The sequence below is a fragment of the Cupressus sempervirens genome, chromosome 10 (assembly GCF_028749045.1).
Source record: "Cupressus sempervirens isolate cs-2001-9-10 chromosome 10, ASM2874904v1, whole genome shotgun sequence".
Lineage (NCBI taxonomy): Eukaryota > Viridiplantae > Streptophyta > Pinopsida > Cupressales > Cupressaceae > Cupressus > Cupressus sempervirens.
Genome location: NC_143127.1, coordinates 758,551,102 through 758,695,280, shown reverse-complemented (window position 1 = coordinate 758,695,280; position 144,179 = coordinate 758,551,102). Strand labels below are relative to the sequence as shown.

Genomic DNA, 144,179 nt, shown 5'->3' with positions numbered 1-144,179 from the left:
TGTTTTTTCATATTTATTTTTTGTATTTCTCTTATAAAACTTTCGTAATTGATTTTTTTCTAATGCTTTTTTTCTTCATATTTGATAAATTGAATTTAAATAAATAATATTTATTAATCTATTTAAAATATTTTAGTAAATATTATGTTATTTAAATCGATAATTATGAATAATTTGATTTGTAGTTTTTATAATTTATTTTGTCAATAGAATATATGTAGAGGCGCTATTTCTTCATTATATTTTTCTTGTATTTCTCTTGATAATTTTTAGAATAGATTTTTTGATGAGGTTTTTAAATGATTTTTTTCATATTTGATCAATTAAATTTAAATAAATAATATTTATTAATCTATTTATTTAACTTTTTATTTTTAAAATTGATTTAAGTTTTAGTTTTTAAATTATTTAAATTTGATTTTTATATGAGTTTACCTTTTTCTTTAAATATTGTTGTTTTTAAGTTTCTATAATATTTAGTTAATAGAATATTTGTTAGAGACGTTGTTTTTTCCTTTTTTTCCCTTTTTGTATCTCTTAGTAATTTTTCATAATAGAATTTTCGATGGAGTTTTTATTTGATAAATTAAATTTAAATAAATAATATTTATTAATCTATTTAAAAGATTTTAGTAAATATTATGTTATTTAAATTGAAAATTATTAATAATTTGTTTTTTTCACATAAGAGTATATTTTAAAAAATAATTTTATTATCGAGCACCTATCGGCTTATTGTTGCAAGCACAAAAACATGCAACTGATAGTTATTATTTTGAAATGTATTATTAGTTGATAGGTTATTGTAAGTGGAGATCTAACTTAAAACAAAAAATGGCCTATAAAATCCGATTTTGTACCCCTCAAAAATGTGTGGTCAATTTAGTATTTATTAAATGTTAAAATACATCTTGAAAATTATTTGCTAAGTAGTAAGTGAGGATCCTTGTGTAATGTGTATTTTATACAACATTGATCACAATAATTCTTTTTTGAGTATTTGCAATCTTCATTATCTAGATGGATCTCAAATAATCTTTTCATGATTAGTGAAATCTTATGTTGGATTTGTCTTTTAGGCAAAAATTTATGTTGAATTAAATTGTCGTATGACTGCCTACACCCTCCATAAGTATATTGTGTGAATGTTGTAAATAGTATTCATACCACTTCTCGTCATTTTGAAGAATTATTGGAATCTTTCATACTAGAGTTGTCTTTGATTTGTCTTTTCTACTAGCCCAATTGTGTAAAATTGAATAGATTATCCAAGTAATTCCTACTATGTGTACCATTTTTTCCAATCAAAGAGTTTTCTTGGCTCTTGCGGTCATGGCATGAAAAACAAAGTTGCCCGATAGATAGGTTACTCTTCAACAATTTTTTGTCATGACAGACGAACCCAATAACTCAAGAAACAAGAAAAAGAAAGGTATCTCAACTTACTCAATTGGAGAAAATTCTTGGGAAACCCACCATGCACTATCTTGCTTCTCAAATTTATAGGGAGCATCAAGTCCATTCTCCTTCATGGTGACACTGAATGATGTCTCTAAGACAAAGTTTTCTTGTTTCCCTTTCCATTTGTCATGGTTGTATTGAGGCAAACATGCTTTTCATTTTAAAGCTTCAACACTCTTTACTTTGTTCATAGGAAACCTAATGTTTGGAAGTGACAAACTATCAGGTTAAAAAAAAAAGATTTAGAGCATAACTCCAAGCATCATTTCATGTTTTGTAGTTGCCCTCTTGATGGTTTAAGAATTGTTGAGTGAACCCTTCCCACATGTTGGACATAGAATGCCCCTTCATCACAAGGAGGTATGAAAAACATTTTGATGACCTACTGCTAGAATATCTCCATATAATTGCAAACCTACAGATGCAATAAGAAGAGAAAGTTAGAGTAACATTGCTTTAAGGCTCTCATTTGCAAGAAAATAATTTTTATCAAAGTTAGCTCAAATGAACCAAGTGTCTATCATAATCTACTTTTGATATCAATTATAGAGATGCTAATGAAGTATTCTACATACAAAACCTTTAAATCCTTATCAAAAGGTTCAAAAAGCAACGAAAGTAAAGGTTAGTGCACCCAAAAAAACTAACCACCCATGTAATAATTACTTACTAAACTAAATTCAAAATAATTGCAAGATTCTTTAGAGGTCTAATTTGAACCTAAAATCATACTACACGGTAAACCAAAAAAAAATTACAATCTAAAATACAGGTAGATATTACCAAGTGACAAGTTGTCTCTAACAAAATATCTTAGGTCTATTCAAAGGGCCTTGAAACACAAACTCAGAAACACTAAATATTAGTGCTTGCAACAGTTGTTCTATTTTAGTAGTAATTAGTATATTGAATGAACAATTGGTAATTGAACACTATACAAAATAAACAGCTATCAAAATACTAACAATTAAAAATCCAATTTGAACTTCATTCATACAAATATGTCAAATACCTTTTAGCATGTGAGTCTTCCCAAATTTGTGATTATTTGAAATATCTGACCCTATATTTATATGTAAAAGTTCAACAGATGAAAAGATTTATGCATAGTTTTTAGGAAAATATAAAATTATAAAAAAATAAGAAATTTATGAGTCTTATATTATTTATTCTATTTTTTGTATTTTTATTTAATAAAATAGACAATTTATATTGGTTGTTTTAATTATTATTATTTTTTTATCGTTAAGATTTAACTACTTTTTTCCTTAATACAAATCTATTTTATTTCATACAAATATATTTTATTTAGTATTCTAGAGAATTAGATATCTTATTATTACTTAATATAATTTTGATATTTTTATTTAATTTTTTTTTAAAACTTTATTTTAAATGTTTTATTTATTAACAAATAGAGAAAAAATTGTATATTGAGAAAATATTTAGTCAATAGAATATTTGTTAAAGATGTTTTTGAAAAAAAAGGAGTAAAAACTTTATTAAAGATTAGAAAGCACAAGTACAAAGAAAGCAAGGACCTAAGGTCCCGAGAAAGCCAAAGCACCTCCCCACATAGAGATAAGACAACCCTCACCATCATCCGTCACCATTCTCAACCCCATCCATATCTAGAATATTCATTAAGTCCAGATGACTCTCCCGAGGGACTAACTCCAACTCCTCAATTCTCCATCCCTCAGCATGCTCAAAAACCCTCTTCACCAAACAGTCAGCAACCCTATTCCACTCCCTTGGAATATGGACGAAAGTCACCATTTTCATCAAAGAGCTAATCTGTAAAATTTGTTGCACAATCCTAGCCAACTACCAGCTAACATCAGCCACTTTTTGTTCAATAAGCAGATTGATCAAAACTTGGGAATCAGATTCACAAACTATCCTTCTCTGCGCTAGAGTATGAGCTCTCTCAAGAGCAACAAGAATAGCCAGGCCTTCCACCAGGTTGATGGTCTATACCCCTTCATAGATGGAAAAAATAAAGACCACAGAGCCCTGAGAGTCTCTGCCAATACTGGCTGGACTTGGATTACCCCTTGAAGATCCATCAGTATTGATCTTCAACACTCCAAAGGGAGGAACCTTCCATTTGCCAACCCTGTCAATTTTTTGCTTCTCATGATATCGTCTCTTAGCCCTGGTCAAGGCCATAGAAGACCCCAGAATCCCCAATCTTTCAACCAACTCTGTATCTCTCTTCTACAAAGGGAATTCCACTTTACACTTAGCCGCAACTGCCTCTTGAACCATGCCCAATATCCTTTGCCAAATTTTTTGCACTAGCCTCTGCTCCCCACGAAATATCCTCTGATTGCGCTCCAGCCAAACCTACCACAATAAGAAGATAAGCCCCACAAATCACACCTCTTGCAGAAAAGGAGCCACTGAAGGGGGTTGACCTATTCCCTGCCAAAACTTAATCAAGGAAGAAGCATGAATACAAGGAGTAGTCCAAACACCCCACCAAAAGTGCCAAAGTTGCATGGTAAAAGAGCAATGAAAGAACAGGTGGGTTGAATCCTCCTCATTAGCCCCACACATAACACAAATAGAAGGGCCAAGAAATCCTCTCTTCCAAATATTATCCCAAGTCAAACACTTATTCCAAGCCAACATCCAAACAAAATAATTACATTTTGGCCAAGAAAGCTTGTTCCAAACTTTTTTCCACAACTAGATCTCAAGTCCAACCAACTTATGAGACAACAACCTATTGTAACTAGAAGCTACAGTATAGATTCCCTTAGGATTGGGAGACCAAGAAAGCATGTCATCTTCTTGGAGAGAGTAGCATTTTTTATTGGAGAGGATATTTTGTAGCACATCACACTCCTCTTGTAACCCAACAACTGGCCATTCATCTGGGGACTTCCATTTCACCATTTCCATCTAACCATAGAGAAAGAAGGACTTAAATTCTCTCACCTATGACCAACCAGCCTCCTGAAACTACTGATAAAGAATCCCCAATTTGGGGATCTGAGAAGTGATAGGAGGATAACCATCCCAAAAATCCAACTAGAACTAGGCTTCCTCCCCTCTCTTGTAGATCCAAAATAATCCATTTTTAATAAGCATGGCCCCTTTCTTAAGGGTGTCCCAAATCGTAGATCCCTTCCCCATAAGGGGGTACCTAGAGATATTGAGAGGAGGGATTCCCAGGAGATACTTATGAGAAAGAATCTTGGCCCAGCTCTTATCCTACTCATTACACCACTACCAATAAATTTTAGCAACCAAAGCTTCCCCAGTCAAAGCCGACTGCCTCAAGCCTAATCCACCATATTGTTTTGGCTACACACCACTTCCCATCTAACCAAACTGCATTTGGAGGACTCCAAGAAACCAACCCATAAAAATTGGTGCACCACAGAATTAAGATCCTTCAAAAATCTCATAGGAGCAACTTGGAGCATACATCTATAAATGGGCAGAGCTTGCACAACAAACTTAATCAACTGGACACGACCAGCAAAGGATAGGCAGCAATGAGTCTAGTGATTAACTTTCACCCAAAATTTATCCAAAATAATCTGCCAAGACTCTCTAGGTAGTCTACTCACTAAGATGGGAATACCAAGATACATCAATGGAAGACTCTCGATCTAAAATCTCAAAGTTTGAGCAATCCTTTGCTGAATAGGGCCCGAAGTGTTGAAGAAGAAGATAGAAGATTTTCCTTCATTAATCTACTGATTGGAGGCAACCAATTACACGTCCAAGACCCTTTGAAGATTAGAGACCTCCCTCATAGTGGCCATCCCCATCAAAGCAGTATCATCCACAAATTATAGGTGAGTTTGCGGAGGTAAGGCATCACCCCACTTCCAACCCTAAATAAGACCCAATTCCACATTTTGTTTAATCCATCTCCCCAAACCTTCAGCCAAAAGAGTGAATAAATAAGGGGAGAGAGGGTCTCCCTTCTGAAGTCCCCTTAAAGCCCCAAAAAGCTCAGAATGACTCCCATTGATAAGCATTGAGAAATAAACTGAGGTAACACAACTTCGAACCCATTGAATCCAATCTTCTGCAAAGCCAAAAGCACTAAAAACCCGCCAAAGGAAGGACCACCTAACTCTATCATAAGCCTTAGTCATGTTCAGTTTGATAAACATTGCTTTTTCTTTTGACCTAGCCATAGAGTGAATAACCTTAGTTGTAATGAAAATCCCATCCAGAATTTGCCTACGAGCAACAAAACCACCTTGCTCTTCAGAGATCAAATCCACAAGCTCCTTCTTCAACCTGTCAGCCATAAGTTTAGAAATAATTTTATAGATAACATTGCATAAAGAAATGGGTTGAAATTGGCTCAACCTATCAGCCCCCTCCATTTTGGGGATAAAAGCAAGAAAAGTAGCATTGAGATCCCTTAACATCTACTTATTATGTTGAGACTCATGAACCACCGCCAAGAGGTCAAATTTGATGATTTCCCAGAATTCTTGAAAAAACTCAATCGGGAAACCATCTGGACTTGGTGCCTTCCCCCTCTTCATATTAAACACAATCTGTTCAATCTCTTCCAGTGAGATATCCCTCATGAGCTACTTATTCATATCTTCAAAAACAAGAGAAGGGATACAAGAAAGAATTTGCTCCTCCTCAGGAGACCCCCCTTGTGAGTCCTCTCAAAAGAGAGACTCAAAATATTGCACTGCCTCACTAGAGATTTTTGGGAAGGAAGAAATATGGTCACCCCTGTCATTTACCAATACAGTAATAGAATTTCCCTGGCACCTGGCTTTCACAGAATTGAAGAAAAAAGCTTTATTTTTGTTCCCTTCTAGGAGCCACTCAATCTGAGCCTTTTGTTTCCAGTACAATTCCTCCTGCAGTTCCCATTCTTCTAGCATTTTCACAGCCCGAGCCTCATCCTGAAGCAGATCAACTATGAGCCCCTCCTCCCTAATTCTCCTTGTAATGTCATCCAGATCTGCTTGGGCCAACACTTTTGCCTGGAAAACATTCCCAAAATACATATGATTCCACCATTTGAGCTCAAATTTAACATATTGAAGGAGTTTAGCAAAGACATACATTGATGTGCCATATGCTGGTCTCCCCCTCCTCCACTAGCTAGAAACCAAATCATTCAGTGATGGATCTCGTAACCACATGAGTTGGAACTTAAAAGAAGGCTTACAAAGCACTCAAGTTTATTCTGTAGTCAGCTTAATAGGTCAATGGTCTGATCCTCTCCAATCCAAGATCTCAGAGCAAGAAGACCACATCCCTCCAACCCAATAACAAGAAACCAAAAATTGATCCAACCTTTCTACAATCCAAGACTCACCAACCCGACAGTTGTTTTAGGTAAATTGGCCATTGTTTGGTTTGATATCAACAAGATTCAAGGTATTGATATTGTCTCTAAGTAGCAATGCAGAGGGCTCCAACCTTCCAGTACCACCATACTTCTCAGCCAACTCACAAATAGCATTGAAATCTCTTGCTATAATCCAAGGATGGAAAGGCATCATACACAAACCAATCTAATGTGAGACCACAAACCTTGTTTACCCTAGAAATTAGTAGGAGCATAAATATTGTAAATTAATATGACTTCCCCTATCTCTAGGCTAGTAGCAATCATAGACATAGAGGACCTAGAATAAATCCACCAAAGAGGTTGGATTCTTCTAGGATTCTATAAACAAACCAGCCCCCCAAAAGCTCTATGAGCTCCAATGCTCTGAATCTCCCCATTTGTCCACAACTTATGCATCAAACCTTGCATATTCTCAATAGATAACTTAGTTTCCTGTAAAAAAACAACATCAAGACCTTGCCTTTTGATTAACTCATGAACCACTTCTTGTCTAGGGCCATTGTTCAAGCCCCTTACATTCCATGATAGAAAAATCATTTCAAGGGGCTTGAAAAAATAGAATCCAAAGGCTTAACTGCCCCTAACTCTACCAAATTCTCACCAACAAGTTTAATCTTTTCCATGTCCTTTTTTTTGCCAGGTTTAGCAAATTTCTCTGCCCCACCTTTCTCAATGTCTTTCAGCAAAATGCCCAATTTAGGCGGAGGCTTAAGCTTTACTGTTAAGTCTGAGCCATTTCTCCCCCCCCCCCCCCCCTAGACGAAGAATCCACTCCTATTGTAGTAACAATGACCAAGGGTTCCTACATCTCAAGGATTCCTCTTTGTTGATCTATTTCCAAGTGTCGACAGTCCTTGCCCTGTGAGTCCATAGAAGCCTCAAGAACAAGATCCTCCTAGACTAAATCTGCAAGCCCTTGATCCAAGTTGATCAAACTCGAGTTCACCTCTTGTTGGTTGAGCTCATCCAAAACCTCAAGCCTATTGAATGTACCATCATCATGCTTTAATTAAAAGGCCTCTTTCGAACCCTATTTTGATTTCAAGACTTGACCAATGCAAAACCATCAGAAGCCCTAGCCTCTTCCGAAGAAATACTCTTTCCCTTATCTATTACAAGAAGATTACTCATGGGCTGTAAAGGTTGGGTCTCCCTAGTCTTGAACCTTGGGCACCTCCACTCCAAATGGCCATATTGTCGATAGAGCTAACATCGAAAAGGGAGGGTTTCATAGTCCAATTGTTGCACTCAATAATAAGAGCCCGCACACATTTCTATTGCATCTAGTAAAGGCCTACTTAGATCAATTTCAACACAAATGCGTGCAAAATTCATTACATTTTTGCCCAAGGTTTGCAATGACATTCCTATAGGATTACCAAGCACAAAGGCCAAAAGATACAACACATCCTCTTGATAGCATTCCATCGGGAGATGTGGTAAATGAATCTACACTAGGACATGGTTTGGAAGTTCCTCTGTAGGGTTAAATCCAGCATGCCATGGCTTGATAAACAACCCTACCTTATTATGAAAATAAGGCCCCCCCTCAAATATCTAATTGCAATCAGCAATGTAATTAAAGTTAACCATAAAATAATTGTTTGCCAATAACATAATCTCCATTTCCCCCTCCAGCTACCAAGTCCTCCAAGCCCAAACCTCCAAAAATTGCAATGACACCCTCATCCCCAAAAACTTACAGTATAATGAGTGATGCGAAAAATACTCAACATCTTCAACAATCATCACAGCTGGGATAACCAATTTTCCTTGCACCTCTTGAGACATTCATTAGTCTTTGTAATCCTTGATCCATTAGATGGCCCCAAATCAGCATTCCCAGAATTTGATGCAAAAAAATTATTATCAAAGGTCTTCATCCCTAGATTCGAAGACTTTGAGCCTATTGCTGCTCAGAAATCCAAGTGAGAGCTCCTCACCGACCTCTCATCCTTGGAATCTGCCATTATGCTAGGGAAACAAACCCGCACCAAGAAGATAAAGAGGCAATCCACCCCTCACCCTAAGCTGAAATCCAACAAAACCCTCACTAGCAATCCTTCCTTCCCACGCAACAAAGAAGACAAGAGGCAATAGGTCTATAGGCCACCAGTAACAAAGACCCCTCTGCCCCCATACACAGCGAAAAGATTGCACTAGGTGCAAGCTACAACCTGTGCACCCACCAAGATCTCACCTTCCCACTACTCAACATGAACCCAAACATAGGAAGATGAGCCACCCAACACCCAATCTCGTAAACACTAAAAACCCAAGTGCAACACCCAGTGAAACAGAGAGCAGATGGAGCTAGGGCACAGATGCCCTAGCTCAGAATGTAGAACTTCACCATCACCATCCAAAACTCGTCTCTAGTGATTTCACAATTTTTGTTAGAGATGTTGTTAATTTTATATATATATATATATATATATATATATATTGTATTTCTCTTATTAATTTTTCATAATAGATTTTTGATGAGGTTTTTCTAAATGATTTTTTTTTCATATTTGACAAATTGAATTTAAATAAATAATATTTATTAATCTATTTAAAATACTTTAGTAAATTAGATATTATGAAAATTGAAAATTATTAATAATCTAATTTGTTGACATCAGATTATAGTTTAAATCTCCACTTTTAACTATTGTTTTTTTTCCTATTTATTTAAAATATAATTATCAAAAGTTTATATATAATTTATCAAAAGAGTAGAAAGATTGATGAGACGAGAAGCAGGAAATGATAAGATGTGACACTTGCATGCAAGTTTGGATCCTATCGCGACCAATCACGAATTTGAAGTGCTTTGGTTTTTTTGCGACTGTTTTTTGAAGGGGGTCTGCATTTTTGTGACTATTTTTTTGACTCTGCATTTTTGCAACTGGCTTTTCGCTACATTTTTGTGTCTTCGGTGCTGGTTTTGGGTTTTGGGCTTTTGTTGCCAGCATTATGGCAAAGGAAAGCTAGGGAGTCGATCGTGATGGACACCTAGGTGTCCATGTGCATACAACCAATACAAGGGGTGGCTCTTCATTTAATGCTTTTGCAGGTGCTTCATTTAGTTCCTTGACACCTTTGGTACCTTCAACCTCTGCAAACACACATGCCAACTATAATGGCAACCCCCACCCAACTTCTACCAATGCCTTTAAACCAAAATCTTTCTCAGAGGTGGTGGCTAACTCAACTGGAGGTATTGATGCGCGAGCTAGGTTTGATATCACTGATCCTGAGTACAATGAAGTTGCCCTTGATGATAAGAACCCTTTGGCTTCCTTGGTTCCTTTTTCTTTGAATCCCAATTTTGAGATGATTGCTGAAATTATTAAGGAGAAAAATACGCTTAAGGACACTACTATAATTTTTTTTTGCAGTTGAAATTGATAAGTGCCCTCCACGCAAGTTTTTGGATGACTGGTTCCATAATTTCTGGAATATAAAGTTAGGGTTTCACATTTCATTTTGTAGAAAAATTCAAAAAGGCTTATTTGTTATATTTTTTACTAATCATGTGGCCCAACAAGAGGTCCTTAAAAAACAATACTAGGTAGTTGAATCGACCTCCTTTCGTGCTTTGGCTTGGATTGCTGAAGTTGTCCATGAGGAAGTTTTGGCTCTTTTAGCTCCCAGATGGATCCTTGTGAAGAATATCCCTACCTTTCTTTGGCATTTTTTACCTCATTTACTGGAAAATCTGGGCAAGACTGTTTGGATAGATGAAACAGTTAGACTTGTTCCACACATGGATGTTAGGGTTCTTATCTTACTTCTTCTTGGAAAAGAAATTCCTACTGAGATTAATATTAATGTGCTTAATGAAAATTTTGTTTGCCCTATTGAAGTTTTAGGGGGCTTGAATGCTTTTTTTCTATGTAGGAAAGAAGGTCATCAGAGAAGAGATTGCCCCTTCATTAACAAATCTTCTACTAAACCCACCAGTAGCCCTTTTCCTCCTCCTAACCCCATAGTTCTAGTTAACCCCTCTGTTGTTTCATCTTCTAAAGGCCAACCTGCTAAGAAAATTCTAGAATCCTCTGGTAATACCTAGATTGTTACCACCTTGCCTCTATTACCTCCTCTACAAAGAGTGTTGGGGCCTGATATTGATGAAGGCTTTACATTGGTTAGGAACGGGAAGAAGAGGAAGGGGATTACCTCAGGTAACCCTAAACCCATGAACCTTAAAGATTTATCTAATACTCCTCTTACCATTATTCCTCCTCTAAGTGTTGACATGATTGAGTTTCCTACTCTGACTACTGAAGTTGTCAAACCTATTTTGAACCCTCCTAAGTTACCACCAAATTTTTTAAAGGAAATTGATGATGATTATATTTTGGAAGTTATTCCTACTTCTAAGTCACCTCAGAATGAGCTTAATATGGATATGGAGTTGTATGATTTTTATGAATCGCCTAAGGTAGATACCTTACCCACAAAAAGGCATGGAAGGCCACCGACATCTAAAAATAAACCTGCAAGCAAGAAATCTAGGGATAATCCTAGTAGTCCCATATTGAATGTTGAAAATGCATGCCAAACCCCTTTCAATGTGTCCCAATGAAATTTTTATCTTGGAATGTTAGGGGGCTCGAGTCTCTGGATAGGAAATATGTTGTTAAGCGTGTTTTAAATTCTTTTAACTCTGTTGATCTATTTATGATGCAAGAGATTAAAGCTACTAGTTTCACTCTTGAAACTAACCTTAATTTTATCTAGAAAGATGTTATTAAGTTTTACTCTAATCATAGCAGGGGTAAAGGTGGAATTATTGTCCTCGTCAATCCCAAATGGGGCACACCCATCTCTGATAGTGGTGTTTCTCCCTATCAAAGGGTTGTCTGGTTTATTGTGAACATTAATAATAAACCTATTGGTTTTTGCTCTATTTATGCTCCTAATGATACTAAAGCTAGAATCTCCCTTTGGAATTCGTTATCCACTCCCCCTAATGTTCCTTGGTTTTTTGGGGGAGACTTCAACATGGTGGAGTCCCAAAATGATAAATTTGGTGGCAATCCATTTAGATGGAAAGATTATGAAAATCTACATTGGTCTGAATTTATTAATTCAAAGAATTTGTTTGATCCTCTTATGAATAATAAGGATACTCATTCTGGAATATGGCACACTTGTGCAATTTCCAACAAGGTCAAGCTAGGATATATTCTAGATTAGATCTTTTTATGGTAACAAAGACTTCTTTTCTTTTATTCCTGATAATAAAGGTAACATTGTCCTGGTCATGGCTACCACCCTGTCTGATCATCATCATATTTTCACCCATATTAGTATCAACTTTGTGCCAGTTCGTCAGAAGCTCGCCTGTCCTAAATTCTTATTGAACACTAATCTTCTTCAGGATGATGATGTTCTTTGTGCCATTCAAATCATCAGAAACATCAACTTCTATAATCTTAAAGAGTCCTCCACGATTGACAAGTGGAAGGCTAACCTCTCGGCGTGGAAAGGTTTTCTTCAAACCATTGGCCAAAAGTGTGCCAAAGATTACAGATTCGTTGAAAAACATCTCTGTTATAATCTTCAAATCATTGAGTGTAATGTTCAAGCTGACCCTTCTAATTAGGATCTCCTAAACTAGGTGATTGCCACCAAAGATGCCCTAAGCAAACACCAACAAACCAAAATTCAGGGAGCTAAAATTAGATCAAGGGTTAACTGGCTCCAGCATGGGGATCATGGGTCTAATTTTTTCTTTAATCTTCTTAAGTAGAAACAAATTAGAGAGTCTATCAATAAGCTTGTTATTAATAATCAAGAAGTTTCAGACCTTGAATGCATTTCCTTGGCCTTTGTTGAGTACTATAGTAAGCTTTTCTCATCTAAGAACTCCATGGAGGCTAATGAGATTAGATCCAAATGCAAACCTCTTTTACCTATTAAATTAGATACTGATGATGTCAATGTTCTCTCCATCCCTATATCTATTGAGGAAATCCAAGGGGATGTTAAAGCCCTTAAAGATGACAAGGCCCCCAGGCCTGATGGGCTTTCTATTGAATTTTATAAGGCTAATCTTAGTTGGATCAAAAAAGATATGTGATGCAGAGGTAAAACACAACGGAAGCAAACACAATAGCAATAGGAACTAGCACCAGCAAGAGACAGATTATAAAATTCTTCTATTTAATTTATCAAATGAACCGTACATACATTAGCTCTTCCTGCAGATTTCTTCTCTTCGTAACTTTGTTTCTAGAAACTTTTCTCTCAAGCCTGACCTAAACCTAAACCTAAGACTCTACTTATACTTGCTAAGATGGTCTACAGAAAATTCTAGATTATTACAAAATAGAAAATTCTAGATTAGTATAGAATGGGGAAGAATGACCTCACAATGATCTATACAAATCCTAAGAAAATTATCTTATCCTAATTACGAAATCAACATAAATTTCTCAAGTCGGCTCATGCATAAAACTTGACCTAAATACATAAAAATTGACCTAAATACTTTATATAAATCTTTGACCTAAATACTTTATGTGGGTGCTCCTGCACCAATATGTTTGATCTTTATAATGAGCCCATATGTACTAGCTCCCTCAGTCCTGAGATCAACAAGGGTATTATTAAACTTCTTCCCAAGGAAGGAGATAAGACTCTTATTAAGAATTGGAGACCTATTACACTCCTCAATGTGTCTTATAAAATATTAGTGAAAGTTTTAGCCCTTAGATTGGTTCACATTCTCCCTAATTTTGTTAGTAATACTCAAATGAGCTTTATTAAAGGTAGATACATCTTGGAGAATGTTGTCGCTGCTTGGGAAGCCATGGATTGGGCTAAATGTTCTCATCAGAATGTTGCTTTGCTCCTCCTTGACTTTGAGAAAGCTTATGATAGGGTTGAGTGGAATTTTATCATCATGATGTTGCATTCTTTTGGTTTTCCTCCTTATTTCTATAATATTGTTCAAACTCTGCTTAAAGATGCTTGTGCTCAAATTGAGATTAATGGAACTCTTTCTGACCCTTTCCCTCTTGGTCGGTCCATCAAGAAAGGTTGCCCATTGGCTCCTGCCTTATTTGTTATTGTTGTTGAAGCTTTATACTACATTCTTAGAGATAACACTCTTTCTCCAGAAGTTAGAGGTTTGTATCTTCCTAATAATGATGAGCTTATAAATAGTCACTTTGTTGATGACACTGCTCTTTTTCTTGAGTTCATTGATAACAATTTTAAAAATCTACAAGTCAAGTTGGATTTGTTTTGTTGTATTTCAGGTGCTAGGATTTCTCAGGCTAAGTCTATTTGCTTGGGTTGGGATGATCAGCCTCCTAAATGGTTCCTTTAGCACAATTTTCAATGGGGAGGTCCCAAAAAAGTTGTCAGGTATCTTGGTATACCATACTCTTTTGATCCTTCTTTAAAGGACATGTGGGCTTGGGTGAAGGCTAAGATTGAAAATAAGCTTAATAAATGGCATCATAGATCCTTATCTCTTGCTGGGAGAATTCAAGTTTGTCAAAAGTTGTTGTCTTCTTATAGTATTTATTACTCCTTTGCTTAGATGTTTAGCAATTACCAGATTCTTGAAATTCAAAAGGCTATTAGGCATTTTCTCTGGTTTGATGGAAAGGGCAATAGAAAACCCCATGCTATTAAATGGGATTGGTGTCATACTGATAAGACCCTAGGTGGACTAGGGTTAAAAGATCTCAAATTACAAGGTATAGCTCTTTTTGCCAAGTGGATCTTTCAGTCTTTGGAGGGTGATAGTCCTTGGAAAGTGTTGATTAGACACAAAATTGAGAGAGGTTTCCCCAAGGAGGCTAGATCTTGAAATAACCTCTCATTCTTTGACCTTATTGTTGGTAAATTTCTGTTTATTGTTCAAGGTTCTACCATTTTCAAATCTATTTGGCGTGCCTAGGACCATGTCCGAAGATTTATCACCAATAAGGATTTTTATAATGATAATCAACTCCATGGTGAGAGATCCATTTGGTGGAACTTGAGTATGAATAATAAACCCCTTGCCCTCTACCAGGGATGTTCTGCCAATTCCTGGGCTAAATCTGGTATTACTCAATTTGTTGATCTCTTTGAGCATGATATTCTTATTCCTTGGGATGCTCTCAAGAATAAATTTAATTTACCTCAGTCTCAGAAGAAGACTTATAATTTAATTCTACAAGCTTCTAAAGACCTTCCCTCAATCTGCCATGTGGACTCTTATAGGCACCTTAAATGTAAATGGCCAAATGGAATGGTCTTAGACAAGCTTAAAGCTAAGAAAAAATATAAGGTCATTGATCATAATGAGGATATTATTGTTCATTTGAACAAAATTTGGTAACATTCTTTTGATCATGAAGCTTGGAATAAGTTGTTGGATTATATTTGGAAAAGTCTCGTTGAACCAAAAATTCAATGTTTTAAATGGCTTATGTTAATTGATAGACTTCCAGTTAAACGAGATAATAAGCACTCTGATTTATGCAATATCTATAGGTTGCCTACTGCTGATAGACATATTTTGTTTGATTGCCTTTTTGCTAAAGAAATATGGAATTCTTTTGGTATTTACTATCCTTTTAGTGTGAATATTATTGAAATTGTTATGGGTCACATTAAAAGGCTTATTAAGGATGTTAATTATTTCTGGAATATTTTGTCTTCTAACATTCTTTAGCAGATCTGGAAATGCAGGAATGAAGAAAAATACCAAGGTAAGCCAAGGGTTCTTATTGAGTTTTATCATAAACTCGCATATTTTAAAATATTCTTGTAGGTTCAAACCACCATGATTATTGAAAAGGATAAATTACGAAGATTTCTCAAGGATGGCCAAGCTATGTTCTCTTATTATGAGCTTAAAGATGGGTACCAATGGAGGAGGACTCTTGATAATCTACGAATGTTTGAACACATGTGCTGAGAGCTGAACCAAGCTATTAAGAAGAATCATAACACTAGATAGGAGGAGATCTTTATGCTATCCTAGATCTAGGAGCAGGAGACTATCATTTGGATGGAAGGCCCACTCGGTTGGACCGTGTGGGTGGATGCCTACTCTAATACTCTACACTAGCTTTGTATCTTTCTTTGGGCTATTGTTGTATATGATCCATTCTAGTTGTACTCCTGCCACTTTAGTGTTGGAGTGAGGCTATGCCTTTGTTTTGACTCTCAGTGATTGTATTTTTTTGATCTCTCTATAGTTAATAGAAAAATATAATTACTTGTGATCTCCACATTAGCTCATGTTGTGATCTTTATTATTTAACTTTTTATTTTAAAAATTGATTTAGGTTTTAGTGTTTAAATTATTTAAATTTATTTTTATATTAGCTTTTTTTTTTAAATATTATTTTTTAGTTTCTATAATTTATTTAGTCGAAGACGTTATTTTTTCATTTTTTTTGTTGTATTTCTCTTATTAATTTTTCATAATAGATTTTTTGATGGAGTTTTTGTAAATGACATTTTTCATATATGATAAATTGAATTTAAATAAATAATATGTATTAATCTATTTAAAAGACTTTAGTATATGTTATTTAAATTGAGAATTATTAATAATATAATTTGTTCACATAAGATTATATTTTAAAAATAATTTAATTATCGAGCACCTATCGACTTATCGTTGCAAGAACAAAAGCATGCAGCTGATAGTTTATGCTTTATTTGATTAATTCATGTATTTTTTACCAAAAAACATAAGTTTTAAGTTTTATACAAATAATTTTCAAAATAAAAGGGGTAAAAGCTTTATTGAAGATTAGAAAACAACATTACAAAAATAGCAAGGGACTAAGGTCCCAAGTAAAAGCAAAAGCTTCAGACCATCAACATCAACTATCGCTATTCTCAGCCTTATATTCATCAAGAATATTCATTAAATCAAGGTAGATCTCCTAGGGAACCAATTCCCACTCCTCAATTCTCCATCCCTTAGCATGCTCTAAAGCCCATTTTGCCAAACAATCAACTACCCTATTCCATTCTCTTGGGATATGGACAAATGCCACCATTTCCATCAAAGAACTTACCCATAAAAATTTTTGCACAACCCTAGTCAACTGCCAACTAACATTAGCCACTTTCTTCTCAATCAGAAAATTGATCAAAACCTGCGAATTAGATTCACAAACTATTCTCTGCCACCCCAATGCATGAGCTCTCTCAAGAGCGGCCAGGATAGCCAACCCTTCCACCAAGTTGATGGTCTATATTCCTTCGTATATCGAAAAGAGGAAGATCACTGAACCCAAGGAATCCCTACCTATCCTACTAGCACCAGTTGGACCTAGATTTCCCTTTGAAGAACCATCAATATTGATCTTCAAAGTGCCATAAGGAGGAAGTTTCCATTTGTCATTCCTATCAATTTTTTGTTTCTCCCAACACCTTCTCTTAGGCCTAGTCAAGGCCAAGGGAGAGCCCATAATCCCCAATCTCTCCACCAACTCTGTATCCCTCCCTAAAGGGAATTCCACTTCGCATCTGGCTCCCATTGTCTCTTGAACCATACCCAATAACCTCTGCCAAATTTTTTGCACTAGTCTCTGTTCTCCCCAAAAAATCCTTCGGTTACGTTCTAGCCAAATCTGCCACAATAAGAAGATAGGTCCCACAAAACATACCTCCTACAAAAAGGGTGCCACAAAAGGAGGCTGGCCCATCCCCTGCCAAAACTTGATCAAGGAAGAAACATGAACACAAGGCGTTGTCCAAACATCCCACTAAAAATCCCAAAGTTGTAGGGAAAAGGAGCAATGAAAGAACAAATGGGTAGAATCCTCCTCACTAGCCCCACACAGCACAAATAGAAGGATCGAGGAAACCTCTCTTCTAAATATTATCCCAAGTCAAACACTTATTCTAGGTCAACATCCAAGAAAAAAATTTACATTTTGGCCAAGAAAGATTGTTCCATACCTTCTTCCACCACTGAGTTTTAGGTCCAACCAAATTCTAAAACAATAACCTATTATAGCTAGAGGCTACAGTATATATCCCCATAGGATTGTGGGACCAGGCAAGCACATCATCTTCCCAAAGAGAGCAACATATTCTACTAGAAAGGATATTTTGCAACACAATACATTCCTCCTACAAACCTGCAACTATCCACTCATCTGGTGACTTCCAACTAGCCAACACCAGCTGACCACAAGGGACAAAAGATTTAAAGTTGCTCACCTGTGACCAACCAGCCTCTAGGAAAGCTAAGAGATAATGGGAGGAAAACCATCCCAAGAATCTGACTAGAATTGGGCCTCTGACCCCCTCTTATAGATCCAAAATAATCCATCCTTAATAAGCATAGCACCTTTCTTAAGAGTGTCCCATATCATAGATTCCTTACCAACAAGGGGATACCTAGAAATTTCAAGTTGAGGAATCCCTGGGAGATACTTCTTGGAGAGAACCTTGGCCCAACTCTTATCCCACTCATTACACCACCTCCAGTATAGTTTAGTAGCTAAAGCCTCCCCAGTCACAACCGATTACCTCAGACCTAATCCACCATATTGTTTTAGACTATAGACCACTTCCCATCTTACCAAAATCTAGTTGGAGGACTCCAAGCATCCAACCCATAAAAATTGTCTCACCATAGAATCAAGATCTTTTAGGAAGCCAATAGGGGCAACCTGGAGCATGCATCTATAAATGGGAAAAGCTTGCACAACTGACTTAATCAACTAGACACAACAAGGAAAGGATAGCCAACAATGAGTCCAATGGTTAACTTTCACCCGAAACTTATCCATAATTATCTACCAGGACTCCTTGGGAGGTCTCCTCACCAAGATGGGGATGCCAAGATAAGTCAATGGGAGGTTGCTGATCTGAAATCTCAAAGTACAAGCAATCCTCTGCTGCATAGGGCTCGGAGTGTTAAAAAAGAAGATGGAAGATTTTCCTTCATTAATTTGCTACCCAGAAGCAACTAGGTAAGCATCCAAGACCCTTCACAAATCAGAGGCCTCCCTTATTGTAGCCATCCTCATCAAAGTAGTATCATCCACAAATTGCAAATGAGTCTGCAGAGCTAAGGTGACACCCCATCTCTAACCTTGAATGAAACCATCCTCCACATTCCATTTAATCCATCTCCCCAAGCCTTCAATCAAAAGAATAAAAAAATAAGGGAAAAGGGGATCTCCCTAAAAAAGCCCCCTAGAAGCCCCAAATAACTCAGAATGGCTCCCATTAATAAGCACCGAAAATGAAATTGAAGTTACACAACTCCAAACCCACTAAATCCATTCTTCCACAAAGCCAAAAGCACTTAGAATCCGCTGGAGGAAGGACCACCTCACTTTGTCATAAGTGTTAGCCATGTCTAGCTTGATAAACATCACTTTTTCATTTGAGTTAGCCATAGAATGGATGACCTTAGTTGCAATTACAATCTCATCCAAAATTTGCCTACCTGCAACAAAACCACTTTGCTCTTCACAGATCAAATCTACAAGCCCCTTCTTCAACCTGTCCACAATAATTTTAGCAATAATTTTATAGATAACATTGCATAAAGAGATGGGCCAAAATTGGCTTAACTTATCAGCCCCCTCATTCTTGGGAATAAGAGCAAGAAATGTAGCATTTAGAGCCCTTAACATCTACCTATTGTGTTGAGACTCATGAACCATTGCCAGGAGATCAAGTTTAATGATATCCTAGAATTCTTGAAAAAAATCAATTGGGAAGCCATCTAGACCCGATGCTTTCCCTTTCTTCATATTAAAAACAACCCCTTCAAGCTCCTCAAGTTAGATATCCCTCATGAGCTGTTGACTCAAATATCCAAACACAAGAGAAGGGATACAAGAAAGAATTTGTGCTTCCTCAGGAGACCCCCCTTGCGAGTTCTCTTGAAAGAGAGATTCAGAGTACTACACTGCCTCCCTAGACATTTTTGGAAAGGAAGAAAGATGGTCTCCCCTCTCATTCACTAGTCCAGAGATAGAGTTACCATGGTGCCTGGCTTTCATAGAGTTCAAGAAAAAAGCTATATTTTTGTCCCCTTCCTGAAGCCACTCAATTCGCGCCTTTTGTTTCCAATACAATTCCTCTCGTAGTTCCCACTCTTCCAACAATTTCATAGCCTGAGCCTCATCTTGAAGCAATTCAACTGTTACCCCATCCTTTGTTATCCTTCTTGTGACACCATCCAAATCTGCCTAGGCCAATGCCTTTGCATGGAAGACATTCCCATAGTGCAAATGATTCCACCGTTTGAGCTCAAATTTAACATACTGAAGTAGCTTAGCAAAGACATACATTGAAGTGCCATAGGCTAGTCTACCTTTCTTCCACCAATCAGAGAACAAGTCATTCAAGTATGAGTCCCGTAACCACATAATCTAGAACCTAAAAGAAGGTTTTCAAAGCATCTGAGCTGACTCTGTAGAAAGTTTAATAGGCTAATGGTCTAAACCTCTCCAATCCAAGATTTTAGAGCAAGAAGTCCACATTCCTCCAACCTAGTAACAAGAAGCCAGAAATTGATCTAACCTTTCTGCAATACAAAACTCTCCAAGTTGTCGGTTGTTCCAAGTGAACTGACCATTGCTAGGTTTGATATCCACAAGATTCAAGGCATTGATATTGTCTCGAAATAGTAGTGCAGAAGGATTCAATCTTCCAGTTCTGCCACGCTTCTTAGCTAACTCACAAATAGCATTGAAATCTCCAACCAATATTCGAGGATGAAAAGGCAACATGTTGCGGATCAACCTGATGTGGAACCACAAAACTTGTTTACCCTAAAGATCAATAGGAACATAAATATTGGAAAATATTATGATGTCCCCTATCTCTAGGCAAGTAGCAATCATAGACATAAGGGCTTTAGAGGAAATCCACCAAAGAGGCTATATTTTTTTAGGATTCCATAAACATGTCAGACCCCTAGAAGCTCCTAGAGCTCCAATGCATTGACACTCCCCACTTCTCCACAACCTAGGCATCAAACCTTGCATACTCTCAATAGATAACTTAGTTTCCTGCAAAAAAACAACATCAAGACCTTTCCTTCTAACTAACTCATGAACCACTTTTTGTCTAGGGTCGTTGTTCAAGCCCCGTATATTCCATGACAAAACAATCATTTTGAGCGGCCTGAAAAAATAGAATCTAGAGGTTTACCTGCTCCTAACTCCACCAAATTTTCACCAGCTAATTTAATATTTTTCATATACTTTTTCTTGCTAGGTTTAACAAATTTCTTTGCCCCACCCTTCTTGATATATTTCTACAAAATACCCAATTTGGGAGGAGGCTTAGTCTTCACTACTAAGTTTGAGTCACTATTCCACCCAATAGATGGGGAATCTACTCCGGCTATAGTAACAATGGCCAAGGGTTCCTGCACCTCAAAAATCCCCTTTTGCTGATCTGCTACCAATTGCAGACAATCATCCCCAAGTGGATCCATTGAAGAATCAAGAATAGGATCCTCTTGAGCTAAGCCCACTAGCCCTTGATCCAAATTGATCAAACTCGGGTTAAGTTCCTATTGGCTGAGCTCATCCAAAATCTCAAATCTATTGAAGGTACCATCATCATGCCTTTCTTTAAAAGGCCTCTTTTGACCCTTATTCTGATTGTCAGTCCTGACCGGAGAAAATCCATCAGAAGTACTTGCCTCATCAAGATAAATATGCTTCCCTTTATCTGTCTCAAGAGGGTTACTCATAGGCTGTGAAGGTTGGGATTCCTGAGGCATGTAGCTTGGGCATCGCCTCTACAAATGACCATATTCTTGACATAGCTGACAATGAAAAGGAAGAGTTTCATAGTCCAAATGTTGCACCCAAGAATAAGAACCTGCACACATCTCTATTGCATTTGCTAAAGGCCTACTTAGATCAATTTCAACACAAATGCATGCAAAAATCATTACCTTTTTATCCAGGGTTTGGGCTGAAGTCCCTATAGGATTTCCAAGCACTAAGGCCAAAAGGTGCAACACATCCTCTCGACAACATTCCATCGAGAACCTCAACAAGCGAACCCACACCGAGACACAATTTGGAAGCTCCATTGCCACCCAAAAGTCCAATTGTTGTCAAAGGTCTTCATCCCTTGATTTGAAAACTTAGGGCCTAAAGCCACTCGAAAATTCAATTGAGGGCTCCTCACAGCTGTCTCACCCTTGGCATCATCCATTATTCTACTACCAAGGAATCAAAAAAGGAGTCCTCCCCCACCCTAGATCCAATCTCCACCCAATTCCAAACCTGCACCAATGATCCACCTGTTCCTCATAGAGGAGAATAGACCAAGGCCCTAGCCAAGCAGATCTACCAAAACCAGTCCTGACTTCCCACACACAGCACAGAAAAAAAATGCGTAATAAGCCACCCGCTCGCAGCTCAACACTCGACCTCCAGAAATATGGCCCAGTCCACGTCCCAGCAAGAAGAGCCACCCACTCCACACCCTGCAACCACCAAGCTCCCACCTCCACAACACTAAGAAGAAACCAAATAGAGCTAGGGCACGGGTGCCCTAGCTCGAGAAGCGACTCGATCACCTGTTGCTCACCATCCTTTTTCCATAGCTAATCAACTTTGATATAAGTTGATCCTATATATTTTATACAAATAATTTTATTTGTTATTGTTTTATATAGTATTATTGTTTATTTTAATTTTCAAAATGATTAATAAAAAAATTAAGTTAAAATAATATACATTTTCTATTAATAAAAATTTTGTGGATTTTTTTAATTAATTAAATACATGATTTTTTAAAATCAGTAAATGGCCAAAGCCTTGATAATAATAAATTTATAAAAATAAATACAACAGAGTAGCTTTGTTCAAATGGGCACTAGTAACAAAGAAAAAAAACCTCGAGTCTTGCCCAAGACCTTAATCCTTTATTATTACAAAAATAAAAGGGGCATACCCTAATTGTCAAATGCCAGATTTTTAAAAATCGATACAGAAGGAGGAAGCGAATCCTCTTCTAAAAAAAAACTTTATTTCTTCTTTCACTAATTTCGGTTAAAACATTACAAGATATGATTAGATAATTCAAAGCTTTAATGCTTCCATATGTGCCTCTCTTGTCTATTTTAGTTGAATTGCTTTCCCCTTGTTATCTTATTGCTCATAAATGAAACTTAAAGTAGATGTTAGAATTGTTAGTTAAATTGAAAGAAAACACAAATTCTGAGGAGGAGGAAAATGAAAGCAAAGGCTAACTAGATATGCTAGAATGGTAGAAGAAAACCATTTAAAGATATCACCTAAATTAAAATAACTAGCATCATCAAATAATGAAAAAAAATTGAAGGTATTACCATAGTACAGAGACCTATCAACAATAATATTACTACAACACTGAAAGAGAGTATCAGGACACCTTGAATTAAGCAAAGCAAATGTTGTAATTACTTAGCGAACAGAACCAAAGTAATCATCAAATTGAAGGATTACTTTAATTATGGTTTCCTCACCGAAATGCTCTGTAAAGATAACCTAATTCCTTCCTTTGAATCTATGGAAGATTAAAACAGAGCTCCTAGTGAATAAAGTTGTTAACGATTAAAAATTGAGATATAGATATCAAAAAGTAAAGAGATATGAAAGTGATTAGGAACATAATAGAGTTAACAAAACTTCCAACTACAGATCCCAAACTAATAAGTGCCTAATACAGATTAGTGATTAATCATTAATGGACTCACCTTTGAGATTAACTTTTTAACCCAACTAGATTAATCTTATAAGGAGCTATAATTGATTCGTCATCCCATATTCCTATCCCAAAATGAAAATTGCTTTGAAAGCACCAAACAAAACTGTCACATAAGCTAAGAGAGAGCCCATAATAGATTGCCAAATGCAGAAACAATTAAACAACTATTGCTATAGAAACCAAAACATGCACACAAAGAACGCATAGGCTGGTCAAAAATATCACTAAAATATACTTTATATAACTTGGAATTGAGTAGATACAACGATTAGCTTGGAATACTAACCTACTAGCCAGCCTCTGAGTTAGCTACTAGTAGAAGCATACGACCTAGCTTAAACTTAATACATTGAACTAATAGTGAACATAACATACTATTCAATTAAATACACGATATTTATTTTGTATGATCTAATAAAAATATTGAAAAAATATTTGTGAAATTTTTTATAATAAAAAATTAGTCTTAACTTTAGTATATTAAGTTTGTTTAAATTAATTAAATAGATGATAGTTTTTTTTTATAAGAATAAAAATTTAGAAAAAAATATTTATTTAATTCTAAATATAAAAAATAATCTTAATTTTACTTTTTAAAGTTTTGAAGATATTATTAAGATTTCTTTTCTTTAAATGTTATCATTGCATTTTTATTTTTTTTTATTTTATTCGTTAAAGAATATTATTATTTTTAATTAATAGAAAAAGAAATTTATAATAATTATTTTAATTAATTAAAAATTTAATTTTGTTTTTTTACTTTTATTTTTCAAAGAACAATTAAATTAAAGAAGAAATAAACTTGTTTGACTTAATTTATTTTTTAAAAAACATATCTTTTTTACCTAAAAACTATAATATTTATGTTTTATACAATTAATTTTATCCATTATGTTATTATTTTATAAGTGTTATGGTTTATTTCAATTTGTAAATTGTTTAATAAAAATAATAATTAGTAATAAATATTTCTAATCATTAAAAAATCTATAAGAAAAGTTTTTCAAATAAAATAAAATAAAATATAATGTTGGACATCATTTTTCTTAACCTAAACAAATTTTTTGATTGCCACAAAATGGTTTTATGAGTTTCTATTTTGTGACTTTTAAAATAGTTTCACGGTGTGAGACAAATTTTCTGGCCAAAAAGTAAAAGTGCAATTCCACATTAAAGTCTATCTACTAATTATTAGGAAAATTAGCTACAATTTAATATTAAAAAATAATGCAATTTTTGAAGTATGAATTAGACATGGATATTTCAAAAATATTGTAAGAAAATTATAGTTTAAAAAGTATTTTCATTTTTTTATGATTTCATAATGGTAATTTATTATGTTTTTATTCGTTATTGTTTTTGGTTGTACGTTAAGTTTTGTAAATCCTAATAATAAGTTAATGCAAATTAAAGAAACTTATTAATTATTAAGATTTTCTTAATAGAATATTTGTTAGAAATGTTGCTATTTTTTGTGTTTTTCTTATTAATTTTTCATAATAAATTTTTTGATGGGATTTTTTAAATGATTTTTTTTCATATTTGATAAATTGAATTTAAATAAATAATATTTATTAATCTATTTAAAATATTTTAGTAAATATTATGCTATTTAAATTGAAAATTATTAATAATCTAATTTGTTCACATAAGATTATATTTTAAATCTCCACTTTTAACATTGTTTTTATTTTTCTTATTTATTTAAAAATATTAGCTCATTTGTGATCACTATTTATTTAATTTTTGATTTTTTAAAATAATTTATGTTTTATTTTTAAAATAATTTTAATTTATTTTTTATATTAGTTTAGTGTTTTTTAAATATTGTTTATTAGTTTCTATAATTTATTTAGTCAATGAGGCGAGAGCCTACAACACAATGGTAAATTGTGAGCCTCTTATCGAAGAGGTCTTAGGTTTGAATCTACTCATGCTTAACAAATAATTAATAATAAACATAATAATTAATCTTGGCTTTGGCCTCTTACCAATAAAATAAAAATAAAAATTATTTTGTCAATGCCATTTTTTCATATTATTTTTTTGTATTTCTCTTATTAATTTTTCATAATATATTTTTTGATGAGTTTTTTTTTTAATGATTTTTTTTTTTTTTTCATATTTGATAAATTGAATTTAATTGTAAAATCTTGAAATTATTGAACATGTTTCTTAAGCAATATTCAAATTTCATAAATATTGTAAATTTTATATCTATGTTTTAATCTTCAACTTTTTTATTTTCGTATTTTCATTTAAAAAAATATATATTTACATTATTTAATGTTCATTCTACATTTTTCTCTTAAATCTCATCTCCTATCAGCATACTCGTTGCATATACAAAAACATGCGATTATTAGTTTAGCCAATAGGTTATTTGTGGGAACTTTGTTCTCCAAAATTGATTTTTTGACGGAGAAATTGTCAATTAGACAGAAAAGTTGTCAATTGGTTGGAAAAGTTGTCAGTTTCGCCCAAAAATTGTAAATCCTTCTCGTTAATTATTTACTGGTAAGTTTTTATCTCACTCCATTTTTAACTCTTGCTTTGATGTTTATTAGTTGCTATCTCCACTTTTATATATTATTTTTCTTTTTCTCTTTATTTAAAAAAATATATACTTGTGATCTCCACATTTATTCATGATCTCTATTTATTTAACTTTTGATTTTTTAAATTGATTTAGATATTAGTTTTAAATTATTTTGCTTTATTTTTTTTATTAGTTTAGTTTTTCCTTAAATTATTATTTTTTAGTTTCGATAATTTATTTAGTGAATAGAGTATTTGTTAGAGACGTTGCTATTTTTTCATTTTATTTTTTAGTATTTCTTTTATTAACTTTTCATAATAGATTTTTTTAAATCATTTTTTTTCATATTTAATAAATTGAATTTAATTAAATAATATTTATTAATCTATTTAAAAGATTCTAGTAAATATTATGTTATTTAAAGGCAAGAGCTTACAACACAATGGTAGATTGTGAGCCTCTTATTTGAGAGGTCTTGGGTTCGACTCTCCACAAATTTAATAAATAATATTAATCAATCACATCATATAATAATAATGAATCTTGGCTTCAGCCTCTTATCGATTAATAAATAAATTATGTTATTTAAATTGAAAATTATTAATAATATAATTTATTCACAAGATTATATTTTAAATCTCCACTTTCAACTTCTTCTTTTTTCCTATTTATTTAAAAAATAATTACTTGTGATCTTCACATTAGCTCATGTTGTGATCTCTATTATTTAAGTTTTGATTTTTAAAATTGATTTTAGTTTTAGTTTTTAAATTTTTTTTTTTTTTATTAGTTTAGTTTTTCTTTAAATATTATTTTTTAGTTTATATCATTTATTTAGTCAATAGAATATTTGTTGAAGACGTTACTTTTTAATATTATTATTATTTATTTCTCTTATTAATTTTTCATAATAGATTTTTTGATGGGGTTTTTTAAATGAATTTTTTTTCATATTTGATAAATTGAATTTAAATAAATAATATTTATTAATCTATTTAAAAGATTTTAGTAAATATTATGTTATTTAAATTGAAAATTGTTAATAATCTAATTGTTCACATAAGATTATATTTTTATGTGTAGTCGGACCAAGTGGCTAAAAAACTAAGTATAAAAGAGTCAGATGAGTTTGGTCCCCTCCTCCACATGATTGGCATAAACTAAAATTTAATGGAGCTTTGAGAGGAAACCTGAGTTATGTAGGCATCCATTGTATCTCCAATTCTAGGGCAAAATCTTTGAGGGCAAGTTGAGGCTTATGCTTTATGAGTACTTGTCCCATAGTCTAATTGTGAGGGTTGTTTGAAAGATTGTTGGTGAAGATTTCTCAAACTTGGAGAAAAGACCCAAGTCAAATGCAGATATAATTGAAGTCTTTGAAGCTATAATATTGCATATGGATAGTGATAAAAGGGCTTTACTCGAATTATGTCAGCAACTATTCAAAGCTCCTCTATTGATTGAGCTTGGGCTGATTCTTGACAATTTTGATGATAATCTATGTATTCCAAGATAGAGTGAATTTAGGGTGGCGAAGAGAGTGGGGGAAGTGAAGCCAATCTTGTTTATTGAAAACTAGGAGACATTTAATGCTAGGATTCCCTTAGTCCACCTTACTTGGCGGTTCCTCCTTGATGTTTTTGACATCCACAATCGCCTAGAATGACACATAATCGCCTGGTTCCTTCTTGCAGACTGCATGGATGACAACGAGTGTGAAGTCGACTCCTTGGATGAGGAATGAAGCTATGAATAGGAAAACATTTTTTCCTTACAATTTTTGGACTATAATGTATATATTGCTTCTCTCGTAGTTGTGTACTCTTCTTTACTCACTACTCGATGCCTATGAACATATGGATCTCACATAATCTCTTTATGGATATTAGTTAATTGATGAACTTATTATATTTTGGCTTCTTAAGATTTGGTCCATTTCTATTAATGACATTATTAAAACTATTTTTCGGCTTATATATTTTGCTTTCTAATAATACAATGTTTTCCCCTTGCCCCTTTTATTCTCAATGATAGTATTGATGAATTCTATTATACCAATGGGGTTTCTGAATACGAATGGCTAAATATCACAACCAAAGGCTTCTTAGATCTTGACCTTGTTTATCTTTGTGTACAGTTTAAATATGGTTTCTTTTCAATCTGGGGTTTAGAATGAAAATGGTCTTGATATGGAGCCCTATGACTACACTAAGATGGAGATAAGAATGATCTAGTTTTTTTGTAGCTTGGGATCTCTCTACCATATTTTGGTTTTATTCACGTGACTCTATGACTTGTATGGCCTCAAAATAACATAATTTCATCTCAACCTCACAAGTTTATAATTTTTGTGCATTCGGTGTTCTCAACATCTGGTTCTTAACATGTCTACATATTGATAGCAGGTTTAACTAACCCTACATTATCTAACCTTGTCAGATCTCGAAGCATATGGGTTATTGCCCCTCACCCTTATCCCTAACTTTGCCCCATGTAGAGCTCCCCAAAGTGAGGAGAATGGAGTATGAATTGAAAATGGGTGAGTTTTTCAAGGCCCTGCAAATTCTCCCATGGCTCTCCTAACTCCCTTTTTCCTCGGTGATGGGGTGGGCGCTCTTAACCCGCTTTCCTTCCCTTATGCTTCGCAGTATCCAAGTGAGATTTGTATGAGGCAATTCAGACTGGTGTAGATCAGGTTTTAGCTGCTATGAGGCCCTCGTTTCTGGTTTTGCAGAGGCTTCACATATTTGCAGGGCCTTCTCTTTCCTTCTTTGTTGGTATGCATTCTTGGAGCAAATTGTTCTATTTTATGTTTTTTTTTTTCAATTCAATTTGTATCTCAATTGGTTTCAACTAATCTTCTCCTGCTATAAGAGATATTGCTTTTGATCATGGGCTGAGGGAACCATTAATCTTCACCTCGCCGCAATATTTGGTGTTTTCCTTTTGGTGTTGGTGTGGTTGCCAGGAAGCACAATTTATGAAGCCTTGGGAAGACACATGCTCTTGATGTCTCTCTCTTAGAAACAATTCTCCTCTTAGTCCACTAACCGACTGATATACACTATTCCTTCCATAGAAGAGTTCTCATTGTTTGTGTATTTTTATAAGGATTGGAATGTTAGCTCAAGTCCTCGCTTGGAGGCACTTGTATAGTTGGTATGCCACCTTAGCCATAGAATTAAGGCCATGTAATCCAAGGGTATGCCCTTGTTTTTCTATATTGAAGGTTCCTCCATCTTGTATACAAGACTTAGGTCCCAGACTATTCTAGGGGTTTTCTTCCCCATTCTTTTCTCCCTAATGCCCACACTTTGAATGGGATAAAACTGATGAAAATATATCTTAATTATTAATAAAATTCGACAATTGCCTATTATCTATGAAAAAAAAAACAGAAAAATAAAATTACATTTCCAATATACTTTGAAAAAATAGCTTTTATAGTATTTAACTTGAAATAAATATTAAACATCTCAATAAGTAATTATAAATATAAAATATATTAAATAAGATAATAATTATTCATTGTCATCTTTCATATAATATAAAATATAACTATATACTAATGCAGTCCAAAATTTCAACGCAGGCATACGATTCAATGCAACTTCTCTTTGAAAGGCATTCATTTTCCTTTACTAAGTGAAAGTTAAATAGAACATCCTAGCAACAAGAATCCAAGAGAAAGTCAAAATAAACACTCCTCGGTGAGCATAAGAATAGGACCAAGGAAAGTGTGCATTAGTGTACTTTCTCCTTTTTAGTGTTTGTTTTTATATATATTAAAAGTAGTTAGGGCTAATTTATGAATAAATTGGAAAATAAGAAATTAGTTAATATTAAAAAATAATTAAATGTAAAAATATTTGATAAATATTATGATTTAATTTATAAAAGAAAAGATTGTGTAATTTAAAATAATTAGTAATAAAAATAATTAAAAATAATTAAAACAAAACTAGCTTTTTTAATAGATTAAAATTGACATAAATAAAGTTGTAAATATTATAATTATTATATTAAAATTAACTAAAATATAATATTTTAAACTTTAAAATTATGAACTAAAATAAAATAAAATAACTTCTTATCATTTCTGGCTCCCCTCATTTTTATGTATATTTTATTAATATATTTTCATAAATGTTTTTTCCTCTAATTAATAAATAAAAGAAAAAACTTAGTTTTCATAATCTATAATAAAAATTAAAAATTAATTACAAATTAAAAAATAATATTAAAAAAAATATAAAATATTGTCGGTAAAGTTGTCAATTCATAAAAAAAGTTGTCAATGGTCAGAAAAATTGTTAGTTTGGCTCGAAAATTGTAAATCCTTCTTGTTAATTATTTACCGGCCAATTTTTATCTCACTCCATTTTTAACTCTTGTTTTAATATATATTAGTTGTCATCTCCGCTGTTAACTATTATTTTTCTTTTTCTATTTATTTAAAAAATTAATTACCTATGATCTCTACATTAGCTCATGTTGTGATTTTTATTTATTTAACTTTTGTTTTTTTAAATTGATTTAGCTTTTAGTTCTTAAATTATTTTTTATATTAGTTTAGTTTTTTCTTTAAATATTATTTTTTAGTTTCTATAATTTATTTAGTTAATAGAATATTTGTTAGAGACGTCATTTTTTCATATTATTTTTTATTTTTCTTATTAATTTTTCATAATAAATTTTTTTGATGGGATTATTATTATTTTTTTTTCATATTTGATAAATTTTTGTATTAGCTATAGAGAGTTCAAAAAAGATTACATCGACCACCAAGAGTCACAGTTAGAGGCACCGCCTCACATCGATATCAAAAGTACAATAAATATATCAAGGATCCAAAACAGAGGGCGTACAGGGCTAATGCAAAATGTCAGAAAATAAGTCCACCCACGCGGACTAGCCGAGTGGGCCTTCCATCCACACTATATCCTTCTGATTCTGAATCTGTGACAGCATAAAGATCTCTTCCTGACTGGTATTGCACTTCTTCTTAATAATTTGGTTCAATTTCTGGCATGTGTGTTCAAAAATTTGCAAGTTATCCAAAGTTCTCCATTGATATCCATATTTAAGCTCATAGGAGAAAAAGGTAGCATGACCATCCATGAGAAAACTTCGAAATTCATCTTTCTCAATAATCATAGTGGTTTGGACCTACAAGAGAATTTTAAAATATGTGAGTTTATGATAAAACTCAATAAGAACCCTCGGCTTACCTTGGTACTTTTTCTCATTCCTACGCTTCCAAATCTACCATAGAATGTTAGAAGACAACATATTCCAAAAAAGATTTGCATCTTTACCAAGCCCTTTAATGTGACCAGTAACAATTTCAATAATACTCACGTTAAAGGGATAATATATACCAAAAAGATTCCATATTTCTTTAGCAAAAAAACACTCAAACAAAATATGTCTACTGGTATCAAGCAATCTGCATAAGTTACATAAATCAAAATGCTGAGTATCTCTTTTAATAGGAAGTCTATCAATTAACATAAGCCATTTCAAGCATTGAATTTTAGGCTCAACAAGACTTTTCCAAATATAACCCAACAACTTATTCCAAGCTTTGTTGTCAAAAGGACAATACCAGATTTTATTCAAATGAACAATAATATCCTCATTATAGTCAATGACCTTGTAAATATTTTTAGCTTTAAGCTTATCTAAAACAATACCATCAGGCCATTTGCATTTAAGGTGCCTGTAAGAGTCGACATGACATATAGAAGGAATGTCTTTGGAAGCATGCAAAATAAGATTATAGGTCTTCTTTTGAGATTGAGGGAGATTAAATTTTCTCTTAATAACATCCCAAGAGATAAGAGTGTCATGCTCAAATATATCAGCAAATTGGGTTGTACCAGCCTTAGCTCAAGCCTTGGCGGAACACCCCTGGTAAAGGGTAAGGGGTTTATTATTCATACTCCAATTCCACCAAATGGACCTCTCAACATGAAGCTAATTATTACCATAATAATCCCTATTGGTGATAAATTTTTGGACATGGTCCCAGGCATGCCAAATAGACTTAAATATGACTGAACCTTGGACAATGACCGAAAACTTACCAACAATGAGATCACAAAAAGGGAGATTCTTCCAAGACTTGGCCTCCTTGGGAAAACCTCTCTTGATGTTATGTCTAACAAGAATTTTCCAAGGGCTATCACCTTCCAATGCCTGAAAGATCCATTTGGTAGAGAGAGCTATGCCTTGCAACTTGAGGTCTTGCAGTGCCTACCCTCGTTTACATTTTTTTCTAGATACATTGTTGCTATCATGGCTGAACTCTGTTAGGCCAGTTTTATGTTGATGGTTAGTAGCACTGTTTTGAGACCATCAAATATTGTGCTATGGATTTAGTTGATATATGATGAGATTACTTAGACTCTACATTTCATGTATGCATGATGATTATTACATTATTTTTGGTTATCGATGATGATTAGTTAGATGGTTTATTATCACATGTGTTTTCTTATAGATACTTACCCCGTACTTGCATGTGTATGGTGTGCATGTTTGTTTTCTTATGCATGGCATTTTTGATGTGGTTAAGGAAGGGAGTCGTAGTCACCTACTAGTCGGGATCTACACAATGCACCACTTCCTGCCATTGCCTGTTTAGCTTAGCATATGTATATTGTATGTACATGCATGGATTTTATGTAGGTTGTAGGTATCGGGTATCGACTTCCTTGAATTGCCAGGATGAGCATACCCTATTGCACTATCTCACTGGTAAGAGAGGGGAGATAAATTCTCAAGTCCAAATCCTAAACCCTTAAACTATTTGTTCTAGAAAGGTAGGACAAGTATTTGAGATGTTTTACCTTCCGAATGCGTCGGATGACGTAATTCATGATTTAACCCCTTAGACTAATTTTGTATGGATTGTTCTATGATGGGTTTTCATATTTTATTTTGGAAGTCTATGGTGAATTTTCTATTAATTAAGTCTTAAATTAAAAAGATTTAATTAATAATTTAATTATTTTGGGAAAAATTAATATAATGTTATGATATTTTGATATTTTGATTTTCATTAATTAAATAGGAAATTAATTGAGTAAAAGAATTAAATAAAAGAAATTAAAATTATTAATAATAATAAAAATAATAATAAATAAATAATTAAAATAAAAGTTATAAGTCTACCTAGGAGTAAGTGCATCTCTTGAATGCGCATATGTCTACAACGTAGGAGTTAGCGCACAAATTAAGCACATGGTGTCTACAACCTTGTGACTCATCTAGAAGGTTGGAAAAAGCTCGTGCATAGTTGTCAATGCTTATCTTGTATTCTAGTTGCTTCTAGAGACATTCTAGGTGCTTCCTGAGAGTTCCTTATATTCAGGCACTCCTAGTAGCTCGGGGAGCATTTTTTGGGGTGGATCCGCGAGTGTTGGAGAAGGAAGGAGCTTGCTCTGTAGATTCTGAGGAGAAGCGAGTTAGCATTAGTGTCCAGGTAGGTACTTGTGATTTTGCATATATTATTTCCACTTCTTCCACTTCCTGTCTTCTTCCTGTCTTCTGAATGCTTTCTGAGGATTTCATGTGTTGAATATCTTGGTGGTATGCATTCTTGTCTTGGATATTTAAATTCTTGTATGAGAAACCCCACATGCATAGATCTGAGGAATATATGGGAGTAGGGTTTAAATGCTTATAGACAAACCTATTAGATGAATTAAATAGGTAAATCTAAAGAACAATCATTATAGGGAATTTTTTTACAAATAAATTGGAAAAGCCTTTTCGTTTAAAAATTATGTGTATATTCGCAGGCATTATTGAAAACGTTTTGAGAAAAAATTATATATATATATATATGTTAGCTCTGATACCAAATGTAACGCCCCGCCAAGGGATCCAAAAGAATTAACCTAAAATTTCACTAAGTTGGTAGCAATTTTTTTTAATGATTTGTGATGTCATGATGATGTCTTTTGATCTCGATCTTTTAAAACCCAACCATGATTATGAGATGGCATGCTTTATGGTGTATGTGGTTTATTGATTGATATTGCTTCCAGTCTTCTTGTGTAAGCTGTGATATATGTAACCATTTATGAGTTATCGATCAATTGCATTTGGATTACTTTCTAGTCACCTTGTTGGGATTGAAGTGTTTATTTGATCTTGATGATGTCATGATGGGACATGTTTTGACTCGACCATTTTGGAGTCTTCGATCAGTATTATTTTCTTTGAGATGCCTTTTTGGTTGCTTGTTGAGAACCAATGGATAATGTGATTTATTTTGAGATTCCTTAGGGTTGCTTGTAGAGAACTGATGGATATTGTGATTATCATTGATATCTTCAGTTGCTATTAGAGAACTGTTGTGGTCATGATTATTAATGGATGCTTTTCAGTTGCTCATGGAGATTTGATGCTCTTATTGTGGATTATCTTTTGGTATTTTTCTGGTCGCTTGTATAGGATTGTGGTAATTTTGTGATTTATGATTCCATGAGCTTAGGGTAGGTTATCTATGTGTAGTTTCAGGAAGTGGCTTGCAATGGGGGTCGGGGCCCTAAGAGGCTGCTAGGGAAACTCATTGTAAGTTGTTTAATAAGTGAAAACATTACACCTAATACTGACTTAAATGAACCTAATAAGATAATTGCTTGTTCTCGCGCCATGCCTCGAGTGCTAGTACAAACTAGGATGGGAGTAGAGAGAATGCTTGGTTGCGACCTTGCATTCTGTAGTATGCCTCGTTAGTATGAGAGGATACTAGTGGCCGCATAGGGATCACTAGGGGGCTGAGGTCTATAGAGAGACTACCAGGGTAACTCTAGCATGATCCGTGCGATGACACTTTCCTGCTTACATAGTAGGTTCCTACGTGTCTTGTTGTGCCTCTGGGATTAGATGTCGGTTTATGTTGGAACCTTTGAGTTAGCATACTTTTAGGATTCCTGGACTTAGAGAGTATTTGTGTTATGTGATTTGATAACCTGTTTGGGACTTGAGACTATCTCCTCAGCGCGATGGGAGTGGGCCATTTAGGTTCCACATGGTTGGGTGGTAGTGCTTTTTCACTCTTACCATTTGAGATCCGTTTGAGACACCATGGCTAAAGCATTCTTTGTTGGCACTTATCTTCATTCTGTTCTTGGATTATGATGATGGACACGTATCCTTATATTGATGATTAGCATATGTTATATTTCTTTCTACATATGATGTAGTATGTTTAGGAGTGACATTCCTACTATGATAATACCGATGATCTCTTCAGTGACTTGGGATGTTACGCATGGAGGGATGGCTAGGGCCCACGATGGTCTAATGATGCTATTTACGGTTGGGAGGAACCGTGCACTTAGTTAGTTGTGTTTGTGATGTATGGTTATACTTTATGATGGATGTTTTTATCTTCTATGATGATGTATCATGTATGGAATTTGGTTTCATTTACTTTATTGCACTTGCGTCATGGATTAGAATAGGATGATGTACTTTATTTCACATATGTATATTCTTTTATGCTTTTCATACCCTGTGGCATGTACAGTGGATGATTGAGCACTTTGAGATGTAATTTTTTAAGGGACATTTGGAACCAAAGTATATTGTTTTAAGAGCATTAGACCTTTTTATTATTAATTCATGTGGATGTGGTATTAGATGGAAATTATTATTAGGTGATTTAATTGTGATTCAACGTTAAGGGATCCTTAAGGAATTGTCATGTCCCCAAATTTTGGTGACAGTTCTATTTAATTAATTTAATTAATGGTTGTCCAAAGACGACTAATTAGTTATTTTAATTAAATAAATAAATATTAAAAGACGACCTTGTATTTAATAAAGTGACTTTAGTATTTAATAAAGTTACTTGGAGTATTTAATAAAGTCACTAGAGGGATAAGATCAAAAAGGTTCTAGAAGTCTCTGGAGAGGATGGAGAAAAAGAATAAATAGGCACCCCGGGGCTCCATTCGAACAAGGCAGTTGATTATCTCTCTCTTGTGTTTCAGATTGTGATTCAATCACAGGTGCATTGTGGAAACCTAGGGTTTCGGCAATTGTCACAATTGGCCATTGAGAACGATAACTCTCAATTGGTACGCGATTTTGAGGGTGTGAAATATCATCCGAATTATTGCAGATTGGAGGTGACATTTAGTCATTTCATCAGGGACGAAATTTGTGACCTAAGGTCAAACTTGTTGTCCGAAGAAGGAGGTTTACTATTGACAGATTTGGGGGTACTTGAGGCAAGAACGACCACGGTCCTGACTTAATACAGAACCGGTCAGCATCGTTGAAGAGATAACGTTTCATGTGAGCACCTCCAAGCTTGTTTGTGCAGGCACAGAAGCATCTACCAATAAAGGGCCATTCAATTCATTAATAGACAAATCCAACACCTGGAGTGACAGTGGGATTGAGATAATGATGAGAGGACCTTGTAGCTGATTGTTTGACAAGTTCAAACTCGTCAGTTCTCATAGCCATGATGGAAGCTGATCTCCCATAAGGCTGGCATCTGATAAGTCCAGACATCCGTCACATTCCGCAGTAGGATTGCAAAGGCGATAGTTCTATCACATGCATTTGTTCCTTTCTCTGTGCGCCGTTTCATTTTATTTGGGAGCGACTGACATTTCACGGGGGCTAGCCGAATATTGGATCGCACACACCTTCCAAACGACCATCCCATTTGCGAACTGTTACGTCTTCCACCTTGGGCCGGCAATGTCTATTGACTAAGGCGATTCGCATCATCTACCATCATAGGCGAAAGGAAACAGAGGAGATTGGGCGGGATGAAGAACAGGATCGCGCGGGCAAGAACAAGACTGACAAACCCATCTGACATTACAGCAGCGATTCCGTAGGGAATAATGAACACATCGCAAGTCCAAGCATATCTTCGAAAGCAGAGTCGGGTCGAGGCAAATCACACCCATGATCTAGTTCATTGGCAATTAATGCACAAACAACAATATCAACCGGCAGAATCTTAATGCACTGTGGATCATCAGCGACTACCACCATTCGAGGCTGGAGATCATAGCCAGAAGTCATTCGCAGAGGAGACAGCGAAACAAATTACCATTCCGCTAAGACACACCCGACCCAAAATGGAGCAATTATGAATTGTGGAAAGTGAGGGCATCAGCATTCTTTTGGATTGGGTCATAGCAGACTTCCACCCATTTCACAACGATTATCAGAATCAGCAAATCCAGGTTTTGATATTGATCTAGCTTTTTACATTCAAACCAGGCTCTAAATTATTACTGAATATTGTAAGGGTTTGACTCCAATAAGATTCTTTTTTTGATTATTGCTGGTAATTTTATCTATTCTGTTACATCTATATTGCTTGGTGCATATCACTGAAGATAATATAAACTGAAGGTTACATGATAAGTATTTGACGAATTGCCACAGTACATTGTTGGGATTTAGTGACCTTTATAGTAGAGGGGTTATCTCAGTGGTATCAGAGCTCGATTGCTAATTGTTTGACGAAATGTCAAACCTTTGAAGTTTTAGTTTCTTTTTGGTGCTGGAGAAAGCAATAACCTGACAGGGTTATCTCAGGAATGTAACCTGTTATGTATGTTCATGTATACTTTCAGTTGAATGTTGTTATTGCTTCCACTTCTATGTGTATGTTGTGAATGGTTTAACTTTCACATTTCAAAAAAAAAAATTGCTACCAACTTAGTGAAATTTTAGGTTGATTCTTTTGGATCCCTTGGCAGGGCGTTATAGGTCTTTTAGCCCTAGCCCACCCAGGGATTTATCAGTATGACACCAGCCCCAATTAACAACATGAAGTTTTCTATTGCCCTTGCCATTAGACCAAAGAAATTGTCTAATAGCTTTTTGAATTTCAAGAATTTGATAGTTGTTAAATATCCAAGCAGAGGAGTAATATATACTATAAGAAGACAGATTCTTTTGACAAACTTGAATTCTCCCAGCAAGAGATAAAGCTCTATTATGCCATTTATTGAGTTTATTCATAATACTAGCCTTCACCCAATCCCACATGTCCTTAAGAGAAGGATCTATAGAAAAGGGGATGCTAAGATACTTAACAACTATACTGGGGCCTCCCCATTGATAGCTAAAATGGGAGAACTAGTCAGGAGGCTGATTTTCCCAACCCAGGCAAATGGACTTAGCCCGAAATTTTTTAGCACCCGTAATAGCACAAACTAGATCCGACTTAATTTGTAAATTCTTTAAATTATACTCAATGAGCTCAAGAAAAATAGCAGTGTCATTAGCAAAATGACTATTTAACAACTCCTCATTATTTAGGAGATAAAGACCTCTAATGTCCTGAGAAAGAGAGTTATCCCTAAGAATATAGAACAAAGCTTCAGCAGCAATAACAAAGAGAGCTAGGGCCAAAGGGCAGCCTTGCCTGATGGATCAACCAAGGGGGATGGTATTAGAAAGAGAACCATTCACTTCAATTTGAGCACATGCATCCTTAAGCAAGGTCTGAACATCATTACAAAAATAAGGGGGAAAACCAAAGGAATGCAACATCATGATGATAAACTTCCACTCAACCGTATCATAGGCTTTTTCAAAGTCAAGAAGGAGTAAGACAACATTCTGATGAGAGCATTTGGCCCAGTCCATCGCTTCCTAGGTTGTGATAAGATTCTCCAGAATGTATTTGCCTTTAATAAAACCAGTTTGAGTAACACTAATAAAATTAGGGAGAACATGAACCAGCCTAAGAGCTAACACTTTAGCAAGAATTTTATAAGACACATTAAGGAGGGTAATGGGTCTCCAATTCTTAATTAGAGTCTTATCTCCTTCCTTTGGGAGGAGTTTAATAATACCCCTGTTAATATTAGGACCGAGGGAGCCAGCGCTAATGGCCTCAATATAGAGGTCAAGCATGTCTTTGCCGATCCAGTTAAGATTGGCCTTATAGAATTCAATAGGAAGCCCATCTAGCCCGGGGGCTTTGTCATCCTTAAGGGCTTTAATGGCCCCATTAATCTCATCGATAGAGATAGGGGTAGATAGCAACATAACATCATTAGCATCCAGCTTCGTGGGAATAAGAGGCCTGTAGTTGGTTCTAATCACATCGGCCTCCATGGAATCCTAAGAAGAGAAAAGATTACTATAATAATCCGCAAAAGCCAAAGTAATCTTAACAAGATTCGAGACTTCCTAATTAAATCTAACTAAATAATATTTATTAATATATTTAAAAGATTTTAGTAAATATTATGTTATTTAAATTAAAAATTATTAATAATCTAATTTATTCACATAACATTATATTTAAAATTAATAATTTTATTATCAAGATCGTGCAAAAGCGAGTTAATCTTAAATAAGATATAAAAGTGAACTCAATCATCTAAAACTTCTCTTTTTGTAAGAGATTTAATAAGAACTGCAGTTTCATCATGATAAAAAATTTAGAACCCCAAATTTAGGGTTGCATCCCACAATCCTGGAACAGCTAGAAATCCGCGAAGTGAACGGGTAGAGGGAATATATAATTAAAACAGCCGTTACATTAAAATACCTTCCAAGAAAAGCAGCGCTATATTGTCATCTCCAGCTCACCCAAATGTTTTGTGCAGAAACGGAAATTAGCAATGGACTCAACTATATTCAAATTTGGCGATGAGAACAATGGTGATGTGAAACTGCTTATATAATTGGCGCCGATGGCCATCCTTACGAGCGTAATCCCATTTACCTGCATTCTCAAAGTTTGAAAAAATCAAGTTATTTTGAAGCGAGGCTTTCTGAACGCTGGTCTTCGGGAAGTTCTTCTCCCGGAATCATTTTAAACATTCCTCTGGATGGCTCTACTCAAATTTACATCGACTGCATTCATCTCATGTACTCATCTCAGTGGAAAAGACACCTTGCTTTTTCAAATGTAGATGATGCCCTACGCATTTTACCAGTTACTTCTGAATTGCTGCTTGAAGAGGGAATTCGAGGATGCATGGAATATTTGGAAGCAGTGTGTTGGACTCCTGAACAAAAGATCAGAATTCAAGCTCTTCTATTATCTTTGCAGGTAAAAATTCCCACTGATTTAGCTGAAAGACTTAAAATATCTAAATACCATTTTGATGAAGAGCTAAGGGTCTTAAAAGCAACAGTACCCGAAATGTTTTCTGAAATCCTTAACAAACCCTTTGTTCAGTCCGGTGTGCCTTTGCAACATATGCGAGAAACGATGAAGAAACAAATAGTTGGATATTTTCAGGAAGATATACATCCTGCTATTCAAAAAATATGCCTGCTATTCAAAAAATATGCAGAGACGCCCTTTTAAACGAATTTCGTTTGAGAATTGAGGGTATTAAATGTGGATCTTCTACCGATAAAAGGGATTCTGCTTGTGAATCTTTCTTGTGGTTGTTGGACCTGATTAAACTCTGCAAAAGGGATGTGTTTGAAGATGCAATCACAATTTTTGTTGAAGATGAAGGCATTGCCGACATATTAGGGAAACCCCAAATAAGTTGGTCACTCAATACTACGGTAAAAAAGACAAATCATTACAACCTCTATCCAAAAATAAATACTTATCAGAACTTTTCTCTATCAGACAGGTCAGTTCTAGAAATTTTAGTGCACAGGTTTCTGGATGCTCTTGCAAATGGAGATATAATTATTCCCAAACGAGCACGCGTTTGTTTTCTGATAAAGTGGGTGCCAGTTATGGCATATCTTATCTGCTGTTATGCAGGTGTGCACAATGAGCGTGAACTTATTGATTGTCCCTCTTCCTGTAATCGTCTTGGACGTTTAAAATTCTGTGATAGATTTGAAGGAGGAGTGACAAAAATATTAGCAAGCCTAACTCTCTGCGATCAGAGAGAGATTCTAGAGTCTTTAACTAGTACAGCTAAACAATATCAAACTTGGGAGGGGGGAATCTTCCGTTGGTGGATTAAAGCGATATGGATGGAAGTCATGGCTGCGAATGGCAGCCACCTTCAGATAGAGTGACAAGTTTTAATGGTATTTCAGTATCAAATGGGCATAAATCAAGTTGGTACTAGATTAATAGAGCAATTTTCATTGTAAGAGTTTCTGGAAAACTTGATACGGTAATGTCTTATGAATTGTGAATTGGGTGAAGACTGAAAAAATTTCACATTGCCCTGCTATGTTGTGTAATTCACTGGGTTTTGATGTATGCAATGTATATTGTATGATTTTTTTTTTACCATTTTCAGTAATTTTATCTCACCCTTTGCTTTCTGACTACAATAATAACAAATAATGCAATGATGTACTTTACTCACTATACCCTTTTAATTGCATCATTTGGGCTCTTGATTAATTGAATTGCAGTTCTTATTTTACTTTACTGTAGTTCCTGCTACCTAAAGCAGCCATATGTCTTTGTTAAGGTAAGCTTAATGGCTATCATTAGCCATCCATTTTCACAACATTTGATTTATTACAAGCAGCTAGTCTGTTACTTGTCAGCATCCTGATCTTCTTAGAATATATATATCATTGAGATTTAAGGTCAAACCCATGCAGTATAAATATTAAACTATCATCAGTGGAACTTGAAATTAAGAAACACTGCTTTATATAAAATCACTCTTGAGAGTGGATGATTTCACAGTGTCAAAATTTCTGTCTATTTTCATAGTAGCCTAACTCTGGTGCATATACAACTAATTCTATGCCCTAAAGGGTAAATGTACAATTCGGAGGGCATTCATAATTTAATTTTTGAGTCAGCAAATCAGGTGAAGTATTGAGAGAGATGAGCAGCAGCTAGTGCAAGCATACGTTACAACTAAAGAAGTATGCAGATGGTTTCAGCATGGTTTATTATAGGCAAAATAGTGTCGAGAAATTTTTGTGTCAATCTTGCTGTCATGCTAATCTGATTAGTTTCTCTTATGCAGAAACCATTTTACATGGTAATATTGGTCATACTAGTTCAACCATCAAAACCCTGTTATTTGTTGACCAAGAAACAAAGTGCACGCAACATAGAAGCTGGTCTAGATATTCTTGGAGAGCTCTTCAGTATGTTAGATTTAAATTTAAATCGGAGGAAGGTTTGATGATAAGCTTTGGTATGATAAGAGTCCTTCAAATTTGTGCAATTGATTTAAAACTCTTTGACTTTTATGTTGGATAATGAGTGGAGCTTTTATCCACCAATGGTTCAACCACTGCTTTAAAAACATATTTCTCTTAACAGGTGATGGAGAAAACTATATGTGTCTGCATGGGCTGCAGAAGAAAACAAAAGATACAAGGTAACTCTTATTAGTTGATTGGCTATTCCTAGGGGAACACCACTTGAAATGTCTCATGTTGGAGTGTTGCATTGTGTCTAAAATATTGTCCAAAAGTTTCTTGAATAGCGTCCTACATCGCCATCATATTGCTCCTTTGAAACTTGTCATCCTCCATCACAATGTGATGATATTTTCAAACTGCATGGAATGCTTAAATCTATCAATAGATCCTGTGTTTGTGGATGTGATCTGTTTCCTGCACAAAAAACATGCACTATTTTACAGCCTTCAATCCAACTACATCTAGGTATCTTTTTAGTTCCACTTTTTGATCAATCTCCTTACTATTTGAACTTAACACACCTGATCACTGCTGCATAGATGTTTTAGTATAGAACATAAGTTACAACTTACAGGTTTATGACATTTATGGTTTACCAGTACCAAGAAAATATGTCCACACGACCATCACACGTGTCAATGACATCATAACAGTGAAATTGAATTAGTTTTTCAGAAGAAAAATAATGACATACATGGGAAAAAGAGAACAATGGTCTCTAATTCATGGATAAGTCGATCAGTCTAAGCAGAAATTATAATTCCTCCATTCAACTGTTCTTTCTGTTAATGAAATATAGGTGAGATGAGTAAAGTACAAATCCATAAACATCTATACAATCCCAAAATAATTTGATATTATCTACTTTTGAGTGCCTAATATGTCACCCTATTATTTCTGAGTCTTCTTTTAAGAGGCCAATGTTTATTAGTGAATTGGGCTAAGCCTTGAGATTAGCATCAAGGCTTCACATGATCTTCAAAACTTTGCAGCACTTAAGGTTTTAACTTCATCAGGCTTTTGAGTTGGTTCTTAGACGTCTATTAAACTCTGATGCCCAGTTTTGAATCGGAGTTGGAATTCTAGAAATGTTTACAATAGTTTAAGTATATAATATTATGATTCAGATGTGTACAGCCCTCATTTACTAACAAGAACAAAAACAAAGCTTACAATGTTAGCATGTATTAAAAAATCTTCATTCACTCAGAGGTTTCCAAAAGCTTCCTTGCAAAGTCCATTTTGTGCACATTCTGCAATCATTTCATTTCATTCCTTTATATGATATCTCTTTTGAGGCATTCTGTCAGACAACTCAGGTACATTATTAACGATTCCACATTTTGCATGTAGTTTACAAGAGCCTTTCTAACTATAATATCTGACAATTTTTTTCCTAAATATTGCAACCATAGCATTCTATTAGACAACATCTCTTTTAGGCCTACGGTCAAACAGTTTACACGCCTTGTTTGGGCTTCCACCAGAGCATTTTCAACCATAATATTTTACAGATATCTACCTTCATTATGCATTGATGGATGCTGGTAAAGGTGGTTGAATCTGGCTTTACACCTGCCAATTGCATTTTCGTAAAAGTTTTTAAGGCTTATCCAACAGTTTCTTTCTTTTGTGCAAATTCTGCAATCATTGCAATGCATGGGACCACATTTTTTTTTTCAGGAACACTAACATGTTGTGCCTATGCTTTGATGGATGTTCATAGCCTGTTTTCAAAGCTTCCACTTTGATGCAAGCAGCAAAGATTTCAAAAGTTGTATGAATTCCTAATTTTAGACATTTTTTTGATTGGCTTCGTAGATAGTGAAAACAAGCAAGAGGTGAACATTTATGTAATTAAAAAAAATGTTTAAGCAAGGATCATGATGAAAATAATTAAGGTGTAATTGAATCATGCTAAATATATTTACAAGAAACATGCAACTTTTGAAGTCATAAAATTTAGAGAGAAACAACACATTTGAATATAATAATAGATGGTTGACATAGAAGAAGATGAGAAGTGGTAGAGGGAGAAACATTCTGCTATTTTAAAAATATGTAGAGGTGCCCTTTTAAACAAATTTTCGACGGGAATTGAAGGAAAATTTGGATCTTTTATTGAGAGAAGTTCTCAATTAATTAAATATCATTATATTTTACATGATAAGTAGGTATGCTTGTGTAAATGATAAGTGAGAACTTATTGATTGTCTCTATGAATCTTGTATTAGAATGTGAGGATGATGATATCCATGTTGTCATTTTTAATATTTGTCATTGATGTTAACATATTTATGCACTTTAAATGCTTAATTCTTATCTGTTTTGGTGGAAAATCTACTTTGCGTGCAACATGTAGTAGATTGTGGGTTTTGGATCGGTCTTATTTGGAGCTTGTAACTTATGTTTGGTCCCAACTACTTGTGTGCAACATGTTAAATATATCAATTGGTACCAACAATCTTGGAGTTGGAGTTGTGCTTTGAATTTCTTGAGGCACGTTGTATTGGTTGAGATGGCCATGTCTCGTTCCTTCACTCTACGAAAATATCTGCGTGTGACCTAGTTCAAATTTATTCTGCCTAACACTTTCGGGGAAAAATGCTGTATACGAGGAGAGAAGATTTCGAGTTGTTGAGAGATGGAATGCATGATGTTTGTATGCAAGCAATATGCAAAGTGAGTACAAATCTATGGAGACAATGTTTGTATGTTGTTGCATTCAGGAGCAGACAAAGTTGCAAAGTATTGGTGATTACATGTTCAATGGTGGAGTTAATTCTCATATCTTATATTTTGGCTATAAGCTTGATTGTATTAGCAATGAGCCTTTATTATATTCCTAGGTAATTATCCCAATCAGCAGTGAGCCAACAGACATTGAGTCAAACTGCAACAAGCAATACCAATAGTGAGCCTTTTGCAAAAATAACCTCAACAATTGTCATCCTAACAAGTGTTCATTTCATTGGAATTAGCTTCGTTGTGATTTTTCCCAGTTGGAGTTTCTATGTAAATATTGGTGTTCATTGTGTCGATGTTTTTAGACTTTCATATTTATATCTACTATGAATATTTTTTATTTGTACCAATAGATTAGAAGTTGTTTTTGCTGATTGATAAGTATTACAGACATAGAAAAAGTTTTATAAAGTGTGTACGCATAACTATTTTATCCTCAGTCTCAATTATTTGGCTTGTTCAACAATTGGTATCAGAGCTTGGTTTCTTGTTATAGAGCATAACCGCTCGAGGCCATATCTGGTGGCTCACAAATTGAACATTCCTATGTTTCATTTTTCCTACTTCAGTTCACGAAAAGATCAAATGAAAGGATGCATGGTATCAACTAGTTACAAGTATTGGAAAGAACAATTGGAACAATTGTTATGTTGTCATTGATGTCAAATCTTATTGGTAAGACAATTTGCTATTTAATTTGAGTGTCATATCTATTTGATTGAAGAAGAGGATTTGAGAAGTTGGTTATAACAAAAGTACCTAGAGGAAAGGTTGAAGTTATGAGAAGAGACTACAATGGACACTTGATTAGTTAGACCTTGACAAAATCAAGTGAATGTTTAATCATATTACAAGTAGAGAAGACAATTATACTAAAGCTTTGAAGAAGTGATCAAAGATAGATCAAATGCACAGGCTTGACCGATCAACAAAGCAAAAGATTAAGGAACTTGAAATACAAGTTGAGTGGTGCTAGTGTTGACTGAGGGCTAGTACAAACCGAGCATAATCAGTGTCAACCGAGCATCAGTATTGACCGAGTTACACAGTGATGACCTAGTGACAGAACACAGTGTTGGTCGATGAACAACATTTTAATAGTTTATGTGAAATTGTGATTTCCAGTTGACTAAGTTGATTTCTTGGAATATGGAAAGCGTGTTGAAGATAAGGATGGATGACCTGGATCATTTAATGCCAGGAAAGGATTAGGTAAGTGACCAAAAGAATGGATTCCAAGATAAGTTTCTAGAAAAGAAGAAGATAACCAAGAAGGTGGACAGATTCATTGTATTTTTTGAATCTAATTGTAAACCATAACATATACGGTGATGAGTAAAATGACAAAAGATCAGAATTACCTATTTAAGGAGGTAGCTAAAAGGGTTGGAACAGTGTGTTGATGCTATTGATTGGCGAATTTGAGCAGAAGGCTGAGAAGAGTTGAGAAAAGGAGAAATATGATTGCTTGAAGGATTGCCAAGTAAATTAGAGACTGAGATGACAGTGAAGGACAATTAGTGGATTAGCACAGGAGCTGAATAGAGATCCGAATTTGCAAAGTGAGTTGTACTATACAGATCAAAACCTACTGTTACTTTCTAACTATTGTATTAGTATTTGAAATCCTTTAATCAAGGTTGACCTAAACAAGCATATGTAAATCCTTTAATCAAGGTGGCACTCTAACGAAATGTTTTAAAGTCCTCTAACAAGGCCACATTTAACAGGGTGATTAAATCCTTTAATAAGGTCACATTTAACAGTGTGTTTTGTAAACCTTTCTTCAAAAGATTGATTAAGATTTGTGACATGTTACTGGTGGTTTTTTCCAAATTGGGTTTCTACATTAAATTCTAGTATCAAACTTGTGTGGATGTTTGTTGTGGCAATTTACTATTTATGTTTACATTCAAGAAGTCCGTTATATTTAGGATAGTAGGCTACTAGTTGATGTTACTGAAAGTTGACTATAGAGACCGAGCCATGGAATGTTAAGATATGAAGTAGTTTAAGTGTTTGATTGTTCAATTGGTACATTTGGACCTTAGATAACTGATTCACCCCCCCTTCCCCCTAGTTATTCTAAATATTCTAACAATTAGTATCAGAGCATTGGTGCCTGTAGAGAAAAGTTTGAAGGTGCTTAAAAGCTAAAGCTAAAGATATACAAAAAGGAGGTGCCAAGATTGAACAAGGAAAACTTCCTTGCATGACAAAGATTGACGAGGTTACATAAAGTTGGAATTGGTGATGCTGCACTAGATTTTGTGGACAATGCATATGTGGAGATAACAACATTCCCTCTAACCACTCAATAATTGAAAGAGAAGTAAGAACACAATCAAGCAATATTGGAGATTGCATCAGCTGTAAGCTATCCCAAGTTTGATCACATAAAGATTGCAAGAATGCAAATGAAATGTGGGATAAACTAAAGACCATTTATGGAGATGATAATGTCATGAGAGCCAAATTAGAAAGCTTGAGAGGAATATTTGATGAAATGAGAATGATAGAAGGTGAGAAAATAGTCTAGTACTATACAAGAATCAAAGAGGTTGTTAATGCTATTAGTGGTGCTAATGGAAAGATTGAAGATGAAATGGTAATAAGCAAGGTATTGAGAACTCTACTTCCTATTTATGCTATTAGGGTTCCTGCAATACAAGAAATGAGATGTACTTCAAGTAATGCTTTAACCCTAGAAGGTGTGATTGGTAGGCTTACTGCTTTTGAGATGTCTAATTTTGATAATTACACTCCTATTACTGTTGAATCTACTTTTAAATCACAACTGGTTCTTAGCAAGAAAGGAAACGGAAAATATGTGAAAAGTGACAGTAACACTTTTGATGATGAACTAGATGAACTTGAAGCACTGATGGTTGGAAGACTTTCAAGAGGCAAAGGAAAATACAAAGGTAAACTTTTTATAATGTGTTTTTCATGTAACAAAGTTGGTCATATTGCTGTAAGATGTCCTGACAAAGAATACAAGGATGAAAGAAAAGAAAACAAGTACAAAGGAAGAAGAGATGACCGAGACAACAGGAGAAATTTGGACTACCAAGACAAAGGTAAGAAATCTTGTTACATTGTTGAAGAAGAAACTAATACTGAATCTGAAAGTAATAATGAAGAAGTTGTCTATGTTGCTATGAAAGAAGATTCCGATGAAGATAAGAAAACTGCATTAATTTCTAATGTGAATAAAAGTGATAGGTGGATAATTGATAGTGGTTGTTCAAATCACATGATTGGTGATGGAAGTAAATTTGAGGACATTGAACCATACAAGGGTAGCTGTGTTAAATTTGGTAATGATGTACCATGTCTTGTGAAAGGTAAAGGGTCAATACAATTGACTGATAAAATCAAGTGTGACAATGTTTATTGGGTTGAAGGACTTAATTATAATCTGTTGAGTGTTTCACAATTAAACAAATCAGGATATAAAGTTGAATTCTATCACAGAAAGACCAAGATATTTGATGCTGATGGTAAACTAATTGGAAGTGGTGACCAAACAAGAGGTAACTTGTTCTACCTAGATTTATTCGATGAGACATGTTTGTTTCCACAATATGAGGATATATGGTTATGGCACAAGAGATTATGTCATGTAAACTTAAACAATTTGGTTAGCATTAGTAAAATGAAAAGAGTAAGAGGTTTTCCACAATTGAAGAAACCTGAGAATGCTATGTGCAAACAATGCCAACTGGGAAAAATGACAAAGTCAAGTTTCAAGAGCAAGGCATATTCATCTTGATATTTTGGAACTGGTTCATACTAACTTATGTGAACCTATTCATGTTCAACGCTATTGTGGAGACAAATATTTTATTTTATTTGTTGATGGCTACTCTAGAATGATGACTGTGATGTTTCTCAAAGAAAAATTTGATGCTTTTCAATTATAAGTGGTACTTGGCCAGAGTTGAAAAGGAGACAAGAAAGAGTCTGAAATGCTTGCGATCTGATAGAGGTGGAGAATTCATTGTTAATAAATTCAACATCCTCTGCAATGACAGAGGAATCAGAAGACAAATGTTAGCACCTAGGACCCCCTCAAAATGGAATAGCTGAAAGGAGAAACAGATCAATCATGGATTGTGGTAGAACATTGATGATGGAGAAGAAAGTATCACATAAATATTGGAGTGTTAGTGTAAATTATTAATTACTATTTACACTTTACTTAAGTTTACTTAGGTTAAATGCATTATTTTATTGGTTTTCATGTAGACACCTAGGAGTATGCGTAGTCATATGAGTTGTCTTGTTGACATTATAGGAGTTTGCATATTCAACTGAGTTGTCATGTAGACAACACAGTTGTTTGCACTCATAGCCATTGGAGACCATTTTTGCTTTACCTCTTGGAGGGCCACGATTTAGATCTGGAGTATTTGCAGTTATTGGGAGTGTCTAGAGCCAAAGCGGAGCTCACCATTGTGTCCAGAGTGTCGATTTGGTGAATTTTGACTATAAATTTGCCTACCCTAGGCTATAGTCAAATTTGAGACAAATTTTTTTTTGCAAACTGAAACTCGAAGGCCCGATTTGCGGAATTGGTATGATCTTTTCAGATCTGTATTTTTTATTTTCGTCTCTACATTTTTTCGGATCTGTGATTTTTTTCCAATTTTTTTTGGCCTATTAGGCCTGTAAAGGAGCATTTATTTCAGGCAAATCGGGTGATCAATTCTTGGTGCCCATTGCCGGAATTTCCACATAATCCGATACATATATCATACTTGGCAGAATATTCCACACATTCCGGCAGACTTCATACAAATCGACATATTAAACTGGAGTTAATAATCGACAACCGGCAACCTGGCGATGGCTTCCATCAAACCCACAGCGGATCAAAGTCCTAGCGGCCTTTAAGCCACGTTACCATTAGCGGGCTTCGATATTTATTTGCTGCAGCTCCCTTTTGTTTGGTGCATGTGGGATTAATCCCACACCGCACCCGCCGACGAAACCTACTGGCTTCAATCTCCATCGGCGACAACAACTTTCGGCAACTTCGACTCTCGCCGGCCCCTCCTTCAATGACGCCAACCACATTAGCTTCTTGCCAACCACTGTAGGCTCCAACGTCCACGTGACATGTCCTTTGACACATCGGCTCCAGCTCAGCCTACATGTGTTTGCCACATAACTCGCCACCTCAATCGTCGTACGAGCCACATCAGCAACCACGTATTGCCACGAGTTTTCCATGTTAGCAAGCCACATCGACGTCTGTACAACCACGTCACCCTCACAGTCAGCTGTACATATTTGCACAGTCAGCTGACACGTCATCATCCGTACTACCATGTAAGCTAGAGGGCTATTTTTCGTTGATGTCATCATTTCAATATCCTAAATTTGACAGTCGTTTGATCATCCCTAGTAGGCCAAATTGCACTGCTGTGACGACCATTTAGACGTCAAATTTAACCTAGCAGTTTTCTAACGTCATCAGGGCAAACCCCTCACCATATGCAGTTTTGATTTGACAGTCCAACTTCGGGAGGCCATATCTCAGTCATCTAGACTCTAAATTAGATGTAATTTATTTTGATTTTGGCTAGAATTTCTTGAATTTTTTAGTGGTGCAATTATTTTTTGGTTTTGGTGCACGGATTTGTTAGAGAATTGAGTTTTTGGGACTGTATTTGTCCAATCTTGCATTTTGTACCTGTGCAATCAATTATTCATTTTCATATTGTTATTATGATCATACATTGTTGGTCCATATTGTGCTAAGTTCTTGAGCTTCTTGATCTTGGTGTCATTTTGCCCTAAGGCAAATTCTTACAGAGAGAAGCTATAAGTACAACTGTTTATACTTTAAACAGAGTGCAAGTCAAGAAAGGTACAAATCTTACATCTTTTGAATTATGGTATTGGTATGCTCCTAATGTAAAGTATTTTAAAGTTCTTGGAAGCAAATGTTACATACTAAAAGATAATAGAAATGGAAAATTTGATGCTAAAAGTGATGAAGGCATATTCTTAGGTTATTCCACTAAGAGAAAAACTTATAAGTGTTTGAACTCTTAACATTAACAAAATTGTGGAAAGTGCAAATGTGAAAGTGGATGAATATGCAAAAAAGAATGAAGTTGAATGCAAGACAGAACCTAAAGACTACAATACATTCATATATGTGAATGATAGTGCTCCTTGCACCCCACCTGTGCAAGCAGAACAAAGCTGCAAACTATAACAAACTGGAAATGCCGAGTTGCAACAACCAGATGCCGAGCAACAGATTGTAGGTGTCGAGCAACAACAAAGTGGTGCCGAGTCACATAGAGAAGGAACTGAACATTAGGAAGACAATCTTGAGCATGCAGAACATGAACTAGAACTTGAACAAGAAAGAGAAAATGAGTTTGAAATCATTTTTCAAGATGAACTTGTAGAAGAAGAAAGAAGAAAATACCCTGTACTAACAAAATATGTGAGAAGACATCATACACTTGAGCAAATCATTGGAGATAAAGAAACTGGTGTTATGACAAGGAAAATACTCAAAAGTGATGCATGTTTACTTTGTGGGATTGAACCCAAATCAGTGAAAGATGCTTTAGAGAATGAGGATTGGATACAAGCAATGAATGAAGAAATTGAACAGATTGAATAGAATAAAAAATGGACATTGGTATCTAGACCTAAAGAGAAAAATGTTATTGGAACAAAGTGGGTATTCAAGAATAAGCTGAATGAAAATGGTGAAGTCACAAGGAACAAGGCTAGACTGGTATACAAAGGATATGCACAAGAAGAAGGTATTGACTATGGGAGACATTTGCCCCTGTTGCAAGACTACGAGTCAAAACACTACTTTATATTCTGCTTATAAAGGATTTAAGGTATATCGAATGGATGTCAAATCTGCATTTCTAAATGGGATACTTGAAAAAGTGTACATAGAACAGCCAGTAGATTTTGTTGATCCTAGCAAGAAGAATATGGTGTGCAAGCTACACAAGGCTCTATATGGTTTGAAACAAGCTCCTAGAGCATGGTATGAAAGACTACATAACTATTTGGTGAAGATTGGATTTGAAAGAATCAATGATAACAATAATCTGTATTTGAAGACTGGTGAGAACAATGAGGTATTGTTATCTGAAATTTTTGTTGATGATATCTTATTTGGTTGAAAAGAAGCATTATGCAAATCATTTGCTGATGAGATGGAGTTTGAAATGTCAATGTTTGGTGAGATAAAAATCTTTGTTGGATTACAAGTATATCAAATGAAGCAAGGCATTTTCATTACTCAATCCAAGTACATCAAGGAGATACTACAAACTTTCGGAATGCAAGATTCAAGACCATTTATTGCACCTATAGTCACATGCCATAAGTTATCTAAGAATGATGATTCTACTGATGTGAACTAGACATTGTTCAATGATTGGAAAACTACAATGTGTTGTTCACAACAAACTTGATATTTCATTAGCAGTTGAGATAGTTGCAAGATTTTTTTCAAGTCCTAAGGAGAATCACATGATGAGAGTGAAAAGGACATTGAGATATCTGAAAGGCACAGAAGACTATGGATTGTATTACAAGAAGAATGACAAGGTTGAACAAAAAGTACTTACCAACTCAAATTGGGCAAGAAATGTTGATGACAGAAAAAACACAAGGGGAGGTGCATTCTTTCTACGTAAGAGACTAATTTCTTGGACAAGCTAGAAACAAAACTGCATTTCTCAATCAACATCTGAAGCTGAATATGTGGCAGCAGTAGTAAATTGTTCAAATATCATTTGAATCAAGCAATTGTTAAAACGTATGAAAGAAGAGATTACTGACCCAGTTGTTATCTATTGTGATAACATTAGTGCTATTAACATATCAAAGAATCCTGTAATGCACACAAAGACTAAGCATATTGCTATCAAGTATCATTACTTGAGAGAGCTAGTTCAAGAGAAAGAAGTGAAATTGGAGTATGTGAACACTAAAAAACAAATAACTAATATATTCACTAAAACTTTACCTAAAGATGCTCACGAATATCTAAGAGGTAAACTAAGGGCGACTCCCCTAGACAAGGCTATTTAAGCTGAAATGGTGCATTGCATCAAATGTGTTGATTAGAATATCTTACAAATTGATGTAGACGGTCCTAATATAGGAGTTGCCTAAGGTAGTAATGAGGAAGGACAAAATATTGTATCAGTCATACATAGAGGACTGATGAAGAATTTAGTACTGACATGAAGATATCTACATGGAAAAGATGCATGAGTTAACCTGTCTTTGGTATTAGTGTCAAAGAGGGAGAGATTATCGAGAGAGAGAAGATGAGACTACCATGAAATTTGATGTTGGGAGAAGATGTAATTCAGAAGGAGAGTATGCGAGTTATTGATAAGCCATACATGATTGAGTCAACAAGAGGATATGAGGTGTTGTTACAAAGAAATCTAAAGATAGTGGATATACATCAAAAAGGGAGTTCATATCTTATGTGGGATACATGGATGAGAATCAGAATGAAACTAAGGATATTACTAAAGATCTGAACTTGAACATAGAGGGAGTTTGCTCAAGACAATACATGTTTTGGATTGCATGGTAACTAGAGGTGTTGCCATCAATGCGAAAGAGAGATTGTTGGAAACTACAATTGGAACAATTGTTATGTTGTCATTGATGTCAAATCTTATTGGTAAGATAATTTGCTATCTAATTTGAGTGTTATATCTATTTGATTGATGAAGAGAATTCGAGAAGCTAGTCATAACAAAAGTACCTAGAGGAAAGGTTGAAGTTATGAGAAGAGACTACAATCGACACTTGATTAGTTAGACTTTGACAAAATAAAGTGACTGTTTAGTCATATTATAAGTAGAGAAGACAATTATACTAAAGCTTTGAAGAAGTGATCAAAGATAGATCAAATGCATAGGGCTTGATCGAATAATAAAGCAAAAGATTAAGGAACTTGAAATACATGCCGAGTGATACTAGTGTCGATCGAGCGCTAGTACAAGTCGAGTAGAATTAGTGTCGACCGAGCATCATTATTGACTGAGTTTCTGTATATGTACCAAGTAGAAGATTTAGTAGCGATTGAGTTACACAGCGATGACGAAGTGACAAAACGCAATGTTGGCCGAGGAACAATATTTTGATAGTTTATGAGAAATCATGATTTCTAGCTGACTAGGTTGATTTCTTGGAATATGGAAAGCATGTTGAAGATAAGGATGGATGACCTGGATCATTTAATGCCAGGAAAGGATTAGGTAAGTGATCAAAAGAATGGATTCCAAGAGAAGTTTCTAGAAAAGAAGAAGATAACCAAGAAGGTGGACAGATTCATTGTATGTGTTGAATCTAATTGTAAACCTTAAGATCTATGGTGATGAGTAAAACGACAAAAGATCAGAATTACCTATTTAAGGAGGTATAAGGGCCAAGTTTAAAATGTAAGAGAGAGTGTGAGTGCAAGTGCTGGTGAAGACCTAAAAGGGTTGGAATAGTGTGTTGATGCTATTGATTGGCAAATTTGAGCAGAAGGCTGAGAAGAGTTGAGAAGAGGAGAAGTATGATTGCTTGAGGGATTGCCAAGCGAATTAGAGATTGAGATGACAATGAAGGACAGTCAATGGATTAGCATGGGAGCCGAATAGAGATCTGAGTTTGCAAAGTGAGTTGTACTATACAGATCAAAACCTGCTGTTACTTTCTAACTATTGTATTAGTATTTGAAATTCTTTAATCTAGGGTTGACCTAACAGTTATATGTAAATCCTTTAATCAAGGTGGCATTCTAATGGAATGTTCTAAAGTCCTCTAACAAGGCCACTTTTAACAAGGTGATTAAATCCTTTAACAAGGTCATTATTAACAATGTGTTTTGTAAACCTTTAACATGGTTCGCACTAACAGAGCTCACTTCAGAAGAGTGAAAAGATTGGTGACATGTTACTGGTGATTTTTTCGAAATTGGGTTTCTATATTAAATCCTAGTGTCAAACTTGTGTGGATGTTATTTGTGGTGATTTACTATTTATGTTTACATTCTGTGAGTTTGTTATATTTAGGATAGTGGACTGTTGGTTGATGTCAATAAAAAAGTTGAGTATAGAGACCGAGCTATAGAATCTTAAGATCTGAAGTAGTTTAAGTGTTTGATTGTTCAATTGGTACATTTGGACCTTGGATAACTGATTCACCCCCCCTCTCAGTTATTCTAAACATTCTAACAAGAAGACTAGGTGGCCTGTGGAGACAAAGTATGTATTTCCTTAGAATGGGCTTCAAACTCAAGATGATATTTCAGCATATGAGGACAATGAGAAGGTAAGTTGTGCTATTGCTAGTGCTTTATCTAAGGCATAATTAACTAAAGTTATTTATTTGAAAATTCCTTAGGAAATTTGGAGAAAGTGGAAAGAGATCTATGAATGAAATGATAGGGATAAATTAGAAGTTGACAACTAGAGAATCTAAGAATGAAATAAGATGAAGACATTAAAAGCTACTTTCAGAGAGTTGAGAATGTATTAAACAAAGTCAAGAGCAAAGGAGGCACCATTACTAGTGAAGATTTTATGGATAATATTTTGATAACATTACTTGATAGTTATAGTGTCAAGATCTCAACAACACAAGAGGTTTATGATTTGAAGAAGTTCACTAAAGAGTAGTTGTTGGGAACTTCAACCGCATTTTTGCTTAGGAAGTTTGGAAGAGACGAGCAGATTCGAGACAACTTTCAAGGCGACTAAATTAGAAGAACCTGACTAAATGATGGATCAGATGAATTAGATGTAAACTTTGCAAGAAGACTGAAGAAAGGTACTGATGAATACAAAGGTGTTACCCTTGAAATGTTTGAGATGCAAGATTGGTCATTTGGCTACTAGATGTTGACACAAGTTTAAAAGATTCAACAAGAAAGCTTATTATGATAATGAAGATGGTAGACGTTCAAAAGATAAGTCAGAAAGAGAAGATTACTTGTTTTATGCTTGAAGAAAAGAGAAATCAGAGATTGACATTTCTAACATCTGTGTTGAAATTGATGTGCATGTTGAAATTGATTTATATTTTAGAAAAACAAAAATATATGGTTAATAGATAGTGGTTGTTCTCGTCATATGACTAGAGATAAAAACAAGTTCAGAAAACTTGAACATTATGATGGTAGTCCTATTAGATTTGGTGATGATATGGCAACATATTGTTGGTAAAGGATCAAATACTTTTTCTAGGAAGAGTAACATTGGCAATGTCTATTATAGTAGCAACAATTTCTGGAAGTGATTGTTGGACTAACCGCCAGCCTTCCCCTTCGGGATTCATGACATGGCTTAACTGCCCCCTGTGTTCTATAAGTCTAGTGGTTGTATCGGGCATTAACAGGTCGATCTTTTGGTGCAACGACAACTCTAGCTTGTAACAAGTGGTATCAAAGCTTGGTCACAAGTTCGAAGCTCCTCGGGTAACACTGAAGGAGGAATTGTTGGACTAATCGCCAGCCTTCCCCATCGGGATTCATGACATGGCTTAACCGCTTGTAACAGCGATTGTGTTGATGCTAAAAATTCCAACACAATCACTTCCAGAAATTGTTGCTACTATATGATGGATTGTGGAAAATTGATGTCTTTAAGGTCTATTATGTGAAGCGTTTATGTCACAATTTCTTGATTGTTGGGAAGATTTGTGAAAATGGCTATGATGTTGTGTATATGAATGAAGGATGTGAGATCACAAAGAGATCTAGAGCAGTGATCGCAATTGGGAAAAGAATTGGAAGAAATATGTACCAATTTGAAGGAGCTACTGAAGGGTGTTTTCTATCTTAGATTGATGACAATTGGCTTTGGCATAAAAGGATGTGTCACTTCAATTTTGAGAATCTAGTAAGAATAAGTTCATCATATATAATAAAAGATTTATCAAGATTGAGAAAACTAGACAATATTATATGCAAAGAATGTCAGAAAGGATTTCAAAAGAGAGAATCATTAAAGGAAGAAGATCATTCATCTACCAATTTACTAGAACTTGTGTATACTGACATGAGAGATATATTCTCTTTATTGATGATTATTCAAGATATACTTGGGTAGCATTTCTAACTGAAAAAATCAAAGGCTTTTGAGAAGTTCAAGATATTCAAGGCTAGAGTTGAAAATGAATGCGATAGAAAGATAAAATGTTTGAAATCTAACCAAGGCAGAGAATTTACTTTTGGTGAATTTGAAGAGTATTTTGAGAAACATGGGCATTAAGAGACAATTTTCTACAACTAGAACACTACAACAAAGTGCTGTTGTAGAAAGGATGAATCAGACAATACATGTTGTAGAAAGGACATTGATTAAAAGAAGCAAATCTACTAGAAGTATCTTGGAGAGAGTGTGTACACACTGCTACATGCACACTAAACAGAGTGTTGTACAAAAAGAAATATGAAAGACTTCATATGAATTATGGCTTCGGAGAGCACCTATAACAAAATACTTCAAAATCTTTGAAAGCAAGTGTTACATTTGGAGAGATGAAGATAACCCATGCAAGTGTGACAACAAAGCTGATGAAGGAATATTTTTGGGATATTCCACCAAGAGCAAAGTCTATCGATGTTACAATAAGACACTGAACATGATTGGTGAAAGTGCAAATGTGAGGGTTAGTGAAGACTTTCAAAAAGCACTCGAGAAAGTCTTTGATTATGAATTTGATGCAGAAGACAAAGAAAAGAATGACGAGAGGAGGAAACAAGACAAACTCCAACATCTACAACTAAAAAACCAAGGTACGTTCAAAAAAATCATTGAGAAAATCAGAAACCAAATTATTGGTAATAAGAAACAGAGTAGTCACTACAAGTAGAGTAATACAAGAGCAGGTTTCGCCATGTCTAATATAAAAAATTGAGTCTAACTTAAAAGAAGCATGCAATGATCAAACTTGGTGTTACATCCCAATTTTTGACCTAACTTAAAATATAGCCGTTGTGGTTCACATGAAGTCAGTTGACAGTTAAATTTGTTATAATCCTGCGAAATGGTAAGATGGGTAGTCATTATACTTTCATGTGAAGATAACATGCTAGTTGATTATTTATCACGAATTCTTGGAATTGAATAGGCGGATGATTATTTATGATTAAATAACTTGTTATGGTAATATGGTTTAATTGCGGAGAATTTCCTTGTAGGTAGCATGTCGAAGGGGGGAAACATTGTCAGAAAAGAATTGGGCACAGGAGCATCACCATCAGTGGGCAAATGGGTTGAGAACGTAGCGACTTGAACATCAGGATACAATCAATGGAACCGCATGAGCTTTTAAATAAATAATCTAAAAAACATAAAATAATATAATTAAAATTTAAAATGTACCTCAAAGGAATTTAAATGATCTTTTACTATATTATTATAATATATGTATATACATACATATAGATATAAAAATGAAATGGCACCATTATATTATAATAATATAATAAAATGATGTCACCACATTAATATATTTACATGAACGTATGTAAATATAAATTATAACAATAATCGAATTATAACTTTCCAACTTTTCTTCCATCCTTTTTATTTTTCTTCTTGATTGTAATCGATTAAACACTTTGCAAAATAAATTGACAAATGATCTTTTAAGTTACGGAAGCCAAGAAGTCATGATTATTCTTTTTAATTTGGAGCTGTGTAGAGGCGGACATCTTTTTAAATACACCCGACTGCCTTGTTGTGCTACGATATTATTCAGTAAAAACTTTTCGCCCTTTCCATACACTTGACTATCATAATCAAGTTCGGCTCCTTTTTAAACCCGACTCCTCCCTTATTCTGTTATTTTATCAATGCTCAAAGTCCCGACTTTATACAACCATCGAATGTCTGCTAGACACAAGATTTTTTGCAAGTGTTATCGTCCTTGTATTAGCTGCTGTACGTTTTTCTCTTTGCTGAAGTTGAAGCCGCCTCTATACATTGTGAAATCATTTGAAGGAAAGAAGATATCCAGCGTCTAGCAAAGGCTCTGGCATTTCCAAATTTATATTAGGTCATGTGTTAATCATTCCAGATTGTGTTATTCCAATGTTTTAAATTGATTTCCATAGAGGCCAGCTAGGCTCAGAGACTTCGTCACTTTTCAGATTTCACTCATGTTACGTTATTAGCCTTGTTGAATGTTCCATGTCAATTGTTATTGATTTATTTTAACTTTCATAACAACCAGAATCATCATAGATAAAGTCGAATGGAACCTCTTAAGAGAGAGTTTTCTAAATGCAATAAAATTGAATGAAATATTCTGTTTGGAAATCAAAATTCAATAATATTTTCAACTGGTCTCAAGAACATATTCTTCCAAGTCACAATTTGTGATAAGAATTACTAGCCAATGAATCCTTGTAGAATTTATGCATAGAGCAGATTGCTCAAAAGTTCTAAACACCAAGGACTCACTGGCTGTATAGCCATGTAAATGTGAAGAGGTGAGATGAAACCTGCAAGAACACAGAAGTGGAAATCAGATATGATTAAATAAATTAAATAATCTTACTTAATAGCTCATACTTAATAATGTTTATTGTATTCTCCTGCTACCAAGTCAAGTGGTGTAATTAGATACTAGGATGCTCAGTGGATGACAAGATGTTCCATGTGTATTTTGGGTAGGGAGGGCCTTTCTCGTTAGAGATTGTGTGGGGATAAGTTATGGTCCAAGGTTGGGTGGTTAAGCCTCTGACAATGTTTCCCCGCACCACAAGATGTCAGACATGCATCAGATAAAGATAAGCTATGCATTCAAACGTTTGTTGGAAACATGTATTTTTACTTTTATGATGTATATTCAAGTAGAAGGTAAGATTAATTGAGTTGTATCATCGTTACAGTTATTTCTTTAAATGAAAGCAACTCTTATCGTCAATATAATTGGCAACCAGTTAGATCGATTCATCTTTTAACTGAATGTGGAATATATTTATTTGCAAGAGATAGATTTATTTGATGGATTGTTAGTTCAGTCTTTCATTTATAAGAATGATGATTATGAGCATATCTTCTAATCTTATGTTATTGCCACAGTTAAGCAATCAAAAGGAAATGAATGGTATAGTGGTATTGATGCCCTAAATGATACAGTGGTATCTGAAGCCCTAAATGATACAGTAGTATCTGATGCCCTAAATGATCCAATGGTAATTGATGCCCTAATTGATATAGTGGTATCTGAAGCCCTAAATGATACAGTGGTATCTTATGCCCTAATTGATATAGTGGTATGTGATGCCTTAAATGATATAATGGTATTTGATGGTAATCGTCATTTGATTTTGATATAGTGGTATTTAATGGTAATCATCATTTGATTTTGATATAGTGTTATTTGATGGTAATCGTCAATTGATCCTAAGTGATATTTGTGGATTAATTTTGCTGATTGCAGAAGCATCCCTACTTTGATTTTAGGTTCGAATTCCATGGTATGTAGAATTTAAATTTCCATAGTAAATTCATTGATGGTGTTTTCAGATGTTAGTTATTAGTTTTCTGTTTAAGTATTTATAACTGTTAATCTCATTCACATGAACCTAACTGATATAACTGTCTTCCTATGAAAATGAAGTAATAACTGTATTTCTTTGATATGATATTTCTTAATTAAGACCAGGGAAAACAAGATGTTACACTTGGGTTAAAGAAATGAAAGAAGAACTTGCTATGTTTAATTTAAAAAAACTAAGTCTAACTTAAAAGAAGCATGCAATATCAAACTTGGGTTAAAGAAATGAAAGAAGAACTTGACTAGATTGAGAAGAATCAAACATGAGAATTTGTACCTAGACCGACAAACAAAAATGTAATTGGTAAAAAATGGGTGTACTGAAATAAGCTGGATGAGAATGGTATAGTGCTAAAGAACAAAACACGATTAGTATGCAAGGGCTACTGTCAGTTTGAAGGAATAATTTGGATAAAGTTTATGCCCTTATTGCTTAGATGGAGGTGATTAAAATGTTCTTGCCCTTTGCAACATATAAGAATTTCAAGGTCTATCAAAAATTACTGAAGATATACAAAAGGAATTTGAGATGTAAATGATTGGTGACTTGAATTTCTTTCTTTGATTGCAAGTGAATCAAAATAGTAAAAGATTTTTTATTTCACAATCCAAGTATGTGAAGGAGTTGTTGAAGAAGTTCGGTTTGGAAAACTCTAAATTAGTATGCACTCCTATTGTTACTGGTTGTAAGATGTGACTAAAGAGGATGAGTCACTGAAAGAAAATGCAAGCAAGTGTAGATCAATGATGGGGGTTTGTTATATCTACCTGCTACTAGACCATATATCATGTATGTAGATGTTATGGTAGTTAGATTTCAGCAAGAATCAAAAGAATCACATGTTATGACAATAAAGAGGATTTTTAGATACTTAAAAGGAACATAAGAATTTGTATTATGGTATCCAAAGTGCCTAGATTTCATGCTAATAGCATATACAAAAGGTTGCTTGGATAACCAAAGGAGTACTAGTGGAAAATTTATTTTTCTGGCTCTTGGTTAGTTGCTTGGTCAAGCAAGAAGTAAGATTTTGTAACATTATCAACTATTGAATTAGAGTATATTGCAACATCCTCCTATTTTGCCCATTTATAATGGATGAAACAAACTTTGAAGGATATGGGAATCAATTTTGGTGAAAGGAGCAAATTGCAAACATATTTGTCAAACCTTTGTGCAAGGATACTTTTGAGTATCTCAGGGGGAAGTTGGGTGTGTTCTGCCACTTCTTAATGCTTACTAAATGCACTAGTGTGTGCATTGGTCTAGTGATTTGTATGTCTATTCTTTTCTGGATCAATGCTTGGCAGCTTTCTCTCAAGGGGAGCTGAGTATGTTAGTAAGGAGTTCTTGGTCCTTTGTCATTGATGTCAAAGGCAGAGAAGTTTTGTATGCTTTATTATTGATGAGTGTTTCCTTTGATGACAAAAGGGGACATTGCTATAAAGCAAGGTTTATGCTATCCATGTTGTCATTAATGTTTGTTATTGATGTCAACATATTCATTCACATTTTAACTTTTGGTCTATTGGTTGTTGTGTACCAATAGGTTTGGTGTTTTGGTTGATGTGCACAAATAGCTTGTAAGTGTTCGCCATAGTAACACAGGGACGCATCCCCGACATTTTTTGCCCGCCACAATCGAGACAGGGATGCATCTAGGACGGGAGCACGACATTATCGCATCCTCAACAATGCCACCATTGCACTGCCGGTAGGGGATGTCCCTGCGTCCTTGTTGGGGATGATCGACCGTCCCCCGTTTTGGGACCCAAATAAATTAAAAGGTTTTAATATATTGTTTTTTATTGTTTTCTAACCTTAGGGTATGTGGGGTCCATTTAGAGGTTTAAAGCCCATTAATTCTCTATTTTCTCATTTCTTCATTTCATGGTTTTCCAATTTTTGCAACAATAGTAAGAAGAAGAGTGAAGAGCTCATAAAAGGGTGATTATTTGAGTGAAGAGATTGTGTGGAAGGCAAAGAGGAGTACAAGGAGCAAGAAGAAGAGAAGCGAGATTTTTTAGCTTGTTCAAGAGATTTTTGAAGCAAAAGGTAGGGTTTTTCATGGTTTTTAAATTTTATTTTCTGATTTCAAGCCAAAATCATTGTTTTTTGTTTCTAGTTTGTAGTTTTTAGTTCTTAGTTGAATATCATTTCTAGATTTTAATAGAGGTTTCTTGTTTCATTTCCAAACTTTTTACTTCAATTTTAATTTAAAAAATTGTGATTTTGAAGAAGGGCATAGGCTAAAAGCATGTATTTATTTTATATTTTTATCATTTTGTGAAATGCAGTGTGAAAATGAGCTCCCAAGGTCATGACTGAATTGTGTCAAATCACAGTGATGATGAGATGGATTTAGAGGCCCATTCTCATAGCATCCAAGAAGATTATAATCCCGAGGTTGAGCATGATGAAGAGAATGAGGAAACCGATTCACAATCAGCAGATAATTGGCCACCTGTCCACCAGTTATAGATTGCCCCTCCACTCTTTTGGCAAAGTGGGCTAGGGGTAGTTATGACCCTAAATCTCCTCTCTCACAGTTTGCAACAAAGATAACTACACAAACAACTTTAGGTGGTGGTAGAAGGAAGTGGAAATGCAACATTTGTAGGATAGAATGGTTTGGTAGCATCACTAGAGTGAATACACACTTCTTTTTTTGGACAAGAAAAGGTGTGGGTGCATGCAAGTTCTTGATGAAAGCAAAAAATTTGCATTACATATTTGAGTTCACTAAGCTTTGGGGTTTTTCAAATGAATTGAGAGTTGAGGTAGCTACCACCTTGATTGGTAGGCAATAGGTTTAGAGTCTTCAGCAACTTATGAGTAGGGGCAGCCACATTTTTCTACTCCTAGACCACAACAAAGAGCTACATCATTTGGAGGAGCAGCCTTAGGTCCTTCTACATCTAGTGCTATGCCTCAAGCACAATCTAGCAAGGGGAAAAGAAAGGTGTGATATGAAAGTAACCCCATAGCTGATTTATTTAATGCCTACATGAGAGAGGAGATAGAGGGTGCCATTGGCAGATTTCTTTTTTCCAATTGCATACCTCTTCTTGTGACACGGTATCCTCATTATAAGGAGATGATGCAACTAGTGGCAAAGGGAGGAACGTCATTTGTGCCACCAAGTGAGCACAAATTGCGGACTACAGTTTTGGACAAAAAGTATGCCAAGATTGGTATAGAGAAGGAGAACTTGAGGCCAGTTCGGGAGGAGTATGATTGCAACATCATCATGGATGGGTGGACGGACATTAGGAACCGTCCACTCATCAATATCATCACTATTTACACAAGGGGGCCATTTTTTCGCAAGGCTATTAACCGTTGAAGGCATCGAAAGGATGCTGATTTTCAGTTTAAAATCCTTCAGGATGTTATTGAGGAGGTTGGGCCACAAATTGTGGTCCATGTAGTGACAGATGCAACACTTGTGTGTAGACTTGTTGAGACATCTAACAAACATATTTGGTGAATATCATGTTGTATGCATGCCATGAACAATGCACTAAAGGATATGGGGACCATTGCCTAGATTAGGGGAGTAGTGAGAGATGTTAGAAATGTGCAAATGTTTATTTGCAATCACCACACATCACATGCCCTTTTCAGGAGCATTACAAAAGAGATCAGGAGCATTACAAAAGAGACTTTGAAAACTTTTGAGACCCGATATGCATCCTACTTCATTTGGAGAGAATGATTGAGTTGCAGGAGCCATTGCAACTCATGGTTATGACTAATGAGTGGAATATGTGGGATGGGTCCAAGACAGAGTAGGGGATGAGGGTGAAGGAGATAGCGAAGAGCGATGTATTTTGGAGTGATGAAAAATACATTTTCTCTATCATCATCCCAATTTTCTAGGTCATCAGATATGGGGATGGGGATGCAACTACCCTTGGAGAGGTGTACAAGTGGATTTATGCTATGCTTGGTTTGATGAGGGCAAATGTGCGAGAGAGGGACCCCAATTTAGCATTTTACACTGAGCACATTTAGCCTATTATTCAAAGTAGATGGGATAGCCTCAACACTCCCTTGCACATGGCTACTTATGCATTGAATCCAAAGTGATACATGCCTAGGCTTGGGAGACTTACACCACTGAATGATGATGAGGTAATCTATTATCAATTTAATAATTTAATAAATTTATCAATTATTATGTAATTGTAATACCAATCAATCCAATGATCTTTGTCATAGAAGTTTAAAGTTAGTACACTTACACTTTGAATATTTAATTTTTTAATTTACTGATTTTAAAATTTGAATTTTAGATGAAGGATTCTTCAAGTGCATTGATAGGTTCACACTGGATGGATCAAATTCGCTACTCTTAGGGGCTATCCAACTAGAGCAAAGGACGACATAAAAACAATGACACACGAGGATCCTATTTTATGGTGGAATTTTTATGGACCCAAATCAACAACTACCACATTAGTCGTCCGTCTCTTGTCTTAGGTTTCTTGTTCTTCAACTGTAGAACCTAAATCCTAATTATTAAAATTTTTAATTATATGTTTCCACTTTCGATTTCACTTTTACTTGTAGTTATGAATTTCAAATTTTTGATTCTCATACTAGTCATTTGATTTCTATCATAGGTTTCCAGCTCTTTAGCTTTTGAGAGGAACTCGTCTACTTATAGCTTCATTCACTCTCTTAAGGGAAAAAACTTAACTCTGAGAAAGTAGAGAAGCTAGTGGTTGAACATTGTGCCTTGCGTATCAAAGATCACTAGACACGTGTGTACAAGGAGAGCCCTGCAACATGATGGAATGTAGAGCCAGAGGATCCATCCCAAGTTGATGAGGATGTAGATACTTCTAATGTAGGGTTGGTTGGTGTTCCTCTCCTGTCACTTCCCCTTGAAGAGGTTGAGAGTTTAGATGATGAGTTTGCTAAGCCCGAGCCTTAGCTTGACATGGATGATTAGAAGCCTCTAGGCAGCCTCTTGTATTATGGTAGCCCTTGGGCCTTGAGTACTTTACATTTTGTCTTTTGATTTTGTAGTGTCTACTTGATTTTTATATTGAGGCTTGGATATGTGAAGTTTGAACCATTGAACATTGAACATTGTGATCATATTATGCTTGATGCTACTTGATATAATTAAGTTTATGATGACATTGAATTATGATGAGATATTGATACTCATACTTTTGCTAAATTGATAATAGATATCTATGACTTTTGAATTTGAATCTTTAATCTTTGATTATTTAATTGATTCGATAGAAGTTAGAAGTTATAACTTAGATCTTTTCTATAGTTCATTGGTCGATGTTCAATGCAATAATAGTCTTGATGAACTTATATTTCATATTTATATCTTATATTGTTATACATCTTTTCGTAATTAGCATTATAAGTATCATATGTATAGTATATACTATATAACCCCTTTCCCCCTCCACCCTTGTCACCCACCGCCATCCCCTCGCCGTCCCCAAATTAAGGCCCCTTTTTCCCCATGTCTCGAAAACTTGTCCCCTTGTCCCCCGTCCCTGCGTCTCCTAGGCTTGTATAATTATGGTGTTCACCGAAGGATGCACTTTAATTTCTTTATCCTTGTCTGTTTTGGTATGAGATTTACTTTGTGCGCAATATGTGGTAGATCGTGTGTTTTGGATTAGTTCTATTTGGAGTGTGTATTTATGTTTCTGATGTAAGGAGGAGGTGGTAATACTGGTTTCTTATAATCAAACTCTTACAACTAGGCTTCATCCAAGCCTACCAAACATATTGCCATCAGTCCCTCAGGACTCTTCCAAGGCTATAGACTAGGTGGTTGGCCTATTCTTCATGCCACCCTCACCTATTCCAAGTATCTCTACTTTAATCTCCACAATACCCAAACAACTATCCTTCACACCTCACAATACCTCCACTACCTTACACCCTCTAGGATTTTTCACAACACCATTCTCCAAACTGCTTCCAAAAGGCTTAACTCATTGCCAATAAAGTGATTTCAACCTTTCAATAGGTTCTACATACCTTAGTGGGCTTAAAACACTAATTCTCACAAACAGGCCTAATGAGGGCTCTTCCTTGTAGCCCTACCTTGAATTTAGGTAAGAAATCAAACTCTTCTAACATTTACCAAAACTAAAGGCAGATTCAAACACCCTTTACTGAATTCTATTAGATTCCAAAATCTTAAGTTTTCAACTGATCATTAGGGCAATCAACTTGCAGGCCCTAATCTAGGCTAGTAGGCTTAAAACACATACTCAAGAAATAACTCACCAAAACTCTCAAATAACAACAACAAATGAACTTGTTTATAGTTTTACCTTATCAAGATCTTAAAAACTTCTGACTTTCAGGCTCCTAGTCCTTGTGGAGATATACCCAAACCTTCAGACCCTTACCTTCAATGAGGGTTTTATTGCTGAATGCAGTGGCTGACTCCCAACTCCAGTATCTCGTCTTTTCTTCTCTTCCAAATAGTTCTTCACTCATCCTATGAAAGGAAACAATCTTCCAAACATTCACGCAAACTCTAACTAAGTCACTGTCCCGTTTTCAAGAATACTGATTCGCTGTTTTTCTTGCTTACAACAGCAGATAACATGCTGATATGGGTGGACAGAGTTATAGTGTAGACTCATGGGGGACAACCTTAACAACACAGAACCTTCAACAATCTTCTCTATATCCTCGAAATGAAAACATGCATGCACTGAGATACCTTCCTCTGGAAATATGCAGCCTTTACTGTCTAAGAGCAAGTAGTAAGTTTTTTACAATAACCCAATGTTTCAAGACAACATTAAATCTCAATAACAATACTATGCTTCATTACCACATATATAAGAAGCTTGAGGATCATCACTCCAAGGAATAAGGATGAAAGTATTATAATTGCAGTCAATACCAGTATACCAGTAGGATTTCACAAAATACTGATTTATTATACAAAATCACACACATGCTCTTCACCTTTCTTCACCACATATCCTCTCTCCTCTCTCCACGTGAGATTACATTGTTTTATAAAAAATCATGACCTTTCATCTCCTCTAAGAGCTTGTCCAAGATGGATGACTGTCTATCTTCCAAAACTTGTCATTTTTTTGCAAAAATTGCTGACAGCAACTTTTTGACAATTTTACATTTTTTGCACATATTTGCATTTTATGCTTTCATATGCTTTCTAGGCACCCTAAATAGGTCTAAAAGCTCATCATGACATTTTAACACTTCATTACACTCCATTTTTGTTTTTGTATGGCATTTTTTCACTTTTGACTCACTTTGACCCATATTGCCTAAAACATGGACTTGGTCAACATGACCTTAATTGAACACTTAATAACATGAATTGGAACAACTAATACACTAACCTATGAAGACTCAACACATGCTAATTAAGGCTCAAAATTCCATGGAGATGGTCAGGGTGCTTCTGCACCAGTTTTGGTCCTAGCTACTTGTGTGCAATGTGCTGAATATATCCATTGGTACCAAAGGTCTTGGAGTTGGAGTTGCACTTTGTATTGCATGAGGTGCGTTGTTTTGGTCATGGTGGTTCAATTTCCATTCCTTCGCCACCCTGGGGATGTCTTGGTGATCGATTTCAAATATGTTTTGACTGAGAGTTTTGAGGGCAGCAAGCTATATAAGAGGAGTGAAGATTTCAAGTTGTTGATTGATGGAATGCATGATGCTTGTATGCGAGTAATATGCAAAGTGAGTGCAAATCTGTAGCAGACCGAGGTGCAGAGTATCGGTGACCATGTGTTCAAACAAGACTCAATTCTCATGTCTTATATTCTGAATATAAGCCTGTGAGCCTAATTTGTACTGGTAGTGAGCCTTTATTGTAGTTTTGGTATTTAGTCCAATCAGTGGTGAACCAACTCGCAGTGAGCCAAATCGCAGTAAGAAAAATTGACAGTGAGTCTCTTTTAAAAATCACCTTAATAGGTGTCACCCTTACAAGTGTTCAATCCACGAGAATTAGCTTCTCTGTTGCTTTTCCCAATTTGGGTTTCCACATAAATCTTGGTGTTCATTGTGTCAGTGTTCTTGTTTATATCTACTTTGAATGTTTACTGTGTTAACCAATAGATTAGAAGCTGTTATTGCTGATTGATAAGTATTCACCGTCAGACAAAAAGTTTTATAAAATGTGCAGGAATAACTGATTCACCCCCCTCTAAATTATTCAACCTGCTCAACATATTGGGGGTTTGAAATTCTTAGATATACTTGAAGGAAGAGGGACTAAAATATTAACAAGCCTTCCTCTAGGTGATCAGAGAGAGATGGTAGTCTCTTTTTCTGATATAGAGAAAATTTTAAACTTGGCAGGGTGGGGGAATCTTTTGTTGGTGGATTAAAGAGGTAATTATGGCAGCCACTGTCAGAGTGAGTGACGAGTTTTACTTGTATATTAGTATCCAATATGCATAAAATTAAGTTGATATTAGACTAAAAGAGGGGTTGTCATAGAAATAGTTACTAATAAAATTAGTATTATAAGTTATTATGAATTGTGATATGGGTGAAGTCTCAGAAATTTCCCACTGCCTTCCATGTTGTAATTCACTGGGCTTCGATGTATCAAATGGATATTGTAAGATATCCTACTGCATGCTTTCCCACTACAATAAATAATGTAACGATATAGTATCGAGTGCTACTGCTATACCATTTTCATTGCATTGATGGACTGAATTCCATTTCTTATTGTATTCTTTATAGTTCATGCTCTCTAACAAAGGCATTTTTTATGTTAATTGTTTAGGTAACCTTAATACCTTTCATTAGCCATCCTTTTTCACAATATTTGACTCAATGCAAGCTACCCTAGTTTCTTGTTAGCATCCTGTTACATCTAAGGCCTTATATGTCACTTGGACTTTAGTTTCATTTTCCCAAGTATAAGTTATCATCAGTCAAATGGTAAAGTAGGAAACATTGACTTTAATAGTTATAGTCACTCTTAAGGGATGATGAATTCACATTATCAGAATTTCTTTATATCGTCATGGTCGACTAGCTTTGGGATCATAGAAGAATAATCATACAATTTGGAGAGCATTCATAATTTAATTTTGCATTAACAAATCAGGGAAAGTATTGGCAGATAACCACAGCAACTAGGGCAAGCATAAGTTACAACTAACTGAGTGTGTAGATGGTTTCAGAATTGTCATTGTAGGCTTCCCTGTTTGTCACTGGAATTTTAATTATGGAATTTTTGCAGGCCAATTTTGTGTTAATCTTGTTGTGTCAATCTGATTAGTCACTCTTCTGCAGATAATATTAATCATTCTAGTTCAACCACTGAAACCCATAATCTTTGTATTTAAAGTTGACCATGAACCAAAGTGTACACAACATAGAAGCTGGTCTAGATATTCTTAGAGAGATCTGTTGTCACAAGGATTGCACCCTATGCCAAACTTAAAAGCTACCATTCTTGCCCAAAATGGAACGATCTTGAGGCTTGTGGGTTGCCTATTGTTAAGATCAATCTCCAGATTATGGGTCGGTTCCCTTATGATTATCTAAAACTATCTTTACTTGAATGGGAGAAGGTAGGGATATTGCTTTGAAACAAAACCTATCTTAATGTAATCCAATTTCCATAATCCATTAGAATGTCATCTCTAAGCTTCTGGATTTGATTGTGTTAAGAGTTTTTAGCATCAACGTTTTGGAGCACACTCTGTGATCCATGCTGATGATGGATCATAGAGTGTGCTCTGAAACATTGATGCTAAAATCCTGATGATGGATCACAGAGTGTGCTCCGAAATGTTGATGCTAAAAACTTTTAACACAATCAAATCCAGAACGTCACTCTTTCATCCTGATGATGGATCATAGAGTGTGCTCCAAAACGTTGATGCTAAAAACTCTCAACACAATCAAATCCAGAAGCTTACAAATGAAAAAACCTATCTTCCTAATGGGTGACACATCAAATGCATTTTCAGAATTATACTTATGTTTTGAACACACAATTTTAAACAACTAAACTATCAAAGCAAGACATACACAACTTAGAATTTCAGATGTCCTTTGCAAAAATGATTTAAAACCAGGTTATAAGCGTTAGGGACAGAATTAAGGAGTTACAAAAGGCATCACATCATAACCTCTATTTTCTAATTGATAAACACAAGCAATAACCTGCAATAACTTTCTGAATTTCCATAAAGGAAATGGAAATGAGACAGAAACCAAAGTCACGTGATCACATCCATCATTTCAAAATATTTGCACAATAAAGAAGCTCATAGAATGTAAAAGACCTCATATTTATTAATCAAAAGCTAAGATCTTGGATGCACTTGCTTGGAGGTTGGATGCAGGAGCGGATGCTTCTTAATGGGGAGGTGCTTGGAAGCAGATGCTTCATGATGGATATTAATCACTCATGCTTCTGTTTGATGGTCTTTAATTGTGTGCAAACCCCTTCTTTCTTCCTCATGTTACTGATCATTGGTGTTATTTCAGATATGTATTAACTAACATTATTTGGAAATTGTACATGATAGCAAACAAAAGCTTGTTGGGATGGCAGAACAAAATCACCGCATTTTGTAGGGGAAAGTTCAAATTAGGCTTCTTCAAGATTGCTTGCATTCGAGACCACAGCTCCAAACCCTGTCTTCCACATTGTATTCTTCTCATAATCTTGAATTCAGTGAGTACACTTTTGATGAAATCTGAGAAGCTTGGAGGAGGGTATGTCATCATTTACAAAGGTGAAATAATACAAACAACTGTCACAGTCAAAATTCTCAGGGAAAACAGTTTACAGGACTGGCAGGAGTTTGAACAAGAGGTATAAACACATAATAAATGGAAACACCGAACAGGTCATTTCCCTTTATATATTATAGATAAACTTAGTGCTCATTGTTATTTGTTATAAATGTATATATATTGTTATCTTATAACAACACCTACATCAATTATATTTCTAACTTTATAGTAATGTTTCTTGCATTTCTTTGGATGTATACACACACACGCCGAAATGCATTCAACCACCCCCACCACCCCTCCCCCCCCGCAAAAAAAAAAACAAAAGAAATAAAATAAATCATGCATTGGTGCACCCAAATCAGTAACTTAGATCAAAAGGTGTCCTATAATAGCCATACAAGTCTCAATTTAAGAGTTACAATGCTGCTCCACATTTGTTGTGTTCAAAAGTCAAGAGAATAGAACTAGAAAGAAAGAAATAACAGAATGCCTTATAGAAAGGAAGGCCTAAACTAAACAGATTGAAGGAACTGAACCTCTGATCTGAAAGGAGGATCTTGACATTTGTTTGAACCGATGGTCTTCAACTTTGATTTCTCCTCCAACTTGCATAAAAGTTCTTCTTGGGTTGAGAATAGGATAAAAAAGACACCAAAAACAAGGTTACAACCGAAAGAAACACCTTGTTAGCAGGCCTTAAACTGCCTCCTTCCTTATGTTCCACCCATATGGGGTCTTTAAGTAAGTCCAACTACTGTTTACCCCTCAAATTCTCTTTGCTTTTAGGCCTCCAACAGAAATTCAAACTGATTGACTAATTTGCATGATGTATAATTACTAGTGAACTTGGCCTTTGTTGTATAACACTGCATGTGTCATTATCTTCTGAATCACTGATTTGAACATCTTGAACATTATTATCCTTATCTAAAGACTAAAACATATTATTTTTGTGCTTCTTGACCGTTTAGTCTCTCTTTTCACTGTTACTTTCGTCCAAGATTGTCCCATCACTGCTTTGCACTTAAGTTATTTTATATGATTGATTTTATCAATTCTCTTATTTATGCTTCACTGTTTTAAGGATTTGATCTGTTACCGGCCATCATGGTCTTCGCTGTCGCTATACAGGACAAAAAAGCACATCTATCCACTCCATGACTGCTCTTGATCTCTTGTTTCTTTGGACTGTTGCATTTATCCTTTAGCTGTGATAGTCTTCTTTTACCTACTTGTAGTTAAATTGCATTTAGCATTGTCTTTATATCATTGCTTTATGGTATGTGAGAAGCACCATTCTACTGTTCTTGGTATCTACAAGACTGTTTACAAGCCCTTGATTTGGTCTAACCCTTTTGTGTTGACCTTTGATCTCTCTCCATTTCTTTTTGCATAGTGTAAACACCTCTGTTCTACAAGAACAATGCCTTAATCACTATTTTATATATATTATAGGAGAAAATCCCACAGTTTTGATCTATTATTGAAATCTCTACTTCATATTCTTCATTGAACATTGCTTCGATACATTGAGATATTTAGATATAAATGATTCTTACCTTCATATCTCACTGTAATTGGAAAATTGTTTATTGATGCTTTGCTCTCAGTAACATGTGTCTATGTCCATAACCATGCCAACATTGTTTTTGACCTTGTCTTTCACTAACTGTGATTGTTGTCCTTTTACTATCTGACTTTTGTGCTACATTTTGCGACTGTCACTAACCTTTTCAAGAAATAGATCTGCATTTTGTGGCTCATTTCTATCAAGAAACTCACATCCCTCTTTAGAATTAGCTGTCCCTCGCTCTGTTCTTCTTGTTCATTCTATGGAAAATGCTGTTCATCTTTGTCTATCTGATTTTTTCATGAGAGGTCCAATATTTTCCCTAATTTTTTGCTCTTCTACATTGAGGCTGCTATTATCACTATGTTTTAGCATTTTATTTATTGAAGCTTCTCGTTCTTTTACTCATCTGTCTTCTTTGGCATTCCTTTTTGCTGGTTAATTACTTTTAGGTTGCCGCTCTTTGCTTATGAAATCCTCTGTTTGCGTTTAGACTTCTGTCCCATCATATAAACTGTCGTTTTTACAATTGAAATCTCACTTTATCTGCTAAATCTGCCCTTATTGAATGGAAACCACGTTCCTCTTGAAAGAATGCTGTTCTTTATAATGATTAAACTCTTGGCCGCCATTATATTGTAAGACAAGCTTGTTACAAGCTTAGCTAGGTTTCATTGATTTTGACTTAAGGTCAACTTGAGTTTAACTCTCTCGAGGCTAAGGTTTTGAAGATATTTACTTACCTTTATTTCCCTCCAAATAAGTACCACAAGAGCTTCCCCACAAATTAATTCCAAACAAGCACATGACAAGGAACACAACATAGTGAAGGAACTTTTCAAGACTCCAATTAATGATTAGACCCTATTCACATTTTGGCATTTTGACATTGTTAAAATGTTGCATTTGAAGTTTTTGCTCTCTTTCTCTTTTCATCATTTAAAGCCATCCTAAAACCTCACAAAGTGGAACAGCCTTCCTATTAGCTTGTTATTGGTCTAAAGGTAAAAATAGGTAACAAGATCTTCAATATGTTTACTTTAGATTAAAACAGGAAAAAGGTTTGATGATAAACCTGCTGCCCAAGTTTACACCCTTACTTGAAATTTAGTATTTTTAGGCTTTTTTTTTGTCTTTTAAATCCTTAGTCAAGTTGTTAGAATTCAAGATTAGATCTGGAATAATCATTGGGATTTGATAATTAGTTTGAAATGAATCCTTTGAGTCTTTTTCGAAGTCATTGAGATTAATGCATTGTTCTCTAGAAGTCTGTAATGTCCCCATTTTAGCAGTTGACCAAGTGTGTGTGCGTTAGCCTTGTTCTACATGGTCCTGAGGGCTAACGAAGGGTTTAATGGGATCTTGGAGTGTTTTGGCCTAGTCATTTCCAGTTTGGGCTAAAACGAAGTTGATTTACTTAGTTTCAGGCATACTTACTATTTTTAGTAAGTCGGCAGGACACAGTGCAGGTCAATTTTGGTGATTGGATTCGATACTCCTCGGTGAGAGCTTTCCGATGAGCTATCACTCGCATTATTCGGAGTTCGATTGCTAATACATTTTAATGCCTGAAGTTTTATTAAAGTAACGTCTAATTTAATTGTAAAATATTAAAGTGTTACTTTAATATTTATTTTATGGTGATGTGTACCCAAGGGAGACATAAGGGGTATTTTAATATATGTTTTATATTACACATCTTTTATCCCACATTGCCCATATGAGTTGAGCGGACCCGTGGGAATAAAATAAAAGGAAGCATCTGTGGCTTCATTAGATAGGTTGAATATGAGAAGAAATTGGTGTGTGAGTTGCAGCTTTGTTTTTGGCATTTGAGGACGTCTATCCTCTCTTGTAACATTCTAGACGTCATTCCCTTGGGGTTTGGCCTTTGGAATTCTTTCTTATTGGCTTCATTATCAGGCAGTTTAGTTGCATTTCCGGCTACAGGCAGATTTGATATTTTGCTCATATCTTCTTCACTACTTGTCTGACGCTTATGCCGCTTGGAGGGAATGGTATTATGAAGGTAGTGGACTGATTGGAGGACAAAGTATTGTAGCAGCAAGTTCGTAAGCATGGGCTAGAGTATTATGACAATATTGCTGAAGTAATTAGTGAGTTGATAAATCTGCCATGTATTTGGTTTTATGAATTTTGAAAATAACATTTTATTAGCAGCCGTTCATTTCCACTTTGCATATTATTGTAGTTTCTTTCTTGTTTATGTTGTATGATACCAATTCCATGCACGAAACACAACAAACAAATAAACGTTTGATTTCTGGAGTTATAAGGGGTTTTAAGAAGTTGAATGCAAACTGTTTGACATAATTCCTTTCAGCAATTTGGTTTAGTTTTTTGGGACATTCAGGGGTGCCCATTACAGTGGTATCAGTTAAACGGAGAAATAAGAGGTTGCATGCAAACTATTTGGCAAAATTCCTTTCAGCAAATTGGTTTAGTTTTTTGGGACATCCAAGGGTGACCATTACAGTGGTATCAGAGCTATAAGTCCTGCCATCCTGTGGAGGTCTTATAGGGAATTTGGAACAGCCGGATAGAGGGAAAAAGTAAGTAAAAAACACAGGCTAAGCATTTATGTTTGAGCATGCGACAGGGGTCTTATAATTTCCGCGATACCAGAGCAAGACAAAATAGGATTTCAGACTTGCAAAGCAAACAGTCTAGTACATCCGTGCAGGGGGACATTGAATTCAACCATACAGACACAGAGGAGATATTCTGTGATCAGGACAATAATATGGGTGATCGAGATGACAGGAATACAGGATTAGGCGGAGGCAGAAATGCTGGTCCAGATCAGGAGGAGGTACTGTTCCGACAGTTACTGGATACATTAGAGCAAGGGCAGCGTATGCAGCAGGAGCAGAATAGGCGAATGGACATGATGTTGCAGCTCATGGCTAGACAGATGGGTGTCAATATTAATCCAGGTGATGCCAACAACAGAAACAATAACAACGAGGGAAACAATAACAACGGGGGAAACAATAACCATGAAGGCCAAGGCAACAACAATGGTCCTGAGAATAACATTAATGGTAATAATGGACACGGCAATAATGGGAATGAGGCTGATAACTTTAGACACGTTGCACGCCCAACACGGACTGCGAGCTCGAGACCTCTTCTACCCACTTTTCCACCCAAAGATCCGGTTCATCCAGTAAACGAACCGCAGATTACCGAGTTACAGGATCAGTTCAGGAGGGACTGGGAGGCTAGTGGACCAGAGTTTCAGGCGGATATTTCTCTTAGAGATTATATGGACTTGAGGATGAGACACATGCCTAAAGCAGGAGGGAGGAATCAAAACTTTGAGCTGAGGAAGAAAGTTGGAAAACTTTCTTTACCTTATTATGATGCTTCAGGGAAGATGACTGCACGAGCTTGGGTGCAGAAGGTAGATACATACTTGCAGCTAAATCCTATGCCTGAGGAGGAGGCTATCAAGTATGCGGCTATGCACTTGGATGGCATTGCACATAAATGGTGGCATCATGGCATGGTGACTTTGGGGCATAATCAGATTACATCCTATGAGGAATTCACTGAAACATTGATTGGGAGATTTGACACTAAGGATCCCGAGTTACATTTCAAGGAGCTAGCACAGTTAAAACAGTCAGGTTCTGTGGATGCTTACATTGCCGAGTTTCAGCGCTTGTCTGTACTTGTTACTGATATCTCTCCTAGGAGATTGGTGGTGTTATTTTGTGATGGTCTTGCTGATCCATTACGAGGTTGGGTGAAGGGACATGATCCACTCACGTTAGCTGAAGCAACTAAAAAGGCACGAGATTTAGCCCCTTCGGTATACAAAGGAAAAAACCATTCAACAGATTTTTCCTACCGCAAGGACAAAGACAAAAAATCATTTCAGAAAGAGTATAGCAAACCCAAAGAAGGATCAACAGGACTAGACAATGAAACCTTGAATGAACTTCGAAAGAAGAAGCTGTGCTTCCATTGTAGAGAGCCTTGGGACTTATCTCATAAATGTTCTCTCAAGGCTAAGGCAAATCAAATGGAGTATTTTTCAGCAGAAGAGTCAGAGTCAGAAGGGGAGGATCAGCACTCCGATTCAGATGAGGGTAACACTATAGAGGAGAGCAACATTCCTAAGGATGATAGATCGTTGGCACGCTTGACAGGGGCCCAAAAGGCAATCACATTTAAGGTCAGGGGTACTATCCAGGGGCAGAAAGTGATATCTCTTATTGACACTGGGGCTACACATAACTTCATAGATGCACAGTTGGTAGCCAGGAGAGGGTTACAGACAGAGGAGCATGATGGGTTTAGAGTCATGGTGGCTAACGGTGATAAGTTATTATGCACTCGGAAGATATCTAATCTTCGCATCAGGTTTGGAGATGGCTACGAGTTGGAGGATGAGTTCTATGTTGTGGACATGGGAGATTATGATGTCATCCTCGGCATGACATGGATGGCTTCACTAGTTGAGTTCACACTCAATCTAGCGAAATTGGAGATGAGATTCCAGCATGAGGGGAGAACTGTGGTACTTAGAGGGCTTTCAGATGGAGGTTGCAGAATAGTGTCCTTGAGGAGAATGCAGAGACTTTTTCGTCATGATGACATAGAGTGGGCGGCAGAGTGCCACATTATGCCAACTTCACCAGAGCCACAAGAAAAGAGTCATCCACTAGATGTCCAGAAGATACTCGATAGACACGCTAAAGTATTTAGCAATATTCCTCATGGGGTTCCTCTTGACAGAGGGATGGAACATGTTATTGAGCTCGAGGAGGGAGCCAAACCAGTTATGATTACTCCCTATCGTCATCCTAAGAAACACAAGGATGAGATAGAGAAGGCGATTAAGGATTTGTTGGAGATGGGGCATATCAGGCCCAGTAAGAGCCCTTTTGCTTCAGCAGTAGTATTGGTAAAGAAGAAGGATGGGACGATGCGCATGTGCATCGATTACAGGGCACTGAATAAGAAAACAATTAAAAACAGGTATCCCATTCCTAGGATTGATGAGCTGATTGATGAGTTGGATCGGGCATGCTTCTTCACCAAAATTGATTTGCGATCCGGATACCATCAGATCAGGATGAGAGCAAAGGACATTGAGAAAACAGCCTTCCGATGTCACTATGGCCACTTTGAGTTCATGGTTATGCCATTTGGTCTAACCAATGCACCTGCTACATTTCAAAGTTGTATGAACCAGGTATTCAGGAAGCAGCTGAGGAGATTTGTCTTGATCTTCTTTGATGACATCTTGGTCTTCAGTAAGACCTGGGAGGAGCACTTACATCATCTAGAGGAGGTGTTATCTATTCTGGAGAGAGAGTCATTGTATGCCAAGGAATCTAAATGTGAGTTTGGCATGACTGAGCTCCTTTACCTGGGGCATATCATTAGTGCAGATGGCGTTCGGGTTGATCCCGAAAAGATTAGAGCTATTGTAGAATGGCCTACTCCCACAAACCTTACACAGCTTAAGGGATTCTTTGGTTTATGTGGTTTTTATAGGAGGTTTGTTAAGGGATTCTCACAGATTGCTACACCCTTGACAGATCTTACTAGGAAAGGAGCCTTCGTGTGGACAGGGGCAGCACAGAGGTGTTTTGAGCATTTCAAGCAGGTAATGTCTTCATGTCCAGTTCTAGCTCTACCGGATTTCACGAAGCCTTTTGAGCTTCATTGTGATGCATCTGGTGATGGGATTGGAGCAGTATTGATGCAGGAGAAGCATCCCATTGCATTCGAGAGTAGGAAGCTCCGAGGAGTTGAGAAAAGTTATTCTGTCTATGACCGGGAGATGTTGGCCATAATGCATGCATTGGCCAAATTTCGATCATATTTGGTAGGTGGACGTTTTGTGATCAAGACTGATCACAACAGTATTAAATACTTCATGAGCCAGCGTGATCTTAATGACCGGCAACAAAAATGGGTGACTAAATTGCAGGCTTATGACTTTGACATAGAGTTTGTCAAAGGTAAGAAAAATGTGGTGGCTGATGCCTTATCTCGGAGACCTCACTTATGTGCTCTGGCAGAGATTTCAGGAGATTGGAGAGATCGGATTATAGCAGAGTATGTCGGAGATGCTTGGGCTTCTGGATTGATTTCAGGTACCATATAGGATGATCGCTATGAGGTGATAGATGGATTGATCAGAGTTCAGGACAGGGTTTATTTGATTCCATCATCACATTTGAGAGAGGCGATACTGAAGGCATTTCATGATGCACCCACAGCTGGACATCCGGGGGTCTTCAAGACCTACAGGCAGATCCGAGAGCGGTTTTCATGGAAAGGGCTCAAGGATGATGTTCAGAGGTATGTCAGGGAGTGTGTGGTTTGTCAACAGAATAAGGGAGAACACACATTTCCTACAGGTTTATTACAGCCCTTGCCCATTCCTGATAGGAAATGGGAAAGTATTTCGATGGACTTCATCACTGGTTTACCACGAGTACAGGGAAGGGATTGCATCTATGTGGTGGTGGACCGCTTGACGAAGATTGCTCACTTCATTGCTATTCCGTCCACTTACACAGCAGCACAGGTGGCAGAGCTTTTCTTTAAAGAGATATTCAGGTTACATGGGTTGCCCAGATTCATTGTCAGCGACCGGGATAGTAAGTTTATGAGTGTTTTTTGGCAAGAGTTTTTTAGGTTGTGTGGTACAGATCTTACACCTAGCACTAGTTATCATCCGCAAACAGATGGGCAAACAGAGATTGTGAATAAATGGGCGGAAGGATATTTGAGGAACTATGTAACTACACAACAAAAGGCTTGGATCAGATGGTTGCATATGGGAGAGTATTGTTATAACACCACTTATCATATGTCCATCAAGATGACTCCTTTCATGGCACTCTATGGTTATGAAGCACCTAGCTTCATGGATTTAGTTTTGGGGGACAGTAGAGTGCCCAAAGCCAAAAACTTATTGCAGGATAGTCAGGACATCCTGAAAGTGCTCAAAGAGAATATACAACAGGCCCAGAATCAACAGAAATTGTATGCTGATCAGCACCGAATAGAGCGCAGCTTCGAGGTAGGGGATATGGTTTACTTGAGGCTACAACCATATAGACAGTCATCGCTCAAGAAGAGCGGAGCTGAAAAGTTGAAACCTAGATTTTATGGTCCATACAGGGTGATTCGCAAAGTGGGCAAAGTCGCCTATGAGCTTGAGCTTCCAGAAGGCAATCGAGTGCACAATGTGTTTCATGTGTCTAGGCTTAAGAAAGCCATTGGTCAGAGTGTAGTGCCTTCTGCAGATTTACCCCCTTTGGATGAGGAGGGGAAGCTTGTGTTAGTACCTGAGGCTATTCTGGATACCAGAGAGAGGAAGCTTAGAAGCAGGATAGTGAAGGAGTATTTGGTCAGATGGAAAGACCTGCCGGAGGAAGATTCTACATGGGAGAGTGAGCAGGTTATTCAGCAAGCTGGACTGAGATTGCTTGAGGACAAGCAATTTCAAGGGGGGCGGATTGTAATGTCCCCATTTTAGCAGTTGACCAAGTGTGTGTGCGTTAGCCTTGTTCTACATGGTCCCGAGGGCTAACGAAGGGTTTAATGGGATCTTGGAGTGTTTTGGCCTAGTCATTTCCAGTTTGGGCCAAAACGAAGTTGATTTACTCAGTTTCAGGCATACTTACTATTTTTAGTAAGTCGGCAGGACACAGTGCAGGTCAATTTTGGTGATTGGATTCGATACTCCTCGGTGAGAGCTTTCCGATGAGCTATCACTCGCATTATTCGGAGTTCGATTGCTAATACATTTTAATGCCTGAAGTTTTATTAAAGTAACGTCTAATTTAATTGTAAAATATTAAAGTGTTACTTTAATATTTATTTTATGGTGATGTGTACCCAAGGGAGACATAAGGGGTATTTTAATATATGTTTTATATTACACATCTTTTATCCCACATTGCCCATATGAGTTGAGCGGACCCGTGGGAATAGAATAAAAGGAAGCATCTGTGGCTTCATTAGATAGGTTGAATATGAGAAGAAATTGGTGTGTGAGTTGCAGCTTTGTTCTTGGCATTTGAGGACGTCTATCCTCTCTTGTAACATTCTAGACGTCATTCCCTTGGGGTTTGGCCTTTGGAATTCTTTCTTATTGGCTTCATTATCAGGCAGTTTAGTTGCATTTCCGGCTACAGGCAGATTTGATATTTTGCTCATATCTTCTTCACTACTTGTCCGACGCTTATGCCGCTTGGAGGGAATGGTATTATGAAGGTAGTGGACTGATTGGAGGACAAAGTATTGTAGCAGCAAGTTCGTAAGCATGGGCTAGAGTATTATGACAATATTGCTGAAGTAATTAGTGAGTTGATAAATCTGCCATGTATTTGGTTTTATGAATTTTGAAAATAACATTTTATTAGCAGCCGTTCATTTCCACTTTGCATATTATTGTAGTTTCTTTCTTGTTTATGTTGTATGATACCAATTCCATGCACGAAACACAACAAACAAATAAACGTTTGATTTCTGGAGTTATAAGGGGTTTTAAGAAGTTGAATGCAAACTGTTTGACATAATTCCTTTCAGCAATTTGGTTTAGTTTTTTGGGACATTCAGGGGTGCCCATTACAGTGGTATCAGTTAAACGGAGAAATAAGAGGTTGCATGCAAACTATTTGGCAAAATTCCTTTCAGCAAATTGGTTTAGTTTTTTGGGACATCCAAGGGTGACCATTACAAAGTCATTTCAGAATTTGATGTTTTTATTGGTACTCAATGAAGTAATCTATCCCCATCGAGACTGTCTTTGTCTAGTTCTATTTTCCTTGTCGGGTTTCAATAGTCTTATCCCATCATTATCAAAGTCCTATCTAATTGAGTCTTCCCCAAAGTGTCCAAGTCCTTGTTCAAAAACAATTGTTGGAGTGATGTTAGTTGTAGAACTCTCATTGGATCTTGGAGCTCGAAGTTCAAAGTGGAATAGTGTTTGCAAAATGCAAAGGATTACAACTTTTTATCTAGTTTATCAAGCCTTGATTTAGGTTCTAGAATTTAAGATGAAATTCGAAGCTCAAAATGGAACACTGATATAAGTGGAAGAGAAGTAAAACATAAGAAAGATACATTTAAAAAACTTGTTGGAGCTTGGCAAAGTTCTAAGTGTTCTTCCTAAGTATTTTGTCCCAATAAGTAGTTTTAGAACCCTTGTCAGAAACTATTATTTGAAATGGACCTTTATTTAAAATGGAAGTGCAAAGAGAATAGATGAAAAGGATTGTGTTACAAAGTTGACATGGGGACCTCATGGGAGGTTTTGAACTTCTTATAAGGTGCATCGAGTTTGCTTATTGGTTCTTAAATTGTTCACATTCTTTGACATGCTAAGAAAGGAGGATTTAGCAAAGCCTAACAAGTCAAATTGAGTTGACTTTTTTGAAAAAAATGAGGAAGTGGTAGTGGTAGGTATGAGCATTGAATGCTAGAATGATTGACATTAATGGTAGGCCTTTAATAGCTTCAATTTATCAATTTTTATATTTTTATGATAAAGGTGGGCAAAACGAAAGGATCCATGGCATCAATGTTCTTTCATAAATGAGATTACCAAGCTAGTAAGTTTTCCATTTGCACTAAGCTTGTTTACATTTGTGTTTTGAGGTGATTTTCGATAGAAATTTGCACAAAAATAATGTTGAATATATTAAATTGACGCCATGAAATTCAAGCATATGGGGTATGATCACCTAAATGGTCTAGAATAATCAACTTTGCAAATAGGGTATACAAAATTAGGATATGTTGATTTAAACTGTTTCTAGAGAAGAAAGGACCCCAATAAGTATTCCATTACTTAAAAAATAGCCAAACACTTATTGAAGTTGCAAGGTTTCTAGTGGTCATACAACATGTCAATTTGGTGCTTGAATGTATAAACAAATATGGCCCTAGCACTAGTACCATTTAGAAACAAGTTGATTGAATTTTGATAACTTTTTCTAGGGCAATACTTCAAAATGTCTTATTCATGTTGAATTGCAGAATGTATATGCTCAATATGATTTCACTTAAGCATAGAATGGGTTTAATCTTAAGAAGGGAATTTACAGGAATATAATTACTATTGAATGGCTCTCACCCTAAAGTAAGGGGAAACCCAAGTTGCTTGGTAAAATTTATAATACGTTCGTAAAAGGGGAGATCATAGACATTTTTTTTCTATTACATTAGCTTAGAGGTAATAAGGACTCCCTTAATTTAGATGAATGTATGTTTTTCATCCAAGTGATTTTCTTAAAGTCAGGCTACATAGGATGGGCAGTTATAATTAGTGGCATGATACACCAATTGATCACCATTTTCCCGTTAAACAATTTATCATGGTTACAAGGAGACCCGTCTCCCCCCTAAAAGTGGCGTCTCGGAGACTTTTCGCGTCTCCGGAGACCTCAAAAAAGGTTGGAGACTTCATGACGAAGTCTCCTGAAGTCTCCCCGTCTCCTAATCCAAAAAGTGAAGTCCCCTCGAAGTCTCCTGATAAAATATAAATGTAAAATATAATATTAAATAATTTTATATATTTTAGCCCTCATTTAAATGTTTTTAATGCAAAAATCTAAGGTACTATATGAATTCCGTAACAACTGCTTGGTGATGTACGTCACCTACAGGAACACGATACAAGTCTAAGACAACATATTGGAAGCTGTACAGGATTGCAGTAAAGATCCCAAATCACATAAATTTATGCGGCTGAGAAATTAGTGTGCAAAAACTGTTGTTAGTGCATTAGAAGATAGTATTATGTATGTTACAAAAATCTGATATGCAAATGCTTGATAATAGTATTATTCCTCATGAAAACCAAGCATCTATTTGCTGATAAAGACTCAGTGATAACAGTGATAGACTAGAGGTTTTATGTATGTTAACATGAATGTATTTGGTCCCATATTTCTGTTTTTTCAAGAGGATATCATGTTTCAGTTTGATGTATAAGTCGTATTTGTTATTCGTACCTGTTTATCTGCTGTTGGCAATATCCTAGTACCAATATAGGAATCTTTGTTAGTTGAATCTGTGTAACTGGAAAAAAAACACTATTACAAAATGATTTACTCCCTTTTAAACTAAGCAATCCTAACTCTTAGTTAGAAAATAGAAATCCTAAGTGTGTCTCTATGCATGCATCAATGTTGAATAATTCAATAATTTTCACAAATTTTTTGTAGCAATGCCAATTTGTCAGGTTTTAAAATCTATTTCAGTAATGTACTTATGTATCTGACCGCTTATTATTATTATAATCTTTGACAGTTTGACTCTATGAATCTATTTTAATTTTTAATGTGACAACACTAGTATTATTAATTTATTATTTACTTTAGTCTTTTAGTCTTACGGTATTACTATTTTGAAAATTTGAAATTTTGTATTTACTTTTAGTATTAGACTCTTTTAAGTTTAAACTATTAAAAATTTATTTAAAAAAAAAAAAAAAAAATTGCCGTCTCCAAGTACCCCCATCTCCTATTTGAAAAATTGCCGTACCGGTACCAGTACCAGTACCGGAGACCTCAAAGTCTCCCCGTCTCCCGGTGACCTTGCAATTTATTATACTTTGTTCTAACTTGAAGACCTAAAAGCATACTGCTTCCACCTATAAGAAATACACCACAATCACCATCTTGCAATGCCTTAATACTCCATAACATTGTCTCACCTTCTAGAATCGATCTCGTACCCATAACAAACAATGTCACATCGATATTGGCTCCAAGTATTGTGGAGATCTTCCATTTGTCCTTTGAATCTTGGCATCCAATTAAATGATTTGCCCAATGGTTCTTAGCAAAATCTGCTTCAGTTTAGAGGAGATGAGATGGTTTCAATTGAGGAGAATTGTTGTCACAAAAGTTGCACCCATGCTTGGGGTATGAACCACAAGCAACCTTGTGAAACATCGATACTTCCCAAGTGTGGGACTTGCACTTTGAGGTTGAATCTCCAGAGAAGGCCAACTTCCTTACAATCAGGATGCACCTAAACTAAAACTTTGAGGGAAAAAGGAAGAAGGATTGCAGAGACGGGGCGATGCATCAAATTGAAAATTTGGTTCTCCCTCCTTGTACTTTCACATAACACCAATAAAACCTCCCAAACTACACAATTTTTGACTCTAATCCACCTTTCAAGGGTTCATTTACAAGTTTGATCAAATGAGATGCTATAAGGAAAGAAGTATTCACACTACAACACTCTTGAAAATTAGACTCAAGCATACACACTTGAAACATTGAATAGAAACTCTCAACACATAGCAAAATACATGCAAAATCTAGGTAAATGGTGAAAAAGGTAAAAATAGGGATATTTTTATTAATTTAGACAAAGGCATAGTTATACTTGTAGAACAAATATTTTTGCAAAAGAACCAAAAGAAGAACTAGCTTGATTTTATAAAGTTCAAGTATCACGTAAACTTATCAGTGAAGCTTGAACTCCAACCACATATGAGTTAGTTTACAAAATAACAAGTCAACAAATCAGGTCAAAAAATGATCTTTTGTGTACATATGTTCATTGAAGTGATAGAGAACAACCTAAAAATGGAGGCACTTTGTGGAAGGTACATTCAAGTGGAATAAATCAGAACAAATCTAATTGTCGTCAATGTGATACATGAAATGACAGGAAATGGGCCAATAAATGCCCCCGCAGCCAAGAAAATCAAGCTCATACCCTCGTAAGTGGTAAAAAAGTCAAGAAACGTGTGTACATCGTGTGTAGAAACCAAAAACAAGTTTAGCAATAATAATTTTATTTTTGTCTTTGAGTCATGTTTTAGTTACATGCAAAAAATATCCCGAGTGTGAAAACACAACATTTTCACTAAAATGGTGAAAAAGACAACATTTTCCACCCCATGCACATGCACACTTAGCATTTCACACATCTTAGAATTAACTGTGCAAACACGATATAGTCTAAGCCAATGATCTTGGAAAAGGTGATTGACATTTAAACCCCTTGAAAACAAAGGAATTAGGAGCCACAATATAGAAAACACATGATGTTTTATATTGCGCACCTGCACACTTAATATTTCATACATCTTAGATATAACCACACAAGCACAATGAAATTTGATTCGTACCTTGGAAAAGGTGATCAATGTTTAAATCCCCTATATGTGAAAACACACAAAAATTTTCTGCCATGCATAAATATACTTTATTTGCAAATGCGCTGCTGATACATAGGGTACACAAAAAACACGATGTTTTTGGACTAGATGACTATTCCTTGTGCACATGAATACAAACTTATCTTTTATGATACTCTCCATGGGATCACGAGGTGTTGAAAGTACATAACACCTATTTGTGAAAACGCTGCAAAAAACATAGTACACTACCAATGTTGAAAACATACTGCACTTATCCCATATAGGTCTCTCATATTGGTTATCCATGTAGGCTAATGGTGGCAAAATAGCCAACATTTTTGGCGACTCACATGGAATGTTTTTATGCTAGGCATAAAATCAATGACCAAGAATAATCCATTGGGCATAGAGGCACAAGCATAAAAAACATGACAAATTTTCATAGAAGTGGAAAACATGCTGAATTTTCATCTTTGTTAAAACATGAAAATCTGCAACTCTATAACCTGAGAAGAACATTAAAAAAATTGCCACCTCTAGGAAAGAAATGGTTGTTCTTGTGCACTTAGAAAGTGAATAGTTTGTTCCATTCATGCATATGGGAAACCGAGTACAGAAACAAGCATGAAAAAATAGAACAGCTTGGCGGAATGCACTTCCAATGTTGAAACAAAGAATCTCTCTAGTGCTAGAACATCCTTTCTCTGAGAAAGACAAACTTTCTCCTTGTGATAATTGGCCTCATGCTCTAAAATAGGCATGACCAAGAGCAACATGTAGATTTGTTGTAGAGCTAGATGCTTTATGGGCCATCCTCTTGATGGTACTAGGTCTAAGAGATCATCCTTGACCATGTTTTTATGCTCTGCAACACTATTATCCTTTTGGTTTGATAGTGGGTCCTCAAATATCTCTATTCAAAATATGATCTGCACCTTGTCCTCATGTTTTTCAACCACCTTTGGAGTTGATAGTATGGTGCGAATCCTTGAGTAGAAGTCAATTATGATGTGGGAAAAACCATCTTCCATCTCATATCTTGCATCTATTTTTCTTCTTCCTCATTTGGCTCATGCTTGTCTTCCTCCTACAAGTGATAGCGATTCTCTTCTTTCTCTTGCAATAGGTTTGATATTTCTTAATGTTATAAAGCTTGATTAGGTATGATTTATTCCTCAAGAATAGGGACCCTTTATTTTTCTTTCTCCCCCTCTATCTCCATATCAACTGACGTAGTGCAAGGCAGGAGGATCCCCAAAGGAGATGTTCTAGCCCCCATCAATATAACTACACAGTGGAAACACAACAAGAAGAAGCAATAATGCAAGATCTACTACCAAATTACAATAATTTATTCATAGAAGATAACTGATTACACGCAATATGCCCGGCTGTAAGGCCTTCTGAGTTAGGGCCAAATACAAATAGCAATTACAAAATCAGTTCTGCAAGATCCCTCAAGGTCCAACTTACAAAACCAATCCTAGCTAGCCCAGATCTGTAACATAATAGCAATATGGAAGAAACCACCAAGGAAATCTAAACTTGTGCTCGCAAGCCCACCAAGCAATCTCCTTATTTTCCAGCCACAGCCCTAGCTCTACTCCAACTTTATCCAAGATCCAAGTGTAAACTGCCTCACATTCGGCGCTCTGTCCACACACTCACAACTCCATCATAATCCTGCTATAAACTGCCTCACATTCGGTGCTCTGTCCACAGAGTCAGGAAAAACTCGCTCTTCAGCTACCTCCTCTTCTCCTAGATGGATCTTAATGACTAAAAGACTTCACCACAACCCCTACTTATACCAATCTAAGCCACAAGTCGGCCCACAATACAAATTAAATACAAATACATAAATTAAATGCCACAAGTCGTCCTGCAACAACGATTAAATGTCCAAAAACCGATGTCCGAGAAAAAATGCGATATTTCCTAGCTCCGATTGAATTAGAACTCACACTTTGAACCATAGGTTGCACTTTAGGTCCTCTACAATCCCTTAAGTGTGCAAAGGCTGATTCCCCAAGGAAAAGTGCACATCCATCTCAAAAGTCATGCATAGAAACCCATGGCGCAGTTTGTCAGAAATTGATACTCTGGGAGAATTGCCATATCTCCCAACCTATAATGAATTATAACTTGTGCCTTGGACCATAGATAGAACTCTAGGCCCTCTTCAATCGCGAAACCTCTAACCCATTAAGGATAATTAGTTATATGGCTTGCAATAGGCACCCAACAACCAGAAAAACACAGTTCCAACAAGAAGGTAAAAACTGCTCAAACTTCAACTCAATCCATCCAATCTCTATGCAATCATGAGGAAAGGTTCCCCAATGTGTCTCCAACACATCCCTAACCATGAAAAGCATAGCTCCACCAAAATTCAAGCTCGATGCTCCTACATCAGACTCCCCAGGTAAATAGAAAAGTATGTCCCATACTTTGATGCCCAAAGAAAGATTTGCAACCAACTTCATCTTTACCAAAGGCTTCCACTTCATCAAAGTCAATATAACAAATCTAAAAATCAACCATCTATGCTTCATCCACTAAAACATCAGAATCAAATACATATTAGCAACCCAATCATCATGCTTATGCCCAAGAACAAATCGAACATAATGCTTCATCAACAAATCCTCATCCACATCAACAACTAGTGAATCCACACCAACAGCAACAAACTCCATATTAACAACAATATGTAACTCCTTAGCAACATATGCTAAACTGTCAACACCAACAACCTCATTGCTCACAACAAGATGCTCTGCAACACACAACTCATCACCAACAACAACTGAATCATCCACGACCAAGTGCTCTGCAATTTCCATGTCAGATCCAACCAACTGATCATGAAAACCAATCTCTGTCCCAACATCAACAAGGTTAGGAATATCTTTAGCAACAACCTCCAGTTGCTTTGCAAGTTCTGTATCAGACTCCACAATTTGATCAACAAAACCAACCTCTTCCACCTTGACCTTGTCATGCCCTCTTCTCTCACGAACAAGTCTCTTAACTGACCAAACAACTCTCTTCTGGATTGGTAGACTCCAACTCTACAAACATCTATGAAATGCCTTCCTTATCCCGTCCTTATCTCGATCATCTGAACTAGTTTCAAACTGAGCAGCCACCTTCTTAGCTCGATCAGCCAAACTAGCTTCAAACTGAGCAGACATCTTAGAAAAATCCCTCTTCACCACATCATAGAGATTCACAATCATCTCAGGGTCCAATCCTCTCAGAGCCATCTCCCAAGATTTTCGTAAACCCTCTGCAACAAATCCTTCCTACGCTCCTTGTGACAACCTTGAATTGTTTGCAAGTTAGATCGCAACTTGCCACCTCGCATGAACAATCAAGAACCACATTACAAGTCCAGGACTATGGATCTGTAATCCACAAACTCTCTACGATCATGCCTCAACAAGATTAGTCTTCCATCTTTGCATCCATCGATCCATCTGTAAGCCCTCTGCAATTACAAGTTAGAACCATGATCTGCCACCTCATAACCAAGAGATCTAAGACTCTAGAAAGAAAATCCACCAACAGATCAAGATCAACTCAGATCTACTTCTCCAACCTAAGTCCTGGTGCAAATTGCCTCAACTTCGATGATCTGTCTACACACTCAAGAACAATCTTCGCTCTGATACCACTTGACATAGCGCAAGGCAAGAGGATCCCCAAAGGAGATGTCCCAGCCCCCATCAATATAACTACACAATGGAAACACAACAAGAAGAAGCAATAATGCAAGATCTGCTACCAAATTACAATAATTTATTCATAGAAGATAACTAATCACATGCAATATGTTGGGCTGTAAAGCCTTCCAAGTTAGGGCCAAATACAAATAGCAATTAAAAAATCAGTCCTACAAGATCCCTCAAGATCCAACTTACAAAACCAATCCCAGCTAGCCCAGATCTATAACATAACAACAATCTGGAAGAAACCACCAAGGAAATCTAAACTCGTGCTCACAAGCCCACCAAGCAGTCTCCTTGTTTTCCAGCCGCAGCCCTAGCTCTACTCCAACTTTATCCAAGATCCAAGTGTAAACTGCCTCACATTCGGCACTCTGTCCACACACTCACAACTCCATCATAATCCTGCTGTAAACTGCCTCACATTTGGCGCTCTGTCCACATACTCAGGAAAAACTCGCTCTTCAGCTACCTCCTCTTCTCCTAGATGGATCATAATGACTAAAATACTTCACCACAACCCCTGCTTATACCAATTTGAGCCACAAATCGGCCCATAACACAAATTAAATACAAATACATAAATTAAATGCCACAAGTTGGCTTGCAACAACAATTAAATGTCCAGAAATCTATGTCTGAGAAAAATTGCGATATCTCCTAGCTCTGATTGAATTAGAACTTGTGCTTCAAACCATAGGTAGTACTTAGGTCCTCTACAACCCCTTAAGTGCACAAAGGCTGATTCCCCAAGGAAAAGTGCGCATCCATCACGAAAGTCACGCATAGAAACTTGTCACGTAGTTTGTCAGAAATCGATACTCCGGGAGAATTGCCATATCTCCCAACCTATAATGAATTAGAACTTGCATCTTGGACCATAGATATTACTCTAGGTCCTCTTCAATCCTTGAAGTGCGTAGCCTCTAACTCATTAAGGATAATTAGTTATACGGCCTGCAACAGGCACCCAAAAACTAGAAAAACACAGTTCCAACAGCAAGGTAAAAACTGCTCAAACTTCAACTCAATCCATCCAATCTCTATGTAATCATGAGGAAAGGTTCCCCAATGTGTCTCCAACACATCCCTAACCATGAAAAGCATAGCTCCACCAAAATCCAAGCTCGATGCTCCCGCATCATCCAAAAAAGGGAAGCTCATCATATAAGAGTATTGGATGCTCTTCTTTCTTAGGTCTAGATTTGTACTCCTTGTTAATGAAGAAGAGATGATAATGAGATGTGAATAGCTTCTATACCTTCTCTTCTATCATTTGTCTGACAACATGTTGTTGCAGCTCATGATTTTCAAATGTGTACAATGGAAATGAGCTTGTCCCAGTTTCCGTTTATGGAGGACTTACAATAATGGATTAAGGGGCCTTGGAGCTTGGGATATAAATCTTAGGAGGAAGGGCCTCAAGTTCTTGTGCAAATTGTTGTATTGGAGGAGGCATTCTTTATTTAACGATAGAAAATTTGTGTATAAGAGCGTCTAGGGATTAGATGCTTGCATTTGAGAAAGCTTGAGCCTTATCTCCTCCTCTGCTATAGATAACTTTCTTCCCAGGTCCTCCTCAAACATTTTTTTTTTGTGCCTCTCACTCTCGAGAGTGAAAAAGAGAAAGATAACCTTGTTCTTGTTGACGAGGAGAAACCTAATAGGTGTAGTCATCTTCATATTTCCCTTGTTGATCTCCCCATGGTTGTATGCCATACTCTTGCTACCTCTTGATTTCATCAACTTGTTCACCAAGGTCTAACAATTGCTTACTTCAGTCCTAAAGTATCATGTTCATTATCTACAACCCAAAATTGAAGTCTCGCTTCATATTTTGCATATATTGCACCATGATTTCAAATATGGCCTCAAGTTTATCTAATCCATTGGAAGATGTGGAGCTTGGTAGAGTAGTAGAGGGAGGGCAGTGAGCATATTGGACATGCTGAGTACATAGTGCAACTTCATATTGATTTTGATATTGAACTTCATAAAAGATGTGAATTCATAGAAAACCTGTAAAACATAGAAGATAAGATGATCTTTACATAAACCAACACTTCCACTTGAAACTAGTAGATTTTATACTTATTGCCATGGTGTTTGATTAGGTTTCCTCCAATGGCTTTTGGAATTGACAAACACTTAAATTTATAGTGAATGAAGTTTATAATGGCTAAGAAACGAACTTGTACAAGTGAACTCTATGCACCACCAAGTGTGCCAAAAATTGGTGTCACAAAATTTTGCACCAGTGCTTGGGGTATGAGTCCCAAGAAACCTTGTAAAACATTGAGACAACCACCCAAGTATTGAACAATAATGGGTTGAGGGGCCTTGAATGTTGGGATATAAATCTTGAGAGGAAGGGTGTCAAGTTTTGTGCAGATTCTTGTATTAGAGGAGGCTTTCTCTATTTAAATCTAGAAAAGTTGCGTATATGAGCCTCTAGAGATTTAGATGCTTACATTTGAGAAAGCCTGAGCCTTGTCTCCTCTTCTATTGACAACCTTCTTGCAAGGTCCTCAAAGTAATATCTTTGTGCCTCCCACTCTTGAGAGTGAGAGTATGATAACCTTGTTCTTGTTGACGAGGATAACCCTAACAGGTTAGTCCTCTTCATATTCCCTTGTTGATCTCCCCATGGTTGTACATCATACTCCCACTACCTCTTTATTTCATCAACTTGTTCACCAAGGTCCAACAATTGCTCACTTTAGTTCTAAAGCATCTCACTTCAATTCTAAAGCATCATGCCCATCATCTATAACCCAAGATTGAAGTCTTGCTTCATATTTTGCATCTATTGCACCACGATTTCCAACATAGTCTCATGTTTAACTAATCCATTTGGAAGACGTGGATTTTGGTAGAGTAGTGGAGGGAGGGAAGTGACAGTATTGGACATGTTGATTGTAGAGTGCAACAAATGAGATTGGGACATAATCAAGTTGTGGCTGATATTGATACTATGAGGGTTAAGGGGAAAAAATCTCAAGATTTGGAGGGGCATAATATGCATATCTATGAAATGGGTCCATTGTTAGAACTTCATAAAATGTACAAATTCATAGAATACATGCAAACATAAAAGATAGAGATAATCTTTACATAGACCAACACTTGCACTTGAAACTAGTAGATTTTACACTTATTGCTAGGGTGCTTGATTGGGTTTCCTCCAAAGGCTTTTAGAACTAACAAACACCTAAGTTTACAGTGAATGAAGTTTATAATGGGTAAGTGACGAACTCATGCAACTGATTATTGGCACCACCAAGTGTGCCAAAGACTAGTGTCACAAAATTTTGCACCCATGCTTTGGGTATGACTCTCAAGCAACCTTGTAAAACATTGAGACAACCGCCCTAGTGTTGAACTTGCGCTTTGAGGTACAATCTCTAGAAAATGCCTACTTTTAACAATTAGGATGTACCTAAACTTAAACTTTGAGGGAAAAGGGAAGAATTGCAAATTCTTTAAGGAGGTGATGCACTAGATTGAAACTTTGGTTGCTCCCTCCTTGTAGTTGTACATAAAACCAATAAAACCACTCAAACTACACAAATTTCAACTCTGAACCATCTTTCAAGGAGTCATATACAAGTCTAAACCATGAGGTCCTATAAGGAAAGAAGCATTCAATCTACACCACTCATGAGAAAATCAGGAACAAACATACAAACTTGAAACATAGAATAGAAACACTCAACAGAAGGCAAAATACATGCATAGGCTAGGTTAATGGTGAAAAAAGGTAAAACCAAGGGTTTTTCATCAGTGTTGAATAAGACATAGTTATAGTTGCAAAAAAAATATTTTTGCAAAAGAACCAAAAGAAGAACCTAGAAAATATATACAAAGTTCCCCTTTATATAATTTAGGCAAAGCTCAGATTTGTTAGTGAAGGTCAAACTCCAACCACATTGGAGTTAAGTTGCAATATATGAAGTCTACATGAAATAAAAAAATGTTTTTTGTGTGTACATCTGATCATGGAAGTGATAGAGAACAACCAAAAAATGAAGGCGCTTCGCAAAAGCAAGAGAAATTTCAAGTGGAACAAATCTGATTTCTATGTATATTTGATCCATGAAGTGATATGGAATGGGCCAATAAATACCCCCACAGTCAAGAAAATCAAGTCAATCCCCCTTCAGGTGGTAATAAAGTCAACAAATATGCTTACATTGAATGTAGAGGCAAAATAAAAGTCCGGCATTATTTTTTTTGTTCTCATGATGCATTCTAGTTGCTCATGAAAATTCTCGGTGTGAAAACACAATGTTTTTGCCAAAATGGTGAAAAACAAACAAAACACAATAAAATCTGAGCCATTGATATTGGAAAAAGGTGATTAGCAACAAAAGAATTGGGACCCACAATGCAAAAAGCACAGCTACATGCTTACTATTTTTCACATCTTAGATTTATTTGCACAAATGTGATGCAATTTGAGTCATTAATCTTGGAAAAGTTGCTTGCTTTTAAATCTCACAGATGTGAAAGCACACCATTTTCTACAGCATATGAATTTTTTATTTTTTTTCTGTAAGGAATTATAGATACATGGGGTCTGAACTTTCGCACCAGATGACTATTCCCTGCATACTTGCATAAAAACTCATTTTTATCTCAGGGTGCTAAAAATGCACAATGTTTTTGCTTGCTTGTGAAAACAATGCAAAAAACATAGCACATTACCAGTGATGAAAATATACTACACTTAGCCCTTAAAGGTCTCTCAAATTGGTTACCCATGTAGGCTGAAGGTGACAACAATAGCCAAAAAGCACCTTGCAGTGTTCTTCACTGGATGTAGTATCCTTGGAGTACAACATCAAGATGTAGTAGCTAGATTATTTCTGGAGATATTGATAAATGTAGTCATAAAATGTTTCTATCACCTGCCAGCTGTGTCAATTGATTCTCGAGATACTTCTGCAAAATGGAAGAAAGAGATACAATCTAATAGTGCTACATTTAGAGGACCTTATGATTCAGAGGTAGGAGGATGTTATTATTGCATTGAAGAGATAATTGGCCATGGTCAACAAATCATTCCAACAACCATATCAGGGTCTTCTAAGGAAGAGTCCTAGTGTGGGATTTAGTTGTGAGGACCAATTATTGCTTCCTTCATCTTAGCAAAGATGGTTATAAAAGAACCCTCAAGAGCAAGTAAAGGCAATCTATGCACATTTCACCTAGCACAGATTATGATAGAAGCACTTGCCCATAAACGACTAGGAATATGCAAATGACTACCACTAATAAATAGTAGAAGAGGTTGTATATGAAGAAGATATTCCAAGTCGATTTGGCAAATTTGTTATAATAGAGGAGGTTGTAAATGAAGAAGGTATTTAAAGTAGTTTTGGTGAATTTGTTATTCATCACATGAAATATGAACTTGATTCATAAGGAGGAAGAGATTGTTTAACAACTTTAGATAAAACCTCATATGTTGTACTTCCAAGTAGTTAGTAGAACACTAGTCAAAAGAGGTATCAATGTATTTCAAATATCTAAGCCAACATAATCTAGTAACATCCCTTCTTTAAAAGCCACAGAGGATGCATCAAAAAGCTTTTGGGAGAGGGCTAGCACCTCCTGAAGGGAGAACAGTAAATGAAGGTGGTGGAATTGGAGGAGGAAGCACCGAAGTGGAGGAGGCCCTCTAGGTAAGGATCCCGGTGGCGTCACAAAGGACATAGGTGGTGCTTGATACAGAAGAGAGACGAGCGTGCTTGTGCTTGCGGGCGGTCTAGGCAGCATTGAACCTGGTGGCATCCCGGAGGGCATATGTGCAGGAGGCAGACTAGGTAGCATAGCATGATTCATATTTGGCAGAGGCCCATTCCTTATTGAACCGAACTGCCAATTCATGTTCATCATCCCTGGAGGTTCTGGAATCTGATATCTAGGATGTCGTTGTCTAAATTGAGGAGCATTCCTTGTTGGTCTCTGGCATCTAGCCAATGCAGTTGTTTATTAATGTTGCAAGCTTCAAACATTTTCAGTGAACTTTATATAGTTGAGTAATGTCACGGAGTTTGTGTGGGGCTTTAACAGTGAGGACCTTTGCTGCTACTGCATTGGGTGCACTCCAGGGTTATTAGCCTGATGTAAATGATAGCCGAGTCTGGAATTAGAGTTTAGGAGTAGTTCTGGCAAGAGAGGACGAAGGGGAATGAGAAGGCGCTTGTATTCGCCACCTAATTATCTACGCCAGTTATTTTGATTTGTTGTTTCACATTCTATTTTAAAAACTAGTCGATCAGATTTTTGGGTTTTTTTTTGTCGTCAGAACTGCTAGTGTTGGTTATCTGTAGTTTTCCACTTTTAGGGTGAACAGCGGGGAGGGCAGGAAAAGGATGCAATGAGTGAACTCAATCTTCCTGCACATCATCCGATCGATTTCGATTGGAAATTCAAGGTATTTATGTATGTTGCATACACACTCCTCATTTTCTATACTCTGTTGTAATTTCCTTGTGATCCTTCAACTCTTTTTCCAGTTTGCAATTTTGAGTAGTTCCCTGGCTACCATGACAAAACCTCTCCTTCAATTAGAATTGTGTATCTCAAATACTTCCCAGGTTATAAACAACTCAAACTCGATTCCAGATCATCAACCTGCAGTAGAGAACCCACTGGTTCTCATAAGCAAGTACAACAAAGTTCAGATTGACAACTTAATTTTGGAAATGGAAGCAATACAAACAGTAAGTTAAAGTTTTTTTTTCTTTTAAATTTTTCATCTGGTTTGTCACCCAGATAAAGAAGCAGCTACTAATTGTCATTTTTAAAAAGTCATTAAGCATAGATCAAACCCATCTGCAATTTTTTCTGAAAACATTGCTGAAGTTTTCACATAAAATTACTTTACCGGGACCTTTGATGTTTTTGTTTCTTAAACATTGCATCCACTTGGCTGAGACCGTAAACTATATGTGCTTCCTGATATTTCTTTCTGACCAGAAGAGTGAGAAGGAAATTCATCTGAAGAATGCGATCACTAAAGCTACCAACCATTTGACAAAATGCCTTCTTTGCCGAGCGGTAGAATGAAGTGCAAGTGCAACGTATTTCAAGATGAAAGGGTTTGTGGACACAATTATGTAAACAGAGGAAGAAGGTTTATATCTTTGGATCTCCTTCAAGGTCACTACCATCTGAGTGAACATGATGAAGGATTGCATATGCCTCTTTACATAAGTAATTATGTTACGCTTGTATGAGGACAAGAAACACATTGTTCCAAAAATAATTAAATTAAATTGAGCATTAAACATTCTCTGTCCTCCCCTGCTTGCCTCCTACCACTTGATATGCTAGGGAAATATGATATAAAGTTCGAAAACTTATCAAAATACTCATATAAGAAGATTTTACACTAATTCCTATGGATTTTCGCCTTTCAGAAAGTCTAAATGTTAACGAGGCATCAAAATCTATATATTTTGTTTCAATGATTTGATCTATTTTCTCTTGAGTTCCTATAATTTAACGAGGGTTCATGATCATATTCAGTCTGTGAATTCCTTGATTTACTGCTACTGCAGGCACTTGATGAATCCCCGGCTAACTAATGCGGATTAAGTGCAGTTTTAGTAGACAGATAACAGTTTGGCTTCAATTCTATTTTTGTCAACGAGTAGATCTTGCTCCAGGGTTATGCTTTTCTTTTCAATTGAATTTGGAAGATCATATGCAAACTGTATGTCAAGCATAATATGAAATTCCACCATTTTAATTATTGTAAATTAGTTCAAGAATTTGTAAACTTACATTCATTCATTAAATCTGTAACAAATAAACTAAATATTCTTTTTGAGCCCTCTTTGATTTATAATTATTTATGTTCCCTCATCTATTTAATGTTCAAAGACTGGCTTCCATGTCAGTGTTTTGGATAAGATCTCCAGCAATATATTTGGGTCTAATGGTGAATTGGGGTGCCCTCCATATAGGAGGTCTTAAGTTCCTCTTGGTAATATATATGTGGCCTGCTCCACTTTGCTAAAAAAATTAAAAATGTTTAGGTTTTAATAATATGTACAACAGAGTAACAAACTGGGATCAAATCAAGTTATCAGTCATAAAGATGACAGTGGGAACATTTAGGCCTTCTTTTTATTATGGCTAAAACTACATGTTACAGGGGCGCCTGAAAAGCTTGCCGAGGCCTTATTCTTAAATTGACTAAAATTACTATACTACAGTTATAAATTGTTAGCTGTTTCTGGAATTTTTTTGTTGATAACAAAGATTAAGTTTGCTAATTTATAATAATTATTTGGAAGAAATCATTTTGGTACTTTTCATAAATTCAATTGTGTAAGAGTTAGGTTTTGGATTATGTTTTGGATCATATATAGTTTGGAAAATGATGTGCCAGAGGGGTAGAATACAAAAATATAAATTGAAACTGTAAAATATAGTTTTGAATTGTTAACAAACTTAAGCTTGCCAATTCAAAATAATTATCTATAAGGAAATCAATTCGGGGCTCCATTCTCGTAACTATATTCCACCTTTCCTGGATCACTTGCTTAAACGACTGAATCACCCACCGGATCAGCAGACTGCTTAATCTGCTGTGTAAGGAACTGGGTCAAGGTAAAGGAAAGGTGCTTTTTGTGATGCTCCTGCGTCGTTAGTTACTTTGCTCTAGCTTTGCCCATTCTTGTAACTATCGTTAAATGGTTTTGATGGTCGCTTTTTTTTTTTTAATATGTTCTGATTGATTTGATCATAAAGTAATGCACAATGTCACATCACAAGGCGGTGATATGCTAGCAGTGAGTAATCTCTTATTAGGGCCCGTTTGGTTGCTGCAATATGATTCGAGAATTGGCATTTGGAAACCTTGATTTGGGATTCTGGAACTTGAAATCCATATTACTGTTTTGAGGATTTGATTTGGGACCGTTTGGTTTACCAAGAATTCATTATGAGAATACACATTTTCACCGTTTGGTTGCACATTTCTGGAATTGGATATGAGGCATGGCCACGCCAAAACTCACAATGGTAGACGAATTAAACCAAAAGAAAACAAAAAAATTTAGAGGAAAACAATCTACAAACTGCCCTGTTAGTGAAGCAAATGGCCACTGCGACAGCTAAGGTTCAAACTCGTGACCAAAACCTCGGCAAAATGCACAAAGGCAGGGTTAGCGCAAGAAAGAAGCCATAAAAAATTAGTGAATCTGCATTCAACACAAAAGTACCACCATTCTATAGGAGTTTGGTCGACCAAAGAAGAAATAATGGACTGGGTAAGTAGCGCATATGCCTTTGCGCAGCTCCTCACAAGTAAAAACAGTAGCACCGCAATGAACAAAAAAAGAAGGGCCTCGTATTCAGAGCAAAATCTATTAAACCCTAGCAAAATGGAGAGCAAAATGCAACCATACCTTTGCAGAGACGTTGAGAAACCAGAGAAAATGGAGAGCAGAACATTTGGCAGAGAAAAAATGGATCTGCAAATAACGTGAGAAATTAGAGAAAATGGAGCAAAATGTTTGCAGAGATAAAATGGAGTGCAAACGAATATAATCTGGCAGACAAAAAGTTTGAGTGCCAAAAAAAAATTAGGTCTATCGGACTTTAAAAAAAGTTTCTTTTGTATTAATTTGCAATGCTCGTTTTTCCCAAAATTGGAATTAAAATGAGTATTTGAGCAATACCAACTATTTGGAAGGAAGACCGAATCCTCGAATTGGGGGATAAATGAGGATACAAAATTCTAATTTTTTCGTATTCCAATTCTCATTTCGTCGACCCAAACAGTGGATTGCGATTTTTTTAGAATTCACAATTCTAATTCCTGTTGATATCCACGAACCAAACGGGCCCTTACAAAAATGAATACAAAACTACCTGTTGCAACATTATAATGGTTTATCAAAATACGAATGTTAAATTGAAAACTTGTGAATAAGTGTGAGAAGGGATAAATCAAATATTTTTGCAGCTCCACAATGGTTAGTAAAGAAAGCTCAAAACATTTTGGGAAACTATTATCATTAATCTATTGAGAAATCACATCCACTTATGTGGGTCCTGAGTTATATCTATGTGTGTGTGTGTGTGTGTGTGTGTGTGGAGGATTTAGGCCTAAGACCCTGGGAGTTTCATATTTTGATGCTATAAATAGATAAGAATGTTTTCCAAAGATAGAGAAAATGTCATGTGTATAGTCTATGTGATTGTAGGAGGATAACTATGCCAAAGGTGTGTATGGATATATGTGAGCTTGACAAGTATTGTCCAGGTTAAAGAAATAGAATGATTGAAATTATGTGTTTCCCCTTTCACCATATTAAATAGTGTATATATTTATATCTTGTAAAGTATAACTATGCTAAAGGTGTGTATGGATATATATGAGCTTGACAAGTATTGTCTAGGTTAAAGAAATAGAATGATTGAAATTATGTGTTTGCTCTTTCACCATAGTAAATAGTGTATATATTTATATCTTGTAAAGTAGCATCATAGAGGAGTGATTGACAAATTTGCATGATGAAGATGGAGTTAGAGAAATAAGTTGCAAATTGAGAGAAACTCTACAAGTTAAATTAAGTTGTGTAAATTATTTATTATTATTAATTTTCTAATAAATATGATTATATTTTATTTAAAAGAACATGGGAAAATACATTCTTAATTGATATTTAGAAATTGTCTTGTGTGGAAGGAGAACTGAATCAACTAGAACTTCTATATAATTAGTTTATTAAATTAATTATAAATAATTTATAATTAGTTTGACTTCTTATTTAGTGGCAGCCATGTACTAAAAATAATGATATTTAGAGAAATAATAGATTTAAATTATTTTAAATTTTATTTTAATTATAATTATAGTTTTGTATTTTTATAATAATGATTATTTATTTATTTTCATTATAACTAAGATTATGGAAATCATATGATAAAAAATTAGATATAATTACATTAAGACTAAAATTATAATTAATTAAAATTAAAATTATTTAATAAAAATAATTTAAATTATCTAATTAACAAATAAATAAAGTTTTATCATCTACATGATTGTAATAATAATAATAAACACTCTAAAATTAATGGTAGAAAATCTTTTTTAGAGAGCCTTTTTCTACTACTTGACACAATCTAGATAAGGGGTCATTGAAAGATGTCCTAAACTACTCACACAAAATGGAAGAGGAGGAGAAGGAGAAAAGAGAAGTAAAATGGAAACAAGGGGAAGAAAGAACAAACAAAAGATGGTGATGAAGAATACCAAGAAGAAAAGGAAGAGGAAGAGAAGAAGAGGAAGAAGGAGATGGGGATAAAAGAAAAAGATAATAAGGAGAAGAAAAATAAGAGAATAAGGAGGTAGAGATAAAAAGGAGAAGATAATTTTTTAAATAAAATGTAATTTAAATTATCTAATCAACAACAAAATAAAAATTTATCATATACATGGTTGTAATAATAAACATTTTGAGATTAGTGGTGGATAGTCTTTTTTTAGAGTGTCTTCCCCTCATACTAATTGTTTGTTATTTATAGGCAAAAGCCTACAACACAATGATAACTTGTGAGCCTTTCATGTGGGAGGTCTTGGGTTCAAATCTACCTTTGCTTAACATATGATAATAATCAATTCCAACAAATATTAATAATTAATCTAGGCCTTAGCCGTTTACCGATCAAAAAAATTAAAATTGTTTGTTATTTATATAAATATGTATTCTTTATTTATGTTGTGCATTTTTTACAATAAAATATTTTTAAAAATCAGTAGGTAGATTTGGGTAGAATAAGAGTTAAAATTGTATTAAATAATATGATATTTTAATTAATTATGGCGAGCAGAGCAAAACATACGAAAAAAGCTAATCGATCTAACAATTTTGCATGGAAAATAAAAAAGAAAGAAAACCCTAAGTTTGGTGCAAGTTTAGACACTGGCCTAGGGCAGATCATTTCTTCAAAAACTTCTAATTCAAATGAGCAAAATAGGACTGAGCACCCTGCTGTTTCTGTTCCTCTCAACAAATCTACCCTTAAGATCAAATATGTGGTGCTCATCTCTAACACTTTTAATGCCTTAAAAAAGTAGTAGTAGATAAATAAAAAGAAGACATTAGGTCTCACTCAACTTACAGACAATAACTCCTCTAAAAACAGAAATGACATAATCATCAAGGTAGGGAAGGGCAAAAATCAGGTCACACAATCATTATTTCAGACAACTCCTCGCCAGATCTGCTTGAAGGAAAATGGTAAATCTCAGAAAAAAATTCAACATGTTTATGATGCTAACCCTAGCCTTTCAAACCAACATGGATTCCACAGAGATCATCCCATCATTTTCTCCACAATAAGCCGGGATCACCAGCGTAAAGTGTTTAATCTTACAAAATACGCTTGCGCAAATAAGAATAAGCGGTATTACAAGCAGAAAGGGTTTCTCTCAGAGGACTATCTTAGTCTCTCTCATCTGTATCAAGATCAACCCAGTAGGAATGAGAGTGATGGAGTTTCAATTCCATGTGGTTTACCCAAATCATATGTTCCTCCCCATCGCAGGAATATGACCATACCTCCTAGGTTTCTTGATCTATCTGACAAGTTCCCCTATGTCTCATCCCCATCCATCTCTAATGATAAAACCCTCATAATCAAGAATTAGGAAAGTGAAGACTGATGGAGAGATTGCCAAAAGGTAGGTATTTTTGCATTTTGGAATGTCCCAAAACACGAGTTACTCAATCTCTCCAGCTGGTTACAGGAATTTTGCCAGAGTCAGGTAAGTATCTCTCACCACTCAGATAGATTACTATATATTCACTGTAGGGATGAATAGTCAAGAAAGATTTTCTATATGTATATAATTGTTTCTTTAAAGGTTATAATGTTAATTTTTTCAATTGGATTTCGAATTGTAAGGAAGGTTCATTAGATCTCTGCATTCCAACCTGGTATATCTTTCAATCCCTTCCTCCAAAACTTATCAATTTGGATATTATTAAGAAATTAGGTGCAACTTTGGGTGATTTGATAGGAATAGATTCGTCATTTCATCATTGCAACGATATCAAAGTGCTAATCAATTGCAAGATTAACAATTTAGATTCCAGTCAAATTAAAATAATCTCCAACAGAGCTATTTATAGATTGAAGTATTATAAAATGAAGGTAAAATCTCAGAATGTATAAGATTAGATGACAACAGGAAAATTATGTTCAAAAAATTACACCACACAACAGATCTTATTAGGACTTTTCTGATGATCAATATAAGAAATCTCAAAATGAAGTAGCTCAATCTCATCAAAAGATGCAGATTCATTCATAAATAACTTAGAAAGAAGAGACAATCAGGAAAGAGAAGGTCATATCGGAAAACCTAGCATCAAAGGCTAGACAAAAACTCCTATCAGAGGCAAAAGAGGCACAAAAGGAAGATTCAAAACCCAAACAAATAGACAAGACAACAGATAAGCAAAGGATGGTAAAAAGAAAATTGGTATCAACCAAAAGTAGCAAAGGAAATAGGAAAGTATTAGACAGGGGAATATGCAATAAAACTCCCCCAAAATGGCAGAATTCTAGCAGTAAGTAGAGTTTGATAGGAGGAATTAAGGGAAGTGCTATTAGCAACCAAGACTTGAAAAATATTCAGTTATAGGGAGCTGGCACCAATAATAAGGTAATAAATGTAAAAGCTGTCCTAGTAGGAAGTATAAAGAATCAACATACTAAGAAGCCACTAGATAATGAGGACATCAGTATAGAAGAACAAGAAAACCGCCTCTTATTTGAAGAAGAAGTGGTAGGTAATGAGGAGGTTCAGAATAAAGAAGAAGACTTTGGTCTAGAATAGTATCAAAATAAGGAAAAAGAGAAACAACTGGATATCATAACCAAAGAGTCTATCAACAAGTGATCTAAATTTTGGTAGACCCCGCCACCCAAGTCTGACTCTCCTCTTCAGTCTAGTAGCAGTCATAAGGGTAAGATCAGTGAATAGAGCAAAGTGGAAAGACAACTCACTTCGGATTTTTAGGAGTTTCTTCATAGGGATTTGAATTGGAAAATATGAACCTTTCCAAGTCTGAAACAAATAACTTAGACTTATTAACAGAATAATTAATACAAGTATTTAGTTATGAGCATATAAATAACAACAGTGAAATCCAGAAAGAGAACCTAATTCAAAGAGTCCTAAAGTTAGGAGGCGATGATTACACTACAGAAGATTTAAGAAGAGGCTTGTTAAAAATAGAAAAAGATGATTTAGGCAAGGAACCCACATGGATAGCTGAAGCCAAATTAATTAAAAAAAGATGAGAATATCAAAGGAAAGGAGATTAAGATACTACCATTTGAGGAGGACTATGTTTCAAACCATTTAAGCATAGAAGATCAAATATTACAGGAGCTAGAAAGTGAAGATAAGGAAAGGACAGTAGGAACCCAATCAGACATATCTATAATCGCAAAAAAGAATATTAATAAGTTGGGGATCCAAATGAATCAGGAACGAATTAAATCACCAAAGTTTGGTAAAACAAAATCCAAAAGAGGAAGGAAATCCCTCAAAGAACTTAGAGAAGCAGATGGCCAGGCAAAGGAACAACAAAAGATTAGTCAGCTATTGAATGTTGGGAAGGGGAAGTTCCTTCCCAAGGAAACATGAAGATCACAACGTGGAATGCTAGGGGATTAAACACCCTTGGCAAAAAATGGGTATTAAAACAAAACCTAAAGTTATTCGAGTCTTAAGTCATTTTATTGCAAGAAACCAAATTAAATAAGATAGAAGAAATAAAACTAGGAAGGAAATTAGGTAGTTGGAGTATAAGTCTTCAAGAATCTAATGGGGCATCTAGGGGCTTAGGCATCATATGGAATCCAAGGAAAGTATCGTTGGATATTATAAATTCAAATAACAACTAGATTAGCAGTATAGTCAAAAGTATTAAAACCAATCGTCAATTTATATTAGTAAATATATATGGACCAATATATAACTAAGATAAAAAACTTATTTGGGATGAAATAAGTAAATTTATCAACAAATATAAAAATAATCACATTTCACTAGGAGGAGCTTTCAATACTATCCTAAATTTAAATGAAAAATTTGGAGGTTCCCAACACATCTCTTAAGCATCTAAAGATTTTAAACAATGGTGTGATTTTCATAATCTTATTGACATTCCGTCTAGTAATGGAAATTATACATGGAATAATAGAAGGAAGGACTTTGCCTTTATAGCAGAAAAAATCAATAGGTTCTTTCTCAAAGGAGATATGGGGGAACTCAATGTCAATATTAATTCTACTATCCTTCCTATTGCTGGATCTGATCATTTTCTAGTTAGTGTTGAATTCTTTGAGCCATGTAATATTTAGAAACCCTTTCAAATGTGAAAAAATGTGGTTTTTAGATTCAAAATTCTGAGAATGTATCAAAGATTGGTGGTCTCAAGGCAATTTCAAAAGTTCCAAAATGTTTATTTTTGTTTCAAAAATGAAAATGCTCAAAGAAAATATCCTCAAATGGAATAAATAATATTTTAATGATATTTTCAAAGAAAAACTGAAAATTGAGGATAGTTTAAAGGAATTAAACATAGAAGTTATTAATAAGGGTATGAATAATGATAGCTATCTCTGAGAGAAATAATTACTCGTTAGACAAGAGATGATATTATCTAAAGAAGAAGTTTTTTGGAGGCAAAAATTGAGAGAAAAATGGCTAGCAGAGGGAGATCAAAATACAAAATTCTTCCACAATTCAACCTTGCAAAACAAAGCCAAAAGCAAAATTTCTAAAATTACAGATCATTTGGGCAATATCTTTGAAAATCCGGTAGATATCTCAAAAAATTTTGTGAGTCATTTTCAAAAAACTTTAAATAACTACGAAGGTTCTAATAGGTTAGCACAATCTAAAATGCTAGAAGTTATTCCTAAATTAGTTTCAGTAGAGGATAATAAAGCTTTAAATAATTTGATCTCTATGGAAGAAGTCAAATTGGCAATTTTTAATATGAATCCTAATAAGACCCCAGGTCCAGACGGATTCCAGGCCTTCTTTTACCAAAAATGCTGGGACATTCTAGGTTTTGATCTTTGCAAGGCTATTGAAGCATCAAGAAATGATGGATCATTATCATTTAAAATAAACCACACCTTTATCTCTCTAATCCCTAAAATAGAGAATCCAGTGAATCCAAGGGATTTCAAGCCTATAGTTTTGTGTAATACTATTTATAAAATCTTATAAAAATTTTTAGCTAAAAGATTAAAGGTCATCCTTCCTAAAATTATATTTGAAGAACAAACGGGTTTTGTTCCTGGTAGATCAATCCTTGATGGAATTCTTATTATTCAAGAAACGTTACATTCAATCGATAGTAATAATAAGGCTAGTATGTTCATGAAACTAGACATTCAAAAATCATATGATATGGTTGATTGGAGGTTCCTTTGTAAAATGCTGGAAGCTTTTGGATTCTCCCATCAATGGATCAACCTCATCTTTAAATGCATCTCTACAACAAAGATGTCGGTTCTCATCAATGGTACCCCATAAGGCTTCTTTGAGACATCAAGAGGTATTAGACAAGGAGATCCTTTATCTCCATTTTTATATATCATCATGGCAGAAGCATTTGGTAGAGCTCTTACTAAGGCCTATAATAATAGGGAGATCAATGGTATTACTGTCACAAACAATATACCTAACATACCAACAATATGCATATGATACTATTCTTCCTAGTGAAAGCACTATTAAAGAAGCATTGAATATCAAGACTATCATCCATCAATACCTGATAGCATCGGGTCAAAAAGTGAATGATACAAAATCTGAAATTTTCTTTATTAATACCAAATTGGAGATAGCAAAACATATTTGCTAGATAATGGGATATAAGAAAGGAATATTTCCCTACAAATATCTTGGCATAGAGTTAGAAAAAGGTTCTAAATCTCGTAAGGCTTGGCAAAGTATTTTGGAGAAAATGGAGACTAGAATTGGTGGGTGGAAAGAAAAGTGGCTTTCAAAAGCCAGAATAATTGTTAAGATTGGTTCAATTCTCTTTGCAATTCCAACTTTCCCATTTTCTTGTCTCCCTCTTCCCATGTTTATTAATCAAAAGCTAAAGACAAAACTCAGAAACTTACAAGGAATTGTTTTGGCATAGGTGATATTACCTTTCCCTTGGTTAAGTAGCATGTAATGAATTCTACCCTCAGGCCGCAAATGCCCTAGTCACAGGGCGTCGATGCCCTAGCCGTAGGCTCCTGCTTGACTCGCGTTCAGCTGTCGATCACAAGCAAATGCATTGAAGAAAGCTGGAATGTATACCGTAGGCTATTGATGCCCTACCTGTTGGCTCCTGCTCGGTTCGCATTCGGCTCCAATGTCGTTGGAGGCGATCGCTTGTGAAGGAGAGGCGGTTCACCTGTCCAACTGCTGATTTGCATAACACTGTCAATTTTTGATCTATTCGTCGTGAGTGTTAAAAAGCTAAGGTGGAGGAATGAGATGGTTCTCCTTTGAATCCATAGGTACCGTGATACCCTAGCTGTCGAGATGCCTGTGATGCCCTAACCATAGGCCCCTGCTCGTGCTTGAGTTTTGTGGAGTTTGGTGCCTGGATTTTGGAGGTGGCTTGTCTATTAAATCATTATGTTGTCTACAGTCCATAGTGGAGTTGTAGCCGCTCTTCCAGAGGGTGCTCGACGAAGGCAGAAGGTTAGACACTGTGAGAGGGTGTGTTGGGTGGTTCTCTCTACCTTATTGTTTGGTTCGACAGAGGTGGAGGGTAAATCGTTTGACAGAATGGTAGACCTTGGTTTGTCCACTTTGAACTGCCAACCTAACCCAATCACAGTCCAACAACTACTTGACCACATGAAGAAAATAGAGATTGACAATGCAACCCTAAAGGACATTGCTATTGAGGCATCCTTGCTCTCTCTTAAGCTCTGTAACTAGTTGAAAGAGGTTGAAGCTGAAATTTATGTTCTTTGTGATTTTGTGTTAGAACTATGCTAGAAAGTTCATGATTTGGAGTAGCACGTGAACAACTCTCGTACTAGTATACAAACAGATTTGAAGGAACACCTTGACAACTGCCTACAATAGAACTAGACCACTGACCTCAATAGGTTTCAAGAAATAATCCAGCGTACCATAGTGCAAATGAAAGATATTCAGGATTTGAGGTTGAAGTAAGAGGAACTCGACAAAAAAAAATGCTCCTTGCAGACCAATACAGAACAACAACTGAAATCATGGGCATCTATTTGCAACAACCCCATTTCTTCCTCCCCTCCTTCTGCTACTCTCTCCAATGTAGAGAAGCTAATCTAGACTAAGTTAGTAGATGAAAGGGTCAGACATGCTCGTGAGCTTAACTTAAGGGTTCGTGGTCTCCTTGTTCCTTGCTCCGAGCCTCTTGTAGCAAGCTACTCCTTCCTTAAAGACCAACTAGACATCACTGATATCTCACTGGATTGTGCCTGGGTTGGGCATGAAAATGCCATCTTTATCAGGTTTCGTTCACTTGATGACTGACTTTAGACTCTTAGGAAAAAGAGGAAACTCTTCTCTCTCCCCATCAAGATTTATCTTGATGAGGATCTCACTAGATCACAGGTGGCAGAACTTAAGGAGGTTCGGGCTCTTGTTGTTGTTGCTAGACAAGAGGGTAAATGGGCAATGATCAGAAACCTGAAGGCTGTGATTCGAGACACTTTCCTTGCTGGTTGGGAGTCGAGATCGAAGTAGGTCCTACATACTATAGGCATTTATTGGGTGGCAACAGTTTTTACCATTCCTCTCTCTTTCTCTTCTCCCCCCCTCTCTCTTTCTTTCTTTGAGTTTGGATCCCTACTCCTTGTCAGGGTGGTTCTCACTTGCTTCTTCTTTTGGTTCTTGTTCTCGTTTTTTCTCAAACACTGTTTGGTGTTCTCCTGTTTCTTTCTTTCTTGGTTTTAAGCTCTTAGTCCCATAGACCTCTTTTGGTCTTTCGTTGGACATTAATACATTTATCTTATCTTATCTAGAAAGATTGCGAGGATACAAAAAAATTAGCTCTAATTAGATGGGATAATATTTGTAAACCAAAGGAACATCAGAGGCTTAGGTATTAAAAATTTATGCTAGCAAAATGAAGCATTAGGGGCCAAGTTAGTATGGCGTCTCTTTGCTGAAAGAGATAACAAATGGGCCAAAATTATGTACAACAAATATCTAAATGCAGAAGATTGTTACTCGATTTTTAGGATGAAAATTCTACCTAAAGGGTTAGAGAGCTGGAATTTTATGGTAAAATGTGGGCCCATCATTAGAAAATTCTTGACGTGGGATGTTGGTAAGGGAGATGATGCTTTATTCTAGGAAGACTCTTGGGATGGGCACCGTCCGATAGATAGCAGTAAGATTTCGAGGGATCTCAAAGAGAAATTAATTCATCATTGGAGAAGTAAGGTTAGCAACTATAAAACAAAAACTTATATAAATGGTTGCCCCGAATGGGTTTGGAAATCTCTAGAGGATATGGATGCGAATCTAGGTGCAAAAAAAGCATTTGAACAAATAATAAGGCAAAGGAAAGTAAAACAACTTGGAAGGAATGATAAGTTTATTTGGGCAACTTTAAATAATGACCATTATAATGTGAAAGATGGATACAAAACCCTTATTCAATCCCAAAGATGGGAGGAAGTGGACATTCCCCTAAATCTTTGTTGGGACCCTTCCTACCTGCCTAAGGCAGGTTTCTTTTTATGGCTTGCTTTTCAAAACATGATCTTGATGACTGAAAGATTCTGTAAACTTGGTTTTGTTGGTTCCTCTAGATGTGTGCTTTGTAAACTTCATAGAGATGACATTGACCACATCTTATCTGGTGTCCTCTTCCTGGTTCCTTTATCAATTTGCTCAAAAGCTGGCCTACAAATCTTTGTAAAGGTGTTTACAACAAATTATGGAATATCAGTCCATCCTTCCTTGTGTGAGAAGTCTGGAAAGAGAGAAATAGAAGGATATTTCGTGATCAAGGCATGCAACTAGAAGAATTAATTAAAAAAAAATAGAAGCTAGTATAGTCGAGGAAATTAATGCTCATCTCAAGAAATCCATGAAAGAAGAAGGATCATTTTCAACCTGGGATGGGAATATTAAAAAGAAATGGAAAAACTTGATTAATCTGCCACTCATGTATCTTAAGAATAAAAAAGAGGCTAGCAATAATTATAGTTGGTTCCCTCCTGCAGGATGGGCAAAGCTTAACTTTGACGGGACAACTAGAGGCAATCTAGGTGTAGCAGGAATTAGCTACATTATCACTAATGGTACAAGTAAATGGATTGCTAAAAGAGAAAAATCTATTGATCCCACTACTAATAATTTGGTAGAACTTGAAGCATTGGTAGAAGGCCTTCATATTTGTCTTAAATTAGATTTAAGGAATATTATTATCGAAGGTGATTCTCAAATTGTTCTTAATGCTATCAAGAAAAGAGCTACACCCAACTGGGTTTTGAACTCAAAATTGGAATAAGTTCTTAATATATTAGACCAGTTCAAAGATATTCAGATTTGTCATATCTTTCAGGAAAGAAACTAGAAGGCAGATCAACTAGCTAATAAAGTAGCTGATGGTGGGAATTTTTTGTTATCAAACATTCATTGGCTTAGTATAAAGCTCTAGTTTTATTAATTATATATTTAGTTAGCTATATCTTCAAGCGATTGTTTTGGTTTGTTTTCTTTTTTAAATGGTATATATTATCATAGTAGTTTAGGTATCCTAACTTACATGAGGTATATTGTAATATGGATGTAGGATATTCTAATATATATTCTTAATTTATCTTAATAGCGGTATCCAAATATTTTATAATATCTTGGAATATAGGTTTCAAAATATAGACATTTATATCTTAAAATAATATCTTGGAATAGGATTCTTAAGGTTCAGGGATATGTTTGATTTAGGTTGGTTTAGTTTGTTTTGTATTGTCATATGTTTATATAAGGGTGTTCTGGTTTAAATGTATATGTTAGTTCCTTGGCTTGGTGGTTCTCGGTAGGTGGTTTGTTGTAGCAGATAGTGTAGATTTATCTTTTCAATCTCTTGTAATACTGAGCTATCAATATATATAAAGAATATGTTGATATTTTTTCAGCTCTTATCTCAATGGAAGTTTTGGTATGGTTTTTTAGCTATTATAAGATTTATATGCAAGATTGTCCATATTACTCTCTGTTTGGTTATGAACATAGCTCAAAAGGAAATAGATTTTAATTCTCATCTAGGAGATTAAAGGTCCAACACTTAGTAGTACTTTATGGGCAGATAACTGATTCAAAATACAAATAATCAAATATCATATTATAATTATTCCCTAAGAAAGAAAAATCATCTGGCGTTTGATATAGCTTTTTAAAATGTAGATTTCTTGTCTGCAACTTTTGAGTTAAATTTTATAGCTTCTATTTCCCTAGGAGTAAGGTCTCAGGAGAAGGTGTGATCGGTCTGCCCAACTGGAGCTATTTAGATCCATTATTTCTCCCCCAATTTGATAGGCTTTATCTCCATTATTTTATTTTGAATTTTTAGACTAAGTTGTCATTAATATACTAACTTATCAAGTTATCTTGATAAAATCTAATAATCTATCACCAATTTTACTCTATAACAAGATTAGAAGCTAAGGTATATTATTGATTGCTATATGATGACAAGGTAAGAAGGCAATCCCCTATTGGATTTAAATTTGTAATGTTAAAAACATCACTTTAGAGGAGTTGCATAATTGCACGATTTTTTAAGGAAGATTTGGCGTTAATATAATTAGGAGCTAGTAGATCTAGTAATAGAAATTAATTTTGTTCAACATTAGAGAATTGATCTCTCACTAACTATTCTAATGACTTTTTGTTAAGTGGTGTTATTTTTATTAACTTAGAGAACAACTGACAATATGTAAGGAAGGAAGCATCTAAGTATCTAAAGTTCATACAGATGAAGCATTTGGAGTAATTACATTTGGTTGATGTCAATCCTTGAGAGTGACACTGTCAAGATATGGATACTTCTCTTCTTGGTCTATAAATTAGTCTCATTTGTAATATTGGGGTACGCCTCTTTCAGAATGTAATAATATAGGACTGCGGTCCTAGGCAAGATTGGAGGTTTTCTTCTCCGTTCTTTCCTACTAGTGCCTGTTTGAACGAAAAACTTCAGCTGTACCAATCTATTTTATATTAATCAAAGGCCTCGGCCATTTACTAATTTAAAAAAAAATGATTTCTTAATTAATTATATTCTTGTTATGTAATGAATTTGAGAAAATCAAGATCAAAATAAAGTATGTGCTTTCAAATTTAATATCTAATTTTGCTACTATTGATCTTGATGTGAGAAGCTTTCATTGATAAAAAAAAAATTCTATTAATTTTTTTAATAATAATTAAAGTGATTTCTTATAAATAATATTTTAGTTAAAAAATAACAATTTGTAGATGGGAGAGATGAATGTATAACATTATTTTAATCTTCCTCATTTCAACCATTAAACATTAATATATTCCTTATTTTTTTCTATAAAAAATATTAATCATAGAGTGTATATTACTATCAGCGTAGCCATTGAACCTCTATTATATGTAAATGTTAGTGATATTATTGCATTAAAGAGACAACTAGCTATGATCAAACAATTGTTCAATCAAGCATCTCATGATGTTTCAAGAAAGAGTTTTGGGGTGGCATGTAGTAGTAGGAACCAATTATTGCTTCCTTCATCTAAACAAAGATTGGCTATAGAAGCACCCCCAAGAGTAATTGAAGGTAATAATATGTGCATTTTTCGCCTAGCCACAAATTATGGAAGAATCACTTTCGCATAAATGACTAGGAATATGCAAACAACTACCACCAATGAAATAGTAGATGAGGTTGTATTTGAAGAAGGTATTCCAAGTAGCTTTAGCAAATTTTTTGTACATTACATGAAATATGAATTTGATTCATAAAGAGGAAAGTATCATTTTACCACCTTAGATGAAGCTGCATGTATTGTACTTCCAATAAGTTAGTAGAACACTGGTCAAAAGAGGTGTATATGTATTTCATACCTAAGTCAATATAATCTAATAGCATAATTTCTTAAAAGGTCACATAGGATGTATCAAAAAACTTGTCATGCTAAAATACAAGGCTATCAATTTCTTTGATATCATTTGATTCTGTGAAACCTCCAAAGTTTAAATTTCACATTTCAAGTATTTGAGAATGAACCCACTTGATTTGGATCTCTTTGTAGAACATGTCAAGACAAGTAGTGCTAGAGTTAATGCTTGTAAATAATGAGGGGAAGTGACTCAAATACATTGAAATCAAGTCTTTTGTTAGATAAAGAAGATCATAAATCTAAAGTGTAGATTTAAAACCTGGCCCATTTCATGTGTCACTTAATATAAATGGCCATAGGTTGCAAAATTATATCATTAATTTTGAGGTGTCACATTATGTCATACTCTTCCTAATTGTTGGAGCTCTTGAATTGTCATTGACCAAAATTTTTGGTAGGTACTTTTTTGTGGATTCTAAACATGTTCCCTTAATTGGCCAAATTAAAGATTCACAAGTGTACCCAGCTACCCACTAAACAAAAAGATTGAAGTTGGCCATCCTAGTTATTGATATCTTGGCCAACTACGATATTTTATATATAAAATGTATTTGTAGGGATTTGTGAGGTGGAATCTCTATGGATTATTCCCATTCCCATATTCCTTAGGAAACAAGAAGGTAAAACTAGAACCAAATGCTAAGGCCAAGATAACTTTTCTAAAACTAGATCATCCAAGGTCCCAAATTTTATATGAAGAGACAACATTCAAGAACTATATGTTATTTTCTTGAGAAGCAACAAAAAAGGAATCCAATTAGGAGTAGACAAAGAATATGAATTGTGGACCTCAATGTTTGATGATAGCTTCTTAAATTTTAGGTTCTAGAGTTGGATTTATGTTAATCACTCCAGATGATGAATTTTTCCTCTTTCATATATACTTGAGTATAAAAATACAAATAATATTGTTGAGTATAGAGAACCACTTCTATGGATAAATGCATCTAAGAAAAGAAGTGTAAAACTGATGCAAGAGCATCCTTGGTTTGTTGACAATCTTGCATCTCCAAAAAGACATTTTCTCATTTTTTTGTTTTCTAGTTACCCGTTTGACAGTTTGATTTGACGAACATTTTTTTTTCCTTTCCAAATTTTGCAATCTTGTCTTCATATTGTGGACCTATCATGGATCATGATCCTGAGTACACATAATTTAATGTTACAACTGGTGGAAGTTATGCTTCATCTTCTTGAGTGTTGATGTCCTATGTAGTTCTTCATACGATGCACATTATTTAATAGGGCAAGGTTCTATATTTAAGAGTTAGCTTACACACTCTTGGATATAGTCATTTGGTTAATTCATGGACCTATACCCGAGGCCACATAATTTTTTATCATGTATTATGTTTTTGGTCATTAATTCATTAAAGGTGAGTCCTATATTGTATAACATGTTTCCTATCATTGGAGATTGTGAACCCAAAGCCAACCCGTGTGTCCTAATGGTTATATAAGTAATGTACTAGAGTCTTAGAAGGTAATTACTCATTATGAAGAAGATAGAACAAGAAGATAGGTTGAGAGTAGTGATTTTTGTTCTATAATTTGGAACATATTGGTCATATCCAGGAAGGCCTTACAACCTGATAGATTGTATGTGAGTTGTCTTATCAATCAATATCCAGTTGTGTAATTGAAGATCTATTGTTAATAAAGTGAGTTGTTTTAAATTGTATCTTGTTATACTTTTTTTGTGTTGTTATTGTTGGGAGCTTGGTCATTTCCCTTGGAGGTACACTTTCCTCGTGTTGCATCAGATAGTATCAAAGAATGATTTGATTTGGTTGATCTTCTTGTGGCTGATCCAATTGTGGTTAAGCTTGGTGAACTTGTCAAGAATTGAAATCCTTGGTTGTGGGGTGAAAGATTGTGGTTATGGCTCACAATTGTAGAGGACTTGTTCAAGTTGTGTTGGAATCCTATTATAGAATATGTTGATATCAAAGTTTGAGATAGTTGCACATTATTTGATTCAATATGCCACCTATAAGAACAAATCCTAGGAGGTTGGAACATATGTTTAAAGAATTCAAGGTTGAGATGAGGAATGGGATTTCAAATGTCTTGAATGGCTTGATAAGGAATCCTAAAATAGAAGAAAAATATGTTGAAGATCTTGAAGTTCATAAAGTAGAGATCCATGTAGAAGAAGAAATAATGCAATTTTTTTCTAGGATCGATTGTGTGAATATTTTTAGCACCTAAAAATATTCATAAAATCCATCCTAGAAAAATATATACATTGATATTGATTGTGGAAATTTGATAGACTTAGAAGAATGAATGTTGACAACCATGACATAAGTTAGTAAGAGTCATAGAATGAAGGTATTAAATTATTGGTTCTTTAGATCATGAGATTTTGATAGATTGTATTAAAGAACTTGAAGATTACTTTAAACTTGAAAATATTATAGATCCACAAAGGGTTAGGTTAACACAAACTAAGTTGAAAGGTTGTCCCACCTTATGGTGGAAATAATTACAAAATGATAGAGTAGATAATGATGAGCCTAAGATTGGTAGATGGAAACACATGGTTTCTATATGTAAGGCTAAATTAATTCTTGAAGGTTATGAACTTGAAGTTTAAGAAGTTGTAAAACTTGAAGCATAATGATATGCTTGTGATGAATTACAATGAAGAATTTTATAAGATTCAAATAAGATCTAGACATTGTGAATATCCCAAGGAAAAGGTTGGAAGGTATGTTTGAAATTCAATGTTCAAGATGAAGTGAGTATGTTAAAACTTAGTTAAGTGAAGATTCTTATCAATATGCATAAGAAATGTTAGGAAAAAAGAAAAGGTAAACAAGTGACTAAAGTAGATAAGGGTAAGAAAGTTGTTCGTGATAAGAAATATGTAGTCAAAGGTACTTGTTTTAAATGTGGTAAAGATAGACACAAATATTTTGAATGTCCTAGTGTGAAAATTGACAAATAAAACTCAGTAGCACAAGAAGATCAGAAAGTGGAAACTTCAAATGTTGATTTGGCTTCACCTAAAGTTGGAGAATCTCTTTAAATGAGAAGAATCATGTTGGATAAGCATGATGTGGAACCAGTACAAAGAAGAAACTTATTCCAAAATATTTGTATGTTTGGAGGTAAACATTTTAAAGTTATTATGGATGGAGGTAGTACTGATAATCTTGCTTCTAAAGAAATGGTTAGGAAACTTGGATTGCAAAGATTGAAACATCCTACTCCTTTTGGCATTAGTTGGTTTTAAGACAATCACTAGGTGTAGGTTAGAGAATAATCTTGGTTGATTTGAGTATTGGACCTTTTAAGGATGAAGTACTATATGATGTAGAAGACATGAGTGCTTGTCATGTTTTACTTGGAAGACCTTGGAGATTTAATAGAGGGTCTATAGATGATTACAAAAATAATATTGTGATGGTTGAGAAAGATGGCATAAAGTTTTTTTTGATTCCTTTGAAGGACGAGGAAGATGGAAAAGAAAAGAGCTCGAGTGTTTTCAAAACTTTTAGTTTGAAGACAATTAAACCTATGGTTAAGGTCAAAAGTAAAGAAAGATGGTCCGAGTTGAAGAAATTATGTGATATTGTGATTTAGAATAGAGGTAAAGGAAAGAAACCTTCTAACTAGATGAAGGCATACAACATGTATGATTCATTTGATCATGGAAGTAGCAGTAATAGAAAGTATGAGATATTTGATGATCGCAACAATAAGTTTGGATAGACTTTTATGTCGATTGAAGAAGATGATTTGTGGATTAAGAATGAGAAAAATTGAGTGTTATGAATTATTTCATATGTTCATAAGTCCTTATGGAACATATTTTTTCACCTTAGGTCTCTGATGTAGGAACATCCTTGGGTTGTTGGAAATCTTGCATTTTTGAAAAGATATTTTCTTATTTTTTGTTTACTAGTTACCTGCCTAAAAATTTGATTTGGTGAACACGTGTTTGTCCTTTCTAGATTCTATGACCTTGGCATCATATTGTGGACCTATCATGTATCATTATTCTAAGTACACATGATTTAATGTTACAACTAGTGGAAGTTAGTATTCATATTCTCGGGTGTTGATTTCCTATAATTTTCTTTATACAATGCTAGATATTTAATTTGGTGAGGTTCTATATTTAAGATTTAGCTTACATACTCTTGGATCTAGTCAATTGGTTAACATGTAGACCTATACCTAAGGGTGCATACTTTTTTATTGTGTATTATGTGATTGGTAATTTATTCATTGAGGATTAGTCCTATATTGTATAACAACTTTCCTATTATTGGAGATTGTAAGCTCAAAGCTGACCTATGCGTCCTGATGGCTATATATGTAATGTATTAGAGTCTTAGAAGACAACTACTCATCATGAATAAGATAGAGAAAGCAGATAGATTGAGAGTAGTGAGTTTTTGTCTATAATCTAGAATACACTAGTTGTAACCGAAAATGCCTTATTTCTCGACATATTGTATGGAAGTTGTCTTATCAATCAGTATTCAATTATGTTCTTGAAGATCTCTTGTTAATAAAGTATTTTTTAATTAATTATATCTTAGTATAATTTTGATGTGTTCTTATTGTTGGGGGATTTTTCATCTTATTTGGAGGCATACTTTCTTTTTTACTACATAAAAAATTATTGGTATGTAGAGTTTATGCATAATTGATTATGAAACAAGTGAGAGGCAGTTTTATAGTGAAGAATGAAATACTAAAATATTTTTTGTAATAGGGCATGGGATGAGATTGAGTATTTATATACCTTCTCTATCAAATATGTATCGAGAGAACATAGTGCTTAAGAAAATTTAATGGTTGTATCTACATTCTAGATAGTCGCAATTTTCTTCTAAGGTTGAGATTTGTAGAACTTGGCCTGGATTGTTTTTATCCCTAAAATATGTATATTAAGAGAATTCTTCCTCTCATTTTCATCCATCCAATTTTTATTAAATAAATACAATATAATTCATGCAATCATGATCAAGTGAGCCATTATAAATTCAAGACAAGAAAGTGGAAGAAAGCATCCACCTTCACCCCCATCCCCTCCTCCCAATTTTGAAAAATTCTCCTATAAAATAGATATGATATATCAATGCAATAAATTTAATAATTATGTATAATCACGGTAGGTCTTCATTGTTGGAAATTATAATAGGAACAACTATTATGTTGTCATTGATGTCAAACCTATTGGGCAGACATAGTGTCAAACTTACTAGAGAGATATTTACTAATTGTGTAGGATACCATATCATTTGACTGATGAAGAGGATTTGAAATGATGAGATAGAAAGGTGAGCTAGTGGTATTGATGAGTAACGAGAAGTTAAGTATCATGGAAGCATAATGGAACTTGATAAGTTAGTGTTTTACAAGACAATTAGTTGTTCAATAAATAAATGAAGTGAAGAAGACAGTTGGATGAAGATTAGAGTTGGAACAAGTCACAAGGATAAGCTTGACCAAGTATTGATATTGGTCACTTAATGAAGGATCTAAAGAAGAAGATTAAGGAACTTATGTAGGAGCTGAACAAAAAAATTCAAGTCAAGTGTTAGTTATTTCAGAGCAAATATAAAAAATGTTAATAGTGACCGAGCATAGTAATGGCTGAATGAGCCTATTAATGTCAAGTTAGATGATATAGTGTATGCCAAGCTACATAGTGATGACTGAGTAGAAGAACACAATGATTGCCGAGTGACAAAAAAGTTATAGTTTGAGAAAGAATTAAATTTAAGGTTGACATAGTTGGAATCTTGAATTAGTCAAAGCGAGTGGAAGATAAGGATTGATGATTTGACCTATTTAATATATGAGGAGAGTTTGTAAAGAAATCAAAGACAAGGAATTGATCAAACATTTCTAGAAGAAGAAGCAAAATAAAAAGATGGAAGGATTTGGTGAATCTGACCTAACCCTAAGATCAACGGTGATGTTTCAGTGGAAAAATATAAAAATTACCTATTTAAGGAGGCATACAAGATGTTTTATAAGGTTGGTTCCTTGTTAATTGACAATCTTAAGGAGAAGCTTTGAAGAAAATAATAATAGAGGTGAAGTGTGAAGGGTTTGGTGAAGAGTGATTGCTTGAGGAGATGCCAAGAAGATTAGTGACAAAGATGAAAATGAAGGCTAGTCAATGAACCAACATATGAGTGAATGGAGATCTAAATTTACAAAGTGAGTTGTATTCTATATGTCAAACTACTGGTACGTTCTAACCATTATATCAATCAAAATCCTTTAATCAAGGTTGACCTAACTATCATTTTGTAAATCCTTTAATCAAGGTGACATTCTAATGGAATGATCTAAAGTCCTCTAACAAGGCCACTCCTAACACGAAAATTAAATCCTTTGAGAGGGTCACATTTAACAGTGTGTTGTATAACCTTAAACAGGGTTGGTTCTTAACCAAGCTCACTTTAGAAGAGTGAACAATTAGTAGCATGTTACTTGGTTGTTTTTCCCAAATTGGGTTTTCATGTTAAATCCTAGTGTCAAAGTATTATTTTCATGTCTGGATGTGCTATAATTTATAGTAGTTTATTTACTAGCAGTTGACACATTTAGGAGACAATGAGTTAAGTAATTATGTACAAAGTTTATTTGCTAATGATATGCTATACATACCGAGTGGGTATCTGAGATTGATTGAGTTGCGTAAAGTTAGTATAAGTTGAATTTGTACATCTGGACCTGAGAATAATTGATTCACCCCCCTTCTTAGTTATTGTAAATCATTATAACATTACATATTGATACTTAGCTCAAAATACTCTTGGACAATGTTGAAGAATTTATGGATTCCTATTTTGAGTGTAATGAAGCATATTGTAAAGAGATCTCTGGATAGGAGGAAACATCTTCTTGAACAGATCAATCATCCAACATAAAGGAAAAAAATCCCCAAAGATTGGTCTCACTAGAATAATTATTTGATATTCATGATAGATATATTACGAAAGTGAGGAACAAAAATAGAAGAAGATATAGTGAATATGAAAATGTAAACATTAGAGATCCAAATAATCCCAAGATGGTGTGTGTGGGAAAATGTTGTGCACTAAAGGAGAAGACTATAATGGTTGAATTTATGATCATATGAAAGGATATATTTGCATGGTTCTACATGATGATTTTAAAAAAAAATTGGGATAAAAATCCAACATTGTACTTGTTTGAAGACTAGGACTTTACTGTTTCATCAAAAGAAGTGAAACTACAATCAAAAGGTCACATGTTCTCTTTTCAAGGAGATTGAAATTATTTTTAAGGAAAATATTATTTATCTCATTCATCATTCTAAATGGGTGACCAAAAGTGTTCCTCTCGAAGAATGGAGAAATAGAATTTAAGAATCTTAATCAATCTCCCCTAAAGGAAAATTGTTTTGTCCCCAATATTAACCATGTGTTGTAGGAATTATTTGGTTCAGAAATGATAGCCATGTTGGATGAATTCTATAGTTATAATCAATTTGAGGTGGATAGGAAGGACCATCATAAAAAAAAATTCACACCGTGAAGTGCATTTTCTTATAATTGAATGTCATTTATCTTGATTAATATCAGTGCCACCTTCTAGTAGGCTATGGACTTGTCCTTTGGTGATTTGAGAAGCAAGATCATAGTGATATACCTTAATGAATTCATAGCCTTCATATATATATATATATATATATATATATATATATATAGTAGAAGACAAATTCCCTGGGAATATAGTCTCAAAACAAGGCATTAAAAATGATCCCAAGTGAGTTTTAGTCATAAAAAATTTCAATATGCCATGGAATAGACTAGAGTCAAGTCATTTTTTAGCTAGGTAAATTTCCTAAGAAGTTCCATGTCTTATTGTTCTAAGATTACAAAGACTATTGCAAAAATGAAGAAAGAAGGGAATGATTTCAAGTGGAATGAGTCTACGAAGAAGTCTTTCATTGAAATCAAAGAAACCATGGCATAAGATTTAGTTATGGTACTGTTGGAAATGTAGAGAGTAACTAAGAGGGGAGGGGTGAATTAGTTACCACAAAAATAATTCCTTGTCCCTAGATGTCAATTCAAACTTTCACAAATCATGCAATACTATCCAACACGGTTAACACTAGAATATTGTTGTCACTCAGTTAACAAAGAAATCTTATTATTATTTTTTAGCCTTTGGCAGCTTAGTTGCAAAAACATAAAGCATAAGAAAATACCATGAACACATATGGCAGCAAGATTTAACGTGGAAACCCAATTTGGGAAAAACCACCTTGCAACTAGTCATAATATTTTTCACTTTTCTGAAGTGAGTCCTATTAAGAGCCAACCCTGTTAAAGGTTACAGTACATACTATTAAGTATGACATTGTTAGAGGATTTAGATCACCCTATTAGGACTGGCCTAGTTAGAGATCTTCAAAAACTTCAATGTTGTAATGTCACCTTGTTAAAGGATTTACAATATTAATGTTACGTCAATTTTGTTAAGTGATTTATTTACTGCTACAATGGTTACATTAGAAATAGGGATTACTGGGGGGTGGGGAGGGTGAATCAATATTCTAAAAAAATTAGTCACCAACTAGATATTATTTCTTACTTTAAACCATACATAACAAAGTAACAAAGTAATGCTAAACAATAACAATAACCATGCACAAAGATAACTCATAACACCATATTTTGTTAACTAGGGAAACCCTGGCCAAGGAAAAACCTTAGTGGGGATGATACTAGATAATATACTGATATATAAGTTCCTTATTAGAGGATGGACCCTATTAGGAGTCAATGAGAAAATTCGGTATAAGGAGTCCTTGTTAGGAGACTTTGAATCCCTATTAGGAGATTCCAACCTTGTTAGGAGTTGTGCAAACCCTGTTGCGAGTTGTAGTATAGTAGATGAAAGATGAGTCCATTGCCCAAACATGCACTTCCAGTTACAAGAAGAGCTCATTGCCCAAACAAGTAATCAAACATCTGGAATACGTACTGTAACTTCTTTCTCCACTGATCTCTGATCTTCATCTTGATCTCGGATCACAAAATATCTTTTACAAAACTTCACATATATCACTTTTACAAAAGTTCTCATCTAATTGCTCAACATAACAATTACAAGATAACACATAATCACACTTCTCATCGAAAGATGTCCTTTGCATAAATACCATGCCTTTATACAAATTGCTGCTAGGTCAGCTAAGACCACAATACACTTTTCCAACTTAGAGTAGACATCTAGGATGTCGGCCCTAATTGAACAGGTAATTATTTTGTAAACAAAATAATCCTTTCCTTCAATTCTGCTGTCTTGTTTAACTAAAACATGAATATCTCTTTTTCGTACAGTTTGTACTGGATTCTGAGGTTATACATGTCATCATCAACATGTATACAATTTCCATCTAAAATTTCTAGTCATAACATGATGTCAGCAACAAGTTATAAACAAAACAATACACTACTGTATACCAAATTTATACTTAGACAATTTCCTGAGTACGAAAAGCTAGGTATCTTTATTTTTGAGGTTTCTAGTAATCATGTACATCATGTGTTTCCATAAATGAAAACAATTACATGTCTCCATTAGCCAATTATCAATAGGTTAGAAGGTAACAACAATTTGAACTGATTTATAAAGTAACTTCCTTTGTAGATTCAGATCTCTATTCTGGCTTGACCTCTGGATCCTTACTAATCAAATGTTCTTTGCAGCTTATCTTCCACTATTTCTTGCTCTTCCTTTTCCTTCACTCACATATCCATCTTATCTCATATTCTACTTCTTCATTCTATCCTCACAACTTGAACTTTCATATATATCATAAGATAGGACAAGTAGGTTTGAATACCCTTGCAAATAATCAATAGACATCCACATAGTTAGCCTCAAACAATTAATTATTTAACAATTGCATTCTACTGTCACTTGGTCAATACTGAGATTGGATGCTTGGTTAATACTAAAAGTCCTTTGATGCCTAACCACTCAATTAACACTACAAGTAGGATATCCTTCATTAACCAATTGCTTAGTTAATAATCAAATGATCTTTATTACTCGAATGCTCGGTCAATACTGAGATATATAAGGTTAATACTATTAGTTCTCCATTGTTTGGTTAATACTGACATTTGTGTAACATCAATGGCAACATACAATTGAAGAATTATTTCCAAAAAACTCTCTCTTTGGCATTGATGGAAACACAATATGTCAACATAAAATAATAAGAATATGAGCAATTGAATACTATCATTAGTTTCATTCAGATTCTCATCCATACAAATTCTCTCATATATTCTACTTGGATTTTTCCTAGCCACTTTCACTAAATTATCCCTCTTACATCTGTCAACATTTTGTTGTGGTCTTCTATCATTTTATTCCTCTTTACTGTAGATTCCATCATCTGAATATCTTCCTTCTGAGATACAAAGCTCTCCCTCTTTCACTTTGACACTGAAGTCTCCCTCACTCTTCCTTGTTGACACCAAGTTGTCCCTCTTCGACATCAAATACCAAAGGATACAAACTTTGAAGTTTCTGTGTACCTTTTTTTATTGATTCCTATGCAATATGCTATGCATTTCACACCTAAAGTGTGATAATTTGCATCAACTTGATAGATTTACAATAAAGCTTGGTTAATGCATCACTATATTTTCCTTTAGTGAGCATTAGATAGGGAAATAGCCCCTAGTTCACCTCTTAGATACATAAATGCATCCTTTGGTAAAGCCTTAGTAAATACATCTTCTATATGCTCCTTGGTGTTCACATATTCCAATCTCACCTCTTTTTCTTGAACCAATTCCCTTAAGAAATGATATTTGATTGAAATTTTTTTTGTCTTTGTGTGCTTGAATGAATTTTTGGATATATTGATTGCACTTGTGTTACCACTATAAATAACCACTAGTTCCTTGATTTCCTCCTTCATACCTAACAATAGTTTCTTGATCCATATTATGTTAGAGCAATTAGCTATTGTAACAACATACTCTACCTTTGTTGTTGATTGAGAAGTACAATTATGATTCTTACTTGCCCAAGACATGAGTCTCTTTCTAAGAAAGAATGCTCCTCCACTGGTGCTTTTTCTTCATTAATGCTTCTTGTCCAATTTGCATCAATATATGTTCTTAAATCAAGATTTCATCCTTTCTTATACCATAAACCATATTCTTCAATCCCTTTTAGGTACCTTAGAATTATTTTTATTGCCATCATTATGCTTTTCTTCAGGATTTACAAAAAACCTTGCAACTATGCCAACTACCAATGCAATATCAAGTCTACTATATACCACATACTAAAGTTTCCCAATCATTGATCTGTAAGTAGTCTGTTGGCGCTAAAAATTGCATGGTTAATTTTGAGCCCTGTTGAGAAAAATTAGCCCTATAAATGCTTTTAAATGAGATTGTGCCCGGCTGTACCTTTGAAACCTATGAGGTGTTTTATGCTTCTAAGCACTTTTCATTCAGCATGCCTAAGTTTTTCGTGAAGTTAAATTGAGTTTCTGAGTCATTTGACAAAGTCCTGTTTCAAGCATGTCAAATTTGCAATTCTGCCCTAATGTCAAACAACGACAGGAGGCTGTGTTTGCCAATGAATATATTGCACCCAAATTTGCGTCATGACTTGCCACTTTGGGAGTGTCTAATTTCCGTACCCGAGAACCTATATTCCAAATTTTGAGTCGTTTCGAGTCCATTTGACTAGGTTTTGAATCCCTCAAAGTTGGTCAGTTACTGTTTTCATGCTGATGCACTTTGCACATAATTCTGGGAAGCCCTGTTTGACATGTTGTAACTTTTGACCAGTTGACCCAAATGTTGAAATTCCTTTTGCGTTGGATTGTAGATATCAGAGACTTGTCATGTTTCAAGTTTCAGTCCTTGACGAATCCGTTTGATCAGTTTTCAAACGCGATTCCAAATGGAATTCGTGACTTTTATTGGTGTCAGCATTTGTAGATTGATTGGAACCCCTGTTCGTGACATTATAACTCCTAATCTGTGATTGGCGATATCGAATGGTTTGTTTCTCTATGTTCTACACTGAAAATACTCCAAGTGTGTCAGTTTTCAAATCTTGACGAATCCATTTGCACACTTTTCTAGGGTCATTCCGTTTGTAAAAAAATGTTATGTTGTCATCGTTTCCTGTCCTGCAAATCCAGGTAGCCAATTTTAGACACTTGCCAAATGCGCCCAGTTATTCGTCGTGAGCCCAAATCGTAGATTCATATTGTCCTCATGACAGAGTTTTAACGCCCCAGTTTTCATTTCCCCATGTGCTCATTTGCCCAATTTTCCAAGCCAAATCCGAACCCAATTTGTTGTTTTCTGACGTGTTTACTTGCAGGTGATTCTGAGAAGGCAACTTTGACAGCTAGTATCTTTTGACTGGGAATTTTTCATGAGACGAGATTTGACGGTTTCCAAGAGTGCGGAGCAGAGATTCAGTGGGCCAATTTCTAGAGCCTGATCAAGTGTTTGGATCAGTTTTTTTTTAAGGCCAGCCAATGAACCTCCTGGCACAAATTTGATAGTCTGCAAGAAAGTGATAAATTGAGTTTCAATTGGTTCATTAGTGGTCGAACTTGGTTCTAATAAGTATGATGGGTTTGATCGATCAGTTTGAAGGTTCAGTTGTTCGAAAACGAAATTGTTTTTAGTCAGACCCGCTTTGGGGCCCGACTGATTTCGTCAATTGCTCAGAGTCTTGATAGTATTGGCTTTTCCAATGTTTCCTACGAAAGTGGTTGAAACAATCTTCTACTATTTGATTTTGAAGGGATTGTTCTCCTTGAGTTTTGGAAGAAAAGCTTTGGTTGCCAAAGTTGAAGTAAATAGAGGAGATACACAACAGATATAATCTAGGAACTAAGGATGAATGTGAATGTGTCTGTAGCATACTACCAATAGGTCAGCCATTCAGGCCCAAGGATTTCTTTTAGAAAATGGAGATGGTCTCAGATAGTTATTACTAACCATCTAGGAAATCAGTAATTATAGCCCGGTGCAGGCATAATCCAAGTTATTCAAGAAAATAAAAAGGTCACTATCAGCTAGGGTTGCATTGCAGCTGCTCACACTTGGGAAGACTATAAATTTCCCACTCTTTGCTATCAATATTAGCTTTGAAGGAATTGGGTATTGTACTACACGATAATTAACAAAGAAATCGACCAGTGCAATATTTTCTCTAAAACATTTATCAAATGGAATTTTGATAAAAGGCTCACACCAATGCAAACATGAGAGTCACAGGTCGAGTTTGAAAGTGCAGTGAAAGCCTGCGTCAACAGCCAATGCAACCCGTGAGAAAATAGGGGATTCGTTGCCCCTCTGTATGCCAGATGTCTTTCACTGCCTAAGAAAGGCGTCTCATGCTGCTCCCAGCACCAAGTTCAACATGAGAAGTCCACCATGGAGGCAGAGCATCAGTAAATAGAAGCCGGCTCAGACTAAGAGGAACAAACCACGCATTGGTAGGAAGATCACGTCAGAGGTAAAGATAGAGGCGTCGAACAAAGCACAGCGGTAGAGTATTAGTGTATGCCAAAGTTGGGAGTCACACACGCTTTCAATGAAACTGCTCCAGCAATTTTCACATTGCAGGGGAGTTTGAAGAACCCTCAGCGGCAAAATAGGAAAAGAAAGCCGCACTCTAAAATAGATTAGAGTATTCCTGTTCGAAGAGAAGGCACGATGGGCTGGAGGATTGCAGGCACCATGAAGAGATTGGAAGGCAGCGGCTTGAGGCTATATTTTACGCAATAAAAGGTATTGATCTTTCGCCACGCTATGTTGCCACCTGTGCAGCCACAAAAGAAGAATGAGAGAAGAGATGACAAACAACATCAAACCAGACCTTTTCTTATACCTAATTTGCAATGGCGGAACATCATTGATAATCTGTAAGAGCATCCAAATTCACTGAAGATGTTTTCATCATTACAGAGAGATTAAGGAAGAGGAGGTCTATAAACGTGTAAATCTTTTTATCCCACATTGGGTGGGTGAAATTTTTACAGCTCTTTAAATACAAATCTACTCACATATGATTGTGTCTTCAAGACATGCCTTTTCCAAAGGCCGCGGCCGCGTGGTGGGCCTCCAATTTTGACCTAAGTGTTGATGACATCAGCTGGGGTCGACCAACTCAAAATTTTAAACAAATATTTGCCATGCTAATGTGACCCGGGCAACACGATTTCGACATGTGGCACGATCCTGCACTAGATCGCTAACTCGCCATGTGGAGTTGCTTGCTAGTTACCATAGCGATATAGCGACCTCGCGACACGTGGTAGTGGGTCCCATGGTGATGGCGAGATAGGCGATGACTAGTCAATGACGGAGCAACAAGCCAACAAATCAGGGGATGACACGTGGCAGCGATAGAGTGATTGGGCAGTGATGTGGCGAGCAACTGGCAGGAGCGCACCAGATTGCGCCATGTGGCAGATCTGACGGTTCGCGTTACCTCGCTAACCGAAGCTGCTCACTGGTTAAGCATGGCGAAGTAGCGAGGAGACGACACGTGGCGGATGATGCAGACCATGTAGGCCAATCACAGAGTGACACGTGGCACTTGGTCAACAGAAGTTTGACTCGAGAGAAAATGAGGAGAAATTTTAGACTTTTCAAATTTTAATATTTTATTATTGTTTTTTCTCAAATCTCACGTCAGGTTCATTTTAATAAAGTTTGAAACTTTATATAGTTTAAACTATATGAAAGTTTTAAATTTTGCAAAAATATATGTTTCAAACCATTGAGTAGAGGCTTGATTTTCAAACGGCCATATCTGGGGCAAATTTTAACCGAATTGGGCACTCCAATATACCGTTGGAATTGGGAGAAGACAAACTTTCAGATTCTGAAGTCAGTTTTTGCACAGATATCAATCAATTTGAGCTACATGAGGTTTTCTATCAGGTACCTAAAGTGCAACCATATTCATACCAGGAAGTTCAGATTTATTTTTTGTCAAGATAGTGACCTGGATATCAGTAGAAGGCAATGGAAATGTAGTTAGGGTCGAATTTGTTCTGATTTACTCAGTAAAAACTCATTGTCACTGGCTTTTTCATGGGGCAATCAAATTTTTTGGCAAGTAAAGGGTTTTCATCATTAGGCAAGGATATTTTGCAAGTTTGTTACAGATTAATGATGAAACAAAATCAGATCAGAAGGGATGAAGGAAGAAAGAAGTTTTTCAATTGCACAGGATTGAATTTCAAGTGGACACTTGTCATCTTCAAAACAGATCCGGGAATTCCTTCTTGCTATATCTATCTTTTTCTTCCACTTTGTAAGGGTTCCAGTTTTTGCACTGAGAAACCATTCTTCAGCATTTCTTCTTGTATTGAACAACATTTTAAGTTTTATGCAGATAGTTCTTTTCTGTTAGGTGATCTATGAGTTATTTTCTGTACATTTCATGTATTTGATTTCAAGGAAAACAAATAAAGTGCAACAAAAGTTTGAAGTTCAGTTTGAATCTTGTCTCCTGATTATGGCTCTGTTATTTCTTCTAATTTGTGATCAAAGAGCATGAATTAGGTTGCATTACATTTTGAAATGTATGTGGTTAAAATGTCTTGCTTATGGAACAAAGAACCATGTAATTGCTTGATATTTGTCACAGGGTTTGCAGATTTCATGATAGGATTTTCTGAGTATGAGATTCGTTCTGTAGCAGATGTCTATTCACAAGGTTAAAGATAGATTAGGGATCTTAATGTAGAGATACGTTTGAGGTTTCCAGGAGATGTATGGTTATGATTCATTTAATTGCCCAATAGATAAGGCACTGGTCAGAGATAGGATCATTAAGTTCTGTTGCTCATACTTGGGTCTTGCTGATATCAACATATTAAATCACTTTTCCCTTTTATGTTGAAAGCTATTCAATGTTAACCCTCACTTAGCTTGCCAGTTTCATGAGTTATGTTCTTAGCTATTTCATGTTTGTGATTCCTGGTTGAGTGTAGAAGAATTAGGGGTTTCATCTGCTTTTATAGATCCTGAATATGGTTATTGCACTGGTCACATAGTCAGATCTAAAGAGGTTCACCCGCCTAGGTTTTGCAGAGCCTGAAGTGTAGAAGGAGTACGGCCTTATAGTTAGCCTGGTGCCTGAATGGATGTGTTGATAATGGGAGCTAGCTGCCCCTAGATGCATCTTGTTCTCATCAGGGTAATTGGAAATGGGTAACGTTTTCAAACACCAACAAAATGGCGACTCTACTGGGGACTGTATTGAATCAGATTCAAGACAAACCTTGAGAATTTGAAAAGAAGAGATTCAATACAGCAGGAGAAGTGCATTAGAAATTTTCAGTAGTAAGTTCTCTGATGTTCTTTCCAGTTTTCTTACTCCAAAACATGCACCCCAGTATGTTTTATCCACTTGCAACAGTGACTTATTGGTTGAGTTCAGATTGTGCTCTCCTCAAGTTTTATTTTCAATCAATTCAACCGGATCTTGTTTTCAAAAGTGCTGTTGTAATTTCAGAGTCAGAATTGTGATCAAAAGTTTGTCTCTCTTCAAGGTGTTTGGTGACTTTCAAAATTTTCAAGTTGAATTGTCAGTTCAGATCTATAGTGTTATGAATCATGTTTAAAATCTTTCTCACAATAGTGAGTGGCGACTCTATCTAAAGGATCTCTGAACTATTGAAGATTGGTGATGTGTAAATTATTTTCTAGAGTTTTCAGTGAAATCAAGCAGATCTGAAAGTTAGGTGAATTTGCAAGCAAGAAGAGAGATCTATTTTAAGTTTCTGACTAGTAAGTTTTGAAGTGTTGTTTGATTTGCTGTTATAAGAATTTGTAATGATAAAGATGAATCACAGCAGTGATGTCATTTAATTCTCCTCAAGGAGATGGCGACTCTGTAAGGTTTGATCAGTGGTGTAAAGAATTTAGATTAGCACCAGGCCAATCAGCAGATCAATGGTTTCATGCAGCAACACTTGAGGTATTTTATGCTTTCATATGATTTCTTTTCAATGAAAGTGAGTTTCACATATGTGTTCTCCATCAAGTGAAGTTTTAGCACTAAGAAGAGGAGAATGATTTGATAAGTTTTATGCACTTCATTAGAACGAGTTTCAATTGTTGTTTTGAAGTTGTGAAGTGTATTTGAAGTTTTGAATTGGTAGAAAGAACTCCAGATCTGCTGCAATTAATAAATTCTAGAAGTGTTTAATGGTGAATGAGTCTTGACTTTGAAGAATGTTAAGTTTTATCTCATCTAATATGCAGCCTGTTAGTGAAAGTTTTAGATCTGTTTCTACCAGGAGGTATATGCCATTGAATTTTAATGGTATTCATGGTTTCCCGAATACTATGCCTTGTAACCTCAGAAAGTATTTGCCTAAGTTTGGTGGGAACCATGAAAATTCAGCCAGTCATCATGTTCAGTTGTTTAGTGACTTGGTTGGTGATTTTGAAATTGCTCATGAAGACATTCAGATGAAATTGTTTGTTCAGACTTTAGAAAATGATGCTAGGGATTGGTTTTCTTTTTTACCAGCATGTTCAATTTCATCTTGTGATGAATTAATGTCAGCCTTCATGATGCAGTTCGGGGAAAGAGTAAGCATCTCTGAATATTTTGATAAGTTTTTGAAAATTGAAATCAGGAATGGTGAGTTAGTTCCTGAATTTAATATCAGATTTGCAAAGATTTTAAATGAAATTCCTGGAAGTTACAAGCCGGATGATCAAATGTGTTTAGTGGTTTATCTCGGTGCATTTGATAAAAAGATGAACTATCTATTGAGAGATAAGGAACCTAGAACTTTGCATCAGGCATTCATGACAACTATAGAGATTGAGAATAACATAAAATATGGCTTAACTCGGAGTCACTTCTCTAGAAATATTGGTTGGAAATATGAGGTGCAAAGCACAAGTCAATGTCATAAGGAGAGTTTGATTTCAGATCAGAAAATAAGCACTCCTACTGTTGTAAATACTGTTGTTGAAGCCTCAGAAATAAAAACATGTGAACATGAAATTTCTCTGTTGGAAAAAAGAAATGATTCCACTCATGCTGAAGTGAATGCACATGTTTATGGTATTACAACAGCAAATGATAGAATTGATTCACTTGATGAGTCATCCATGCAAGATATAAATCCGGCCATTCATTTTCCCATTGATAATTTGCATTATGTTGAAAACATAATAAATCAGGAAGAGGAAAGGTATTCATCTCAGTATGAGGAGGAAGAAACTAGAAGTGATCTATCAAGTGATAAAGGTAAAATTGCTGATCCGACATGTCATGGCAAGATGACACAATATAAAGAATGTAAATCATATGTATCTCAGTCATAGTTAGAAGAACTAAGCTCATATGTTGATAATATTTCAGCGGTACAGATGCATTCTCTTGACCAACAGGATAGGCAAGAAATGAATTATCTCATTGAGAGATTGCATCGTGTTGAGAACGTTTTTAAATCTGAAGTTGAAAGACAATCATATCAATGTGAGTATGATAAAGCTGAGAGTCATTTTCCAAGTAATAATGAAGTTGCTGATCCAATATATTATCAAGAGGTGTCATATGAAGCTGATGATGAGAGTTATTACTCAAGTCAAGAAGAGGATAGTGCTAGCGTGTGTCCGTCTTCATGTGAATCAGATGCTGATTGGGAAGAAGAGAGCAATGATGGAAGTGAGTGTTCTTTTGCTAGTAAAGGTATGAATTCTTTTCTTAAATCTGAAAGTGAGTGTCCAGTTCAGAATTGTGTAAATCAGTTTGAGATTGAAAGTTATGAAGAAAATGTGTCTACACAATATGAAGACAAAGAGGTTATCCATAAAGACGTATTACCTAATTGTGTAGAAGAGTGTCTTGAGGATGAGTGTAATGATGATCAGTACGTGATTGACTCTGAGATTAATGCATCAGCACCTGTTGGTAAGATAAATGATGATTTTCTTGCAAGACATTTGAATCACCTATATGGAGACAATGAAAGTAACTTTGATCTATATTCTACATGCTTCGTTGACAGAGTGGATGTTGAGTCTTCATATGATTCTAATTTTTCTTCTTCATATGCTGAAAGTGTCCATGACAGTGATGTTGAAAATGGTTTTAAAGTTTTCACTAATCCTTTATATGGTGAGGAGTTTGATGTTGATCAGCACATTACTTGTCCTAATGTCTACAAAGGCGCTTTGCATGGAGTTATCAATCCTCTTTTTGAAGAACACATGGAAGTTTCAGATTTAGCAGAGAATAAGTTTAATGATGATACTTTGTCTTACTGCTGTGAGAGATCAGAATGTTCTTCTTCCGAGTTTGATAGTGAGACTAATGATTATGTTGCATCTGAGGAGGTAAATGACAAGCTGTTTAATGAGACGGTTATTGAAAATCTACCTATACCTTGTTATGATTTTTATGATGAACTCTCTGATGTAAAGACTAATCTTTTCGCTGGTTGTGAAGAACCATTTGAAGATTATAGATTAGTCTTAGATTTTGACATTGATGATATATGTGAGTGCAAGTCAGAATGTTCGTTTGAGTATCATCCGGTTATGTATAAGGAAACACATTTTCAAGGTATGAGTGATCCCTTTCCCCAAGTTGAATATGAAACCTTCATATTCGAAAATGATAGCATGCATGAGTCATTTGTTAGAGAAGGTTTTCAGTTTCAGTCTGATATTTTTGAGCATGCTGATCAGAACTTTCATAATGAGCTAACGGTTGAAGATGAATATAGTTTTTATATGCATTATGGAAGTAAGAGTGTTGATTTTGTTTTGCCAAGAGATTTGTTATATGATGATAATATGATTGGTGAAACAAATAGGAGAAGAAAATTCAATTTACCTCATGAAAGTTCAGATGAGAACCATGTTTATGACAGAGGTAAACAATTTTGCTGAAGTTCGGTGGCCCGGGGCCATCGTGTATACATAGTCTTGGAAGTTGTAGTTGTTTCCTTGCTTTCAATAAGCTGTTCGAGAGAAGTTTTGAAGTTTTTGGGAATGGTCTGCTTCCTCCAGAGATCTGAATCCTTGCCATGCCCGCAAGGGGCATGCATCCCCAGACAGAGCCACTGTTGGCGCTAAAAATTGCATGGTTAATTTTGAGCCCTGTTGAGAAAAATTAGCCCTATAAATGCTTTTAAATGAGATTGTGCCCGGTTGTACCTTTGAACCCTATGAGGTGTTTTATGCTTCTAAGCACTTTTCATTCAGCATGCCTAAGTTTTTCGTGAAGTTAAATTGAGTTTCTGAGTCATTTGACGAAGTCCTATTTCAAGCATTTGTCAAATTTGCAATTCTGCCCTAATGTCAAACAACGACAGGAGGCTATGTTTGCCAATGAATATCTTGCACCCAGATTTGCGTCATGACTTGCCACTTTGGGAGTGTCTAATGTCCGTACCCAAGAACCTATGTTCCAGATTTTGAGTCTTTTCGAGTCCGTTTGACTAGGTTTTGAATCCCTCAAAGTTGGTCAGTTATTATTTTCATGCTGATGCACTTTGCACATAATTCTGGGAAGCCCTGTTTGACATGTTGTAACTTTTGACCAGTTGACCCAAATGTTGAAATTCCTTTTGCGTTGCATTGTAGATATCAGAGACTTGTCATGTTTCAAGTTTCAGCCCTTGACGAATCCGTTTGATCAGTTTTCAAATGCGATTCCAAATGGAATTCGTGACTTTTATTGGTGTCAGCATTTGCAGATTGATTGGAACCCCTGTTCGTGACATTATAACTCCTAATCTGTGATTGGCGATATCGAATGGTTTGTTTCTCTATGTTCTATACTGAAAATACTCCAAGTGTGTCAGTTTTCAAATCTTGACGAATCCATTTGCACACTTTTCAAGGGTCATTCCGTTTGTAAAAAAATGTTATGTTGTCATCGTTTCCTATCCTGCAAATCCAGGTAGCCAATTTTAGACGCTTGCCAAATGCGCCCAATTATTCATCGTGAGCCCAAATCGCAGATTCATATTGTCCTTGTGACAGAGTTTTAACGCCCCAGTTTTCATTTCCCCATGTGCTCATTTGCCCAATTTTCCAAGCCAAATCCGATCCCAATTTGTTGTTTTCTGACGTGTTTACTTGCAGGTGATTCTGAGAAGGCAACTTTGATAGCTAGTATCTTTTGACTGGGAATTTGTCATGAGACGAGATTTGACAGTTTGCAAGAGTGCGGAGTAGAGATTCAGTGGGCCAATTTCTAGAGCCTGATCAAGTGTTTGGATCAGTTTTTTTTTAAGGCCAGCCAATGAACCTCCTGGCACAAATTTGATAGTCTGCAAGAAAGTGATAAATTGAGTTTCAATTGGTTCGTTAGTGGTCGAACTTGGTTCTAATCAGTATGATGGGTTTGATCGATCAGTTTGAAGGTTCAGTTGTTCGAAAACGAAATTGTTTTTAGTCAGACTCGCTTTGGGGCCCGATTGATTTCGTCAATTGCTCAGAGTCTTGATAGTATTGGCTTTTCCAATGTTTCCTACGAAAGTGGTTGAAACAATCTTCGACTATTTGATTTTGAAGGGATTGTTCTCCTTGAGTTTTGGAAGAAAAGCTTTGGTTGCCAAAGTTGAAGTAAATAGAGGAGATACACAACAGATATAATCTAGGAACTAAGGATGAATGTGAATGTGTCTGTAGCATACTACCAATAGGTCAGCCATTCAGGCCCAATGATTTCTTTTAGAAAATGGAGATGGTCTCAGATAGTTATTACTAACCATCTGGGAAATCAGTAATTATAGCCCGGTGCAGGCATAATCCAAGTTATTCAAGAAAATAAAAAGGTCACTATCGGCTAGGGTCGCATTGTAGCTGCTCACACTTGGGAAGACTATAAATTTCCCACTCTTTGCTATCAATATTAGCTTTGAAGGAATTGGGTATTGTACTACCCGATAATTAACAAAGAAATCGACCAGTGCAATATTTTCTCTAAAACATTTATCAAATGGAATTTTGATAAAAGGCTCACACCAATGCAAACATGAGAGTCACAGGTCGAGTTTGAAAGTGCAGTGAAAGCCTGCGTCAACAGCCAATGCAACTCGTGAGCAAATAGAGGATTCGTTGCCCCTCTGTATGCCAGATGTCTTTCACTGCCTAGGAAAGGTGTCTCGTGCTGCTCCCAGCACCAAGTTCAACATGAGAAGTCCACCATGGAGGCAGAGCATCAGTAAATAGAAGCCGGCTCAGACTAAGAGGAACAAACCACACATTGGCAAGAAGATCACGTCAGAGGTAAAGATAGAGGCGTCGAACAAAGCAGAACGGTAGAGTATTAGTGTATGCCAAAGTTGGGAGTCACACACGCTTTCAATGAAACTGCTCCAGCAATTTTCACATTGCAGGGGAGTTTGAAGAACCCTCAGCGACAAAATAGGAAAAGAAAGCCGCACTCTAAAATAGATTAGAGTATTCCTGTTCGAAGAGAAGGCACGATGGGCTGGAGGATTGCAGGCACCATGAAGAGATTGGAAGGCAGCGGCTTGAGGCTATAGTTTACGCAATAAAAGGTATTGATCTTTCGCCATGCTATGTTGCCACCTGTGCAGCCACAAAAGAAGAATGAGAGCAGAGATGACAAACAACATCAAACCAGACCTTTTCTTATACCTAATTTGCAATGGCGGAACATCATTGATAATCTGTAAGAGCATCCAAATTCACTGAAGATGTTTTCATCATTACAGAGAGATTAAGGAAGAGGAGGTCTATAAACGTGTAAATCTTTTTATCCCACATTGGGTGGGGAAATTTTTACAGCTCTTTAAATACAAATCTACTCACATATGATTGTGTCTTCAAGACATGCCTTTTCCAAAGGCCGCGGCCGCGTGGTGGGCCTCCAATTTTGACCTAAGTGTTGATGACATCAGCTGGGGTCGACCAACTCAAAATTTTAAACAAATATTCGCCACGCTAATGTGACCCGGGCAACACAATTTTGACATGTGGCATGATCCTGTGCTAGATCGCTAACTCGCCATGCGGAGTTGCTTGCTAGTTACCATAGCGATATAGCGACCTCGCGACACGTGGCAGTGGGTCCCATGGTGATGGTGAGATAGGCGATGACTAGTCAATGACGGAGCAACAAGCCAACGAATCAGGGGATGACACGTGGGAACGATAGAGTGATTGGGCAGTGATGTGGCGAGCAACTGGCAGGAGTGCACCAGATTGCGCCATGTGGCAGATCTGACGGTTCGCGTTACCTCGCTAACCGAAGCTGCTCACTGGTTAAGCATGGCGAAATAGCGAGGAGACGACACGTGGCAGATGATGCAGACCATGTAGGCCAATCACAGAGTGACACGTGGCACTTGGTCAACAGAAGTTTGACTTGAGAGAAAATGAGGAGAAATTTTAGACTTTTCAAATTTTAATATTTTATTATTGTTTTTTCTCAAATCTCACGTCAGGTTCATTTTAATAAAGTTTGAAACTTTATATAGTTTAAACTATATGAAAGTTTTAAATTTTGCAAAAATATATGTTTCAAACCACTGAGTAGAGGCTTGATTTTCAAACGGCCATATCTGGGGCAAATTTTAACCGAATTGGGCACTCCAATATACTGTTGGAATCAGGAGAAGACGAACTTTCAGATTCTGAAGTCAGTTTTACCACAGGTATTAGTCAATTTGAGCTACACGAGGTTTTCTATCAGGTACCTAAAGTGCAACCATATTCATACCAGGAAGTTCAGATTTATTTTTTGTCAAGATAGTGACCTGGATATCAGTAGAAGGCAATGGAAATGCAGTTAGGGTCAAATTTGTTCTGATTTACTCAGTAAAAACTCATTTTCACTGGCTTTTTCATGGGGCAATCAGATTTTTTGGCAAGTAAAGGGTTTTCATCATTAGGCAAGGATATTTTGCAAGTTTGTTACAGATTAATGATGAAACAAAATCAGATCAAAAGGGATGAAGGAAGAAAGAAGTTTTTCAATTGCACAGGATTGAATTTCAAGTGGACACTTGTCATCTTCAAAACAGATCTGAGAATTCCTTCTTGCTATATCTATCTTTTTCTTCCACTTTGTAAGGGTTCCAGTTTTTGCACTGAGAAACCATTCTTCAGCATTTCTTCTTGTATTGAACAACATTTTAAGTTTTATGCAGATAGTTCTTTTCTGTTAGGTGATCTATGAGTTATTTTCTGTACATTTCATGTATTTGATTTCAAGGAAAACAAATAAAGTGCAGCAAAAGTTTGAAGTTCAGTTTGAATCTTGTCTCCTGATTATGGCTCTGTTATTTCTTCTAATTTGTGATCAAAGAGCATGAATTAGGTTGCAGTACATTTTGAAATGTATGTGGTTAAAATGTCTTGCTTATGGAACAAAGAACCATGTAATTGCTTGATATTTGTCACATGGTTTGCAGATTTCATGATAGGATTTTCTGAGTATGAGATTCATTCTGTAGCAGATGTCTATTCACAAGGTGAAAGATAGATCAGGGATCTTAATGTAGAGATACGTTTGAGGTTTCTAGGAGATGTATGGTTATGATTCATTTAATTGCCCAATAGATAAGGCACTGGTCAGAGATAGGATCATTAAGTTCTGTTGCTCATACTTGGGTCTTGCTGATATCAACATATTAAATCACTTTTCCCTTTTATGTTGAAAGCTATTCAATGTTAACCCTCACTTAGCTTGCCAGTTTCATGAGTTATGTTCTTAGCTATTTCATGTTTGTGATTCCTGGTTGAGTGTAGAAGAATTAGGGGTTTCATCTGCTTTTATAGATCCTGAATATGGTTATTGCACTGGTCACATAGTCAGATCTAAAGAGGTTCACCCGCCTAGGTTTTGCAGAGCCTGAAGTGCAGAAGGAGTACGGCCTTATAGTTGGCCTGGTGCCTGAATGGATGTGTTGATAATGGGAGTTAGCTGCCCCTAGATGCATCTTGTTCTCATCAGGGTAATTGGAAATGGGTAACGTTTTCAAACACCAACATAGTCTGTTATAGCATTTGAATCATCATTTTTTGAAATTTTATGTCCATAAGACATAGGTGTTCCAACTTGTTTAGAATATTCCATTCTAAATTCTTTTAATGTTTCCCTGATGTACTTTGATTGAGTGATAAATATGCCATCCTTTATTTGATGAACTTGTAGACCCACAAAGAATTTAATCTCTCCAAGCATAGACATTTCAATTTCTTTCCTCATTTCTTCAGAAAATAACTTGCATAACATCTCATGTCCTCCAAATATGATATCATCCACAAATATTTATACTAGTAGTATCTTGTTCTATGGTCCTTCCTTTATATACAAATTACTATTATCACTTGTCTTTTAAAAACCAATTTTTACTAAATATCCATGTAGCCTTTCATACCATGCTCTAGGAGCTTACTTTAATCCATATAAAGCTTTATAAAGTTTACATACCATGTCTCTTTTTCTTGGATCAAGGAAACCTTTAAGTTGTTCGATGTAGACTTCTTCTTCCAAGATTCCATTTCAGAAAGATGATTTAACATTTGTTTGATATACTTTGAATCCCTTTTGTGATGCATATGCTATAAGTATTCTAAATCCTTCAAGTCTTGTAATATGAGCAAATATTTCCCCATAGTCAATACCTTCTTTTTGAGCATAACCATTTCATACTAGCCTTGCCTTGTTCCTTGTTACTTCTCCTTTCTCATTCAACTTATTCTCGAATATCCATTTTGTACCAATCACATTCTTATCCTTAGGTCTAGGTACAAGAGACCAGGTTTTATTATTTTCTATTTTCTCAACTTCTTCATTCGTTACCTCTATCCAACTTTCATTTTCTAAAGGATCTATTAAGGATTTAGGTTCAAATTCACTAAGAAAACATGTACTTTCAATTTGTTCCTTGTCAATATGCCTTTTGTCTCTCCTCACTCAAGCCTATAATCTAGGTTGCACTACCTATGGCTGCAACTTGGATTGAAATATTTGTGACTTGGGTGCCTTTTTCTATGACTTGGGTGGCTTTTTCTGTGACTTAGGTTGAACTTCCAATGACTTGCTAGGTTCAATTTTATGCTGATTAGTTTCAACTATTTGTGGTAAAGCCTTAGGTTCCTCCTCATAGTAAACATACTTTATGTACTATTTAGGCTCCTTGTTGCTCTATTCTTCACTTCTTTCTACAAACTCATCAATTTTCGCATGTACACTCTCTATGACTTTGTGAGTAGTAAGATTCAAACATTTGTATGCCTTACGTTTAATGGAGTACCCTTGAATATGCCTTCATCACTTTTTGCATCAAGATTTCCTTTTCTTACATGTTTCAAGATATAAAATTTTCTTCCAAATACTCTAAGATAACAAACATTAGGCTTGTACCCATACCATAAGTTGTTTTGTTCGTACCTTTCTTTAGTTGAACTTGGTTTAGTGTATGAATTGTTGTGCTAATTTCTTGTCTCTAGTATTTTGGTGCAACATTCTTCTTAGTCATTAGTGTTCTTGCACATTCCATGATGGATATGTTTCTTCTTTTTGCTATTCCATTTTTCTCTAGAGTTCTAGGTGTTGATACCTATCTTTTGATTCTTCTTTCATTGTAGAACTCATTGAATTTATTTGAGATGAATTATCCTCCTCTGTTTGATATCAGGCATTTCAGATTCTTCCCTATTTCTTTCTCAAATCTAGCCAAATACCATTTGAACTTTTAAAAATCATTAGAATTATCTTTCAAAACTTTTATAGTCATCATTCTAGAATAATCTTCAACAAATAGAATGAAATATATGTCTCCATAGTAGATTTATATACCTATTGGTCCATAAAGATCCTCGTTCCAAAACTTCTTCAAAATTATGAGATTACTTCTAAAACTCCTTTTACTCATATTTCCAATTTGACATTCTTTGCACATTTCCATCTAAGGTTTCTTTAGATAAGGTATGTCTCTTACTCTTTTGTTCTTTCTTATGATAACTAGGTTATCAAAGTTAACATGACACATCCTCTTATGTCATAGCCAACTTTCTTCTATCTGAGCTAGAAAACATGTACTTTCAGTGAGATCTAGGTAAAACAAGTTACCTTTTATCTGATTTCCAATCCCAACCAAGTTTCCTTTTCAATTCATAAATTCTACCTTGTATCCTATGTTGTTTAGCTATGCCACACTGAGTAGATTTGTCTTAATCCTTAAACCCAGTAGGTATTTTTACATTTGATTCCTTCAGTTAATGCTATGATTCCTGTTCCTTTTACACAACATGATTAATTGTTTCCAAAGTGTTCTAAATGTTCAAACTTAGTTTTTTCACTAGTCATGTGATGAGATCAACCACTATCTATGATCCATGTATCATTTTTTCTAACATGATAGATAAGTGCTATCTTTTCATTTTCCTCATTATCAGATTCATCATTAACAACAATATAGACTACTTCTTCTTCATTATCATCAGTATTAGAATCTTTAGCAATGTAACATGATTTCTTACCTCTGTCTTTGTAGTGCTTGTAGTTCTTGAATTCTTTCTTGCCTTTGAACTTTATATGTCTTTTCTCATCTTCATTTTATTTGTTAGGACATCTTGCAACAATATGACCAAGCTCTTCACATGAGAAACAAATTACTAGAATTTTTCCTTTGAATTTCCCCTTCCCTTTTGATACTCTTTTTTCTAGCAGGGCTTCAATGACTTCAAGGTCTTCATTTGATTCTTCTTCTTCTTCACTGTTAACCTATTTGCCTTTTGATTTTCCTCCTTTTATACCAAGAGTTAGTTTTAATTTGAATGCAGATTCAAAGTTGCTAGAAGTTGGAGCATAGTTAACAAATTTATCCAATTCAAAAATTGCCAATATTCCCACAAGTGCATCTAGGGTTATATCATTTGAAAGATTGCATCTCATTTCTTGAATTTCTAAAACTCTAATTGCATAAATAGGAAGAAGAGTTCTTAGTACCTCTTTGACCACTATCTCATCAATTATATCTCCTCCTACAACTCTAATTGCACTCACACTTTCTTTGATTCTTTCATTGTATTGGACAATTTTCTCACCTTATTTCATCTCCATTCAATCAAAATTTCCTCTCAAGCTTTCTTCCTTGGATCTTTACACATTTTTATCATAGCCATATACTTTTTGTAGCTTTTCCCACATATAAAATACAGTAGGACAATCTTTAACTTCATCAAATTCAGAATAGTTTAGAGAGGAAGTTATATCAATCATCATTATATTGTGATCCTTATCTTATTTCATTTATTCCAAAGTCATAGGTTTAGATGGTGGTACAAATTTTTTCTCCAAGTAGAATAGACCAACATTACTAATTCTTGATAGGTGTAGCTTTATCAATTCCTATCATGCTAAAAAGTTATCTCTGTTAAGCTTAGGGAACTCCCATCTGCAAGACATCTTGATCTTTAAGTTAGGTCCTTGAAACCTTTCATGCAAGAACAAAATGATATGATACCAATTTTTGGAAATTTAGAGAGTAACCAAGAGGGGAGGGGTGAATTAGTTACCACAAAAACAATTCCCTATCCCTAAATGTCAATTCAAACTTTCATTGATCATGCAATATTGTCCAACTTAGTTAACACTAGAATATTATTGTCACTCTATTAACAAAGCAATCTTATTAATCTATTTCAGTCTTTAGTAACTTAGTTTTAGAAACATAAAGAATAAGAAAATAACATGACCATAGATGACACCAAGATTTAATGTAGAAACCCAATTAGGGAAAACCACCTTGTAACTAGTCACAATATTTTTCATTCTTCTGAAGTGATCCCTATTAAGAGCCAACCCCATTAGAGGTTACAAGACATAGTGTTAAGTATGACCTTGTTAGAGTATTTAGATCACAATGTTAGTAGTGGCCTAGTTAGAGGTCTTCAAAAACTTCAATCTCAAAATGTCACCTTGTTAAAGGATTTACAATATGAATGTTAAGTCAATTTTTTAAAGAGTTTTCTTTACTCCTATAATGGTTAGAAGGTTAAAAAAATTGACCTAATTTATAAAGAAAATTCCTTTACAAATTCAAATCTCTATTCTAGGTTGACCTCTGGATCCTTACTGATTAGATGTTCTTTGCAGCTTATCTGACTTTATTTTTTGCTTTGTCTTTTCCTTGCTCACATATCCATCTTATCTCATATTCCACTTCTTCATTCTATCCTCACAACTTGATCTTTCTTATATATCATAATTTAGGAAAAGTTGGCTTGATACCCTTCCAAATAATTAATAAACATCCAAATAGTTACCCTCAAATAATTAATTATTAAACAATTACATTCTACTATCACTCGATCAATAGTGAGATTGAAAGCTCGATTAATACTGAAAGTCATTTGATGCCCAACCACTCATTTAAAACTACAAGAAGGATATCCTTCATTAACCAACTACTTGGTTAATATAAAATGATCTTCATTAATTAACTACTCAGTCAATATTGATATATCCAAGGTTTATACTGCTAGTTCTCCATTTCTCAGTTAATACTAACATTTGTGTAACATCAATAGAAACATACAATTGAAGAAACAAGGGGATAATTTCAAGTGGAATGAGTCTAGGAAGAATTCTTTCAATCACATCAAAGAACCCATGACATAAGATTTAGTTGTGGTATATCTAGATTTTGATAAAGATTTCATCATTTATTTTTATGCATCAAAATAAACTATATTTTCTATGTTTTTGTGAAAGATCACATAAAGGATTGAGGTTCAAATTTCTTTCACAAGAACCCCATTTTAAAAATATGAGTTAAATTACTCATAGACAGAGAAAAATTAGTGTTTTTTAATTAAGGAGTTAAAGAAAATTAGGTTTTATATTTTACATTCACATGTTTTTGTGTGTGTCAGATCATGCAGTGAAGAGCATTCTAACCCACTAAGAGATCAAGTGCATTAAAGAATGTTGTTTAGTGGGGAAGGAATTGGAGTATGAAATTGAAATCAAGAAAAGTAAAATGGTTAGACATGGGGCTCTATATAAGTTAATAATGGACAATGAGCCTAAGACATAAGAATAAAGATCCAAAATTTCTAGTAAGTTTGTAAGATCCTTGCTTCTTAGATTTCCTACTTTCTGACTTACAAAGAATGTGGTATTAGATTCTGACTTAGAAATACTATAGAAGCTTGAATTAAAATCTAACAAGAATGTGATATAGAATGGTACTAGATGTTGTGGCCTCACAACGCACACCCCATTTTCAACTCCAAAATGGGGAACCTCTTTTTTCTTCTCTTTTAGGGCAAGGAAGTCCACTCTCTAGAACATGGAATCTAGTTAGGTGATTTGAAGGATGGGTCCATTTATGACTCTAGGAAAGTCTAGGATGTCTAGTTGGTCAACATTTCTTGAGGTTGAGAAGCTAGAAAGACAAGTTTTGTTAAGGCAAAGAAAGGTGTGCACATGTGCACCCTTAAAGGGTGCACTATGTGCGCACACCATTGTTAGCCCAAGGGGCACACAAAAAAATATGCACACCATGCACTCAATCAAAGGTGAATTACATGAAAACCTCAAAGCCACATGTGCCTATAATTACTCAACTACCTCACATATGCTCATTCTACATTTTAATATCTTTTAAGAGTCGCACCTTTGCACACTTTGAGTTGCACACCCTATGCTTCAAGAAACAAGGTAAACCTTGCACACATACATAGGTACACTAGGTGTGCTAGGTGTGTTCCAAGTCCACTTTAGGGTCAATTTATCAGTTTCTTCTCTATTTTATCAATTTTCTCCAGTTCGGTTGTGTTAGTTAGCATCGTTCCAATCTTCTAACATTGGTTCATTGATATCTATATCTTGTATAGGTTCAAATGGAATCTTTTTAAGCCTCCATGGTAATAAATATTACATTGAAACCAATGGGGCACCAAAGAAGTCATGATTCATGGATAAACACTTGAAACTTTGTAATACCAAAATTGGGCCACATAGATTGGAACACTCACTTGGTCTTGTGAAATAATCCAAGGGAGAGATTGGAGATAATATTTTCATTACTTTTAAGTGGATTGGTAAACACAACTTCACATTTGATGTCCATAAAATTCTTGAAATTGATCATGGAATTGGCCCACCATTACGTGCAAGAGGAGAAAGTTGTGAAAAGTATCACTGAGGAGATGATATTGGACATACACCCTGAAAA

The 144,179-nt window shown here is 35.4% G+C and overlaps 1 protein-coding gene and 1 pseudogene across 2 annotated transcripts; both read left to right on the top strand.

Moving 5' to 3' along the window:
* Positions 1–39,697: 39,697 nt before the first annotated feature.
* Positions 39,698–41,289, top strand: LOC149536082 (BTB/POZ domain-containing protein At1g63850-like; annotated as a pseudogene).
* Positions 39,995–97,606, top strand: LOC149536081 (uncharacterized). Of its 2 annotated transcripts, none has more exons than XM_089806656.1 (5): positions 39,995–40,131; positions 41,993–42,166; positions 42,295–42,352; positions 71,049–71,338; positions 97,300–97,606. In XM_089806656.1, exons 3-5 carry the CDS (start codon positions 42,298–42,300, stop codon positions 97,324–97,326), a joined length of 372 nt encoding a protein of 123 aa, XP_089662782.1. In that variant the 5' UTR covers positions 39,995–40,131; positions 41,993–42,166; positions 42,295–42,297; the 3' UTR covers positions 97,327–97,606. The 2 variants fall into 2 exon arrangements, with proteins under 2 accessions (XP_089662782.1, XP_089662783.1); XM_089806657.1 differs by having other exon boundaries at positions 70,852–71,338.
* The last annotated feature ends 46,573 nt before the right edge of the window (positions 97,607–144,179 follow it).

Coding starts and splice junctions, on each gene's coding strand:
- LOC149536081 (XM_089806656.1), top strand. CDS start 42,298: ATGGAGAAAACTATATGTGTCTGCATGGGCTGCAGAAGAAAACAAAAG. Junction 42,353..71,048: donor AAGAAAACAAAAGATACAAG/GTAACTCTTATT, acceptor TGTACATGATAG/CAAACAAAAGCTTGTTGGGA. Junction 71,339..97,299: donor GGCAGGAGTTTGAACAAGAG/GTATAAACACAT, acceptor CTGCTACTGCAG/GCACTTGATGAATCCCCGGC.